Below are 144,179 nucleotides of genomic sequence, written 5' to 3'. Positions count from 1 at the left end.
GGGAGAAAATATACACCCCAACGCTTCAAGGGCCTGACGGACCTGCATACTCAGCGGAAGAGAAAGCAGAAGTAATGGCTCGAACACTCGCAGCGTCATTCACACCGAACCTGGTACCATCAGATCCAGTGTTCACACTTGCTACTGACCAGGAGGTTACACGCATTCTAGCCCAACCATCGCGCGACGACATTCGACATGCTAGCACAGCCGAAGTCTCCTGGGCTGTAATGCATTCCGCTGCTAGGAAAGCCCCTGATCATGATGGCATTCAAAACCGTGTCCTCCAGGAGTTCACGGATAAAGCAACTGAGTACCTAACACACATAACGAATGCCATACTAAAACACCAACACTTCCCCGCCTTTTGGAAGACGGCCAAGGTCCTGATGTTCAGGAAGCCGGGGAAAGACCACAGCCTCCCACAAAATTACCGAACCATCAGCCTTCTGAGCTCGCTCAGTAAGATTGTTGAGAAGGTGATTCTCAAACGCATCACTAGGCACTGCATAACAAATGACATCCTGAGACCGGAGCAATTCGGCTTCAGGAATCACCACTCCACAACACAACAACTCCTACGGGTCGTTGAACATATAACACATGGCTTCAACATAAACAAAGCTACAGGGGCAGTGTTCCTGGACATCGAAAAGGCTTTCGACCGCCTATGGCACAACGGCCTCATCCGCAAACTCAGCGACGCGGGATTCCCTGACGGGCTGCTGAGTCTAATACACTCATACCTCACAGACAGGAGTTTCAACACTGACGTGCAGGGAAAACAATCAACACGACAGGGTATACACGCGGGAGTACCCCAGGGAAGCATCCTAGGGCCCCTACTGTTTAACCTCTACATAAACGATCTCCCAACCACACACAACACAATGATGGCAATCTACGCGGATGACACAGCCATCCTTGCGCAAGATTGGAAACCATCAAACATTACGTCACGCCCACAGACTGCACTCAGAGTGGCCGAGCCTTGGTTGGAGAAATGGCGTGTTAGAGTAAACGTCGACAAGTGCGAAGCCGTTCTGTTCACTAGAAGACCGAAGCAACTGCGCAAACACCGCTACTGCAGACCAGTAACTGTACATGCACGTCCAATACGTTTCCGCGAGAAAGTCAAATACCTCAGTGTCTGGCTGGACCGGAAATTACTCTGGGGGGGGGGGGGGGGGGGGAACACATACAACACATGACCAACCGAGCTAGCGCGAGGCTCAAACAGCTCTATCCTATGCTCAACAGGCGTAGCACACTGAACAGATGGGTGTCGAGGTCCATGTACATGACACTTATCCGACCCCTGATGACGTACGCAGCTCCTGTCTGGGGATACGCTGCGCCTACACGTCTGCGCCGTCTGCAGCTCATACAAAACAAAGTACTCAAAATCATAAGCAATGCTCCACGATACACACGCATCGCGGACCTTCACCGGGAATACAGACTTGAGACTCTCACGGAGGTAATCCACAAACTCACCACAAGACTATACAGAAACTCCAGACATTCGCAGAACCCGTTTATTTTGAATCTGGGGAACTACGACCACAACCATAGATGGAAACATAAAAGACCAAAAGACATACTTGTAAGGACATAACATCTATGGCCAAGCATACGCAAACATAACGGCACAGGCGAGCCCCTGTTAATCAGACGCCATTACTGGATATCCAGCTGGAATACACTGCCGAATAACTGGCACCACACAGGGAAGCCGTACCGTACACTGCATACAAACAAGCTCCACACATCCCCCACGCAGTGAGATGATCTATGGCCGATCTCCCACTACTGTATAACGATCTTGACTGTTCCAGGAATGCAGCAGCAGCAGCAACTGGGACACATCGCCATCGCCTGTCATGGTAATGATGCATGATACCTATACTAACAAATCCAACCTTGCATGAGCTATCGCAGCTAGTAAGCCACTACTGCTCTTACTACCCATCCCACTGTCGCAGAGTTTTTTTCCCACGGCACGAGCCATGGCACTTTTTTCCCTCTGCTCTTCAAATCGCTACCCTCACTCGCGTTTCGTCCACTATCTATCACCTGATGGACCGTGTTAATGCGTAGCCTTACGCAGACGCACGGACAACATCACAGCCCAGCATCCTGTGATCCACTTACTAGACAACTAACATGTTTACGGAGGTGACAGTAAAACTTTTGGTTTGGTCACCACGTTGGTGCGGGCGTGGAGGGGCCCCATCTCTATTTTTTCCAACACGGCGCGAGGAGCGGCCTGAGCTGGCGAGGCGAGCGCATCGCTGCCGTTGCGCGCTTCGCTTACTCGGCCGTTGAGAGCTCGTGAAGAGGTTTTCTGTGCTGTGGGCGCCGCGGAGAGCAAATTGTCGTGCGTTGTTTTCACAACGCGTGCAAATTGTCGTGTTCCGCGCCTCGCAGCATGGGAAAGAAGGGTGCGCAGAGGAAACCTGCCACTACGAAGGGTCCTTCGGTTGTGCAACTCACTGAGTCTGCCGACCGTGCAAGGAACTCCCGAGAAGACGAGTCGCGGCCTGTCCCCCCTTTGTACGTCAAGTGCAAAGGCGGGTGGACAGCGCTGTTCGGCACCATCACGAATTGCGCTCGGAACGAGGTGGTCTACGAGTCTGTCGATACAGAATCGCTGATCTGCGTTCGTGCTGCAAACGTGGCCGACCACAGGGCGATCGAGGTCGCAGTGGCCGACCACATCGTAGACGTGCCGCCGGCGCGTGAGAAGGCACCTTCCGTAGGAAGGATGAAGACGACTAAGGCACTCCTCAGGGGGTTACCTTGGTGCTGTGATGAGGCAGCGGTCCGGGAAGGGCTGCTGCGAGCCGGGTTTGGTAATGCAGCCGCAAGGTTGCACAACCGAACCAACAGGAAGAGGGCGACGCTCTATGCCGTGACCGTGCAAACGGTCGACGGCGGGAGCGACATCTTCGACTTGCGGAAGTTGCTGGGCTTCCCGGTTACGACGGAGGCTCTCCCGACCGCCATGGACCCTCAGCCCCAGTGCTTCAGGTGCCAGGGCGAGGGCCATGTTGCGAAGTATTGCCGCAACGCGGCGCGGTGCGTCAAGTGCTCAGGTGAGCACGACAGCCTCGCCTGCGACCGCGGCAGCAACGCTCTGCCGATTTGTGTCCGGTGTGGCGACCCGCACGTCGCCAGCTGGCGCGGTTGTGCGGCTTTCTCAAGCCGCAACCGTGCCGGGGCGGCGAAGCGGCCGCGGCCGCACCGACGCAGCAGCAGAAGAGAAGACGACGTCGGAAACGGCGGAGGGCGCAGAACAGCCCGGTGGAGCTGAGGGACGGCGCAGTAGCAGCTCCACCTGCCAGGGGCAGGGACGGCCACTCGGAAACGGGCAGTCAGGACGCAGCTCGCTCTCCCGTGAAGAGATGTGACCTCGAACTCGGCACTGCCGTGAAGGAGGCCACAGCAGCCCTCAAAGTCGTCATGGCGGCGGAGAGGGCTGCCTTCGCAGCCGCCGTGGCTGCAGAGAAGGAAGAGGCCTTGAGGCAACTGCGAGCAGTTTTCGCCCAAGGCCTCAGCGCAGTCGAACCCGCGAACACTCCTGCGACCTCGCAGAAGGACGTTCGCGCGCCTATCCCAGCGGCTGCCCCAGCAGCACCGCAGGTGAAAGGGGCAGAGAAGAAAACCGCCGCCCCAGCGAAACCGGTGGCGACGCCGACCGCTGCGGGGGCGGCCCCTGCGAGGGAGACAGAGGTCAGAAAGGCAGCCCTCATCGCGCAAGCGCGAGCGAACGGCCTGCATTTCTCCGATGCTCAAGCGGCGCTGCTCACTGAACAAGCGGAGCTGCTCGAAGCTACGCTGCAGAAGGGCTGCGTCGTGCAGTGGAGGAGGACGCCGAACGGTAGCCGATCGCCGCCGTTCTGCACCAGCGTGATGAAGCTGCACCAAGTCACTGACGACAAGGCGCAGCAGAGGGCCTAACAGCAGCGCATGCGTTGCCGCGCCGAACTCTTATGTTACAGGGAGGAAGCCACTGCTGCCGGCCCAGGAGACTACAAGCGAGCCCAGCCGCAGCACCGGACTGACCCAGCTAACGAACACGCAGCACATAGGTAACGTTGCACGATACCTCACGCTAACCCTCCCCCACCTTGCATGCTCTGTCGCAGCTAGCAAGCCGCTACTGCCCTTACTACCCGTCCTACTGTCGCAGAGGTTTTTTTCCCTTGGCGCTGGCCTTGGCACTTTTTTTCCTCTGCCCTTACAACCGCTACCCTTCAATCGTTTTCGACCACTTCTATCTCCTGGTGGACCATGTTAATGAGTAATCTTACCCAGACGCATGGATAACATCACAGCCCGCATCCTGTGACGCCTGATTCAAAAACTAACATGTTTACGGAGGTGATAGTAGAACTTTTGGTTTGGTCACCACGTTGGTGTGGGCGTGGAGGGGCCCCATCCTTTATTATTAAGAATTATTATTCCAACACGGGAGTCTCAGGTAGCACCTGAAGAAGGCAACGAGTTACGTGGCCGAAATATTGTGCCGTAGCGACACAAACATCCGGCAGTAGACCCGATTATTCCACATGTCTATTTCTTATTTGTTTAACCACGTATTTGTTGTGTTCAGCGTCACAAAATGTAAATTTAGGGTACATGTGACATAAGAAACGGTGTATATTACAGTATGCAATATCAGAATGAAATTAGCAAATAAAAAAATGCACCCCACCAACGCAGGATTGAACCCCCGACCTAGTGCATGCTGACCCAAAACTCTACCTACTGCTCTTTTTTTTATATCATTTTGTTCATTTTTTTCGTTCGTCGCATTTGCTCATTGCGGACGTCGCAAGACACCCGTTTCAGTTCGTCGTTGATCCATGAACTCAGTTTTTTTTTATTGCAGAGGGCGAGCAGCCCTCTGACCAAACACGCTGAGCTACCGTGCCGGCGTCCAACTGTGGAGCACAACTAAAACGTGCAGTCAGAGGTAGTTACCATACGTGTTGTTACAGTGTTGGCAGATTGTCACTCTTTAACGTCATTTTTCTGCCGGATATACTCGGCAGAAGAAATTTTGTGAGAGACATTTCTTTTATCGCTGGCATGTGAGGAGTCGCGCTACGAAACCCCTAGTGCGTGGATTTCGCTTCACCCTGTATAATCGTTCTATGACTAACTGAGAAACTGTAAAAACTTAAATACATTAGTTTCTTTTGGTGTATATTTCCCTCTTATTTGCATGACATCGTGAGAGGATCGCTGGTGTTACAGCTCTAAACGTTGATTTCCTAGTAAAACATCAATCACTGTTAGATACATTGTTTTCCTATTGTTCGGTACCGTGCAACACCGCAAACGATTTTCCACTGTGAAAGGTTACTAGTCAAAATACGTTGCTTGACATGATAGACTCTCCATGCAGCATGAGCACTTCATTTATTCTCAGAACGGACTATAGTTTATTGTACAAACATAATAGAAAATTATTACTGGCGCATACTCCTGTGAAATCCCTTTGCTGCATTTAATATTTCCATTTTGAAGTGATCATTACCGCGTTCGCCGTACGCCATCGGACGAGGGCGAATGAGAGCTGGGCCGATACTTTCCGTAAACAAAGCACTCAAGGGCCGGCTAATGAATTCCCGGAAAACTGTCAGTTAATACGCCCGTGGAACGAAATACCAAACATTCTTTCTAATAAATGGACATTAGCATCCGAGAGTAAACGTCCGCCGAAATTAGACTGCCTGGCTGACGCAATCGAAAGAACAGGGCTATGGAAACACTTTTCAGTAGAGCAGATATTAAACTCGGAACATTTTTCCTCATGTCAGTCAGGCGGTTCAGAAAACAGAGCGTCTTGAAAGCAGACTATTTATTACTATACACCACCTTCCGTTCGGCTACTGAGATAGCTGCTACTTTCATCGCTTTAAAGAAGTACAAAATTTAACGATGTTTTTTGAGTAATGTAGGCAACGGAAATATGAGCAAAAAAATCACTCACATCCTCTCTGCGACAGTGTTTTGGAAAAGAGGTGATATTGTTTTCCACTTCTGTTGATTTCACATTTTGTGCAGACAAATGAAAATGACTCGGTAGCAGAGATATATATTGCTCGAGTGAGTATCAAATCGATTCCAAAAGATACAAAAAATAATGTATGGTGCTTTAACCCACGAACCCAAGTAGATGGCGTCGCGTCGCAGCCGAGAGCTCTGTGCATTCTAAATAATTTTTTCCATTCTGCCTTTTTCTGTTCTGAACAGACTTTGGGGATGCATTACCATGAAATGTCGTTCTGTTTATCTTATTATGCTGACAGTTATAAACAGAACAAATAACGAAAATTAAGCAACCACACTTTTAAAATCGAATGATTACTATCGTCTTATAACTGGCCGAAGTGATTAATGTGCATTTGGCGGAATTTAGATTTGCCGATGCCTCTTCTTTTAGTCTTCTTCTGGTTTCTTCTTGTTTGTCCCGGCTTCTTGAGATCTCTTAATGAAGTGAAACGATATAACAAGTTCCGTAGTGATACATTGAAGTTACGTAACAGTTGGTGGTTTAACTTTTGAAACTGCTGGTTTATTGGCATTTATGGAAAGAAAAGCACTCTCATACACTCATGCGGTCACGTGTAACATTTTTTGTGTGTAATGGGACTTACTGCGTCGCAAATCGTTCTGATAAATTAATAAAGCTACATTAAAGTGTTGCTAGGCAACGTAATCAGCACGATGATACGAATCTCAATTAAAACTGAACCTCAATATTTTAAATAAACTTTCGGTTCATATTTGTCAGAATCAGTACTTGTCTCAAAATTAACTTAGTGCATTAAGTCCAAGCGCATTTGAAACTGTTGTATGCGATTTACACGTCAGCGCGATCACACACTGGCGTATAACGCATATCAAATCGAGCGCACAAGTTTCAGTTCTCCCTAATGGGCTAAACGACTCATCTATAATAACGTGATCTCGCGTTAAGTCTAACTGGAACTGGATTTGTCTCCATCCGAGTCAAAATCATAAAAATAAAATTCACCGCACAGGCCAGCGAATTTTGCACTCTAAGTGATACTCGTCTCATGGCATGCAATCTCTGACCAAACATTTCCGATTCTGCATAAACTTCAAGAACTTGTATTTCATATTCAATAAAATGCATCGCCTGAGAGAAACTATTAGTTTGCTAAAACGGATTCAGATTCCAGTCAACTCGTGTCTGGTCGATGACGTCACAAATCGACACTTGCTTGGAATGAACGAAATACCAGTACTGAAAACTGCTGTCCGTTGAGTGATTTACTGACTTTTACGACAAATTTGGTACCCCTTGCATCGCTACATCGAGATGAAGAAATAACTGCAGACTGAATTGACGCGCTGGATTAACAACCATTAGCTTGGTCCTCTGTCAACCTGGCAGGGTTTTTCAGGCCATATTGCACTTTTGTCTGGACAAATGACGGATTAGTTTCTTGTATCCATACCATACCGCAGCACATGAAGAGTTAAAATGGTAATGTACACAGAAATAAAATTTACACATTTCACTGGTAAATCTATAGACTGCAAATGCCACTTTTCTCTCTTAAGGTAATTGACAGGTGTTGCAGCAAGAAGGGCAGTTGGTCGCAGAATTCATGTAGGTGCCGAAGACAGGGTCGGTGACTGCCACAGCTGCGAGAAATGATGATGAAAGAAAAGTATTGTCTTGCTGTCCATTATTCTGTGTTTTCCCACAGACTTCCTCTTCGATTATTCGATACAATGTTTTTCCACGGCGATCAGTAGTGTAGGCCGTACTTTCTTACCTAATTATTCACATGAAATTGTCATTTTTTATCTTCCGTGTTATTACCATCCCTTATCTTTCGTAGATATTACAGACTACTCGCCTGAATACCTGCCTCATCCGTAGTCGACTCATTTCAGTGACGTAGTGGAGAACAGTGTATTATTTTTTTGCTTGACGCAACAGTAAAAGTGAAACCGTACAGACAGTCGTAAACAATTGTAACAGTTAACTGACTACGATCGACTGATCAGACTGCTAGTGGTTACAGCCTTATATCGTCAGGAGCTCTTGGTGGCTCTTCCTCAAGTATTTACAGGCTAATGGGCTCCACCGCCACAAAACATACAGGAAGAGATGTTCGCAATACTGAGGCAAACACTCCGTATGAATTAAGTTTGATTTTCTTGTATCGTACCTTATATTATTGCAAATTTATTCCAGACCTGTAAATGATAGGATGAAGAGATTGCAAGAGTGTACGACGAGATTAAACAAAAGATTCAGATAGTCAGAGAGAATAAATTTTATTTGCGACTGGCGATTGGAGTTCATTGGTAGGAAAACGAAGAGATGGGAAAACGAAAGGTGAATATTGAGGGAGAGGAATGCAAGAGGAAGCCGGTTGGTAGAATTTTGCACACAGCCTAATTTAATCATTGCTAACATCTGGTTTAAGAAACATTTAAGAAAGCTCTATACGTGGAAGAGTTTTCTGAATAAGTATTTAATTGTAAAAACTAAACTCCTCCCGAACAGACGGACCAGATGGCCCAACGATACCGACCGGCCGCCGTGTCATCCTCAGACCATAGGCGTCACTGGATGCGGATATGGCGGGGCAATTGGCCAGCACACCGCTCTCCCTCCCGGATGTGAGTTTCCGGGACCGGAGCCGGCACTTCTCAATCAAATAACTCCTCAGTTTGCCTCGCAAGGGCTGAGTGCACCCCTCTTGCCAACAGCGCTCGGCAGACCAGATGGTCATCCATTCAAGTGCTAGCCCAGCCCGACAGCGCTTAACTTCTGTAATGTGTTCCGGGAAAGCAGAGATTTTAACTGTAAAATTTTCAGTGACAGATGTCGACTCTGACAATAATTTATTGGTTGTGAACTCTCTGTTAACACGTGAGAAACTGCTAAAATATAGGCTGTTAACAAGATTTGATCAGAACAAACTGAAAAAACAAGAGGTTGTTGAGAATTTCGAAGGGAGCATTAGGCAATAATCGACTGAAACAGCTGAAAGGGATACAGCAGAAGACGAATGAGTAGCTTTGAAAGATGAAGTATTGAAGGCAGTGTACGATCAAATAGGTAAAAAGGAAAAGTCTAACAGAAATATTTGTATAACACAGGAGACTTTGAATGTAACTGAGGAAAAGAGAAAGTATAAACATGCAGCAAATGGAGTATTTGAAAAGGAGTAAAGACGCCTAAATATGAGATTGGTGGAATGTGCAAAATGGATAAGCAAAACTGGCTAAAGGACAAATGCATGGTTGTAGAATCTTGTATAACTAGTAAGATACCACCTATAGCACTATTAAAGAGTCCTTATGAGAAAGAAAGTACCTGTATGAATATCAAGTGCTAAGACGGTAAGCCACTACTAAGCAGATCAGGGAAAACTGAAAGGTGGAAGGAATATATAGAGGACTCTACAAGGGAAATGAACTTGCTGACAACGTTATAGAAAGAGAAGAGGATGAAGGCGAAAAGGGAGATATGATACTGCGAAGGGAAATGACAGAGCACCGAAAGATCTAAGTGGAAGCAAGGCTCCTGCAATAGACGACGTTGCCTCAGAACTATTGAGACCTTTTGGGGAGCCATACATGACAAAACTGTTCCATCTGATGTTCAAGGTACGTGAAACAGTTGAAATATCCTTTGAATTCAAAAAGAATATAATAATGACAATTTTAACGAAAGTAATCGCTGACAATAGTGAATATTAACGAACTGTCAGTCTGATAAGTCATGGTTTCAAAATACTGACACGAAATACTTACATAAGAATGGAAAAACCGGCAGAATCTGAACTCGGGGAAGATCAGCTGGGGTCCTGAAGAAATGGGGAAGATAACTTGAAGAAAGAAAGTTTGAAGGTGAAAAACATAAAATACAGGGAACAAAAGGTTATTCACAGCTTGTACGGAAGCCAAACTCCAGTTATAAGGGACAAATGAAATGAAAAGAAAGCACTGGTTGAGAAAAAAGTGCAAAAATGTTGTACCCTCTCCCTGAAGTTATTCAATCTTTATTCAATCTGTACATCGAGCAAGCAGTAACGGAAACCGAGGAGAAATTGAGGGAATTAAACTTCTGGGAGCAGAAATAAAAACATCTAGGTCTGACTGTAGGGAAGCAGCCTACTCACGCTGTAGTAAATTCACATCAGTTTCCATTGTGTGCCAGCCAGTCTGTTGTAACTAGCTCTGACGTCATAAATGTTGCGCAATACCTTAAAAATCAAGCAAATGACCTAAAACTTTTCTAGCATGTCAGCAATAATACTAAATTAATGTGTGTTAAATATCAGCTCGATAACTTCAGCCATTTCCGAGATTTGGACGTTTTTCTGGAAAAATCATTGGCGCAACAGAAAAGAGCTAGAGACTTCAAAATTTATATTTAGATTCATCTTTCATAATGATTAAATAAAAACAGTACTTTGGATTTCACAAATTAAGACTTTAGTGGAAATTCATGATTTTGTGGTTTTCATCTCAAAACTGAAGGAAGCAAGATAGATTAAGTAGGCTAGTAAATAAGGCTAGGATGTTTAGATTTAAATAGGTTGGAGGTCCGCTATGATTATGAAGATGTGTAAAGTTTCTTTTTAATACCTATAAAATTATAGCGATAGCGGATCTCAAAAGGGACAGTTCAGAGCTCATCTGCTGCGTGCAGGGTAATTAGATTAATTCTCTCGCCCAAAGTATTTAACTTAGCCACGTCAAAATTTTATTATCAATACTTACCTGCGTGCTGAATGCACGTTTAAATTAAGAGCTTCTTCAGCCATCAGCCAAAGAAGCTATAAATCATTATGTAACTTGAAGTGGTGCGTTACTAGCCCAGCGGCTAGTCGGGAGAGCGGATTTAATCAGGCGTTCCCTCAGCCGTCCGCACCGCGGCTTTATATATAAGAACACTGCGCGAGGAAGCAAGGCCCCAGTTCTCTCCAGATGCTGAATGACACGCCATCTGTGTCGGTAGTCGCGTCGCATCAGTGTATCTGCTACAAACAGCCTCGGGTGCCGTATTAAGTTACTAGAGATACGCGGAACTATGAAAACATTTCATGTGAAGTGTTAATTCTGGAATGATTTTCATTAACTAGCTTCAGTTTGCGTATTGTCGTATTTTCACGTGCCGTCGCGGGACAGACATTCTACCAAATATTTAGCGTGGCGTTTGATGAAATATTTTCATCAAATTATGGCGAGCATTCTTTTTAACATTTGATTCGGACATTTATAGTTGCATCAGCGCATTAGACTCTGAACTGTTTTGTTAGTTAGATTGTAGGGATACTTGTGGTTTTTATTAGTGAATTTCAGAATATACTCAACTATTTTGGAAAACCGTTTTTGATTAGAAATCCTGGACAATCTCCTAATTCCTCAGAGCTATAAGCTGCAGCTATAAGAACATTCTCAGGTAAAGTGGGCACTAGGATATCTATTTACTGGCTCCAAGTTTTATTAAATCACTTTCTGGGGGTCACGGAGTAAATAGAGAGCCAGTGTTGAGAACGGCAAAAGACAGCAATAACAACATTCTAAAAGCTAGAAACTGATTCAACGCGCAAGCGTTTATATGCAGAAAATTATATTTTTACAAACTTATACATCCGCCGCCCCACATATGGTGCATCGGCCGGGAAATCAACTAAGTGATAGTGATTTTAACTTTTCGGATTCGCGAGTGAAATGCGACACGCAACTGAGTATAGAACAGTGAAAGTGTTACGTGTGCATGTGGACGACGCAATTGCATTAACAACGCATCTGGATTGACGGAGCTGGCACTGAGTCTAGCGGTGCTGCCGGCATCGCGAGAAGCCAGTCTCGCCGCACCGCAGTCGTCCGCTGGAGCAGCCGACGCAGAGCCTGCAATTGCGGGCCACGCTAACACAAAACAGCCGTCGGAGAGCCGTGTGCAGTTCACCGTGCCACGTCGCATCAGGAATCCTGGTACGCCGCGCCGGCAACGCCATACGTCGTGCAGAAGGAACTAAGTTAAGTGAAAAGCTGTTAAAAATTTTACTAACCTGCACTAAAAGACTGTCGGCGATGGAACCGCCAAAAGAAACTGAGTTTAAACTTAAATTAGAACCTATGTCTGTTGAGGGAACTGTAAATCCAGACAACGGTTCAAGTGTAAATATACATGAAAGTAGTGATGTTAAAGTGAAAAATGAAGTATTGTCTCCTGACAGTAGTGTGCGAAGGGGCAATGATTCAATAATAGAGACCCCTGTAGTAAAGCGGAAAGTAGAAATGATAAATTTATTGGATGATAGTTTCTCTGATGAATTAAAAGTGAAACAGTCATCAGAGATGGTAGAGTTTAAGAAGGAGAAGTTAGAGATGACTAATCAATCAGAAGTTTCATTTAATTTTGATGGTTCTGGTATTGGAGCTAGTTTTTCGTCACCTGAGTGTGATAAAAAGTCAGCTCGTGAGCAACCCAAAGATGCTGGGGCTGTTGATCTAAATGTTATATTACAAGCAATAGCTGCCAGTAATGCACAAATGACAGCTGAATTAAAGTCTGAAATGGTGGCCAGTCAAACAAATTTTAATATGCGGTTTGAGGCAATGAACAATAAATTAGAATCCAATAATGCTGAAATGTCAGCCAGTAATGCTAGAATGAACGCTGAATTAAAGTCTGAAATTTTGGCCAGCCAAACAAATTTTAATAAACGATTGGAAGTAATGGACGATACCTTCAAGGCTGGTTGCAATAAGTTGAAAGAGGATCTAGACAGTTTGAATTGTAAAATTGATTGCAATCATGAGGATATTAAGAAAAAGGTTGCTCAACAATTTTCTGAAATGTATATGACAATAAAATCCGAAGTTGCTGAGGTTCGCAAAGACTTCCAAATGGAAGACGCGAAGCTGGAGCACAAGTTAACAGAAAAGATCGAGGCGGAATCTGAACTGTGCTCAGATAGATTTAAAGATGTTAATATAAAAGTAAACATATGTCAAGCAGAAGTAGAAGCAATCAAAACTGACACTACTCATATTGTGCAAAGAGTAGATAATGTTGAAACGAAAGTAGAAAATATCAGTACTAACATTGCTAACATTGAAAGTAAAGTAGCTTCAGTAACTTCTGGTAATGGTAATGTACAACAAGTTGTAGCTGCAAACGCCGCTTTTATCGGGTGTCGGCAGTTTTTGCGGTTCGATCCAGATAAAAATATCCATCCGCTAGATTTCTGGAACGATTTTGAAGATGTGATTCCATCAACTTGGTCTGAACGAGAGAAAATCTCGTTTATTAGAAGCCATTTAGCAGGTGACGCCATGCGTTGGTCAGCTGATGTTATGTTAAAGTGTAAAACATTAGCGGAGTTTAAAACAGCTTTCATTAATGAGTATTGGTCTAGCAATAAGCAAAATGAAGTGTTGAGAGAATTTTGGAGTGGAAAACGCTTCAATGCAGGCAAGGAATCTATTAAAGAGTTTGCTAGGTCATGGATTTCACGTTTGTCACATTTGGCGGAAAAGCTAAAACCAGAAATGATTATACTAGGTCTGGAAGCTAAACTGCCATGGTACTGGCAAACTAGAATTATATCAGCCCCTAGAGACAATCTGGATCGTTTCATTGAGTACTTGGAACGTGTAGAACGTGTTGCTGCCAATGAGGAGCAAGCACGTAATAATAGAAATGCTAATAATAATGGTAGTAATTTTAGGAACGATCAAAATGGCAATGTAAACATCAGAACAGTAGGTGTTCGCCATCCTAAGAGAGGTAGGAATTGGGGAAATAATTATCAGAACCAACAATGGCATCCAAGGGATAATAATTTTGTTCCAAACAGAAATATGCATGTAAACAACAGTACGGAAAATAAGGCTATGCCAGCTAACTATAATGAAACTAAAGGAAACAGTAGTATGCCGAGGCAGGAAAACTAGTTCCCGTCTATGAGGACACTGGCGCTCACCAGGCGGTTACTTTTCCTATGCCAGTAGTTAAGGGAATTGGTAAGACAGATCAGAATACTCAAACTGAACATGTGGATGAAGAGTCGGTAGCACCTAAGGATACAGCAGAAATATTAGATCACTCACAGTATTTGATAGATACCGTGTTAGAGACGCTTTCTAAGTGGGAAGAGAAAGAGAAGGCGCAGCAGTGTAACAGTAGGGACGAGCTACAAAATATTGAATTGTCAGGTGAAGAAGCAGAAGAAATTCATGCTTATATTTACGATGAGGATGATGTGCTCTTATCTAAAGTGCCTGTGCAGGATGTTGATAATGTACTAATAGATTTAGGACAGGAGATAAGTGGGAATGTAGAGGGTAGGCTGTTTGGGGTCGATGAACCCAGTAGCTGTGACCAGTTGTCACTTGAGAAGGAAACCGACGATAATGGTGAAAGTGGTTTAGCTGTAACTAATGTTATGCCCGGTCTGGAGGCGCAGAATCGCTCAGACTACAGTAATTTGGGTCATGTTCAGCAAACTAAATGTAATGAAGTCGTGCGGTGTTTCGATTTAAAATTAATAGACCGACTGGAAAAGGCAGCTGAAAATGTAATTCAGGAAACCCCTACACACTGTGACCTAAATGTAATGAAGACAGATGTTGATCACTTTAGTTGGAGACAAATCCAAAAGGAACTACTAGATGAATCTGAGGAACCACCTGTACAACCTAGAATAAGCCACCCTATAATAATAGTGAATATGTTGGGTATCAATGTACGTTGTCTCTTAGACAGTGGAAGTGAGGTGAGTGCAATATCTCAGTCCTTCTTTGATGCATTACCTGGTAAAGACAAGCTTACAGTAATGAGGGTATCGGGACTAAGAATAATTGGTGCTACTGGCAAGGTGTCAAAAACGATAAAGCAAGAAGCTTTGCTGCCCTTTAACATTAATGGTAATTTAATTGATCATCCATGCTTAATTGTAAATAATCTCAGTATTGAGGTTTTAATTGGCATAGATTTCTTGTCAAAATATCAGAGTGTTGTTGACTTTGAAAGAAGCCAGTTAAAAATGGTCTTGCCAATAACCGGAGTAATTATAGTACCTTTTAGTGATAAACATGTAGTAACTGATCATGAAACTTGGGAGCTGCCTATACGAGTTCTGAGAAATAGGAGGTATTGGGACGAGGATGTTAATCTTAATAACAATAAGCTGAATACAGAAGAAGAAGAAGAAGCAATTATTTTAGACAAGATAGAAGCTAAGTTGCAGGAAATCGATAAAATTTCCGCCAATCAGAAGGAAGAACTGAGACAGGTTCTAAAAAGGCATCATAAAGTATTTTCAGATCGACCTGCCAGATTCATAGGTAGCCACTGAATGCTGTAGGGAGGAGGTTGTTCTTTAACCTCTACACAGTGTGGCAGCTGTGCAGTCCCAGCTGTGTGAGATCTTCTTTCCCATTTCAGGTCTCACTCAATCTTCATCTTTCCTATCCCCCCCCCCCAAAAAAAAAAAAAAAAAAAAAAAAAAAAAAAAAAAAAAAATTTCGACCTCTACTTTCCAACACAAAATTTTCCGGTATAATTATCACGTCAATAATAAACTAATGAGGGCTGTAGGGAGGAGGTTGTTCTGTAACCTCTACACAGTGTGGCAGCTGTGCAGTCCCAGCTGTGTGAGATCTTCTTTCCCATTTCAGATCTCACTCATTCTTCCTCTTTCCTGTCCTCAAAAATTTCTAACTCTTCTTTACAGCATTAAACCAATGAATGCTGTAGGGAGGAGGTTGTTCTTTAACCTCTACACAGTGTGGCAGCTGTGCAGTCCCAGCTGTGTGAGATCTTCTTTCCCTTTCAGGTCTCACTCACTCTTCATCTTTCCTATCTACAAAAATTTCGACATCTACTTTCCAACATTAAATTTTCTGGTATGATTATCAGTACAGCGTTAAACCAATGAATGCTGTAGGGAGGAGGTTGTACTGTAACCTCTACACAGTGTGGCAGCTGTGCAGTCCCAGCTGTGTGAGATCTTCTTTCCATTTCAGGTCTCACTCATTCTTCATCTTTCCTATCCACAAAAATTTCGACCTCTTCTTTCCAGACATGAAAATTTTCTGTCATGGCTATCAAGCCATGAGTTATGTAACCATTCTATCTACCGATTAGTGAAGAAAAATACCTAATGTGACAAACCTAATAGTGACAAACAATAGAGAAGTATGACGTAATTAAGATATAAAATGTATTTGAGTAACAATTATGTATAGTACCCTGGTAATATAATAAGTACAAAGTGTTGTTTTATTGGAAATGGTCCACCAACAATAATTTAAAAAGATGTATGAATTCATGTACAAGCAGGATCTGAAGTGGTAGTGAAACCTAGTGTATGCTGTAGAGCTAACTAATAAATAGTAAGAAAGAGATTGCTTAGTGTTAGGAAAAATATGCAGATAAGTTGTAAGATTAAACTCACCTGATGTAGCAAGGAAAGGCAGTGTAATAGAATTGAGCAGTGTTTGTGGTTGAGACGTGAAGGACACGTGCCTGAAGTATTTATAAGGTTGGAGCTGGCCATTATTTTAGTGTAGTGTGTGACAGGATACACCTACACGTATTGAGGTTATGAGTTGGAGGCGTGAATGCGACCATAGGTACCCTTATGTTAAATGAGACAGAGCAGCTCATGGTGTCCTATAGGTTTAAGGAATTTAGCATTACGCTCGTCCATATTTACTTGATACACTTTAGTGGTAGGTCCGAGAGAGACTACCTGAGGTTTCAGCGTCCGATCGAGTGGAAATGGATTGCCACGTGAGCAAACTAATCAGCTGCAATACACTATGAATATGAGGTAAATGTGGTTTCCTATGCTTTAAATTTAAATGGAGTGAGTATTACTTAAGTTCATACACTAGCAAAGTAAGTAAGTACATAATGACAGACGTGAAACATTATTTTAGCTCAGCATAAATACACTTCAAAGTAAGTAAGTACGTAATTGCAGATGTGGAACTGGCAACAGCAGAGGACCAATAAGTGGATTTTGTAGTCAACTAAACGTCGTGTGTTTTGAACATTCACAACTGTACTATTACCAAAAGTTACTCACATGTACATGGAAGCTGAGAAAACAACCACTAATCATACTCATACTATCTCTAAGAATAAAGTAATCAAAGATGAGTCAGTAAGTGCTTAAAATATAAATGTATCAGGAATGTACCGAGCATTGGTTCAGTGTTCCGGCCCAGAAATAATAAATTCAGATTAAATAAGATTTATGATTGTATGCCTTGAGCATAAATTTTCTCTAGTAAGTGACTAACGGCGTTTTGAGCCATTTGTTTACCGATTTTATGACAGTTAAGTAACCATGAGAGTAAAATTGAAAAGGTTCTGTTAACTTTGTTCCAGAAAAATGTGGAAGAGAAAATGTATATATCCCCATTTCATTGTGACCCACCCATAGATATTAAGTGAACAGAGTCTGAGGCACTCTTTTTGTTTGTTCTACAGGACAAACCAGATAATGGCAGCCTGGTAGCTGCGTGAAAGCGTGGAGTGACTTGGACACAACTCACAGTGACCCCTCCCCTTTCCCCCAGGTAATTTAGAGAGAACGTGAAGGACGCACACCATAGCAACTTCCCCTCCTCTACCCTTGTGAATGGAAGTGTAGGACGCCAGCCAAAGCGGCTACAACCACGTGTGTAAAATTTATTTGTGAACTTTTCTTTCAGGTTTAGAAAAGACTGCTAAGAGATATATATATATCTGTTTATGTATCATGTTATTTTCTTTGAATTTGTGTATGTAAAAATGTAGTTAAGATTTTCATAATTTTTTTTAATTTATATGTGTTTGTTTGTCTAAGGCAATATGTATGCCAAAATAATTCATTGACTTTGCTTAAAAATTTGAGTAATGACATTGGTTGAAAGGCAGTGAATATGCCTACAATTTAAATAAGTAATGTAGGTAATAAGTTTTCTTTAATGTTTCTACAGGTTTATATTTCAATTTTGATTTTTCATAGGGAGTTAAACTGTACTCTTGCTTCCCTTTTTGTAATTAAATTTTTTTTTTCATTCATTAACATTCATAAACAAAAAATTTAAGTAGAGGGTGATGTAGGGAAGCAGCCTACTCACGCTGTAGTAAATTCACATCAGTTTCCATTGTGTGCCAGCCAGTCTGTTGTAACTAGCTCTGACGTCATAAATGTTGCGCAATACCTTAAAAATCAAGCAAATGACCTAAAACTTTTCTAGCATGTCAGCAATAATACTAAATTAATGTGTGTTAAATATCAGCTCGATAACTTCAGCCATTTCCGAGATTTGGACGTTTTTCTGGAAAAATCATTGGCGCAACAGAAAAGAGCTAGAGACTTCAAAATTTATATTTAGATTCATCTTTCATAATGATTAAATAAAAACAGTACTTTGGATTTCACAAATTAAGACTTTAGTGGAAATTCATGATTTTGTGGTTTTCATCTCAAAACTGAAGGAAGCAAGATAGATTAAGTAGGCTAGTAAATAAGGCTAGGATGTTTAGATTTAAATAGGTTGGAGGTCCGCTATGATTATGAAGATGTGTAAAGTTTCTTTTTAATACCTATAAAATTATAGCGATAGCGGATCTCAAAAGGGACAGTTCAGAGCTCATCTGCTGCGTGCAGGGTAATTAGATTAATTCTCTCGCCCAAAGTATTTAACTTAGCCACGTCAAAATTTTATTATCAATACTTACCTGCGTGCTGAATGCACGTTTAAATTAAGAGCTTCTTCAGCCATCAGCCAAAGAAGCTATAAATCATTATGTAACTTGAAGTGGTGCGTTACTAGCCCAGCGGCTAGTCGGGAGAGCGGATTTAATCAGGCGTTCCCTCAGCCGTCCGCACCGCGGCTTTATATATAAGAACACTGCGCGAGGAAGCAAGGCCCCAGTTCTCTCCAGACGCTGAATGACACGCCATCTGTGTCGGTAGTCGCGTCGCATCAGTGTATCTGCTACAAACAGCCTCGGGTGCCGTATTAAGTTACTAGAGATACGCGGAACTATGAAAACATTTCATGTGAAGTGTTAATTCTGGAATGATTTTCATTAACTAGCTTCAGTTTGCGTATTGTCGTATTTTCACGTGCCGTCGCGGGACAGACATTCTACCAAATATTTAGCGTGGCGTTTGATGAAATATTTTCATCAAATTATGGCGAGCATTCTTTTTAACATTTGATTCGGACATTTATAGTTGCATCAGCGCATTAGACTCTGAACTGTTTTGTTAGTTAGATTGTAGGGATACTTGTGGTTTTTATTAGTGAATTTCAGAATATACTCAACTATTTTGGAAAACCGTTTTTGATTAGAAATCCTGGACAATCTCCTAATTCCTCAGAGCTATAAGCTGCAGCTATAAGAACATTCTCAGGTAAAGTGGGCACTAGGATATCTATTTACTGGCTCCAAGTTTTATTAAATCACTTTCTGGGGGTCACGGAGTAAATAGAGAGCCAGTGTTGAGAACGGCAAAAGACAGCAATAACAACATTCTAAAAGCTAGAAACTGATTCAACGCGCAAGCGTTTATATGCAGAAAATTATATTTTTACAAACTTATACATCCGCCGCCCCACATGACGATGACACTAATTTTGTCAGAGACGGAAAAAGGACATGGAACAGTAGTTGAGCGGAATGGATTGTGTGTTGAAAAGATCACGATCAACAAAATTAAAATAAGGTAATGGAATGCAGTCGAGTAAATCAGGCGATGTTGAGGGAATTATATTAGGAAATGAGACACTAGAAGTAGCAGATTTCCGCGCGGGATTAGCCGAGCGGTCTTGGGCGCTGCAGTCATGGACTGTGCGGCTGATCCCGGCGGAGATTCGAGTCCTCCCTCGGGCATGGGTGCGTGTGATTGTCCTTAGAATAATTTAGGTTAAGTAGTGTGTAAGCTTAGGGACTGATGATCTTAGCAGTTAAGTCCCATAAGATTTCACACATAAGTAGCAGATTAGTTTTGCTACTTTGACATCAAAGTAACTGATGATGGCCGAACTACAAAGGATATGAAAGTCTGAAAAAGAGGAATTTGTTATCATCGATTACGAATTTCAAGCGTTAGGAAGTCTTTTCTGAAGGTGTTTGTCTGCGGTGTGGCCATGTACGGAAGTAGAACGTGGACGATAAGCAGTTCAAACAAGAAGAAAATAGATGGTTTACGAAATACAGAAAACTGATCAGTGTTAGGTGGATAGAATGCGTAAATAATGATGAGGTCCCAACCGAACATCGGGAGTAAAGAAACTTATGGTACAACTTGACTAAAATTAGAAATCTGCTGATAGGACGCATTCTGAGACATCAGGTAACTGTCAGTTTTGTAGTGGAGGGAAGTGTGTCTGTCTGTGGGGGCGAGGGGGAGGTTGGGGAGAGGGCAAAAAATTTATAGGGAGACCAAGGTATGATTACAGTAAGCAGGTTCTAATGACTGTGGGCTGCAGTAGTTATGAAGGAATTAAAAATGGTTGAACAGAATAGAGTAGAGTAGAGAGCTGGTGCAACTGAGTCTTCGGATTAAAGATTAAACAGCAAGAAACAATTTTGTAATGTTATCCTTCCGTTTCTTTATTCCAATTTAAAGTCGAAAAATAATGTCAGGATCTTGTATCTATATTTACCAAGTACTGAATTAAACTTCTTCTCTCCATTACATCCTCAATTTACTTTTCCCTTATGATACACTTTTATGGCCAATCGAATACAACCGTATACTTGATTGATAATTAGTTTTTACTTTTATGCTCTGCTGACTTCTTCAGTATTTTGAAGATGGTGTTTTCTGGGAATGTGATATTTCTGGAAATTTATGTTCGATATATTTTTGTTACACTAGATAATTATCTTGTAAGTCTTACTCCTCGTGGCCGAGCGGTTAAAGGCGCTACAGTCTGGAGCCGCACGACCGCTACGGTCGCATGTTCGAATCCTGCCACGGGTATGGATGTGTGTGATGTCCTTAGGTTAGTTAGGTTTAAGTAATTCTAAGTTCTAGGGGACTTATGACCACAGCAGTTGAGTCCCATAGTGCTCAGAGCCATTTTTTTTCTTACTCCTCTCAGGGATTTTAATAATCCCCTGCGGTTACCGGTTATCTACGTCTGTTGTTTTTTCTAGACTCATATCATTCTGTCAAATGTATAGGCTGTATTTTTAGATAACCTGCGTCTTCCTCATTAACATTCTCTCATCTAGAAAATATCGGCAGAGGTCATAAATAATGCACATATCCTAGGCTTACTCTTTCCCTCTACAGGGTGTTCGAAAATTCTAGCTACAAACTTCTAGGCCTTCTAGAGGGGAGTGAGTACATGATATTTTGAATAGGAATTAATGTCCATCCATCGATGACACAGACTGTTCATGTTATAGGCACCCCGCGTGGTGTACCCGATCGGTCCGGGGCGTCCTGTCACGGTTCGCGCGGCTCCCCCCCCCCCGCCCCCCCCCCCCCCGTCGAAGATTCGAGTCGTCCCTCGGGCATGTGTGTGTGTGTGTGTGTGTGTGTTTTGTCTTAGCGTAAGTTAGTTTAAGTTAGATTAAATAGTGTGTAAGCTTAGGGACCAATGACCTCAGCAATTTGGCCTATAGAAGATTACCACAAATTTACAAATTCTTTTGTTACAGTCGCCGGCGCCTGTAAATGTACACGTGTACAGGGTGGTTTCATGATGATACTACAAACTTTCTAGGATAGCGGAGACGGATACAGGTATCAATTTGAGGTAAGGAGACATGGTTCTGAAACGGACAGTTCGAAAGTTTCATGCGAAAATCGTTCTGATACTTCTTGTCAGTGACGTTGCTGTTGTTGCTAAGAGTGTAGAGCATACAACTCTCAGAGGTGGTAGTATGGACCAAAACAAGGAAAAAATATCCAGTAAACATCAGCTCTAAAATGAGTACCTGAGGAGCTATGAGTATTTGTTTAGCTCCGATATTGCGAAACAGATCTCCCCTATTGAATAAGTGTTCACAGCTCTGAATGCATGCGCTTAAGAGGTCGTGTTTACTAGACATTGTTTCTTGTTTTGATCCATACTGCTACCTCTGAAAGTTGCACATCTCACATCCTTAGTAACGCCAGTAGCGGTACATGTATTCCACTGTCAGAGGTTGTAGTACGATTTTCGCTTGTAACTTTCTACCCTTTCGTTTCCCAACCAGGGATCCTTACCACACACATTTATTCGTCTCTATAATCCCATAAAGTTTGTAACATCACGGAATACCTCCTTATATACATACATTTACAGGCGCCGGCTCCTGTAACTTCCACGCTCTGTAGCACCTTCGGATAACGTTTCTGGACATGGGTCAATATTCAAACTACTATGTACTCACTGCCCTCCACAAGTCCTAGAAGTTCGTGACGGGAATATTCGAAAACCCTGTATATGCAATTTTTTTCGCAAGTAGAAGCAGCTTGTTGTCTTTGGATATTTTACTTTTCCGAAATTGTGTTTATCATCTAGTGCTCATTGTCAGAATTTCTAATACCATTTCATTCTATATTCCATTACATGTCATGCACATGCATTCCCATAAGGTTTCTGTACACTTCCTGCTAATTTCAAGCTAAATTATTTTCGATATCGCATTTCATCCTTTGCATTATTATATTTTCATTTTCCATCTATAAGCTGGAGGACCTCGGCAAATATTGGCATTAAGCTGTCTCCTCCTGTGTGTCTACCGTGACATCGTCTTAGTTATTTCTTTCTTTATTAAATTTTAGTTTCCTTCTACTGAAAGAGGCTGGTTTACAATTTTACTTACGCCATTAGTAACAACCGGAAAGAATTTATATATAGTTTCATTCTGTCCTCATTTTGTTATTTGCTCTTTTATCTATACGATTACTGCTGAACAATATTCTGTTAAAGTCTCAAGGTACACTGCTGGATAATTAAAACAGGCGACGTGTAACAAAATTCAAATTAGCATAAGGTGTACTACATGCTTGGACACCACTGAAATCTACACGTATTATAAAAAAAGTATGTACATACGTATGTTTCAATATATGTGTGTATGTTTGCATGTATGTTCCACATCCCTCCCTAAGCCACTGGGCCGATTTCAACATGACTTGATACATATATCATTTACCGTCTGGAAAGAATCGCTGTGGTGGTATGAGAAACCTACCTATCAAAAGAGTGGGAGAGAGGTGAAAATGCAGATTATTCAAGTATCTGAGAATGAGGGCACTTCGTGACTTGCAACAAATTTTACGCAAGGTTTCAAACTTTTATGAAAAGTTTTGTCTCTGAAAATTAACAGAACGATGAAAATAAAAAAAAAGTTTATCGCTTACTACTGCCGCCTGAAGCATGTCGTTTTGATTTATTACTTCTTTACTACTGACTATATTCACGACACATTTAGCAGACAGTAGACGAATATACCACGGGATCTACCTCCAAAATTACAATACTGTATGACACATAGTTCAGGAGATACGACATCAAAAACATTGAGCTGCTTAAAACTGAAACTGCAGGGTTCTATATGCGTACAAATGCGTTAAATATATATGAAATATATTTCACACATACACAGACGGGCAAAGGCACACGTAAAGAGCTCATTCGAAACTCCTGGAATTATTTAAATGAAATTTGGAAGATAGTTACGATCTGGAAAACATTCTGTAGTGGTAAGAACCACCAGCGTCTTGTTGAAGTGGGGGTGATAATGTGGAGAGTGAAGGGGACGGAAGGAGACAGTCAGAGAGACAAGGGGTAGGAGAACATAGACACAGATATGGGGAGAGAAGGAACAGACGCTGAGAAAAGCAAAGGTAAAGGGATAGGGAGAGGGGTGAAGAAGAAGAGGAAAGAGAGAGGAAAGGGGAGGAGATAGAGAGACGAGGAGAAGGAAGAGAGGGGCAGAGAGAGAGGGAGGGAAATTATGGATAGAGAAAGGTGTGTGGAGCACAGAGAAAGGAAAGAGGTGGACAAACAGAAGAGAGAGGAGGTGATGAACAGCGAAAGAGGAGAGAAGGAGACAGGCAGGGAGAGGGGGAGGTGATGGGCAGAGAGAAAGGGGTAGGAGGTGAAGGAATTAGCGAGGAGGAGGAGGAGATAAGTGGAAAGAGCAGACAGACAGAGGGGGAAGGAGGACATGTACAGAGAAGGAAGGAGGGGATGGACAGAGGAAGCAGGAGCAGATGGACAGAGAGAGGTGAGAGGAGCAAATAGAGAGAGGAGTAGTAGGAGACGGATAGAGAGGGTGGTAGGTGGAGGTGGACAGAGAGTGGGGGACGGAGGAGGTGGACAGAGAGAGGGGAAAGAGGAGAGGTACAGGAGAGGGGGAAGTAGGAGACGAACTAATAGAAAATTGGAATAAATACATACCCGAGCAATGGTGGGTATTCAGGTTGTCATGTACATAAAAAAGGATTTCGCAGCAGTATCCTCATTCAAAAATCACTTTTGAATGTTCGTTGACTGTGAGACGATGATGGCTTATCTCGTATAACACAGAGAAAGCGTTATCGAGTCTACGATTATATTTCTCATGTAGGCTGGGATCACACGATTGACGTGCGGGTATGATATTGATGGATTCAGGATGGTCGAACCAAATGCCGTGTAGTTTCTCATTCACCGTAGCGATTAATGGCCGATAGGACAGATATATTGTTGGTCCGAACGTGCATGATCGTACAGCAACGTCGCGTACCTCGCGGAAGGAAACTGCTAGTTTACCGCAAGACGAATATCCACACAGACTGTGTGACGTCGTTTTGAGCACCGCACACTACCACTACGGGGACCATTTTAGCAACTTCTTTTGACACGGCAGCAAGAGAGGAGCGCCCACGGGCAACAATATACACGTGAGGGGCACCACTCCAGGGAGAATGAACGTTGTCAAACTGCACTCGTCATGTCATACGGCACCGGCAGCTGGCGTAATGGTATGGGGCGTAGTGATCGCCTGCAGTTAGCATAGCCGGTAGCTTGAAGAGCAGTCATTTCTTCTCTGACGTGTTACTATCGTTGACTGTGCCCGATCTTTGAGATCTCTGTCCCGTCATCTTTCAACGACTTAACGCAAGACCTAATGTGGTCTGTGATGTTCTAACCTGCCTAGATATAGTGGGTGTTCGGTTGCTGGCACGGTTTACAGATCTGACACCCATTGAAACCATGTGGTAGTGAGCTGCCGAGGTAGCGTCACCCCATCACTCAGCAGCCAGTACGATTGATGAGCTCTGGCACGGAGTTGAAGAAGCATGGAAGGTCAGACTCGTATCTGTCATTCAAGCGCAGTTCCTATGACGATGACGAGTGCTATCTGGCAACCCAGCGGCATTAAAGATATTGTTGCTCCAGAAATAATAACTATCTGTGCAACATTTCATACATTTATGTATTCTTCTTTCTATACTGTAGAATCTCAATACGTAACTACGACATAGTTTACATAGCGTCTTTTGCGACTGTAATGCAAGTCTCATTTAAACAATACAAATTTTTGAAAACTTACACATTTTAGTCTACAGTCGCAAATTATTGATTTTGCCTACTGGTTACCCGTTTCCGTAGACAGTAACATCCTCAAGCCATCCCCTGGCACGAAGTTGTCACAATTTCTTCCCATTTACATGTGTCAAATATACGAAGGACGTTCAGTAAGTAATGCATCACTTTTTTCTCTGAAAGCCGGTTGGTTTTATTCAGGAATCTAATACATCATATTATTTCGCAATGTTTTGATTCCAAAATCCTACTTGGCAATATAACCTCCGTTCAATACGACAACCTTCAACTTTACGCCACCTTAATGAGAGGGCCTGTATGTGCGCATGGTGCCACTCTGCTGACCGACGTCGGACACAGTGTTTTGCTGCAGGAGACGGATCACCCACTTGCTGCTTCCCGCGGAATGCCTCCTTCGCTGGGCAAAACAGATGGAAGGTTGCGAGATCCGGACTTTAAGGTGGATGATAATGATGATGTTCTGGTTTGTGGGGCGCTCAAATGCGCGGTCTTCAGCGCCCGTACAAATTCCCAACCTTTGCTGAGGCCAATCTCGCCACTTTCAGGAATGATGATGAAATGATGAGGACAGAGTAAACACCCAGTCATCTCGAGGAAGGTGATAGTTCCCGATCCCGCCGTGTATCGAATCCGGCACCCCGTACCCGGGGAGCGAGAACGCGACAGCGAGATCACAAGCTGCGGACGTAGGGTGGATGAGGAGGAACAGTTCAACGAAATTTTCCAAGCTCCTCACGGGTGCGTAGACATGTGTGAAGCCTCGCGTTGTCATGGAGAAGGAGAAGTTCGTTTGCATTTTTTGTGGCTTCTTCAATGTCCTGAGTGTAGCGCAGTACACTTGAGAGTTGATCGTCGCACCATGAGGGAGGACATCAAACAGAATAACATCTTCAAAGTCCCAGAAGTCCCAAAAGACCGTCGCCTCGACTTTACCGTCTGATTCTGTGGCTTTGAAATTTCTCTTCGGAGGACAGATGGTGTCATGCCACCCTCTGGATTGCCATTTTGTTTCCGATTCGATGTGATGATCCCACGTTTCATCGCCTGTGACGGTTCGACGAAAAATTGCCACGATCAGGCTCCTAACGCACAAGAAATTCCGCACAGATGGTCCCTCGTTCCTCTATATTGTCCTGTATTAGGCAATGATAAACCCAGCGGGCACACACTATTGAATACCCAGCTCGTGGACGGATGTGTCAGCTCTACCAACAGAGACGTCCAGTTGTGCAGCGAGGTATTTGATTGTGCTCCGTCGATTACCTGGAATGAGCGTGCGTGCACGTTCCAACATTGCAAGAGTCACAGTTGTGTTGGGCTGGCTGGCACGCAGGAGATCGAACAGTTTTGCGCGACCTTGTTGTTATGATAACAAACCCTTCGCCCCACGACTCACCGTGCTTATGTGCACTGCCAGGTGTCCGTAGACAGTTGCAAGCACCTATGAGTGTCATGTGTGTGTGTGTTTGTGTGGGTGAATTCCCAGGAGACCAAACTGCTGAGGTCATCGGTTCCTAGACTTACACACTACTCAAACTAACTTATGCTAACAAGGGAACCTCCCCATCGCACCCCCCTCAGATTTAGTTATAAGTTGGCACAGTGGATAGGCCTTGAAAAACTGAACACAGATCAATCGAGAAAACAGGAAGAAGTTGTGTGGAACTCTGAAAAATTATGCAAAACATACAAACTGAGTAATCCATGCGAATGATAGGCGATATCTGGGATAGATTCCACTCAGGAGCGCCGTCGTCCCGTGGTTAGCGTGAGCAGCTGCGGAGCATGAGGTCCTTGGTTCAAATCTTCCTTCGAGCGAAAATTTTAATTTTTTATTTTCAGACAATTATCAAGGTTCAGGCACTCACACATAATCAACTTCGCTCTCCAAAATTCCAGGACATGTTCAGATTTGCTTGGACATATGCAGGATTTGACGGTCTACACACGGAAAAATTTGAAAACGTTAAAAACATATGTTTTAACAGAGCACAAGGAAAAGTGAGCGACTGTGAAACTGTTGGATTCATTTGTTGCAATTTGTGACAAACTCTTATGTTTTCATCACTTTTTTGGGAGTAATTATCACATCCACAAGAAAACCTAAATCGGGCAACGTAGAAGAATGTTTTTACCCATTCGCCAAGTGTACAAGTTATGTGGGTCGACAATATGTTCCTGTCATGTGACGCACATGCCGTCACCAGTGTCGTATAGAATATATCAGACGTGTTTTCCTGTGGAGGAATCGGTTGACCTATGACCTTGCGATCAAATGTTTTCGGTTCTCATTGAAGAGTCACGTCCTTTCGTCTACTAATCGCACGGTTTTGCGGTGCGGTCGAAAAACACAGACATTAAACTTATTACAGTGAACAGAGACGTCAATGAACGAATGGACAGATCATAACTTTGCGAAAATAAAGTAAAATTTTTTGCTCGAGGGAGACTCTAACCAAGGTCATCTCGTGCCGCAGTTGCTCACGCTAACCACGGGACCACGGCGCTCCTGCGATCAGCTTATGCTTGATGTTGGCTATTTTCGCATGGACTACTCAGTTTGTATATTTTGTTTATTTTTTCATAGTTCCACACAACTTCTTCCTGTGCCAACTTTAACGAAATCTGAGGGGGGTGCGATGGGGAGGTTCCCTTGTAAGAACAACACACAAACCCATACCCGATGGAGGATTCGAACCTCCGGCGGGAGGGGCCGCGCAATCCGTTACACGGTGCCTCTAACCGCGCGGCCACTCCGCGCGGGTATGAATGTATCGCTCTGGTTTTTTGGCAAAAGGAAACGACAGGTCTCTGCTTGAAAGCACCTCGTTACAGAAGCCATTTTGAAGGCTACGTATAGTGCCGATACCTTTCGCAAAATTTTGGAAATTTTTGTTAAGGTCTTATGGGACCAAACTGCTGAGGTCATCGGTCCCTAGGCTTTCACACTACTTAAACTAACTTATGCTCCGGACAACACACATAAACCCATTCCCGAGGGAGAACTCGAACCTCCGACAGGGGGAGCCGCTCGGATCGTGACAAAACGTCTCAGACCACGCGGCTACCGAGCGCGGCCCACCTTTCGGAACTTGATGAAACTGTAGGAGCTGAAGCAGAAATATTCCAAAAACTTTTCGTTGCGGCAGGATCTTCTCATGAAATTTTAATCAGCGATTTTCTTCTCGGAGTGTGTATATCCATAGGGAGTAACAATCATCATAATAAAATAAGAGAAATCAGAGCTCGCACAGAAAGATTTAAGTGTTCCTTTTTTCCGTGCGCTGTTTCCGAATACGACGGTAGAGAAATAGCTTCAGGATGGTTCGGTTAACCCTCTGCCTGGAACTTAACTGTGAATGACAGAGTCATCATGTAGATGTAGATGATGAAAATGTAGGTCTCCTACAAAGAATTCCACATTTTTTTCAACCGAAATTGGTGGAGAAAAAATGTGTGTTGCAATAGTTATAGAACGCCTCTCGTACGATACTTATTTGACACATCTTGCTTCCCAAGTACACGCGTCAAATGAGCTAGTTCAATATTGGCTCTGAGCACTATGGGACTTAACTTCTGAGGTCATCAGTCCCCTAGAACTTAGAACTACTTCAACCTAACCAACCTAAGGACATCACATACATCCATGCCCAAGGCAGGATTCGAACCTGCGACCGTAGCGGTCGCGTGGTTCCAGACTGTAGTGCGTAGAACCGTTCGGCCACCCCGGCCGGCCAAATGAACTAAGGTATCTGCCACACCTTCTTGGCAAGCGAACGTGATTACTGAGTGACAGGTATTCGCCTGACGATGATACTGTGTATCCATACCGATAGACATTAGGCAGAATAAATAATTTGCGACTATAAACCAAAATGTACAATTCTTTAATATCGTATTAGTCGCTGTTCCACGTTCAGTATTTCGGGAATATAACATAAAAATTTCGCTTTATTTCAAAGAGTCTTTAATGATCACTATAATAATTTGTTTTTGTTATAAATCTGTTTGACAATATCGTAAATAGTTATCATGTTTTCATTTCTCCTATTAAAAAGTATTAAATTACAATTATTCTACTGCATTTACAACGTTATTAAACACATAGGTGCTCCATTTTTAGAACATTGCACTTCGCTGTCACTAGGTAACTCTTTGTTCCATACACCTCGTGCACTTCGTTTTGATGATACGATTGGGAACGAAGTCTACAGCAAAAGGTCCCGAGCACTGATTTTAATGTAATACTGTTTAATAACAGTAATGTAAAACGTGAAAAGTGTTTACCATCTTTACAAACAGATTTTTAAGAAAACATAATTTTTACAGTGAGTACTGAATACACTTTGACATAAAGCGAAATGTTTATGACTTTCGCGGAGGACGGTACAGAACCTACTATACTTGTATAATTGCTATTGCTGTAAAAAGGAGTTCTAAAAACAAAAAGGACAAAAACAGAAACATATCGGTAAGTAAAATTTCTGTATCTGCTCTCTGTACTGGTGTTACAGGTTCATTTGCTGCAGTGTACATTTGCACTTAAGTGGGGTTTGCTGTGTAGTAGCTTATTTCTAAATATTTATATGAAATACAGAATAGGGGAAGACAGGGAAAGGGTTCGCGGCAATTCGTGACTTCCAGTCGCACAAGGCGATGTGCTAATACAATGACGAAAGTTGAAAATTGGGTCCGGACCGTGACTCGAATATGAATTTATAACTTCTCGTGAGTGGTTGTCTAAGCCTTTTTTTATAATGTGTCTATGCCTTAAACCTTATTTCTTTCACAGATAAGTTACAAAAAGAGACTATAATTCAACAAAGTTTTGTATAAAAAGAGTGTAGTGACATTTTAGTGAATTTAACAGATTCAAAGCACCGAACTACTTTTTAAAATGTCAACTGAGTGACAATGTTTCACAGAAGAAAATGTTGCACGTTTTACATTCGACTACGTGAACATAAGTGTTACACTGATATTCTTATTTTCGCCTAGAACCGTGTGGTTCTGCAGTCCACAAGCGAAAAATACAATAGGAGGAATTTTCTAATATGCAGTTAAATGCAGCATATAGTGGACACATTTTTTGACTTCTTATGTACACACTAAATTTTATTTCAATTCTACAACCATTCTTTCAAAGACAGGTTATGTATCATTCGTAACTGGGAAACGAGTAAAACCAATATTGCATCATGCAATCATTATGTAGTATTTCAATCAACGCGCACACTAAACTAAAGTGTCGTCTGCCTCACGTCTGCTGTGCAGCGAGCTACCTTAATTTAAGTATTAACTGTATTTTTCTTACTTGTCACTTCTTCTTCCGTGTGTTTTTGCTTTCAGGAAGCATTAATTGTCGAGTGCTAGTAACAGTTTTCCATAGATTTCGTGTTTGTTTTGAATACAGTCAGAGAGAGTCCCTTCAGTCAGCCATAGTGCCAGTAGTGCTAGCGTTTGTTTTCAATACAGTCCAGAGACAGGTAGTGTTATTTTCACTGTTTTCTACAAGACGTGTCTAGCAACCACAGTTTAGTCAACAATCAGCCGCCTTTAGTGAATTAGCAGTCTAGTTAAAAGTTGGTTAACTCTCTACAGTAAATTGATTTCTTAGGATGGATAGGATGTGTGACTGCTGTGTACGGACGCAGGAGGAGCTGGCCACTGTTCGCGAACAGCTGAACGTGTTGATGGCCGCGGTCAGCCGTCTTCAGGCTGCTGCCTCGGAGTGTAGCGGCGGTGGGGAGACTGGTGCGTCGCATGCTACACCCCAGGTGTTACATGCTTCACCCACTGTCCCTGCTGTCGAGACATCTTCGCGAGTACCGGGCGCGGTTGGGCCACCCTCTCCCCAAGGGGAGTGGCGGGTTCAGCGTCGCACGAGGCGGAGGGTCAATGTGGATGCTGCCCGTGTGGCATCGCCCGCTCTGCCTGTGAGTGGACATGTGGCCGCTCCTTCAGCAAGGTCCGAGCAGGCACACAGGGGGACGGGTTTATTAGTGACTGGGAGCTCCGACGTTAGGCGGGTGATGGAACCCCTTAGGAAAATAGCGGAAAGGTCGGGGAAGAAGGCCAGTGTTCACTCTGTCTGCTTGCCGGGGGGGTCTCATCATAGATGTGGAGGAGGCCCTGCCGGCGGCGATAGAGAGCACTGGGTGCACCCGACTGCAAATTGTTGCTCATGTCGGCACCAATGACTCCTGCCGTCTGGGTTCAGAGGTCATCCTCAGTTCGTGCAGGCGGCTGGCGGAATTGGTGAAGGCGGAAAGCCTCGCTCGCGGGGTGGAATCAGAGCTAACTATTTGTAGTATCGTTCCCAGAACCGATCGCGGTCCTCTGGTTTGGAGCCGAGTGGAAGGCTTAAACCAGAGGCTCAGACGGTTCGGCGGAGATCTGGGGTGCAAATTTCTCGACCTCCGCTATCGGGTGGAGAAATGTAGGGTCCCCCTGAATAGGTCAGGCGTGCACTACACGCCGGAAGCGACCACAAGGTTAGCGGAGTACGTGTGGAGTGCACATGGGGGTTTTTTAGGTTAGAGAATTCCCTCGCTAGGCCCGACAAGACGCCTCCTGAGACGCGGCGAGGTAGGACTAGGCAAAATGCAACAGGGAATAACAATATTAATGTGCTAATAGTAAACTGTAGGAGCGTCTATAGAAAGGTCCCAGAACTGCTCTCATTAATAAACGCCCATATAGTACTAGGGACAGAAAGTTGGCTGAAACCAGACGTAAACAGTAATGAAACTCTAAACTCAGATTGGAATGTATACCGCAGAGACAGGCTGGACAGTGAAGGGGGAGGCGTGTTTATAGCGATAAGAAGTGCAATAGTACCGAAGGAAATTGACAGAGATCCGAAATGTGAAATAATTTGAGTGAAGGTCACGGTTAAAGCAGGCTCAGACATGATAATTGGATATCTCTATAGGCCCCCTGGCTCAGCAGCTGTTGTGGCTGAGCACCTGAAGGATAATTTGCAAAATATTTCGAGTATGTTTCCCCACCATGTTATAGTTCTGGGTGAAGATTTTAATTCGCCGGATATAGACTGGGAGACTCAAACGTTCATAACGGGTGGCAGGGACAAAGAATCCGGTGAAATTTTTTAAAGTGCTTTATCTGAAACATCCCTTGAGCAGTTAAACAGAGAACCGACTCGTGGCGATAGAGACCAGAACTATTTGAAACAGTTAACGCAGAACAGGGAATCAGCGATCCTAAAGCGGTTACTGCATCGATGATTTCAGCCGTAAATAGATATATTAAAAAAGGTAGGAAGATTTTTCTGTTTAGCAAAAGTGACAAAGAGCACATTACAGAGTACCTGGCGCCTCAGCACAAAAGTTTTGTCTCAAGTACAGATAGTGTTGAGGATCAGTGGACAAAGTTCAAAACCATCGTACAATATGCGTTAAATGAGTATGTGCCAAGCAACATCGTAACAGATGGAAAAGATCCACCGTGGTACAACAACCGAGTTAGAAAACTGCTGCGGAAGCAAAGGGAACTTCACAGCAAACATAAACATAGCCAAAGCCTTGCAGACAAACAAAAATTACACGAAGCGAAATGTAGTGTGACGAGGGCTATGCGAGAGGCGTTCAATGAATTCGAAAGTAAAGTTCTATGTACTGACTTGGCAGAAAATCCTAAGAAATTTTGGTCTTATGTCAAAGCGGTAGGTGGATCAAAACAAAATGTCCAGACACTCTGTGACCAAAATGGTACTGAAACAGAGGAAGACAGATTAAAGGCCGAAATACTAAATGTCTTTTTCCAAAGCTGTTTCACAGAGGAAGACTTCACTGTAGTTCCTTCTCTAGATTGTCGCACAGATGGCAAAATGGTAGATATCTAAATAGACGACAGAGGGATAGAGAAATAATTAAAATCGCTGAAAAGAGGAAAGGCTGCTGGACCTGATGGGATACCAGTTCGATTTTACACAGAGTACGCGAATGAACTTGCCCCCCTTCTTGCAGCGGTGTACCGTAGGTCTCTAGAAGAGCGAAGCGTTCCAAAGGATTGGAAAAGGGCACAGGTCATCCCCGTTTTCAAGAAGGGACGTCCAACAGATGTGCAGAACTATAGACCTATATCTCTAACGTCGATCAGTTGTAGAATTTTGGAACACGTATTATGTTCGAGTATAATGACTTTTTTGGAGACTATAAATCTACTCTGTAGGAATCAGCATGGGTTTCGAAAAAGACAGTCGTGTGAAACCCAGCTCGCGCTATTCGTCCACGAGACTCAGAGGGCCGTAGACACGGGTTCACAGGTAGATGTCGTGTTTCTTGACTTCCGCAAGACGTTCGATACAGTTCCCCACAGTCTTTTAATGAACAAAGTAAGAGCATATGGACTGTCAGACCAATTGTGTGGTTGGATTGAAGAGTTCCGAGATAACAGAATGCAGCATGTCATTCGCAATGGAGAGAAGTCTTCCGAAGTAAGAGTGATTTCAGGTGTGCCGCAGGGGAGTGTCATAGGACCGTTGCTATTCACAATATACATAAATGACCTTGTGGATGACATCGGAAGTTCACTGAGGCTTTTTGCAGATGATGCTGTGGTATATCGAGAGGTTGTAACAAAGGAAAATTGTACTGAAATGCAGGAGGATCTGCAGCGAATTGACGCATGGTACAGGGAATGGCAATTGATTCTCAATGTAGACAAGTGTAATGTGCTGCGAATACATAGGAAGATAGATCCCTACAAAATAGCAGGTCAGCAACTGGAGGCAGTTAATTCCATAAATTATCTGGGAGTACGCATTAGGAGTGATTTAAAATGGAATGATCATATAAAGTTGATCGTCGGTAAAGTAGATGCCAGACTGAGATTCATTGGAAGAATCCTAAGGAAATGCAATCCGAAAACAAAGGAAGTAGGTTAAAGTACGCTTGTTCACCGACTGCTTGAATACTGCTCAGCAGTGTGGGATCCGTACCAGATAGTGTTGATAGAAGAGATAGAGAAGATCCAACGGAGAGCAGCGTGCTTCGTTACAGGATCATTTAGTAATCGCGAAAGCGTTACGGAGATGATAGATAACTCCAGTGGAAGACTCTGCAGGAGAGACGCTCAGTAGCTCGGTACGGGCTCTCTTCACCGAAGAGTCAAGCAGTATATTGCTCCCTCCTACGTATATCTCGCGAAGAGATCATGAGGATAAAATCAGAGAGATTAGAGCCCACACAGAAGCATACCGACAGCCCTTCTTTCCACGAACAATACGAGACTGGAATAGAAGGGAGAACCGATAGAGGTACTCAGGGTACCCTCCGCCACACACCGTCAGGTGGCTTGCGGAGTATGGATGTAGATGTAGAATAAGAGATAATGATAAAGACATGCTTATTTTTTGCCGCTTGTGGACCGACGCTTTTATTTTATTAGTCGAATCTACGTCATCCTTTGAGCGGAATTTATGTAACAGTATACGTGTGTATAAATGAAACCAGTAAGTGTAACGTTATGAAGTGAATGATGGTTTTCTGTGCATCTTACAGCTATCGTTAGTACATAGAAAAGAAGAAGTATCACAACTAGAGAATTAGCAATTACCCAGTAGTACGCTACTTCCATTTCACTTAAGAAAAGTCGTCAATGCTTCAATAGAATGATGAATAATTAAAAACAACACTCAATACCTTACAATAAGGTACAACTGGTCGCCCCGGCTAGCTGAGCGGTCAGCGCGTCAGAATGTCATTCCTAAGGGCCGCGGTTCGATTTCTGACTGGGTCGCAGATTTTCTTCGCTGAGGGACTGGGTGTTGTGTTGGCCTCATCACCATCATTTCATCCCCATCGACGAGCAAGTCGCGGAAGTGGCGTCAGTTCGGAAGAGTAGCAGCCGACGAACTGTCTACCCGACGGGATGCGCTAGTCACACGACATTTTTTTTATGTACAATTGCTTTTCTCACTAACCGGGTTGGCTTTCTGCGAGCTGAATCCAACAAGGTCTCGCGGTCACGTTATCGCTTCCCGAGCACGAGGTCCCTGTTCGATTCCTGGAGGGTCAGGGACTTACACCTGCCTCTAGATGACTGGCTGTTTGTGCTGTGCTCGTCATTTTATCATCATTCATGAAAGTGGCGAGATTGGATTGAGCAAAGGTTGGGAATTTGTACGGGCGCTGATAACCGCGAAGCTGCGCGCCACGCAAACCATACGTCACCAACAGGAAGGCAATCCTCTTGCTCATGGTCTATTATGAATCTGATTATATCATCCACTGCCTGAGAAACCGTTATGCTCTGAATAGCTGATTCCCTCCTCAGCTGTTCCGTAACTTTCCTCAGTTGTTCCAAGTTGGAAAACAGCATGTCCGTAAAAGCTGTATCCAAGAGGCTTAATTTCAGGGCGTGGTTGATGTTCGAAAGTAGATAAAACCTGGCCAAATAATGGCCACACTTCTACAATCCTCTGGAACGGGCGACTGAATCACACTTACTGCCTTTCTCGCAGGATTTAAGGCAGCCGTACGCGCAATTTTAACACAAATAGCAGCTATCAGAGCGACGAACACCACTTCACAACGGCTGCTAACAAAGATAATACAATTAAAAACATTCACGTGTCTCAGTGATCTCTGAACAGCCATCAGCAACGATCCCTGTCCGAAACAAATTTTCGAACTTATTATACACAAGAAGGCAGTGTCTCTCGTTCGTTAACCCAGTACTCGAAAATTATTGATCCTACAGTTGTTCGGACGATATTAGTTCGTTCCTACTGAAAGAAACGTCTAGGAGTCGGCGCTCTGGTACATAAATATAAATATTTCAGTTCCAAATATGAGGGTGAGTCAAATGAAAAACTTAAATATTTTTAAAAATATTATTTATTGTGCAAAAGTGGTAAAAAGCTGTATCACTTTTCAACATAATATCCCCCACGCTCAATGCAAGTCCTCCAGCGCTTACAAAGTGCATAAATTCCTTTAGAAAACAATTCTTCTGGTAGTCCGCGCAACCACTCATGCACCACGTGGCGTATCTCTTCATCAGAACGGAACTCCTTACCGCCCATTGCGTCTTTGAGCGATCCAGACGTATGGAAATCACTTGGGGCAAGGTCGGGTGAGTATGGTGGATGAGGAGGACACTCAAAATGCAGGTCTGTGATTGTTGAAACTGTTGTACGGGCAGTGTGGGGCCTTGCATTGTCATGTTGCAAAAGGACACCTGCTGACAGCAATCCACATCGCTTTGATTTGATTGCAGGGAGCAGATGATTTTTTAGGAAATCTGCGTGTGATGCTCTAGTGACACTGGTCCCTCTAGGCATGTAATGCTGCATAAAAACGCCTTTTTCGTCCCAAAAGAGAGTCAGCATAACCTTCCCTGCTGATGGTTCTGTTCGAAACTTCTTCGGTTTTGGTGATGAGGAATGGCGCCATTCCTTGCTCACTCTCTTCGTTTCTGGTTGGTGGAAGTGAACCCAGGTTTCGTCCCCAGTAACGATTCTTGCAAGGAAGCCATCACCTTCACGTTCAAAGCGCCGAAGAAGTTCTTCACAAGCATCAACACGTCGTTCTCTCATTTCACGAATCAGCTGCCGTGGCACCCATCTCGCAGACACTTTGTGAAACTGGAGCACATCATGCACAATGTGGTGTGCTGAACTATGACTAATCTGTAAACATTCTGCAGTGTCATTCAGTGTCACTCGGCCGTTTTCCTTCACTATGGCTTCAACTGCTGCAATGTTCTGTGGAGTCACAACTCGTTGTGCCTGACCTGGACGAGAAGCATCTTCCACTCAAGTCACACCATTTGCGAACTTCCTACTCCATTCGTAGACTTGCTGCTGTGACAAACATGCATCACCGTACTGAACCTTCATTCATCAATGATTTTCAGTAGGTTTCACACCATCACTACGCAAAAACCGAATAACAGAACGCTGTTCTTCCCTGGTGCAAGTCGCAAGTGGAGCGGCCACCTTTATACCGATACTGCGACGGTATGTTTGCATATGCACTATGCTGCCACCTACTGGCCATTCTGCATGCTGGCTGTAGCACGCTTACCAACTTACAGGATAACGATGCGAAATTTCGATTTGTTATTACAAATTGAAGGTTTTCATTTGACTCACCCTCGTATCTGTCATGTGCAGTTCAGCTGATGTCTTCCTGTGCCACGTAATGTTTTGCAAGTTTAGCTATTTTTGTTCTGTTTTTGGAGGAGGGACCTCCCTACATCATCATAAACATGGGTAATGGTTCTGCCTTTCTGCCGTAGCACGACTTCTTGTTGAAGATTCTGTACACGTGCCGCAGCTCTGCACAGAGGCACCTTCGTCCATGTGTTAGCAAAGGACTCTCGTATCGGAAATGTCAGCAGTGCCTGAACCGACGCCTCTGTGATGTCCGGGCAGCTGCGCTTTGTGACGAACCCCGAAGGCTGGCTGGAGCGAGGCCCGTGCAAAACCAGCTGCTCGCCGGCCACGCCGCCCAGCCAGCCGACCACAAACGCGCCGCGCTCGCCCCGGGCAGGTGGCCGTCACGCTCGGTGCTCTCCGCACGCCGGGTCGCGGGTTCGTGCTCCGGCGAGCAGTGCGGACTGCCCCCGGGATGGGCGTGGTGCTCAGCTCGTCACGCGTGTCTGCCCTACCAGCGTCTCACAGAGGTCACATGCAGGCGGGGCAAAGGGACGACTGACGAGTATCACAGTACACGCTAATTATTGAGTCCCTGAAAGATTTAAAAAGTCGGTACAGATAAATGTCCTAGAACTGCGTAACAAATAATACAGCGTGTGGAAGAAGACAAACTCAAAAAGATACACTGAGGTGACAAAAGTCACGGGATAGCGATTTACAAAGGTACAGATGGCAATAATATCGCGTACACAAGATGTAAAATGGCAGTGCATTGGCGGAGTAGTTATTTGTACCCAGGTAAATGTAAATGTCGTGTGACTAGGGCCGCCCGTCGGGAAGACCGTTCGCCACGTGAAAGTCTTTCGATTTGACGCCATTTCGGCGACTTGGGCGTCGATGAGGATGAAATGATGATGAATACGACAACACAACAGCCAGTACCTGAGCGGAGAAAATCTCCGACTCAGCCGGGAATCCAACCCGGGCCATTAGGATTGACATTCTGTTGCGCTGACCACACAGCTACCGGGGGCGGACTGTACTGAGGTGATCCATGTCGAAAGGTTTCTGGGGCGATTATAGCCGCATAACGGGAATTAACAGACTCTTAACGCGGAATGGTTGTTGGAGATGGACGCATGGACCATACCAATTCCGATATCATTAGCGAATTCAATGTTCCGAGACCCACAGTGTCAAGAGTGTGGCGAAAATACCACTTTTCGGGCATTACCTCTCACCACGGACAACGCAGTGGTCCACAGCATTCACTTAACGACCGAGAGCAGCCGCGTTTGCTTGGAGTTGCCAGTGCTAACAGACAAGCAACACTGCGTGAAATGAAAGCAGAAATTAATGTGGGATTTCCGTTTGGACAGTGCCGCGAATTTTGCCATTAATTGGCTATGACAGCAGACGAACGACGCGAATGCTTTTGCAAACAGCACGATATCGCCTGCAACGCCTCTCCTGTGCTCGTGACGATATTAATTGGACGCTACACGACAGGAAAACCGTAACCGGGTCAGATGAACTCCGATTTCAGTTCGTATAAGCTGATGGTAGGCTTCGGATGTGCCGCGGACGCCATGAGTCATAGACCCACCTTGTAAACAAAGCAAATGTGCAAAATTGTAGTGACTCCATAACGGTGTAGGCTGTGTTTAAATGGAATGGATAGGGTCCTCTGGTCCAAGTGAACGTATCATTCACCGTCTGCAGCCTCATCATGATCCCAAACAATGATGGAATTTTCATGCAAGACAATTCGGCATGTTACCGGGGCCGCAAGAGGTCGAGATTGGTTTAAGGAACATTCTGGACAGTTCGAGCGAATGATTTGGGCACCCAGATCGTCCGACACGAATCCCATCCAACATTTATGGGACGTAATCGAGATGTCAGTTCACGCACAAACTCTTCCACCAGTAACTCTTTCGCAGTTGTGGACGGCTGTGGAGGCAGCATGGCTCAATATTTCTGCATGGGCCTTCCAACGACTTGTTGAGTTCTTGCCAAGTCGAGACACTGCACTACGCCGAGCAAATGGTGGGCTGACATGGTTGATTTGGAGGAGTAGACCAAACAGCGAGGTCACCGGTCCCATCAGATTAGGGAACAAAAGAACAAACCCGGCGATTGCCTGAAGCGATTTAGGGAAATCACGGAAAATATAAATTAGAATGACCTTTAACAGTGTATATGAGATCACCGAAGTTAAGCGCTGTCGGGCGTGGCCGGCACTTGGATGGGTGACGATCCGGGCCGCCATGCGTTGTTGCCATTTTCCAAGGTGCACTCAGCCTCGTGATGCCAATTGAGGAGCTACTCGACCGAATAGTAGCGGCTTCGGTCAAAGAAAACCATCAAAAACGAGCGGGAGAGCGGTGTGCTGACCACACGCCCCTCCTATCCGCATCCTCAACTGAGGATGACACGGCGGTCGGATGCTCCCGATGGGCCACTTGTGGCCTGAAGACGGAGTGCTTTAACAGTGTATAAATAGCCAATGTATCCACCCTTCGTCACATGGCACATATCTGATCGGTACCCAATTCCGTCCTACCCGATCCAGCATATCAGGAGTGACTGTAAGAACAGGTGTTGCGATGCAGTGTCACAAATCTTTTTCCCTTAACGTTATTTTTGACGTAATTCTACTAGAATAAAAAAATCGCAATGTGTCGGATACGGAGACTGTGGTGGTAACTCGATTATGCTAGGTCAGCGGCCACAACACAACCAGTATAGTGATGCGAAATGTCATACATGAATACTCGTGCACATTTGAAGAAGTGTGCTGGGGCTCTATCTCGTTGAAAGATGAAATCATTGGTGTCACTCTCATGTTACGGCGTGAGCCAAAACTGTAGCATATCTATACAGGGTGTTACAAAAAGGTACGGCCAAACTTTCAGGAATCATTCCTCACACACAAAGAAAAAAAATATGTTATGTGGATATGTGTCCGGAAACGCTTACTTTCCATGTTAGAGCTTATTTTATTACTTCTCTTCAAATCACATTAATCATGGAATGGAAACACACAGCAACAGAACGTACCAGCGTGACTTCAAACACTTTGTTACAGGAAATGTTCAAAATGTCCTCCGTTAGTGAGGATACATGCATCCACCCTCCGTCGCATGGAATCCCTGATGCGCTGATGCAGCCCTGGAGAATGGCGTATTGTATCACAGCCATCCACAATACGAGCACGAAGAGTGTCTACATTTGGTACCGCGATTGCGTAGACAAGAGCTTTCAAATGCCCCCATAAATGAAAGTCAAGAGGGTTCAGGTTAGGAGAGCGTGGAGGCCATGGAATTGGTCCACCTCTACCAATCCATCGGTCACCGAATCTGTTGTTGAGAAGCGTACGAACACTTCGACTGAAATGTGCAGGAGCTTCATCGTGCATGAACCACGTGTTGTGTCGTACTTGTAAAGGCACATGTTCTAGCAGCAGAGGTAGAGAGTATCTCGTATGAAATCATGATAACGTGCTCCATTGAGCGTAGGTGGAAGAACAGGAGGCCCAATCAAGACATCACCAACAATGCCTGCCCAAACGTTCACACAAAATCTGTGTTGATGACGTGATTGCACAATTGTGTGCGGAATCTCGTCAGCCCACACATGTTGATTGTGAAAATTTACAATTTGATCACGTTGGAATGAAGCCTCATCCGTAAAGAGAACATTTGCACTGAAATGAGGATTGACACATTGTCGGATGAACCATTCGCAGAAGTGTACCCGTGGAGGCCAATCAGCTGCTGATAGTGCCTGCACACGCTGTACATGGTACGGAAACAACTGGTTCTCCAGTAGCACTCTCCATACAGTGACGTGGTCAACGTTACCATGTACAGCAGCAACTTCTCTGACGCTGAGATTAGGGTTATCGTCAATTGCACGAAGAATTGCCTCGTCCATTGCAGGTGTCCTCATCGTTCTAGGTCTTCCCCAATCGCGAGTCATAGGCTGGAATGTTCCGTGCTCCCTAAGACGCCGATCAATTGCTTCGAACGTCTTCCTGTCGGGACACCTTCGTTCTGGAAATCTGTCTCGATACAAACGTACCGCGCCACGGCTATTGCCCCGTGCTAATCCATACATCAAATGGGCATCTGCCAACTCTGCATTTGTAAACATTGCACTGACTGTAAAACCACGTTCGTGATGAACACTAACCTGTTGACGCTACGTACTGATGTGCTTGGTGCTAGTTCTGTAGAGCAATGAGTCGCATGTCAACACAAGCACCGAAGTCAACATTACCTTCCTTCAATTGGGCCAACTGGTGGTGAATCGAGGAAGTACAGTACATACTGACGAAACTAAAATGAGCTCTAACATGGAAATTAGGCGTTTCCGAACACATGTCCACGCAACATCTTTTCTTTATTTGTGTGTGAGGAATGTTTCCTGAAAGTTTGGCCGTACCTTTTTGTAACACCCTGTATAGGTGATGCAACTGAGTTTTCTCATAAAATAAGAAGGATCCATGGAATACCTTGTTGGACACTTCACAGAACATGTCGACTTTCTGGGAATCCGAGATGTGTTCGACAGCTGCTTGTTGATTCTCTGTCCCTCACATTGTGAGTGTGGTCTGTCGGTTGACTTCTCGAAAGATGAAAAGTGGCTTCGTCACTGAAGATTAATTTGCTTGAGGGGTCCTCATTTTCTATCTCTTTATACATATCAGCGCAAAGTACACACGCGGCAATTTGTCGTCATGGATTACGAATTTCGGGAGCTGCAATTTGTAAGGCTTCACTCTTAATCACTTACCACGGGCTTTCCACACTGTTGGCTGAGGGATGTTACATTCTGTGCTAGGTCTATGGTGCTTTGTCGCATTTCCAACATCATGCCATCCGCACGGTCCGCTATCTGTGCTGCGATACCCAGTCGACCCGAAGATATTACGTCCCACAAATAGCCATGCTCCTCGAATTTCTTGTAACACTTGAGTTTGACGCAGTAAACTGGTGGTGTCTTGTGAAACTTGCCACGGTAAGCTCTTTCAGCAACCGCTATCGATTGGAAATGGGCGAATTCCAGTAAGGAAAGTGATTTCTCTGCTTGGTTCGCCGCCATCTGCGTCAACTACGGTCGCTTGCCGGCACCACGTCCAAAAGAAACACTAAAAATGTATCTTTAACGTACTGGGTATCATTTATGCCGATTCTGTAAAATGTTTCATTGTCTCTATAAATAACATACATATCTGTTGTCTCCCATTGTTCTCACATTATGTGTTTTGAACTGACCGATCGAAGAAAGACTGAGAGGAGGTATGTAACTGTTGAATAAATTTTTTTCAGGCTTTCAACAGAGAAAAACAGCCACGAACTTTCGGAGCAGTGCTCCTCGGCTGTAGTCAGATTGTTGACAGGGATAATGTAGAGCAGAATCGAAATGGAACAAAGTTTTGAAGAAGTCTAGTTGTTTGATTATAGGAAAGCTGAAGACGCCAGGCACGCCTTTTATCATGAAACTTGATAATGGAAGCCAGGCTCGAAGTAAATCGAGGAGTTCCATAGCCTTTGGCGACCTAGGAAAGAGTCCGAGAACCTAAAATGGTGCAAGATGTTTCAAATTCACAGAGAAATAGGTCTAAGCTACAGGAAAAGACTGAAATTGTGCAGTAAGTACAATAATGAAGGAGGAACAGCAAGTATGGAAGACCAAGAACGAAGGGCTCTGACTGAAAAAGCTATATGACAGAGATGCAGTCTTTCTCCCTTACTGGTCAATCTGTACATCAAAGACGAAATGGCAGAAATCGAAGAAACATTCAAGAGTGGGACTTAAATTGAAAGGATATCTATGTTAAAATTACGCGATGACGTTGTTATCCTCATCGATATTAAAAATAGAAAAAATATATGTCTAATGGAAAAATACATCTACTGAGAATAAACCGAATAAAGATGGAAGTAATGAACAGTAGCAGAAATAAGATTCGTAATTTAAAATCAGATGGACAAAGAGAAACGTTTTTGCCAGCTTGGAAGGAAAATTACGCAAGATGGACAAAGAAAGGAGGATATAAGAAGCAAACTAGTGCATGCAAAGAGAGAACTTCTCGGTCAAGAAGTCCATTAGCATTACATATAGGTCTTGACTTGAGGAACACAGTTTTGAGAGTGTGTGTTTAGAGCACAGCATTGTGTGGATGTGAATCATGGACTGTTGGCAAGGGGAAACGAAAGGAATAGAAGCGGTTGAGATTTGTGCTGGAGGAGGATGTTGAAAGTTAGGTGGATAGAAGGGATGAGGAGGTTCTCCGCTGAATTAGCGATGAAATTTGAGAGTGGCAAACACTACCAATTACAAAGGACAAAAAGATAGGAAACGTATGAAGACATCAGCGCAACACTCCCTGTGTTGTTGGACTTAGTGATATTTCAGACCGTTTTACTAAGTGTACTTACTCTCTGGCCGCCGTTGGGGAATTTTCGTGATTAAAGAATTATTCTAAGACGTTCTTCCTCCTGTGCGTGTTACTGGCTGTGGGCTGTGACATCATTGGTGCGCATCCCCCCCCCCCGCCCCCCTCCTCCCTCGACCGCCTGAGGATATGTCTTCGTCACGCTATTCAAAACGGAGCGGGTGGCGCTGCGGTACGACTTCTTGAGTGCACTACCCTTCGCAGTGCCGCAACACAGAGGTTACCGCGAGGCGCTGGACGAGATATGCTAGAGGAGAGTGCGGAGAGGACGATGAAGTCTCCAGAACGAGAAACCTGGCGACAATGTCCGACAAACGGGCCGTAATGATTTAACTGTACGCCTGGGCTGCCGTGATCAAGTCGGCCGGCTATCAGGGGGAAGAGTTGTACTGAACGACGGGTACAGTTTGCTTTAGGGCTATCTGTCTGGCCTGTTCCTCTAAGGCACGAGAGGAGACACCGACTTACCCTGTGCTAGTGTTTGACAAGACAGGGCTGCTCTAACTTTCCGTGACAACTAGTAGTTATGTCTCCCCTAACGTAATCAGTAGGACGCAGTGGTTTCTAGGTGCAACATTTATTGCCATTACTAGGCTGACATCTGATTACTGAGTGTTCCGTAGACTGGTTTGAAATTACGTTGCCTGTGCGCCTTGAGGTGAAAAAATTCGTACAATTCCTCCTAATATTGTGTCACATCTCCTTTTCCCAGCGTAGTGCAGTAACTCGACGCGGTACGGACTCAACAAATCGTTGGAAGTCCCCTGCAGAGGAACTGAGTCATGCTGCCTCTACAGCTATCCATCTACATCTACATCTACATCCATACTCCGCAAGCCACCTGACGGTGTGTGGCGGAGGGCACGCTGAACACCTCTATCGGTTCCGCCTTCTGTTCCAGTCTCGTATTGTTCGTGGAAAGAAGGATTGTCGGTATGCCTCTGTGTGGGCTCTAATCTCTCTGACTTTATCCTCATGGTCTCTTTGTGAGATATACGTAGGAGGGAGCAATATAATGCTTGACTCCTCGGTGAAGGTATGTTCTTGAATATTCAACAAAAGCCCGTACCGAGTTACTGAGCGTTTCTCCTGCCGAGTCGTCCACTGGAGTTTGTCTATCATCTCCGTAACCCTTTCGCGATTACTAAATGATCCTGAAACGAAGCGCGCTGCTCTCCGTAGGATCTTCTCTATACCTTCTATCAACCCTATCTGGTACGGATCCCACGCTGCTGAGCAGTATTCAAGCAGTGGGCGAACAAGCGTATTGTAACCTACTTCCTTTGTTTTCGGATTGCATTTCCTTAGGATTCTTCCAATGAATCTCAGTCTGGCATCTGCTTTACCGACGATCAACTTTATTCCATTTTAAATCACTCCTAATGCGTACTCCCAGATAAGTTATGGAATTAACTGCTTCCAGTTGCTGACCTGCTATTTTGTAGCTAAATGATAAGGGATCTATCTTTCTATGTATTCGCAGCACATTACACTTGTCTACATTGAGATTCAATTGCCTTTCCCTGCACCATGCGTCAATTCGCTGCAGATCCTCCTGCATTTCAGTACAATTTTCCATTGTTTCAACCTCTCGATATACCACAGCATCATCCGCAAAAAGCCTCAGTGAACTTCCGATGTCATCCACAAGGTCATTTATGTATATTGTGAATAGTAACGGTCATACGACACTCCCCTGCGGCACACCTGAAATCACTCTTACTTCGGAAGATTTCTCTCGATTGAGAATGACATGCTGCGTTCTGTTGTCTAGGAACTCTTCAATCCAACCACACAATTGGTCGGATAGTCCATATGCTCTTACTTTGTTCATTAAACGACTGTGGGGAACTGTATCGAACGCCTTGCGGAAGTCAAGAAACACGGCATCTACCTAGGAACCCGTGTCTATGGCCCTCTGAGTCTCGTGGACGAATAGCGCGAGCTGGGTTTCACACGATTGTCTTTTTCGAAACCCATGCTGATTCCTACAGAGTAGATTTCTAGTCTCCAGAAAAGTCATTATACTCGAACGTAATACGTGTGCCAAAATTCTACAACTGATCGACGTTAGAGATATAGATCTATAGTTCTGCACATGTGTTCGACGTCCCTTCTTGAAAACGGGGATGACCTGTGCCCTTTTCCAATCCTTTGGAACGCTACGCTCTTCTAGAGACCTACGGTACACCGCTGCAAGAAGGGGGGCAAGTTCCTTCGCGTACTCTGTGTAAAATCGAACTGGTATCACATCAGGACCAGCGGCATTTCCTCTTTTGAGCGATTTTAATTGTTTCTCTATCACTCACCACGCTATATCTCTATCTCTATCACCATTCTAGAACTCTACCATAGCTTTTACCAACTGAAATCGATGCTGATCTGACCAGACTACGGTTTCCCACTCATCCACGGTCCAGCTGATAGGGTAGCGGGCCCACGAGAGACGCTGCAGGCGATGTTGTGCAGTTGATAAAGGCACTCGCGTTGGTCATCTGCTGCCATGGCACACTAACGTCAAATTTCGCCACAGAGTCTTAACAGATATGTTCGTCGTACGCCTCACATTGGTATCTACGCCTGTTTCACGCAGTGTTGCTCGTCTGTCAGCACTGATAACTCTACGCAGAAGAACGCTGCTCTTGGGCATTACGTGAAGGTAGTCCGCACTGTATTGCGCATGGTGGGAGGTAATGCTTTAAATGTGGTATTCTCGGTACACATCTGTCACTGTTGATCTCGGAATACTGAATTCAGTAACGACTTCCGAACTGGAATGTCCCCTGTGTCCGGATCCAACTACGATTTCGCGTTGGCGCTAATTTCCATCATGCGGCTATAATCATGTCGCAAACCTTTTCACATTAATCATCTGAGTATAAAAGACAGTTCCGCAATTGCACTGGGCTTTTACATCTTGTTTACGCGACACTACCGCCATTTGCATGTGCATATATCTCTATCCCGTGGCTTTTGTCACCTCACTGTGTCATTCTGTAAGTACAGCAGTATTCGGCACACTACTCAAGTTCTGTACTTCTTATCTCGGCAAGGGGGCAAATATAGAGGCAACATTTTCATAGTATATTGGTTTCAAAGTCCCCTTGACTGAATTGGGTTCCTTCCGACCTAACTCTGTCGCAAGACTGTTTCCTTTTTTAAAGTGTTCTAGTTAATCAGCTCCGAATATAAATTTTAAGATTGGTAAGGAGTTTTAGTATTTCTTGGTGAATTAAGGTACCTGGAGGTGTTTTGCTATCCGTAGCATCTGGACGGATAGTGTGCTGACTGAAATTCCTTTAGTGACTAAACGCTGTACATAACTTTTACGTAAGTTCTCTGCAAGAGTAATCACCGTTATTGTTCAGTATTTTTGTGTTCAGAACAACAGTCCTTGTATAGTTGGACTTAGATATATTTCAGACCTTTTTACTAAGTGTATTTTCTCGCTGACTGCCGTTGGAGAATTTTCGTAATTACAAACTTGTAGAATTATTCAAAGACGTTGTTCCTCTTGTGTTTTAAGATATTTTGGACTGCCACGCGTGCATTATTCTTTTTTTTTTTAAATTATGAATTAGGTCTTCTTTAAGCTGTGGAATTTGATTGTGACTGTCATCAGCATTTAATTGTTAAATATATTACGATTTAAACGGTGCTACATAAATTTACTGAATATTTGTCGTAAAATCAATTTTGAAAATTTGTCAGATAAAACTGTAAAGGGCAACAGACCACTCTCAGCTCGACCCAGTCCAGGTATTCCCTCGTATCAAACGTGCGTTTTCTGCCAGAACCTGTTTTTTTTTTTACTTTCCTTGTCGTTAGGAACTTGTCATCTCCAAGTTTCAGCTGTGTTAATGTCTGGTGGCTTGCTTTGAAATTCGCGTCGGAAATTTCTTTGAAAATGAATGAATGATTTCGTTTTCGGATACTGTGCCATGCAGTGGAACCTGTCTTGAACTGTAGTCTTTTCTAGTAATTATTTAGCACCTGAAACAAAACAAAGGGAAGCCGAGAACTTTTAACATTGCAGCGCGTCAGCAATCCTGAATAATTTCATAATTTTAAAGAATCCGCCTTGATTGCAAATAGAAAACGGATGTTGACCTAGGTTTCGGCACGGATAACCACACCTTCTTCGGAACACACTAAAACTGCAAACTGCCTAAAGAGACATGGTCCAACATTAATACAGAACGCCCAAAAGGGCAAAAGACTCGCATAAAATGTAAAATAAACGGTGTCTGTGTACCATGTCAATAGCCGTACTTAGCTCAAACGTCATAAGCGTGCTTCCTTACCCCAGCCAATGTTCGGTGGGCCACGAACTCTCAGAGTGTGTGAAGCCTTACTTTTTGAAATCAATCGCAAAAAATCAAAACGCAATAAACGCAGCTCGTTCAAGAGGAAATGATGATAAACGACAGTACATACTAACAAGGAGAGGCCGCGAAGTTCGTATCACGGATATACTTCTTACTCTGTACACCTTTGTTATTCCATTATTACAGCATAATGTGCAAGTAGTAAAGCGATTTCTAGAAAATCGCAGAAGTTTTACGCTTCAGTGAGGTACCGATGCGCTGCAGCTGGCGGCGGTCATGTAGTTAACGTTCAAGCTTCCTGGCACGGTAGCTCAGCGTGTTCGGTCAGAAATCTGTCTGGTCTCTGTAATAAAAAAAAACTGAGTGGAAGGATAAACAACGAACTTCAACGGATGTAATGTTACGTCAGCTCCGACAAAATAAATCGAATAATAGCGGACAAAATGCAAAATAAGCTCCTTACCCGGTGGATCAGGGATCAGTGGATGGAATCCAGTTTACATTTTTTTTTTCTTTTTTTTTTAGCATTTGTATTTATTTTCAACAGCAGTCGTATTACATTTGAAAGGTAATATAACGAAATCGTCTATTTGCACGAACTTTCTTTCAGTTTCCGATGCTATTTGGCTGTTTACTAATTTCTGTCATTACAACAACTGTTCTGTGACTTATTTCCATCGGCAATATAAAAAGTTTTTTAAGAGCCTTTAAATTTGTTTATATTTGATTGACAACGAAGAAGAAATTGCTTCTCGTGACGATGTTATTAAAACACACTGAATCGTACATCGCCAGTTTCATGCACTGACATTTATGAAAACCTTGCGTTATATATGGTTTGCATTCAAATTTTGGCAAGAAAGAGAATTTTTTCAAAATGTCAACAAGTTTTGATTTTCCTACGAAATTCGAAGGATACCTTGTGCATGTGGGAGAATTTTATTTCATTCGATTTGGATTCGGTTAAGAATGATTTTGAAGTAATAGGTTTAACGTCAGAAGAGGCACCAATGTTAGCACTGAATAGGAGATCATGGAGGAACTGTATAAGGGGAGCTATGCTCCAGACTGAACGCTGAAAGGCATAATCAGTCTTAAATGATGATGATGATGATGATGATGATTTGGTACATGCCGTTTTGATTCGTCATTTCCGTGTATGTCTCAAAAATATATTCCTACAGCTTGTAATGACGAAACCACATTCGACGATTACTCGTACATTACCCTCATATTCTGACATATTATAACTCATTGTATATCGCTGATTGATATTGGCTTTCGAAGCTTGTCCTTCGTTCTGGAAACCTGTGTCTCCAGATTGAACCGTCCAGGTGCAAAGTATTTCGCGGTATCTTACCCTATTGCAGGTATAATGGATTTCGAAAATCATGATAGGCATATATTCTCACGAAAATTTTATGCATTTGGTCGATAGTTATAATTATAATATTTCCGTGATAATAGAAATTAGCGAACAACCAAATAACATTAGAAATTCAACAAATGTTAATGCAAATACACGTGTCTTTTCATCATATTACCCTTCAAATGTAAAATATATGAAATAATATGACTAGTGTTGAAAATAATACAGGTAAAAAAAGCACGTGCCGCACTAGATCCTGCGATCCACCGATTACGTGTCTTGAACGCTAATCCCATGATCGCCTCCATCTCCTTCTCAGGGCCGCAACGCATCGGTACATCACATAAGGGTAGAAGCTCTCTTGCTATTTTCTCGAAATCGCCTAAGTATTAATGCCTTACTACGTGCACATTATGTTGTCCTAATGAATTTATAAAGGGGTACAAAGTTTGAAGTAAATCAGTGATCCGAACGTAGTGGCCTCGCCTTGTAAGGGAGCTACCGTTAGTTTAAACGATGAATCATTAGCTTGCTTCTGAAGTGGAGTATTTAACATCTCTGATATTACGTGGAAGGCTATTTCCTAGTCGAATGTACGACGTAAACATCTATAGTGTAGGGAGATATCAAGAATGAACTATAATTTGAGGAAAATACTATATCTCGAAATGGCGTCAGTACATTGTACAGTATTGTTCGAGAACTTACTGGGCCACATAGTTTCTCAAACGGCTCCATAAGGGATAATGTGCCAAACTTCTGTTCACTGAACTGTCCTATGGGTTCAATGCTTGAAAGAAACCTCAAACGAAACCAACACACCCAATGCTTGCAACTTCGCAAAGAGCCAAAATTGCAAGAGCTAATGATTAAAGGAGATGATATCACAGAAGGGGAGGCGCACGCAGCAATCACAGCACTTAAAAAGAATCAAGTAGCTGCTTTGGATGAAATCTCAGCCGAAATTCAGTAATATTTAGATCTTCACTTAAATCATCACAGCACTAAACTAATACCTGTTGACAAACATGGATGGTTCCGCAGGAATGGTGGTATGGCATCGTTGTTCAGCTACCGAAATAGGGATCTAACAGAATGCACAGAAAAGAGAGGTATCATGCCAGGCAGTTTCCTTTGCCTCTGTCTTCTAAAAATGATGCAACAAGTAGCATATTGTCCGCTGCTAGAACAGGCTGAACTTCTAAGTAGGACAGGGTGCTCTGAACATCATTTGTTGTGCAAAACGTAATAGAGTAATGCACAGAATTCATCTGTCCACTGTACCTAGACTTAGATGATTTTAAAAAGGCTTTTAACACTTTGCACTGAGAAAAACTGTGTGATAGCCTAACTCTATTTGGAATTCCTGACCATCTCATTGCTGTTTTCAGAAACAAATATCTACGTTCTGTTGTTGTACAAGACAAGTTGATGGGACCATCTCTTTCTTCAGCATTCCGACAGGTGACAGAAAAGGATGCACTTTGTCGTCATTCCTTTTTCTTTTAGTCACAGATTTCATAATGAAAAAATCTGTGGATAACTGCGGAGTCGGAATACATTGGGATGAGAAACCTGGCTTACAGGTCTGGATTTTACCGATGATATCGTTCTTCTGTCAGAAACAATGCAGTTTACAACCACTGACTACCAAGTTTGATGGAATGGATTTGTAAGGTTACAAATAAATGCAAATAAATGGTGGCAATACAAAAACACTGCGCATAGCTAGTGCAACAGTAGGTACTAAGAGATGTTCACCTATTTCTATATCCCGACAGTCTTACCTGTAACAACGGGGCGTAGATGCAGACTTCACCAGCAGGATTGGGAGGGCGGCTGCAGACTTCCGACGAACGTGATCCATATGGTAGTTGGGCTCTATAAGTATATCCACGAAGCTTCCGCTGCACTCCTATATCATGTTACGAAGACCATATATGCATGTGAGACTTTGGAAACATCAGTCAAATCACCACTCAAACTCAATGTATTTCATCAACGATGCATGAAACGAATTTTGAAGATTAGTGGACACGTTTCAGATGATAAAACGCTGAGCAGAACTAGTCCAGAAAGCCCACAGATAATCGTTGCTCAAAAAAGATTGAAGGTTGAGCGACATGTTCTACGCATGAAAAGTGGAAAAGTCCCCAAATTAGCACTTTTGTGGAAAATAGCTGATAAACAGACAAGCAGAGGAAGACCACGGCGTAACGCTTAGAAAGGAATTTTTGTTAAGGATTTTCAATGCATGGTCATGAACTGGGAGGAAGCTGAAAGCCTGGCAGCTGATGGAGTTCCATGGAGGAAACATTTTGCCCGACTTCTCGTTGGTGGAACTAGGTCTAAGTGAGTAAATGTGAATGTTTATGATAGAATATCATATTAAAGCGTATTACTGATACAGGGATCAGTGAGGAAATACGTTGCTTTTTTGATCACAGGTGCAAGGGGTGCGTGGAGAGAATATGAGGAAAGAATAGTGTGGGTAAACAGTAACATGTAGTTATTAACGATTAGGCCGGGATTTTTTATAGTTATTGGTATGGTAGCGATATACCGTGTAGATAAATAAGCGTAATACTCTCACTGAAGGAATGTTGATCTACTTTGGAAATAACGTGGAGTCTTTGGAAAAAACGTGCAGTTTTAGACCAAGATTATGTGTTAATTTCCATACTGGTGACAGGTCGTGTTTCATTCGAGCGATAACAGGAAATTTATAACTGCGGGCTTAGACCGAACACGTAGACACACGCTGCCGGCCAGAAATATGGACGGGTAGGTGGCAATGCATTACCGGGGAGTCATTCGCAGGGCACTGGCGGCGCGCTTTTACAACAGGGGGACAGCGGCTAGCGGCCAGCACAAAAGGTGTGCCACCGGCACCACGCTTGCCGTTTATCAGCCTTGTGGTCAATGGTAGGCGAAGCCTCGTGGTGCAGTGGCTCCCGAGCCAAAAACCTAGTCTCTCACTCCACCTCCTCCTCCAGTACAAGGCTTCGACGCACTTTTTCTATCTCTCTATCTTACTAAGACAAGCACTGAAGCTACGACTAACTACGACCTATGAACACAGATAGACTACTTCAGTTGCTTTCATCCTCTAAACCCTGCATAAAAGTACTCACGTTTTACCTGTGACTTAGCTCGGATACACGTGTGGCACCTATATTTTTCACACTCCCTCTTCCTCCCTTTCCCTTTCTCTCTCCCTCTCTCCCACCTCTCTCTCCTCCCCCACCCTCTCTCTACCTATCTCCTCCTTCACCTCTCTCTGTCCATCTTCTCCTCTGCATCTTTCTGTCTATCTCCTCCTTCCACTTGTATCTATCTCCTCCTACTCTCTCTGTGCCTGTCCATCTCCTTCTCCACCTTATTTCTCTTCACCTCATCCTTCTCTCACTATTCTCCTTCTGCCATCTCTTTCCGCAAAGATGTGCCTGTCTGCACATAGAGCCTCTGAAATGCATTGCAATACTATCTGCACAACATACCCTCATGATAGGCAGGCCAGATGTCACTGTTTACCAAACTTGTCATTTCAGATTCCATCCCCATAGGAGCTACGTTGTTCTCATATCCACAGTTTGAGTACCAAATTTGGTTGAAATCGATCCAGTAGTACAGTAGCAGATGTTGAATACACACACACACACACACACACACACACACACACACACACAAGACATACATACATTCATTTTTATTAATGTACACTCATTTTCAGGAAAACAGAACGACTAGAGATAGAACTTTCGTATTCATACGGCATGTAAATTAGCATGATCTACAGAAATGATTAACATTTCCGTCACTTTATTTCAGCATGTGACCTGTTGCCCAGTAGGTGCAGGGTCCGCCACGGGTTCTGATAACTTGTTCCATACATGATGGCATCGACACGTATAAGGCGCGAATGGCGTCCTGTGGTATAGCCATCGGTGCTCCATTCACCTGGTTCCTAAGATCATCTGTGGTGGTTGGCATTGGGTAACAGTGCTGCATCTGTCATTCCATCATATCCCACACGTTTTAGATTAGCGACAAGTCTAATGATCTGACCGGTCAGGGAAAAAGGCTGACATCCTGTGACACCAAGAAGGCACGTGTTCATGGGGCAACATGTAGTGGTGCATTGTCTTACTGAAAAATGGCGAAGGGGCTGTTGTGCAAAAAAGTGTATGGCTAGGGGTCGTAAAATGTCGTTCACGTAACTCATACTGCTGACAGTGCCCTGAAAACGCACCTACTTTGATTTGTTGTTGTATCAAATAGCACCCGACACAATATGGCCTTGAGTGGGCTCTGTATGCCTTGTGTGAATGCAGTCACTTTAATTCCGCTCCTCCTATATGCGGCGAACTGTGGGCTCTGTATGCCTTGTGTGAATGCAGTCACTTTAATTCCGCTCTTCCTATATGCGGCGAACTAAAATGCGGCCATTATTTTCAACCGAACAGAATCTGGATTCGTCCGAAAACACTATCTGATGCCATTCCTATCCCCAGTGACGTCATTCCACATACACTTGCCGTCTAGCATGTTTCTGCACATTCATGAGAGATAGACGGAGAAATGGGCGACACGCACGTAATCCATGCTGTAATAAACGGCGGCGGACTGTTACCTATGGTAGTGTACTGTTCCACAGTTGCGTCAGAGCCGAGCAGGAAGCAAATCTTTCCTGTAATGCCATTGGCATGAGGTGTCGATCTTCTCGGGGGGTGGTCTTTGTGGCGCGACTTGGCCCTCCTTGTCGTGTTCTACGATCTTCCGCGAATCATTCTGTGCGCACCAGCTGTTCTGCCGAAACACCTGGTCCCACAAGAGCAGCAATTTCACAGATGGATGCATCGCATTATTTCATGCCAATAATGAGCCCTCTTTCAAACTCACTGATTTGACGGTACGGTTCGTGCATACGTCTGAGAGGCATCCTGCACATCTCCTCTAGTCACACTGATCCATTACCTCCAATTTATAGCGACAACGAGTGCCACAGGCACATTTTACCGTTATGTGGTGTTGCGCCGCGATATCAGTGTTGACCTTGAACCCGATGACCAACATGGTTTAGATACAAATCATTTCTGCAGAACATGCTACGGTACATGTCCTGTGGCTATGAACGTCCTTTCTCTAGTCGTTCACCCGTGTTTGAGTTCGACATGTATATTGCAGGTGTGTCCTCTTCCTTCTCTGTCCATCCTATCCTCACTCCTTTCTCTTTCCCTCTCTCCCTCACCCCGTCTCTCTGTAAATCTCCAACTCCCGCTGTCTCTGTCCAGATTTAAACAACATTTATCCAGAAAGCGATTTTCACTCTGCAGCGGAGCGTGCGCTGATATGAAACTTCCTGGCAGATTAAAACTTCTTCGAATAAGTTGGTTCAAATGGCTCAGAGCACAATGGGACTTAACTTCTGAGGTCGTCAGTCCCCTAGAACTCAGAACTACTTAAACCTAACTAACCTAAGGACATCACACACATCCATGCCCGAGGCAGGATTCGAACCTGCGACCGTAGCAGTCGCGCGGTTCCAGACTATAGCGCCTAGAACCGCTCGGCCACTCACGCCGGCTTCTTAGAATAAGAATGTTATTTATACATTCACTCATCAAACAAAACAAATAATTAACAATAATACATGGCCAGTTGGTATTTTATGTGATCTTTCCAGGACATTTCATTATGTGGATCATGTTACTATATTAGAAAAACTCTAGTTTTATGGAACTGACAGCTATATGCACTGCTGGTTTGAATTACGCTTAACAAACAGAATGCTGTGCAGAATAATTCAGACAATGTTGCAAATGTAGAAAATTTTAGTGACTGGGGAAAAATCACAAAGGGAGTGCCACAGGGTGCTACTTTCGGTGTACTCCTGTTCCTTATATATGTGGATGACCTTCCACGTAATATTCAACGAGCAACATGGGTACTTTCTGCAGATGATGCTAGTGCTATAACAAATCCTATTAGAGTCACAACAACACAAGAGATGGTAAATGATATTTTCCCTGAAAATAGACTCTGCCTAAATTTTGAAGAAACACACTACATTCAGTTCTGTACAGCAAATAATTATACCAACAAATAAGGCAACACATGAGCAGGAGTCAGAGTAGAATACCCAAACCGATAGAAGTACTCAAGGTACCCTCCACCACACACCGTCAGGTGGGTTGCGGAGTATGGATGTAGATGTAGATGTAGAATGGGGAGACCTGAAAATGCGTACCCCGACCGGGACTAGCACCAGGGATCTTCTTCTTACATGGCAGACGCTCGATCCACCTGAGCCACCGAGGGCACAAGAGGACAGTGCGACTGCACAACCTACACTCGTAGCACTCCAAATAGATATTTCTATTAGGAGTAATACGAATGTAGGTTGTGGACATTTGGGAATGTGGGTGTCGCGGGAGGCGTGCAAGGAATATGTCTCTGTAGTCGTACTATCTTCTGTGCCCTTGGTGGCTCAGGTGGACAGAGCGTCTGCCATGTAAGAAGAAGATCCCTGGTGCTAGTCCCGGTCGGGGCACGCATTTTCAGGTCTCCCCATTCTACATCTTCATCTACATCCATACTCCGCAACCCACCTGACGGTGTGGTGGAGGGTACCTTGAGTACCTCTATCGGTTCTCCCTTCTGTTCCAGTCTCGTATTGTTCGTGGAAAGAAGGATTGTCGGTATGACTCTGTGTGGGCTGATTTTATCCTCATGGTCTCTTCGCGAGATATACGTAGGAGGGAGCAATATACTGCTTGACTCCTCGGTCAAGGTATGTTCTCGAAACTTCAACAAAAGCCCGTGCCGAGCTACTGAGCATCTCTCCTGCAGAGTCTTCCACTGGAGTTTATCTATCATCTCCGTAACGCTTTCGCGATTACTAAATGATCCTGTAACGAAGCGCACTGCTCTCCGTTGGATCCTCTCTATCTCTTCTATCAACCCTATCTGATACGGATCCCACACTGCTGAGCAGTATTCAAGCAGTGGGCAATCAATCGTACTGTAACCTACTTGCCGGCCGGGGTGGTCTAGCGGTTCTAGGCGCGCAGTCCGGAACCGCGCGACTGCTACGGTCGGAGGTTCGAATCCTGCCTCGGGCATGGATGTGTGTGATGTCCTTAGGTTAGTTAGATTTAAGTAGTTCTAAGTTCTAGGGGACTGATGACCACAGATGTTAAGTCCCATAGTGCTCAGAACCATTTGAACCATTTTTGTAACCTACTTCCTTTGTTTTCGGATTGCATTTCCTTAGGATTCTTCCAATGAATCTCAGTCTGGCATCTGCTTTACCGACGATCAACTTTATATGATCATTCCCTTTTAAATCACTCCTAATGAGTACTCCCAGATAATTTATGGAATTAACTGCTTCCAGTTGCTGACCTGCTATATTGTAGCTAAATGATAAAGGATCTTTCTTTCTATGTATTCGGAGCACATTACCCTTGTCTACATTGAGATTCAATTGCCATTCCCTGCACTATGCGTCAATTCGCTGCAGATCCTCCTGCATTTCAGTACAATTTTCCATTGTTACAACCTCTCGATATACCTCAGCATCATCCGCAAAAAGCCTCAGTGAACTTCCGATGTTATCCACAAGGTCATTTATGTATATTGTGAATAGTAACGGTCATACGTCACTCCCCTGCGGCACACCTGTAATCGCTCTTACTTCGGAAGATTTCTCTCGATTGAGAATGACATGCTGCGTTCTGTTGTCTAGGAACTCTTCAATCCAATCACACAATTGGTCGGATAGTCCATATGCTCTTACTTTGTTCATTAAACGACTGTGGCGAACTGTATCGAACGCCTTGCGGAAGTCAAGAAACACGGCATCTACCTAGGAACCCGTGTCTATGGCCCTCTGAGTCTCGTGGACGAATAGCGCGAGTTGGGTTTCACACGACTGTCTTTTTCGAAACCCATGCTGATTCCTACAGAGTAGATTTCTAGTCTCCAGAAAAGTCATTATACTCGAACATAATACGTGTTCCAAAATTCTACAACTGATTGACGTCCCTTCTTGAAAACGGGGATGACCTGTGCCCTTTTCCAATCCTTTCGAACGCTACGCTCTTCTAGAGACCTACGGTACACCGCTGCAAGAAGGGGGGCAAGTTCCATCGCGTACTCTGTGTAAAATCGAACTGGTATCCCATCAGGTCCAGCGGCCTTTCCTCTTTTCAGCGATTTTAATTATTTCTCTATCCCTCTGTCGTCTATTTAGATAGCTACCATTTTGTCATCTGTGCGACTATCTAGAGAAGGAACTGCAGTGCAGTCTTCTTCTGTGAAACAGTTTTGGAAAAAGACATTTAGTATTTCGGCCTTTAGTTTGTCATCCTCTGTTTCAGTACCATTTTGGTCACAGAGTGTCTGGACATTTTGTTTTGACCCACCTACCGCTTTGACATAAGACCAAAATTTCTTAGGATTTTCTGCCAAGTCAGTACATAGAACATTACTTTAGAATTCATTGAACGCCTCTCGCATAGCCCTCTTCACACTATACTTCGCTTCGCGCAATTTTTGTTTGTCTGCAAGGCTTTGGCTATGTTTATGTTTGCCGTGAAGTTCCCTTTGCTTCCGTAGCAGTTTTCTAACTCGGTTGCTGTTCCACGGTGGCTGTTTTCCATCTCTTACGATCTTGCTTGGCACATACTCATCTAACGCATATTGTACGATGGTTTTGAATTTTGTCCACTGATCCTCAACACTATCTGTACTTGAGAAAAAAACTTTTGTGTTGAGCCGACAGGTGCTCTGAATTCTGATTTTTGTCACTTTTGTGAAACAGAAAAATCTTCCTACCATTCTTAATATTTCTATTTACGGCTGAAATCATCGATGCAGTAACCGGTTCATGATCGCTGATTCCATGTTCTGCATTAACTGTTTCAAATAGTTCGGGTCTATTTGTCACCAGAAGGTGTAATATGTTATCGCCACGAGTCGGTTCTCTGTTTAACTGCTCAAGGTAGTTTTCAGATAGAGCACTTAAAAAAAATTTACTGGAGTTTTTGTCCCTGCCACCCGTAATGAAAGTTTGAGTCTCCCAGTCTATATCCGGCAAATTAAAATCTCCACCCAGAATTATAACATGGTGGGGAAATCTACGCGAAATATTTTCCAAATTATCCTTCATATGCTCAGCCACAACAGCTGCTGAGCCAGGGGGCCTATAGAGACATCCAGTTACCACGTCTGAGCCTGCTTTAACCGTGACCTTCACCCAAATTATTCCACAATTCGGATCTGATGCATATCTGATGCATATCAACAACACCGGTGGGCAGCTAAGGGTTTCGATTTAAGTATCATTTCATTCTAGAGAAGCTGCACGCTCATCAATGGTATCTGTTCTTTCGGGAATAGATACCACCTTCATATAGTGCAGGGCGTTAATTTAAGATTCTTTGCACTATCACCCGTTAGGTACACCGTAGAATAAGACAATCGTCTGAAAACAGTGTGTTGCGATTCTCATTCAGTAATGAATAAGATTTTTGTGTAGCTGTCAATTTCCTGACTAGTGTGATGTGGCCCACGACAAAGTCCTCTCCTTTGCCAACCTCATGGCTCAGAGTAGAACTTGCAACCTACATCCTCAATTATTTGATGGATGTGTTTCATTTTCTCTTTTCCTCTACAGTTTTTACACTCTGCAACTCCCTCTAGTACCATAGAAGTTATTCCCTGATGTCCTTTCATCCTGCCCCTCCTTTCCCTTCTTCTTGTCAGTGATTTCCATGTATTCCTTTCCTCAACAGGTATGTGGAGAACCTCGTCATTCCATATATATCTAGTCAACCTAATTTTCAACTTTATTCTGTAGCACCACATCTCAAATGCTTCGATTGTCTTCTGCTTCGGTTTTCCCACAGTCCATGTCTCACATGTGCTCCAAACATACATTCTCAGAAAGTCCTTCCTTAATTTAAGACCAATCTTTGATTGTAGTACACATCTTTGCCAGGTGTGCTCTTTTTGTCAGTGGCAGTCAGCTTTTTATGTACTCCTAACTCCGTCTGTCATGGGTTATTTTGCTGCTTTGATAGCAGAATTTCTTAACTTCATCTACTTTGTTATCTCGAAATATGATGTTAAGTTCCCTGGTCTTCTCATTTGTGATACTTCTCATTACTTTCGTCTTTCTTCGATTTACTCTCAGTCTATATCCTGTCTTCATGAGACAGCTCATTCCATTCATCACCTACTGTATTTCTTCCTCACATTCACTGAGGTCGGCAGTGTCATCAGGGGGTCTTATCATTAATATCATTTCACCCTAAATTTAAATCCTACTCTTTTCTCTCTGTCACTGTTTCTTCGATGTATATTTTGAACGGTAGGGACGAAAGACTACATCCTTGCCTTACATCCTTTTTAATCGGTGCACTTCGTTTTTGGTCTTCCACTCTTGTTGTTCCCTCTTGTTTCTTGTACATATTGTACATTACCCGTCTTCCCCTACAACTTACCACTGTTTTTCAGAGAATTTCGAACATCTTGCACCATTTTACATTGTCGAACGTTTTTCCAGCTCTGCAATTCGTGTTAACGTGTCTTGATTTTTCTTCAGTTTTGCTTTCAATATTAACTGCAACGTGAGAACAGCCTCTCTATGTCTTTACCTTTCCTAATGCCAAACTGATTGCCGTCTGTCACGTCTTCACTTTTCTTTTCCACTCTTCTATTGCCACTTTCCACAACGATGGAATGTTATTTATCCCTTCTGCCTTATCCGAACTAGAAATACTGGATCCCATATCCCTTCCCTGCCGACTCGTGTTTCGTCTTCTGTCACGTCATCAGACAAGACTTCCCCTTCATAAAGGCCTTCAGTGCACTCTTTCCACATATTCGCTTTCTCTTTTTTATATACTGAGTCATTCCGTCTGACAATCACTTATTTTCGATCTCTTCACATTTTTCATGCAGCCCTTCCGCCTCAGCTTCCCAGCACTTCTTATCTGTTTCGTTCGTAAGTGAACTTTATTTCTGAATTCCTGAACTCCCTGCACATTTTTGTACTTGTTCCTTTTGTCTATCAGCTGAAGTATTTCTTCTGTTAGCCATAGTTCTTTGGCAGTTACCTTCCTTGTACCTACATTTTTGTTTCCGATATTCGTGAGTGCTGTTTTTAGAGATGTCCATTCCTCTTCAGCTGAACTGCCTACTGGGCTATTCATTATCGCTATATATCAGATAAAATATTGTCCTCTTAGAAAAGCAAGCTTTCTACTTTGGAGCGCTTTATATGGTGTAGTACTGTTACCAGGCGGTCATGTGATACTTCACAGCTGAAGTCATTACACTGTAGTGGTGTGTATGTGACTGTGGTATCACGCATGAGTACCAAACCACAACCGTTCTACAGAAGGTAACAGAAAAGCAAGTTACCATCTGCTGTTAGTAATGGTCGCACGGAGTCTGGATGACCCAATGGGGCGCGCCTGCCTAGCCATGACTACGAGCGGTCTCTACCACTGTAATACAGGACGACCGGTGGCAGCTGCTCAGTCCACTCAAGCTTGAACCTCTTCGCGAAGGGACGCTACGCTGATGCCACTTGGCGTGGTTCAAATGGCTCTAAGCACTATGGGACTTAACGTCTATCAGTCTCCTAACTAACCTAAGGACATCACACACATCCATGCCCGAGGCAGGATTCGAACCTGCGACCTTAGCAGCCGCGTGGTTCCGGACTGAAGCGCCTAGAACCGCTCGACCACAGTGGCCGGTCCGCCACCTAGGATGCTCATCCTTGTTGACGCTGACAACTGGAACTTATTTTTTTGCTGAAATATTTGTAATGGGTCTTCTTTCACTAAGAGAAAAACCTATTAATTACACGTAAATATTGTGTTTATTGTGTTTCTTGTTCGCTAACCATTTATGCTCCTGTCTATCTTCCCTGCGACGATATTTGCCTCACCATTCTTTAGCCCATCTCTCCTTACAATCGCTTACGAAGTCGTACACTACAGTGGCAGTTGGATGTATGGAGTCAGCGAAGTAACATGAAGCAACGTGCTGATGTGACAGTATGACAGAAAGGAGCTATCATTTTACGAAACTGGAACTATTATGTTTGGGCATGTCCGTGTACACATCTTGAATGAAATCTCCTATTTCCTTGGTGTAACAACACAGGCTGCTCAGCGGTTCTACAAGGGGTGGTATCCACCGACAGTAACATAACCGACAGTGAATGGGGACATGTGTCACTCCTTGTACGTGATAATCGGTTTTAAAATCGGCAATAATTTCTTGTATCAGTGAATACGGCTGCATCTCAACAAGCTTCCAGGTAAAAATTGCGAAGGAAACTATATGTATTTGACATTTGGTGTCGGTTGCCTCACAAAAGGCCATTGCTCACAGCAGCACATCTACATGCCTTCAACGAGGTAAGAAACGTGTAGTGCGTTCAGCAAGTCCCGATATTATCTGTTTTCTGTTATTGTAAGCCTTCGAGTGCACTGCTACACTGGTGAAGTGTTTAGCATGCAATGTGTGGACAGTTTAGTTGCGACAGGAGGTATTTTGGGGCAGTGTCATGACTTAAGCCCACTCGCTGGCGTTACCGCGAACTTGAACCAGGATTTTTTCTGCCCATGTGATGCCCTTCCTTGTCCATCTCCATGATCAGCTTGCTGTAAACACTCCCGTGTTCCAAGCTGATAATAGTGGTGGTCACAGGTCACCAACCTGACAGGCAATCAGGCACACATTTGCACTTCGACTGATCCGATATAAACTCGATCTTTATCCTACAGAAATTGTCAGCGAACCCTTAGAACAGTGGGTTAAACATAGCAATCAATATTCTCACAGTCTTGTAGCTCTACGGGAGATAAAGATCAATGAGTTGCTTCATCTTGTAAACTGACTGATATGCTGGTGACTGTCAGTGGGGCAGAGTCAATGAAATCGTTAGTGCAGCGTCACTGGGGCCGAGCCGAACCAGGGTGGCTTCTCGGCCAGCGGCTACGCGATCGTCAGTGACACAAGCAAGTGTACAACCAGAGGTAGGGCTGTCGGTTTCACCAGTCATAACGGAGAGTCGGTAAGCACTGGCAGCAAGGTGACGATGTTTGATTGGCACTTTGTATGACCCTTTCTGCAATATGGCAGGTTTAATAGTGAACACAGAATATTTTAAAATTATATCTTAATTCACAAAATACACTACTGGCCATTAAAATTGCTACACCAAGAAGAAATGTAGATGATAAACGGGTATTCATTGGACAAATATATTATACTAGAACTGACATGTGATTACATTTTCATGCAATTTGGGTGTATAGATCCTGAGAAATCACCCAGAACAACCACATATGGCCGTAATAACGGCCTCGATACGCCTGGCCATTGAGTCAACCAGAGGCGCTTACAGTTACAGCTGCCCATGCAGCTTCAACACGATCCCACAGTTCATCAAGAGTATTGACTGGCGTATTGTGACGAGCCAGTTGCTCGGTCACCATTGACCAGACATTTTAAATTGGTGAGAGAGCTGGAGAATGTGCTGGCCAGGGCAGCAGTCGAACATTTTCTATATCCAGAAAGGCCTGTACAGGACCTGCAACATGCAGTCGTGCATTATCCTGCTGAAATGTAGGGTTTCGCAGGGATCGAATGAAGGGTAGAGCCACGGGTCGTAACACATCTGAAATGTAGCGTCCACTGTCAATGCGAACAAGAGGTGACCGAGACGTGTAACCAATGGCACCCCATACCATCACGCCGGGTGATACGCCAGTATGGCGATGACGAATACACGATTCCAATGTGCGTTCACGGCGATGTCGCCAAACACGGATGAGACCATCATGATGCTGTAAACAGAACCTGGATTCATCCGAAAAAATGACGTTTTACCATTCGTGCACCCAGGTTCGTCGTTGAGTACACCATCGCAGGCGCTCCTGTCTGTAATGCAGCGTCAAGGGTAACCGCAGCCATGGTCTCCGAGCTGACAGCCCATGCTGCTGCAAACGTCGTCGAACTGTTCGTGCAGATGGTTGTTGTCTTGCAAACGTCCCCATCTGTTGACTCAGGGATCGAGACGTGGCTGCACGATCCCTTACAGCCTTGCAGATAAGATGCATATCGTCTCTACAGCAAGTGATACGAGGCCGTTGGGATCCAGCACGGCGTTCCGTATTACCCTCCTGAACCCACCGATTCCATATTCTGCTAACAGTCATTGGATCTCGACCAACGCGAGCAGCAATGTCGCGATACGATAAACCGCAATCGCGATAGGCTACAGTCCGACCTCTATCAAAGTCGGAAACGTGATGGTACGCATTTCTCCTCCTTACACGAGGCATCATAACAACGTTTCACCAGGCAACGCCGGTCAACTGCTGTTTGTGTATGAGAAATCGGTTGGAAACTTTCCTCATGTCAGCACGTTGTAGGTGTCGCTACCGGCGCCAACCCTGTGTGAATGCTCTGAAAACTAATCACTTGCATATCACAGCATTTTCGTCCTGTCGGTTAAATTTCGCATCTGTAGCACGTCATCTTTGTGGTGTAGCAATTTTAATGGCCAGTAGTGTATTCATAAGCGTATCTAAGCATATTAGTATAATCAAACTACTGGAGTATATGTATCACCGCTACAGAAATAACTTTATTGTGAAAACTGCAGAACTTACGCGAGCATTGTAAATGAATAATGTTACACAAATCTTCAAAAGTTAATAACTCCTTAATGCCCCAAACGATCTTTGAAATCATGGCGTTTGACGATAGCTGAGGTTACCAGCTACCGACAGTTAAGATCACTTTTCGATATGTATTTCACCTACTATTTGTGCGTGACTTCATACACAACGGTAAGGAGGAGTGGTCTACAGAGTGGCGTGGCAACTTTCATTGTAGAACAGCTGGACAGGAGCAGAAATGATAAATGAACAATTTAAAGCAACTAACAGAAGATTTACGTAACTTGTTTTTCTCAAAATGTACAAAGACTCCATACAAATAATACAGCAATAAACAGAGTCCAGCTATCTCAATTTCAACAAAGACAAAGGCACTAAAGCATGCATGAAGGTGTTGTAGCACAGTGACTCTGATCACAAGAGGGCTGAGCAACTGCCGTCGTCTGTTCTACACAAATGAAAAAAAGTTTTGCTTCACCCCACTTCCCACAACTCCTGAAGGTTGACGTTGACTGGGGACATTGTATCACAGACATAGTCCCTTTGTCTGTTCAGAGATGTCACTAAACCCGCCCAAAGACGTAAACAACTAAGCATGAGCAGCGCCTATTAAACGGAGGTGGTCCGACAGCCGATCAGTTCCAGTCATTCCACCAGGAAGGAGGTACATGGCTCGTGTTGTCTGTAGTTCAACCATGCCTAGACGGTCAATACAGCGGTTCGATAGCGTCCGAATTGCTACTTTGTGCCAGGAAGGGCTCTCAACAAGGGAAGTGTCCAGGCATTTCGGAGTGAACCAGAGCGGTGTTGTTCGGACATGGAGGAGATACAGAAACACAGGAAATGTCTGTGTCATGCCTCGCTCAGGCCGCCCAAGGGCTACTACTGCAATGGATGACCCCTACCTACATATTATGGCTCGAAGGAACCCTGACAGCAGCGCCACCATGTTGAATTATGCTTATCGTGCAGCCACAGGACGTCGTATTACGACGCAGGTGCGCAATAGGCTGCATGATGCGCAACTTCCCTCCCAACGTCCATGGCGAGGTCCATCTCTGCAACCACGACACCTTGCAACGCCGCACACATGGGACCAACAACATACCAAAAGGATCGCTCAGGATTTGCATCACGTTCTCTTCACCGATGACTGTCACATGTGCCTTCAATCAGACAATCGTTATAGAAATGTTTTGAGGCACTCCGGTCAGGCTGAACGCCTTAGACACACTGTCCAGCGAGTGGAGCAAGGTGGAGGATCCCTGCTGTTTTGGAGTGGCATTATATGGTTATGGATGGCGCCGTAACGGCTGTAGGATACGTGAATGCCATCCTCCGACCGATAGTGCAACCGTATCGGCAGCATATTGGCGAGGCATTCGCGCCCCCAGAGTGCACATCTTGTGAATGGCTTCCTTCAGGATAACGACATCGCTCGACTAGAGTGTCCAGCATGTTCTCTAGGCATGAAACCTACCCTAAATGCCTGGGATAGGTTGAAAAGGGCTGTTTGTGGACGACGTGACCCAACAACCACTTTGAGGGATCTACGCCAAATCGCCCTTCAGGAGTGAGACAATTTGGAACAACAGTGCCTTGATGAACTTGTGGATAGTATGCCACGACGAATACAGGTATGCATTAATGCTAGAGGACGTGCTACTGGGTATTAGAGGTACCAGTGTGTACAGCAATCTGGACCACCACCTCTCAAGGTCTCGCTGTATGGTAGTACAACATGGAACGTCTGGTTTTCACGAGCAATACAAAGGGCGGAAATGATGTTTGTGTTGATCTCTATTCCAATTTTACACACCGGTTACGGAACTCTCGGAACTGAGATGACGCAAAACTTTTTTGATGTGTGTGTATTGTGGCGGCAGAGGGCGCTCATAGAACAGAGCTGCTGAAGGTGTGCCTCGGTGGAAGTGCGTGACCGAGTACGCCAGATCCTGTGTGACCACTATCGACGTTAGACAGAAACTTGAAATTCCATTGATGTGACGCTTGAGAGTGGAATCGATATGTGGTGCCCCCCCCCCCCCCCCCCAAAAAAAAAACCACCTCACCGTCGTTGTGTAGTGTAGATGAGTGAACTGCCATGGTCACGGCGTGGGACGGCTGGATGCTGGTGGCAATGAGGAGACGGGAATAAGAAATGCGGCTGATACCGTACTCTCACCTGCGCCCTGACATATACCTGGAAACACCAGGCAGAACGTGCACACCCACATTCAGAGGCAGAGCAGGAAATGAGGAAGGAGTTCTCTTGACAACTGCAGAGGTTCTCGAGGTGCCAAGCGGAACAGCCGCCTGGAGGGGGGTGCCCATCCCCACATGGCGATGAGTGTCGAGACAGCGACGATTGGCAAAGGGTGTCGACTTCCATCAACCCTTGTACTGGAGCCGCTGCCCAGGGCTCGTGGAAGACAGATGGAGAGGGGACTGCTGCCTCCAGGCAAGCACGGAATCTGAAAGCTCGAAGGCGGTGGCAGAACCACACAATTCAAAATGATGAATTTGGTTGTGGTCATGACTCAACAATCCTGTCGGTCCCTGCAGGAGAAACATAGAACGTCCAACATGTCATATAGTGGTGCCTTGCTCCCAGCAGCTCCATCCACTATATGATCTGTCAGGATTGAATCGTTAGAGAGGGGGCTGCCCATCAGGGCGGGTGCAGCATCTGAAGCAATGTGTGGTGTCGCCGTCCACTTAAAAAACCAGCCAGCGATAGTCTGTCGCATGGCTGGGAGTTGTAGGAAGACGAGTACAGCAACTGAGCTTAATCCTGTGTGTGAGAGGCACAAAATGTATTCATCTGTTGCTTAAATGTTTGTACGAAGTACTGATCTTCACCGTTGCAAAGTGTCAATTTCATTTTAAAAGCTCGTATTCGATCTATGAAATGAGTAATTAGCAGATCTTTACCTTGTAGTAAGATGTTCAAAGCATTCAGATGGCTAGTTAAATCTGCTAAGAACGCGAGATCACATTCAAACGGGCGCGCGCATTTCCCCTCACTCCTCTCCCTCCCTACTCCGCGACCTTGCACCTGCTCGCGAGCACGTGCCTGAGCAGACGCGAGTACTCGCGCTCAAAACCGGCCAGTTGTTAAGCCCTGCGCTATAGTGTTTTGTGCCACCAGACTTCCGTCAGTCAGTACCGGCCGTAACTTGAACTCACATCCCATACCTCTCCACATCGTGGCGCCAGAAATAACATCGCTGTGTGTCTCCGAAACATCGGAACAAGTGAACCTCTTCCCAGGTTGCCACTATACTTGCGGCCAACAGTCATCTGTTGTAGTTCAAAAGCTCGATTAATCGCTGAACACAATGTTATGCCGTTCGTCAGCAGTCCATGCTTATGGTCACGGCACACTTCCAAATGTTGCCCTGTGTCCCAACGGCAGTCTGTGCATGAGGAGTAAACTCTGATCTTGCTGCTGACACTCTCCAACTAGTAGTGCAGAATGTCTCAGAATGTTGGTGAAAGTCCATGTGAAAGACCTATGATGTCTTTGGTGCAAAATATGGCGCTCCTCCCCTCTGGTGGCCAGACGTGCTCGACAGAAGCTTTGGCAACATATATACTCGCCCTCACGTTCCGATGTAGTCCAACATCAGATTACTCCCACATGCGAATGCCTCATAAAACGATACTGCACGATTCGACCAACCGGCCTAGTGCAAATTCATAATGGCGCCTCTTTCAAACTCTGTCAGGTACTGATAACGCTGTCTCACACGACTACACAGCGTCCACATGTCCATCACAGTGATCGTTCTTATAGAACCCATCTGGCCTCGAAACAACACTAAACACTAACAATATAGCACTCTAATGGCGGTTCTACCTGTCACATTAAATTTCTGCTCTTACCATTTATGTGGCTGCCAACAACTTTTACATGTTGGTTAGTTGGTTCATTTTGGGGAGGAGACCAAACGGCGACGTCATCAGTCCCATCGGATTAGGGGAGGATGGGGAAGGAAGTCGGCCGTGCGCTTTCAAAGGAACCATCCCGGCATTTGCCCGAAGCGATTTAGGGAAATCACAAAAAACCTGAATCAGGACTTCCTGACGGGGATTTGAACCGTCATCCTACAGAATATGAGTCCAGTGTGCTAACCACTGCTCTACCTCAGTCGGTTTTTTACATGTAAGAAGTTAAACTGATATCCGAGTACAGTAGTGCAGTACAGTAGGCTCTGCCAGAAATATCAACTCTTAGACAGCGTGCCTAATAGAGTATATCAATACGACAGTATGCCATCTTAGGCAATTTATAACACACAAAACACTTGACAATGGCACTGTGAAACCGAAATCATGAGTGTGTAAGTGTAAATATAAGCCTGTAATTAAACAACAGTCTAGTGGCGGTAATGACTTTAAGGAAATATAGACTTTTATGACTGTGGCCCCACATTGTGAAAAAATAATTAAATGCAACATTTATGGTTGTAGTTGGTTTTCAACTCCCGTTTAGGTAATTACTGAGGCTCAGAAAAATACTAATTATTAAAATAGCGTGGCATACAGAACAAAGTTCGCAGGATTCATAGACAGACAACGCAGACATCTTCCATGCCTTATTTAACTGACAAGGCGACTCTAAAGGCATCCGCCCACAAAAAAACAGAAATAGTTATTCCATATGATGAAAGTAGTGGACCCCTTAAAGCCGGAATAGGAAGTCAAACGGGCCCGTTTGGAGCAGGTGAGGCACCATAGAATATTTTAATTTCAACTGTCTGTACTTTTACAAATAAATACATAAAACTTATTCAGCATGACCAGGAAAGATTCCGGATTCACTCTGATAGCAGTGGAAGTTCTAAAACATAACAAAATAAATTTTTTTACGTGTGACATTTCATCATTTTTTCACTTATTATTGGCTGCATTTCTTATTATAGGTACACTCTTCTTCATAAGTAAGAGTTATTCTTCGATGAATTTTGCACAGCATGCAAACCAAACTTGCAGGTGCATGAAACTCCAGAAGTTATTTAATATATGACAAAACATCTTAAACTGCATGTTTAGAAAAACTCAAATTTTATAGTTAATTATCTCCATGTTTTCCACAGTTTTTAACAGATTTCGAAAATTCTAGAGTTTCATACACCTGTAAGTGTGCTTTTCTATGTTGAGCGAAATTCATCTAAGACTCTGTCTTACTTGTGAAGAAAGGTGTACCTACAGCAACAAATTCAGACAATTGTAAATGAAAAAATGATTAAATTTCACATGCAAGAAAATTCTTTTTATCTATATTTTTGAACTTCCACTGCTATCAGTGTGAATCCTGAATCCTTCCTGGTCATGATGACAAGGTTTTATGAATTTGTTTATAAAAGTATAGAAAGTGGAAATTAAAATGTCCTGTGGTGCCTGTCTTGCTCCAAGTCGGCCCGTCTGACGCCTTACTCCCCTTAAAACGGCTTTAACGCTGTGATACAGAGAGCGCGTGCCCTCTGCTGCCCATACTTTGCTGGCCTTCTGTCACCGAATCGGGCGCTTATTGACTGTATCTACATCTGTACCTACATCTACATCTATATCTACATACGAGGGGCGGTCAATAAGTAACACGACGTTTCTTCATATTCCATATCGTCATACAACCACGTGGGGGCATATTAAAGTCCTGCTTTTGGACGTGGAGGTCCATCGGCCGAAGATCGAACACACCCCGTTGATTTACGGTGAGGGCCGGAGTCCCGGTCCGTCTGGATGTGGTTTTTAGACAGTTTGCCACATCTCATTTGGTGAATACCAGCTGGCAGCCACGTCCCGCCTCACACGGTTCGCAAACGTTTAGAAAGCTTCGCTCGATTTCACATGACTAGCACTACACGCAGACAGTTGGGCTATATGTATTCCAACCTGGAGGAGGGGGGGGGGGGGGGGGTAATGGGGTGATGAGGGAAGGGCATCTGACCACCCCTAAAACTGATCATTGGACAAATATGCCGACCCTGCGCTGATGCAGGATAAATGCAGAAGAAAAAGATATCCCAGATGGTAGTGTCTTGGTTGTAGTCGACGATGTTTGCACTGCACTGAATCTGCGTGCAAGCTGTAGATCTACTTTGTGTGTTTATAAGTAAATTGATGGTGTTCCGAGTGCTGCAGTGTGGATTGTATACATCGCAGGATGCTGAAACACCCAGGCAGAAAATAAGGCAACTCCATCATGCAACTTTACCTGCGCAGCACTCGTAACGCAGCCAAGGAATTACAGAGTTACTGGCACAAATAGCCTCGAATACAAGACTGGATCAACTCTTGACAATATCCTAGTTATGTTATTTACTTTATAGTGAACACATGGTGTGTCGTGGGGGGATCACTCTGTTTTTAAAATAATTGAAAAGCCACGATCGCTTCAATCGTTTATTAGATGACCGGTTTCAGCACTCTGAAGGTGCCATCATCAGATCTGTGAAGGTATAACATAACAAGTTTGAGGGAGGGCTTACATGAGTTAACTACATACCTTACAATTATTACAGAGCCACATACCTAAAACGTGGATTAACATTTGTGAAACCATATGGACATCATGGCATATGAGGCAGACCATCTGATAAAATCATTGTCACAACCAATAAAAATATAAAAAAAACTCCTATCATGTTCGTTCTTTCCATAAAATATAAACCTGAAGTCACCAGATGAAACTACCACTGTTCGCATGAGACCGGTCGGCATCATCACTGCCCTATTCCGCGCAGGCTTACCTGCTGTGATTCTAGCGGTTCACAAACGGCCACCTGATAGCGCTGTGCAAGCAGCTCATAAATAGGCCCACGGTATAACCACTCATTATTACGAAAACACAACTTTACTATAACTGCTTGTCACATACCCATGCAAAGCCCACATTTGCGCATACATTTCCTGTACATACTATAATCACTATAAAGTACGACAATTACAAAGTAAAAGCACCTGAGGCACAGACATTATCCATTAGCGCCTTACACAACTGCATATTATAATTTACCTTTATTCATATAAGGACGTCAGGGATATGCGCAGAGAAAGCTGTTCATAACACGACTTAGGTGCAATGTGACGAGCGATTAAAACCTGTATAGTGGGCTTTACCTGTCTAGGCACTATCGTCTTAAGTATTGTAAGCGCTAAAAAAGAACATATTCACTTGCTATAAAGTCTCTCACCATCTATACATTCGTTATGAGCAGGGGGCGAATCAACTGCGAAAACCTGCATAGGCACATGGAATTAAGGAATGCCAGGTCAGAAGCAAACCGAAAGGCACAAGAACAGGGGGAAAATGACAGGCGGACAAAGATGCACAGTGACTCCACGTACGCTCCCATCGGCACGGCACTCGTTTCGTCCACGGGCCTCACCAACTGGGGAATAATGACAAACTATATTACTATGATACCAAAACCACAAGCGTCCTAGCTTCATACACAAATATATCTGTGAAATATAAAAATAAATAAAATAAGAACGTAACGAAGACACGCTTGGCGGCAATGGTAATTATCGAGTAAAGTTTTACTGGCGAAGCTGGCCAACTACACTTAGAGCCTTATAACAGGTATTAACTTTACCAAGGTAGGCCCTCCTAAAAAAAAAAAAAATAAAAAAAAAAAAAAAAAAAAAAAAATAACATTAGCAGTATTCTAAAGGTGGCTTTCTGAGCATAACAGATACACAGCACCCATCACAATGTGTGAATAGGTCTCACAGGGTCTCTAGAGCACCGCATCAAATATGTCAAAGAAATTATGGTCCGCCGATTCTAACTGGTCGTTCAACAATTTGCTCCAAACCTCTTTCTGTTTTTGTAAATTTCGATGTTTTCCAAAACGTTGAGTTTCCTTCCTTTCGGTGCTTTATGCAAGATTTTCATACCTTACTGCATATCAGTAATTCTATGGTTCGAATCCCGCAGATGGTCACCCGAAGCGGATGTATTGTGGGCACTCGATTGCTCACGAAAACGCGTAAAAAACGATCTCCCTGTCTGCCAAGTAAACCTTCACACCCGCCACATTGTAATCTGTATACCCCTGTGTTTCTAAAATTATCAATGCTTTCTTCAATCGTATGCCTAAGTTTCGAGCGCAAACTATTTTTCGTGCTAAATGCCAGGACCACGCCGGACTTACGCAACTGTCGGTATATTTTGTCAGACAGGGGGCCTTGATATGTCATTGGAAACATACTTTTTATCCCTACTATTGTTAGATGGCCTTTCCTTCTTATCCTTGCTGTTTTTAATTTTTGTGTACAACTTGTCCACCATGGCCGCGTCATACCCATTGCTGCAGGCTATATGTTTGGGGACATCTATCTCTTGCTTCATTTGTGTGCTTGCGGAGCATCCGGAAAAGTAGTAGTTCCACTTCTACATCTACAGCTAAATCTACATCTACATGACTACTCTGCAATTCACATTTAAGTGCTTGGCAGAGAGTTCATCGAACCACAATCATCCTATCTCTCTACCATTCCACTCCGGAAGAGCGCGCGGGAAAAACCAACACTTAAACCTTTCTGTTCGAGCTCTGATTTCTCTTATTTTATTTTGATGACCATTCCTACCTATGTAGGTTGGACTCAACAAAATATTTTCGCATTCGGTAGAGAAAGTTGGTGACTGAAATTTCGTAAATAGATCTCACCGCGATGAAAAACGTCTTTGCTTTAATGACGTCCATCCGAACTCGCGTGTTATATCTGCCACACTCTCTGCCCTATTACGTGATAGTACAAAACGAGCTGCCCTTTTTTGCACCCTTTCGATGTCCTCCGTCAATCAAACCTGATAAGGATCCCACACCGCGCAGCAATATTCTAACAGAGGACGAACGAGTGTAGTGTAAGCTGTCTCTTTAGTGAACTTGTTGCATCTTCTAAGTGTCCTGCCAATGAAACGCAACCTTTGGCTCACCTTCCCCACAATATTATCTATGTGGTCTTTCCAACTGCAATTGTTCGTAATTTTAACACCCAGGTACTTAGCTGAACTGATAGCATTGAGAATTGTACTATTTATCGAGTAACCGAATTCCAACGGATTTCTTTTGGAACTCTTGTGGATCACCTCACACTTTTCGTTATTTAGCGTCAACTGCCACCTTCCACACTATACAGCAATCTTTTCTAAATCGCTTTGCAACTGATACTGGTCTTCGGATGACCTTACTAGATGGTATATTACTGCATCATCTGCGAACAACCTATGACAACTGCTCAGATTGTCACCCAGGTCATTTATATAGATCAGGAACAGCAGAGGTCCCAGGACGCTTCCCTGGGGAACATCTGATATCACTTTAGTTTTACTCGGTGATTTTCCGTCTATTACTACGAACTGCGACCTTCCTGACAGGAAATCACGAATCTAGTCGCACAACTGAGACGATACCCCATAGTCCCGCAGCTTGATTAGAAGTCGCTTGTGAGGAACGGTGTCAAAAGCTTTCCTGAAATCTAGAAATACGGAATCAACTTGAGATCCCCTGAAGATACCGCCCATTACTTCGTGCGAATAAAGAGCTAGCTGCGTTGCACAAGAACGATGTTTTCTGAAACCATGCTGATTACGTATCAATAGATCGTTCCCTTCGAGGTGATTCGTAATGTTTGAATACAGTATATGCTCCAAAACACTACTGCAAACCGACGTCAATGATATAGGTCTGTAGTTCGATGGATTACTCCTACTACCCTTCTTAAACTCTGGTGCGACCTGCGCAATTTTCCAATCTGTAGCTACAGATCTATCGGTGAGCGAGCGGTTGTATATGATTGCTAAGTAGGGAGCTATTGTTTCAGCGTAATCTGAAAGGAACTTAATCGGTATACAGTCTGGACCTGAAGACTTGCCCGTATCAAACGATTTGAGTTGCTTCGCAACCCCTAAGGTATCTACTTCTAAGAAACTCATGCTAGCAGCTGTTCGTGTTTCAAATTCTGAAATATTCGATTCGTCTTGCCTGGTGAAGGAATAACTCCGCTTTAGCGGCACAGTCGTCGGTAACAGTACCATCGGCACTGCGCAGCGAAGGTATTGACTGCGTCTTGCCGCTTGTGTACTTTACATACGACCAGAATTTCTTCGGATTTTCTACCAAATTTCGAGACAATGTTTCGTTGTAGGACCTATTAAAGGCATCTCACATTGAAGTCCGTGCCAAATTTCGAGCGTCTGAATGCAGCCCGTACTGCAGCACTTGAACACCGTCAGTTTAGTAACAGCAATCTGATACATTCGTGTATCATTTTTACTCGTAGGAACAAGATGGACTAGCAGCAGTGAACCAGGAGACGTGTGCTTACGTACTGCAGCTGGTATCAGGGAGAAAAATTGCAGCGGCTGCCCTTGCGGCACATGCGGCTGCAGATGTGAGCGTCCGCCGCTGCGCTACCCACCCACGCCTGCGCTGGCCCGGTCGCCTAGCCTCGCCTCGCCGGCCAGAGCCGCGTATGGATATCACGGCCTGCGGAGCGGCGCGCGCGGCTGCGGGCTACGAGTAGCAGCTGGCGCAGATTAGTTCAATAAGAAGTAGTCCACGCGTCCTCATCATTATCTTGAGCCGGCGGCGCGGCGCGGCGCCATGACACTCACTGCTGCAGGTGCCGCAGGGCCCGACCATCAGCCGGCGCCGATAACGAGAGGGCCAGGCGGTAGGCAGCGGCGGCGGCGGCGGCGGCGGCGGTGGTGGCGCGCGGCAGGTGGCCTGCCACATAGGCGTGGCGGCTCCGCATTAGCACCAGCTCTACCCGGAATCTGTGCCAAAGTCCAGCTCGCGTCAAGTAGTGCACCGTTTCTTTCCTAGGCGCGAGTTAACCGTACTTCAGAGTTTAATAGGTCTTGTCCTAGAGCGAAAATTACACTACTGGCCATTAAAATTGCTACACCAAGAAGAAATGCAGATGATGAACGGGTATTCATTGGACAAATATATTATACTAGAACTGACATATGATTACATTTTCACGCAATTTGGGGGCATAGATCCTGAGACATCAGTACCCAGAACAACCGCCTCTGGCCGTAATAACGGCCTTGATACGCCTGGGCATTGAGTCAAACAGAGCTTGGATGGACTGCACAGGTACAGCTACCCATGCAGCTTCAACACGATACCACAGTTCATCAGGAGAAGTGACTGGCATATTGTGACGGGCCAGTTGCTCGGCCACCATTGACCAGACGTCTTCAATTGGTGAGAGATCTGGAGAAAGTGCTGGCCAGGGCAGCGGACGAACATTTTCTGTATTCAGAAAGGCCCGTACAGGACCTCCAACATGCAGTCGTGCATTATCCTGCTGAACTGTAGAGTTTCGCAGGGATCGAATGAAGGGTAGAGCCACGGGTTGTAACACATCTGAAATGTAACGTCGACTTTTCAAAGTGCCGTCAATGCGAACAAGAGGTGAACGAGACGTGTAACCAATGGCACACCATACCATCAAGCCGGGTGATACGCCAGTATGGTGATGACGAATACACGCTTCCAATGTGCGTTCAGCGCGATGTCGCCAAACACGGATGCGACCATCATGATGCTGTAAAGAGAAACTGAATTCATCCAAAAAAATGACGTTTTACCATTCGTGCACCCAGGTTCGCCGTTGAATACACCATCGCAGGCGTTCCTGTCTGTGATGCAGCGTCAAGGGTAGCCGCAGCCATGGTCTCCGAGCTGATAGTCCATGCTGCTGCAAACGTCGTCGAACTGTTCGTGCAGATGGTTGTTGTCTTGCAAACGCCCCAATCTGTTGACTCAGGGATCGAGATGTGGCTGCACGATACGTTACAGCCATGCGGATAAGATGCCTGTCATCTCGACTGCTAGTAATACGAGGCCGTTGGGATCCAGCACGGTGTTCCGCATTACCCTCCTGAACCCACCGATTCCATATTCTGCTAACATTCATTGGATCTCGACCACTCGAGCAGCGATGTCGTGATACCATAAACCGCAATCGCGATAGGATACAATCCGACCTTTATCAAAGTCGAAAACGTGATGATACGCATTTGTCCTCCTTACATGATTCATCACAAGAACGTTTCACCGGGCAACACCGTTCAACTGCTGTTTGTGTATGAGAAATCGGTTGGAAACTTCCTCATGTCAGCACGTTGTAGGTGTCGCCACCGGCGCCAACCTTGTGTGAATGCTCTGAAAAGCTAATCATTTGCATATCACAGCATTATCTTCCTGTCGGTTAAATTTCGCGTCTATAGCACGTCATCTTCGTTGTGTAGCAATTTTAATGACCAGTAGTGTACATTACGATAAAGTGTGAAGTCGCTACGACGAAGATACAGCGTGTAATGGGACTGGGCATTGCGCTGTATTTATTTTGTCATGTCGAGATTTTTCACACAGGAAGAATGGATCAAGAGAAACGCATTGTCAGAATTTAACTACTAAGGCACACAGTGATTCCTTTGTTTTTTTTTTAAAAGTTAGTTTTGCTGAACAAAGAACCACGTGTAACAGCGGTTTTTACAGTCCTGCCTGCGTAGCGCGCAATCTGGCGAATAAGCCGGCACAGCCGTGACAACATAATATAGCACTGCATAGCACGAACCTCAAATCACACACAACGGATCTTCAAGCGCTTAAATCATACCAAAAATGTCTCAAATCGCAAATTTTTCAGTAACTCGCAGTTAATATTGACACTTGACTTGCTGCAGACGTACGTTTTACACAAGTGACTGGCAGAGGTAGCTGAAAGAAGGCAGAGTACTATGTGACGTTACAGACGACTTTATCAATTTTGTCCTTAATTTTTTAACATGAAATAATTTGTAAAAATTCCTGTAGCATAGTTCTTAAGACAATTTTATTAGTATATATTTTACTGACAACGAAACATTTTCTTGTTTACTCCCTGTAGCTGTCATATAAATGCAAAGTGTGTACTGGATGTGGAAAAAAAACATTTTCCTTACGCGGTAAACACCTGATAAAAGAAAAATTAATGCACTCAGGCACTTCACTCGTTTTATTTACATAGAACTAGAATTCAGTAAGAAGGGGACATGGGCATTGTTCTCCATTTTGTACTGAATATCAGACATACTTGATGAAATTCGTAAAACGTAACGATACAAACTGACAATGCACAAATGACTGAAGTTTAACAAACTGAAATGACAAGGAGCTATTGGAAGTCATAATGTCTGACAGTTTTCTGAAAGAAAGCTTGACACTGTTGAAAAATTCTTTTATTGAGGGACAGAATCACATTAGTTCCGTGTGGAATCAGAATTATATTAACAGTCTTTTTGTTCTCATCGCACAGACAGAATTGTCATTATGTACAGGTCAAGATTTCGGCAAAAGCATTGAATTATTTTCTTAAAGTAGCACAACAATCATCGTTCGAAACACTGTTCACGAAATCGTCAGAATTATTTCCTTTATCCAATAAATCACACATATGTAGGTCTTCAGGAGAAGTAGGTGATTTCAATTACATTTCACGTTCTTATTATTTTTTCTTTAAGAGGTTTTCTATTGGATACCACACTACTGTGAAAGTGAGGAACTTCCACAAAGACAGATGCTATTAGTAAGCACATACGAAGAAAACACAATAAGATTAATACTGTTTTACCTCCACTGTTAACACTTATCGATACTGCAAACTGCCAATGCCAATGCTAATTACTGTGGATATAAAATGAGCTGCAGATTGGAGCGAATGGTAACTGTGAACAACAGTATCAGTGACACTATCAATGGAAACTGAAATTCGTTTCACAAATTACAATCATGTTATGCCGTGTTATTTGCTTACCGATGTGTCATCAATCAAGGATATGTCAGAGATGTGTCGCGCCCGAACTGTCTGCTACAACTACCATAAAGGTGTACATTACTCCAGCCGCTTGGCGAGCTGCGAATGTGACAATTTTCAACAATTTCTTTCAAAAACACTTGCAGTATGCCTTAGCAGCTAAAATTTTGAAAAGGGTTATTCCGTGTAGTCTTCCTGTATAAATAAATTCGACATGTCAGATTGGACTGTTCCCTTGTGAGATAGCACGTGTTGTGACACACTTTCTTGCTTATAATTTTGTTAATTCCCTTTATAAATACATACATTATTCATTTATAGCCAAGTTATGGAAAAACAACTATTAGCTTTGAATTATTTGATGACATTTCCTGTGTTAACAATGCTTTTATATTAGATCAATCACAACCAGTGAAGAAGACAGTAGAAGGGTTCGAGATTTACCATGGGAGGAAGTTGAAAAGAAATGGAATGATAAGACATGAGGAGGTTCTCTACAGAACCTGTGAGAAGAGAAACACGTAGAAAATGTCGGCAAGGAGAAGAGGCAGGACGACAGGACATGTGTTAAGACGTCAAGGAATGACTTCTATGACGCTTGACGGAGTAGTAGAGTATAAAAGACCCACGAGAAGGCAGAGATTAGAATAGACCTTAAAACAAAACTGATGACGTAGCGTGTAAATGCTACAGTGAGATGTCAAATCGATGGGTTTTGCTTGTCTTTACAGTTACACTAAAGTTATTCGAAAGAAATTTTATAAATACTTACGTAAATGGCCTGCGTTGAGAGGATACTAATCACTGAAAAAATTTATACCAAGAGATTATGTTGTTGTTAGATTCTCAAAAGTTGGACACTACCACTTGTAAGCTCACGCATTTTGTTTCAGCCATGAGCGAGTCAGTTTATAGAAAGAAGATGCATAAGGTGCACATGAACAACTTACTGTATTACGTATGACTATGAACTAGCCAAGTTTGAAAGTATCTATGTTTCTTACATGATGGACAAATCAACAACCTAAAATAATATGTCTGCAATGGGAACCAAGTTTTATTTATAAATAGGTGTTGAACAACAAAGAATCTTGGGAATATTTACAGGAAACAGTCACACCTCGGTCAATAACGGAAGAATGTACTCGTATTAAGACGACAGTAAGATTAAGACGATAATAATAGCAACAGCATCAGACCACTTGCCCGCGAAAGGCAAAGGTCCCGAGTTCGAGTCTTAGTCCGGCACACAGTTTTAATCTGCCAGGAAGTTTCATATCAGCGCACACTCCGCTGCAGAGTGAAAATCTCATTCGGGAAACAGCATCATATTTTTTTTTTTTATAGAACATTTCAGTTCTGCAGACAAAGGGTGAACGTGGGCAGGTAAATGCCGATATATCTGTTACACAACGTGAGAGTGTATTTGGAACATTCCAAAAATCCAAATCAATCTTCAGATTTATTGTTAGTCATATTTGACACTAAAACTTATATTGTCGCAGTAAGCAAAGAGTCGGCTAGAAGCGATCCATATGTTTGGAATTGTTGTATTTATACCAGTCATCATCGTCTGATATGAAAGCAGGTGTTTAAAATAAAAGAACCTGGTTTCCCATAATTTCATCTACGGACAACTACTCACTGTAATTCCCAAAGATGTTTCACCACACTTTTGCCCACACCAACGTGTGTTTTTAACACACCTGTAGAAATCGAAACACGATTCACGTAATAATTATTGGAAATAAAATTTTGTCTATTGTGATTAAGCGATAACGCCCTTAATACTGTTTTAGATCGATCAACAAAAAACGTACTCGTTATAAAAACTTTATTTATGCATACCACGAATGGCCCCTTACCGGAGAGTCAGAAATAAATGTGATGTAAATTGACTATCAGTTGGTAAATAACATCGGTGTGCAATGTAATACAGTTATAGTTTAACACCAAACTTTAAGTCAAGATGTTCGCATCTCTGATGATGGGCCATGCCCGATACGATTCAACAAACTTTTGATAAAAAGTGGGTTCTTTACATTCACCGTTTTGAAGCAGTATTAAGGGCGTTCTCAGTTAGTCATATAGCAAAAGCAAGCTTTCTGAATGACTTTGTCGCGATTTAAACCTTGTTGATTATTAATTTATTCCGTAAAGTATTAGATTTTGTAGGGAATTCTCTATTTTATTATGTGATTTGTTATCTGCAAGAAAATGAGTCATAGTGAGTTTCCTTGGCGAGTTAAATAACTTTATCTACAAGCGTAATTTTCCCGAGTTAAAGTTTTCATGGTTCTTGTTTTCATTTTCGTATTCATCCGCTGTCTAAATACGCACAGAAACCTGTACATGTTTTTTACTGAACCAGACAAGTCAAAATTTAAAGTTTTACCAAATACAAAGAGGATTTTACTACTGTGTGTTTTGCCTTTGTTATTGCTCATTCTGAAACCAGCTCAGTATCAACAGGGATCAAGGACGCAGTGGCAATATCAACACTGTACTTTGTGAAGTTCTAAGTTTTAAATATTGTGAGTGTGGTTCTTTAATAGGCAGAAAAAAAGCTTTTATTCCTATTTCGACAACAGAGGAGCGGGTAGATAACGTAAAATATTTGCAGAATAATTACTGCGATAATGAAATGAAAATAATACTACGGTGTTCAATCTTTATTGATCACATTAGTACTCTTAAGCAGTCCAAAAGTGGTCAGTAGCACTGCCACGCTACCTCAGGGTGCCACACATATTCATGAAATGGTGTACATGATTGTAAGTGTTGAATAGTGCTGAATCAGTTGGTAAAGCATTTGTTTACTGTTATTGATAGAAAAGTCTCATTTATTATGTACATTGAAGTTGGAGGGAGGAGGAAAGAAAGGAAAGGAAAGTGAAGGAACTGATGATATAAGCCGCATCGGAACTTTATGTGGAATCAGCGGCGACGAGTGAAAATGTGTGCCGGATCGGGACTCAAACCCGGCTTCTTCCGCTCACTAGGATGCTGCGTTAGCCACTGCTGCATATAGAACAGTGTGGATCGCGAAAGCACCGATTACCTCGGCACGTTCACCGGGCAACCCTCATTCTCACCTAGAGCCACCTAACTACAGTCCCCATCCGTGTCTTCCATGCTCGCTAATTTAAGATTCCCGCTAGAGTTTGAATGACGTTGTGTATCCGTACTGAAGGTTGTGGGTTGAAGCCCCACCAAGACGAATCAGTTACATGAATGAGTCTTGTCTGTTCTTTCTGACATGGAAAGGTCAAGGACTGGAGTGGACCAAATCAACCCTGACAATTATAGCGCACCTACCACTTCTTTATGTACTGTCCGAAATGTCTCGTTACTCTAAATGACGTTTCCTAGCAGGTCTTCATTAAATACCATTACTAAGCCATCGACTTTGTCATCTACTTTGTACTGGGCTTGGAAAATTAGTTACAGTATGTACAAACGCGTGAACTTCCGGCACTATACTGCGCAACCTACTCACGCCAGTGGTGGAAGTGTTACGTTACAGGGAACATTGATTCTGGCACACTTAGGATCAACGGTTATTAGGTTTGACATCTGGTACTGCTAATAAGCCACTACTTTCCATTGGAAGCTAATGCAGGGAACGTTGCTTAAAATACTGTGAAAGTAATCTGTCTCTAACATGCAGCGTTGTGTTTCATTTACGTTCGCTTACGAGGGTGCGTATTGTATATCCACATTACGCTCCTGTTGGTTTGTTTGTCACAGTCATGGTACTTACTTGTAGTGTTAACTTCTACATGATCCTGGGAACAGAAATTTATTTTTACATTTTTAAGTTAAGTATTAGTATATAACTCTTGCACATTTAGAACCTTCAATGAACACAATTTTTTAATTTAAAAAAAATGGAGCAACTTCTTTATTTCTTTCAATTTTTTAAAATTCAGTTTGAATTCATGCATTATTGTTAACTGATTTAATGACTTAACGAAGCATTATAGATAGTGTTATTCAAATTGTAATAAGGCAATTTTGAAGAATTATGTGGTACATCAGGTGCTGTATGTCAAGTGTTTCTTGTATAAGTAGACCGTCTGTCTTTTAAAAGAAATACGCCTGATTTAAACCACAAAGGAGCATAAAGGTATACTGCAAAATTTATACGGATGTGATTGTGGTTTCGTTTCGAAATTTACTCAAATGACGTAGTTTTCTGAATGCTTTCACATCTTTTCCAAATCCATTTTCACTGTTCATCGTTCCACCCTTTCCTATAACATTCACATGAATCTCTTTTGTTGTGCTACTTGTTTGAAAGGCAGGAACTGAGTGAGAGATTTCATTCCTTTGAAATTTATCTATTCTGACGGTGTAAGAGTTCCGTGGTGTCGATTAACAGTCAACAGTTCACCATCAATTTAGCATTTCATTGGTTATTCAGAGACATTTTATAACTTGTACCAGAGGTTTTTTGCACATTTTAATATTTATTTCTAGATTTATGTTCTCTACAGCTGTAAATAATGGTCAGGGGAATAAAGACTACAAAAAAAAAATAACATTTTTGGTCTGAGCCACAAGGTAACTCTGAGTACATTCGTTCCCGGAAAAAATATGAAATTTTTCATTGTGGTTTGAATATTGTGATTTCTCAATAAATTAACAAAAACAATATTTATCATCGAACTTTCCGCATGTTTTTGCTTAGGAAGAGACGATCTATTCATTTTTTCGCTCCATACTAGTAAAGTCTATCCACTCTTTAAATCGATGTTGAGGTCTCGAAGTTCGTATTTGAAGCAACTGTTAAATCTGGTGAAATTTTTTAAATAAAATTGTCACCAGAACAGAAAATTTGCTCATGTTCCATTGCGTCAGTATTAAAATCACATCTCACTATCTGTGACTCTGCAAACATGTGCTGAGTTTGTGGCATGAAATAAATGATTCTACGTTCGAAGAACCAACAAAGATTGTAAGACATTAATTTTCACTTTTCTCCTATGGGTCATTTAAAAACTAACTTTTGAATGCTGTAATATCAAGTTGCTTATCGGCACAATGAGAAACGCTGTTGATATATGAGTCTATCGACTTTTGCATTAACCCGTCCATCGGCAGGAAAATATGCACTTAATACTTATTTAGCGCAGGCTTTAAATCGATGCGAGATGATAGGTTGGGACACGAAACAGCTGCTTGGCGAAATAAATGACATAATCATTTATGGCTGGTAGCATATCATTTGATAATACGCCAAATGATATGAGGCAATTATGGGCCGGAAAGTAGTCGACGTGGTTATAAAATACACGCTACTGCCGTACAGGCATTCCCCGACCGCATTTAGCGTCGTAATTCTTGGCATGCTGCGATGTCATTGCACCACTGAAAGGTCGACTTGCGTTCCCCTTCAGTCAGCCATATATATCTTGACTATGGGAATCATTGATGTAACACATGTCAGTAGAATGTAAATTGTCTAAGTTCAGTGTTCCACAACAAGACATGGTTTCTCACATTCCGTTCTGCAATTTTCAGTTTAGAATTGATATTAATTCTACGATGTTTCCTCTCAAATCTAAATATTTATTCTGCATTTATTGCCGTGCAAGATTGTGGTTCAGATTCTACAGTTCGTTAAAAGTTACACACCATTTGTTAAGAAAAATTTAAAAAAAATTAAAGATATAAAATACGTGGAACTTCATGAGTTTGAATTTCGTCACACGTACAGAAGTAAAGAATGGTAAAAACTTTACGGTAATCACCCTATATCGTTTTCTTCTACATCTGGGACGCAACACATTTACAACACATCGCTTCATGCGTTCGAAAAGAGTGAGTTTCCTTCCACAGTTATTTCCACGGCATAATTAAAAGGAACAAGACAATTTACATACAATAATTCGGTTTTCAACGGGGATACATTCAGTGTGATTAAACATTAATACAATATAACGAAACATTAGGTTGACAAATTGCATATAATGTATGTTAGTTTTCACCTCACTGAATACGCCACGAAGTCCATAGTAGATGCATCCTAAAGAGGAGGTAACTGTCAAGAGGTGACATATTTAGTTACTTTACAAGTATCGTTACGTCGTATGACATTCGGGAGGTAACTGAAAATTTTTTGTTCATAATAATGAATACCTTTCTGAACCCGAATAACCTTCAAATAAGGCCTGTGAAAGTTAAATATTTCGTCTAATGCTATTGCCATGAATATAACTGCTCTATTTGTCATAAATAATTTTCTGCAAATTCATAACAGGCGTATTGTTCGAAAGTTTTAAAAACGTAATAGAATGCGGCGTTTGTAAATGAGCCAGACAGGTTACTCTTACGATACGCCTTCATTTCCACAGAATATAATTCCATGTTAGTGAATAGAAACAGCAAACTATATTACTTGTTTGATTTTTTTGGGGACTTGAAACATAACCAGAACAGCAAAAGCTGCTGATGCTTAGATCACACAATTTTTTCACCCCAAGAAGAAGTCGTTTGAAAGGTGTGATCTACCGATGATAGGGGTCCGCGAGAGTATTTTGTATCTGATAATTTTTCGAGTGAATTATCTCACTTAATTCCATTCTAGTCTTACCACTGTATTATGATACTGACCTATTAGAAAGGACAAAAGTTCTCCTGGAAAATGTGTTATCCAGTGTTTAAGACCACAACCATCAAGGGAACGCGATTAATCTCTAGTAATGTTAGAATATTCCGTAGTTTCCATGGTTCTTCGTAAAGCGCCACAGTCATCTGCTGATATACCAGGATCTGTGATTTGTCTCAATATCGTTCTATATCCGAAAGGAACTGCACCTGAACAATTTATAATCGTAATCGTTGAGGTCGATGGGTATCCGCATTTATTTCCTACATTTTTGGTATCATGTCATTAATAGTTTACTCTTAAACAGCTGTACTTTACAGAGAATAGTATTCTAGTGCCAGTTCCACCTCAGATTGTTATATTTTCTGAGCGTGTACCTTTCCTTGGATACAGTGGTTGCCCACTAATTATATCGGGCTAATATTCTCGTGTCTATCGATCAACCGAAGTTAGCATCCCCCATATTTAGAAATTGTAAGCCCCCTGGAATGCTTCAGTACTCTTTAGACACTACATATATCTTTTCTGTATAAGTTTGAACAGAGTAGTTCAATTGATATCTCTTAATTCAGTTGAGAAACCCATGAATATCAGCTCCTTCTATGGCTCTCAAGCAGGTTGTCGCCATTAACTAACGACTTTTCTTTACAAAAATTGATCAACGTTTCACCTCAGTTATTCCTTGTGAACAGTCCAACTAAATATCCTCTATTTCCTTCGCCCACCATAGTGTTCCAATTCCTCATAACAATAATACAGGTCCTCTCTTCACTCTTTCCATGGAGCATTGCTGCGCGGTATGGTACCCTTGCCAGACGTGATTCACAGTGACATTGAAGAAGTTCAAGGATGGGTGGCTCGTTTTCTATTAGATCGAAACAGGGGAAGTGTGTCACGTTTATCCTGGCGGAGAGATCTTTTCATGAGGTTACATTCACCAACTCTTTTACTCAAAACGCCAAAATATTATGTTGACTCCCGTCTACTCGTGCATCGGAAGAAATGAACATAATGCTAAAATAAGGAAAACCAGAGGTTGCAGGGAAAGATTTACGAGCATATTTTTCCCAGTCTCTGTTGAAGAGTAGAAAGTTAGAGATACAGTTTGAAAGTGATTCTGTGAGGCGTCTACCAAACACGTAAGTGTGAACTGCAAGATAATCATGTAAATGAAAATCTGTTTTTGGATACTATTCTCCAGTCTCCTCACTTTTATGTTGGCTGTTTGGTATGCACATCTAAATTAAAACCATAGAATTTCGTTTCCCCTCTAGTCTTATCACCATCGGTCTTCTGTCTATTTTCGAGTTTCCGTTCTAACAACATTCCACTCCATTAACTCCTCTTTCTCCCTCTCCCGAATGGTCCAGCCTATATTCACCTCTTTCTGTCTCACTGTTTACCCCCCCGTCACATATCGCACATTTGAGGTATATCGAGACCGTTCAGTTTCACTTCCTATTTGTCAGCCGGCCGAAGTGGCCGCGCGGTTCTGGCGCTGCAGTCTGGAACCGCGAGACCGCTACGGTCGCAGGTTCGAATCCTGCCTCGGGCATGGATGTGTGTGATGTCCTTAGGTTAGTTAGGTTTAACTAGTTCTAAGTTCTAGGGGACTAATGACCTCAGCAGTTGAGTCCCATAGTGCTCAGAGCCATTTGAACCATTTTGAACCTATTTGTCATTCTCTAACTTTACTCCCCGTAGTAAAGCGGAATGGGATGCGTCTTTCGCCACTTCAATTATTTATGATTTCTTGCTTGGCTAATGCCTCAGGTGTGATGCTTGTGCTGTGTAGTTGAGCATGTTTCGATATTTGGGAATACTCGTAATTCAGTGGAGAGATCAGTAAGCATTTACTTTTCCGTTGCCATGTCCTGACTATATATTTGTATGATACGGTGCGTGGGTGCGTGTTTTCAAATGAGCTGAGGTGGATCAGAGAAGTTTGTCTCTCAGAGAGTAAAAATACAAACCTTCCAATTTCCAGTAACACAGCATGTTGCAAATCTGTAGCCTTACCTCTAAAATCATCCTCACTCCATTGGCTAGCCGAAGGGAGATCCCTGCGTCCAAGTAAAAAAAGAGGCTCCAATCGCAACGGTTACCTTGAGGCTGGTTTTGTAATACCTCATTTTGCAGTCGCGAAGATATGAGTATGTCTGTTCCACTGCAACATGGTTTATTGTAAACTGCTTTATGTTGGCTAGGGTATTGTTGGGGATCAATGCATCTGCAGTTTTAATCCAGTTAGTAATTAATAATGTTTTTCTAGTAAAACTCGCTTTTGAATCTAATTCGCTCGATAGGCGTTACAGACGCCCTTTGTCCTTATGCAGTATCCATTCACGTGGGTTTATCATGTTATTTTGTTTCTATGTTAAGTGATTTATGTATTGCTACGACTATTTATTTCCTTTGGTTTCGTCGAGTGCTAATTTGGAGTATATTCTACGTGAATGAACTTTCCCGTTGCAACGGACTTATGTGTATCATGATTGATGGTTCCCCGTGCTGTTACCTGCAGTTTAAATTCCACTTGCTATTCCCTCATTTAACTACCTTCAGTGAGTTTTCCTATTATCATTCAAGCGCGGTCCTTCCTGTTCTCTGTGTGACACTGACTACCATGTTGTTTCACATCTATATTTTACAGTTAGAAACGCTTTCTGGTTGAGATTCGCATGTTGGCCCTGATTCCCTTATCTATTCCTAGCTACCCTCTGTAACCGCTTGGCGCTAATTATCCAGAGTATAATGAATTTCTGTATGCATTATAATCTTCCACTGGATCATATTTCATTGGAATAATTGAGTTCTTCTAGGGGTACTGGACGTCGTCTTTCTCCTCTCCTTGAGTTTTGATCATTTGAGGGATCCAGTACATCGTTTTTTCATTAATTCCAAAGAATCATACCGCATTTCTTACCGAGACATAATCGTTGCTGGTTGAAGGACTCAGTTAGTTTCAGAGTGTAAGGGACCATAGTGATCTAATCTCTTGGTAATGTAATGATTGTTTTTTTATGTCGGAAAGGTGTTCTGTGTAATAGATGCTGATTTTAGTGGATCTGATCTGCAGCTGATTCATCCTCTTCCATGCTCCACATTAGTTAGTATATTATACGTCTTGAATAATCACGAGGTTCCACGCCCAAAGATACAATATTGTAGTAACAACATCCGAGAGGTGTATTGAGTTTCGATATCAGTTATGAGTCCACAAAGTATCTGTCAGCACCATACAATTGTACAGAATCCGAAATATTCATTCTAATTGCGTGTCTTAATGATCACTTAAACTAGGACTGAATCTATCGTCTTAGTGTTGTTTCAGTACGACCTTGCACCTCTTGTGAGTGAGAGTAGCAGAAGTAAAGTATTTCGCTACAGTTGTCTGACTAAACTCAGTAATTGAATAAAATCCATTTGATATGGTGAAAGGGGCAGCCTCTCTAGTAACAGTAGTGGAATGCCGCTTTAGTGTTTGCGACGAGGAGGAACAACACGATACAAAGAACCGCAAGTATCAAGTAAACAACAGCATATTTTTAAGTCCTTGGGACGTGAGTCATTCTACTTGGTTCGTGCTGAAAACTCAGTCACTGATCACTGAAGTGAAATGATCACTGATCATTGAACTGAAATGTTTTTACACTGACGAGGTCTGTGAGGTCATGGTAGGCAGTGAGTGCTAGGGAGCTCAAGGGTGGACTAAGTGCCTGAGGCCATGGTCGGTTCATCGTCATATGAGCCCAAAACCCGACGTGATGCCATGGAGTGGCGCTGGGTTCAGGATACGATAACTTTTCATGGGACAGTCGGTAATTTGGACAGAACGCATTTCATTAACCCGGAGGCTGTGTCTTCGAGGTGGTCACAGGTTGCCAAGAGAGCTGTTCGCTATGACTCCGCCTATTTGTACGACTGGTGAACTCTGGAGTAGGACTGAAGTGCCTTATAATGACAAACCCGCATCTGTCATCTGACACCAGTTCGACTCGATGCACAGCTTCATTAGTACAGTTGCTGTTAACAGAGGTGACACCTTGAAAGGGGCCTATTATAGCTACCTTTCATATTGTTTTTCAATTATCGTGTCATGTTATTAAAATATTTCACATATGCTGTTCTGTTCCCTGATCAATAACTTGGAAAAGGGGAAAGTTGAAGCGACTTCCTTATTTTATCTTGATATCAGCAAGCACTGCCGTTTCCCCACCTCTCGTTGAATAGTTACTGCTCTGTGTAGATACGTGGTTGAGTGAATCTGAATGCAGTACTGGCCAGAGACGTTTCGGTTGTTAAGAGGAATGTTTTACCAAGCTCACAAGGGCTTTCCATAGATATCAATCAGTGTAGCTTGATGTCGATTCAGACCTTTGCCGTCTTTTTTGTTGGTGCGACTGTCTAGCTTCAGCGGACACCACCCCCATCATGCTGAAAACACAGGCCCCACTCCAAAAAAAAGGGGGGGGGGACACCATTGATCGTTTACTGAGATATACCCGTACCCGGCACTGACCCGTGAGTGCCACTGTTCTTTGGAACATTATTAAGATTGAATATTGAATACTGTTAGGTAACACCTCAATTATATTATCATGAATTTTTGGTTGTCTTTGTTTACATCGCGATATTATTTGTTTTGGTCTCAGTGTCATGCGTGGCCGGCCGATGTGGCCGAGCGGTTCTAGGCGCTTCAGTCTGGAACCGCGCGACCGGCTACGGTCGCAGGTTCGAATCCTGCCTCTGGCATGGATGTGTGTGATGTCCTTAGGTTAGTTAGGTTTAAGTAGTTCTAAGTTCTAGGGGACTGATGACCTCAGATGTTAAGTCCCATAGTGCTCAGAGCCATTTGAACCATTTTTGACATGCGTGAGCTTTAAACCGGGTTTGTTTGTCGTCCAGACCTGCTTATGTGCCTTCAGCACTTCTGTTTCTCAGCTACAGTGTTTTGCACCAAGCCTAATAATTAGTGTGCCCCCGTCGGTGAAATATTAAACTCATCAGAATAAGCGATTTCAGTGAAATTTTCGTAATATTATCAGATTCACATTACGTGAATCGCTCTGAGTGATTCACCACTGATATTCGGATATGCTATTTACTAAACCTGTCATGAATATAAGGCTATTTTCCCCTTTATTATAAGTGGTCCTTGGTATTGATCAACCACTGGGTGTGACAAAAGCAATGGATTTCTGTTGGGTAGTAATTACAATCTTTCGATCTGATTGTCCTGTACAAATCGAAATCCGGTCTACATGAAGGTATGTCTAAGAATCAGAATTTCTCAAATTTAAGACGCATTAGACGGAAGACTGTATACTTCTGTCCACAGAGGAGTGCCCTTTCAGATCATGGGGCTTTACTAGCGGGGCATAATGCGTAGAACTTTCCTGTTATTTCTTTCGTGCGATTGATTATGTTAATTCTGAAACAGAATTATTCTTCCCTTGGAGACTACTGGAGGCCGTATCTTAATCCTCTCGTGAGGTATCCGTACTGATATTTATGCCTAAAAAAGTGATTAAGGACGCTGATGTACGTTACGGGACAGCGCAAAATAAATGTTGCACACTTACCGTGTCAGAAGTGCTTGTAATATAATCAAAATGTGATTATAATAAACCTCCGTATATGGACTGCTGTTGTTCTCACATGAATCACTTCCCTTTATAATTCTCCAAAGGATCCTAGAGAAAAGCGTTATAAACCTTAAAAATGTTATTTTTATCAGGCCCTTCTCAGTAACGGAAAGATTGGTCTGAAATGTACACTCTAAGAAAAAAGGAAAAAGAGGGGACGACGCTCAACGATGTACTTATCCAAATGAAATGAAAATCGGATGATGTGATGTACACGCACAGTCAGACAAATGGTTATAGTTTCACAAAACTTGGATGATTTATTCAAAAGAAAGAGCTTCCAAATTGAGCATGTCAGTAATGTTTTAATCGACGTCTGGCCCTTATGCCGTCACACAGCGAGAGTTTCTATCCGTTTCTTCAAGCTTGCCAAACACCACCTTGGTGAGCAAGGTCGCCGGATCTCTTCTCGAATGAGAACGTTTGGAGAATTATGGCAGATCCCTCCAACCAGCTCGTGATTTTGACTATCTAACTCACTAATTGGACAGAATTTGGCACGATATCCCTCAGGAGGGTTCCAACAACTTTATCAATCAATGTTTCCATAAAGGGCGGACGTGGACCAACACGTTATTGATTTGATCAATTTGTGAAGCCCTTTCTTAAATGGCAATCGTTTGTTTGTCTGTACATGTACATCACATCTACAGATTTCTGCGCTATTTGGGTAATTCCTTCGTGGTGTGTCCTTTGTTTTGTAGTTTAATATAATAATCCTAATGAGCGAATAGTCACCGTGTATTTGTAGCGACACCATGATTATACCCACTGCACATTTCGGTGAGATACGTAATCTAAGGTACAGGCCTTGATAAGAAACTTTGCTGTTGGCCTGCACAGCATTGCACTACCAGTGAGCGAGGATTATAAGATAAGTCACGAGTCACATTTACCTTTCTTTTTGTCACGTCATGCATATAAATAAGTCCATTCTGTATGGCAAAAAGAGGTAATTTAAGAGTTCGAGTATGCGCCAATTAAATAACGAAGAAGTCGAAAGACTCTATACCTCTTTTACATGGCGTTGCTTACTCAGGATTACATTATTGCAGTAGTCTTGTGAGAAGTAGTTTGGATTGTAGTGTGTATATTGTGTAATGTAATATAATTTATTTATCTATTTACTTTACAGTAGTCTCAAAATTCTTTCTCGGTGCCGATTATAATATAGTAAACTGGCGTTGTTCCCTTGGTGTGAAATGGATGTATAAAAGTTGGTTTTCCTCTTGGGGGAAAACTATGTTTCTCATGGGTAGGCTTTGCTTTTCTCTGTGTAAGCGAAAACAAATTGTTTTGTCAGGATTCTGGAAATTTTCTTGCTGTGTAGATAACTTGTGTGGAGCATTTAGACAGAATTTGGCAGATGGAAGATGTTATATGCTTGACGACTTGCTTGTGAGGGAGAAGTCTGCCTAGGATGAGTAGCAAACAAAACGATATGTTCGAGAGGGGTACGCTATATAGGATGGCTGCAATTCTGAACTAGGGTGGTATTCCAGACATGTATGGTACAATGGAAATGGAGTGCGATTCGGCAGTAAGGATTGGAGGCGAAAAGAGCCACCTCATGCTCAGCTAAGACAGAAGGTGGCGCTGGTCTGCTATGAACCACTATACCGGCCATGGAAGAGGTGAATGTTCACAAGAAATCGACTGCAGGAATAATAGCGTGCCGAGCAGCGACAGCCGCGGCGCCTAATGTAGATTTTATGCATTTCAGACTCTGGTTTGGAACAGTTTTGAGCACTGAAAGCCTATATTGGCACACAGAACAAGACATTAAACAAAAAGTTTAATGAACATAATGGAAAACTAAGGTCAAATTATTGTAGGAATTAGACGCACCACCAAAGAAGTTAACACAGAAGTGGTGGAAATCCAAACGAGATTGGAAATCATTAATCGCTGGCCGGAAGAGGTCAATGAAAGAATGAAAAAGATATGAAGGAAATCCTTCGGAAATATTTGAAGACTTTGTGTCTGGTGGAGGAGGTTTACGAAACTGATTGAAGAATAGCTGAATAATTAATTTGTCCGTTTTTCTTGTTCCTTAAAACTGGCTATATTAAATCTCACCTGTGGCTCTTCCGCTGTCCCGACCGCTCCATCACGTTTAGCTGGGTGTCGGCAATTAATTGATAAAGAAGGAGACAACAGGAGGGAACCCACATACCATGAAAATAAACAGACAGATCTGGTGTGAAGCTGTATGTGTTGTTTCACGGCAACACCTTAAGGGGGAGGTAGTCTGTTACTGGTGAGTAATGGTTACCGCTGGCCAACAATCTTAAGAAACTGCCAACAGCTCATCTTGCTGAAGATCAACACAATAATAATCAAATAGTAACAATTACGGGAACCCCTGAATTAAGAGAGGGTGCGCGGTGAGATTATTGAAATATTAGTAGTCATGAGAATTGACGAGATCAATCCCGGCAGGAATGGCTGAGATTGCTTTTACGCAAACATAATACAATTCCCGCACCAATCGTTTGGTGTACACGCCATCGCATCGCATCAAAATTATTACCGATTATCACCTATTATCACGCTGAAGCTGATTACCGACCATGCTGTATGGTGCTGCACGATCAATGGCCAATGTAGATAGCATGCATATTTGCGCATAATGCCGGCAATTCAGTCACCGCCGTTGGTCACGAACTTGCACCTACTGATAACTGGCTTCGACTAGGGTTTCGAGAGCGTCTCCCATCACTTTTGCATCCCAGCACCCAATGATACTGTGTACCTCCGCCGACAGAAACAGGAGCTCCGCGACCAGCTTAGCAGCAGCGCCTCTCTCACATTCGTTTCAGCCCGTGAAAACAGTTTCGACGCCCTCGCAATTGGGACAAATGGAATAGCGGATCTTCCGCAAAAACGGCGGATGGGGGGTATCGCGCTCCACCGCTGGCGGAGAAGAACTGAGATTCGAACTAATGGCTACTTTGGCCTTCTAGTAATACATCACATTATACCAGTTCTGTATTAATTAAACCAGGCGTCGGAAAATTATAATCTCTACACGAACCCAGAATCAAGTAGTTAGGCAAGCCCACCGAGGTTCCTAACTGCCGGCAAAAATTCGTTTGATATGATTTAATCAGCAATTAATAAACTAGACTTGTAAACGAATGGGCCAATCAGCCCGTGACTTATATCGATTGAGTCGTAATCTAAAGACGAAACTAAATCCATTATCAAAATTAATCGTTAAGTTTTATAAGGGCACTCTCCCTTGTCAGAGGGCTGGACTGGTTGCTACTTTGGCTCCACTTGTTCTATGGCTGAGTTGCGCAATATATCAGTGCTACAACTTAATGACCGGATAACTGCTCTAGAAGGTGACTTGGGGCTACGATCAGATTGAGTCTAAAATGGCCGCGCGAAAATTCGATAACTGTTGAGTGAAGTGAATAAAAAGGAAACTGGTATCTTACAAGGATTACGCCAAAAAGTGTCTCATGAAGGAATTTTGAAACGACAATGGAGAGAAGTTAATAAAATTGTAGGTAGATTGTAAGTATTATTAAGTGTATTTGAGCAATTGCTACTCCGAAATGATACCGAATTAGATGACACACATCCAGTAGGAATACTGAAAGTAAGGAACTATTGTCACTACTACAGGTTAAGCCAAATAACACGGAAATAACTCATAGAAACCATAAGCCATTAAACCACCTTCAACAAATATCTGCACACAATGAAGAAACACGAGAGAGTGCGAGTGGTGAAAACGACAGGTTTGGGAATGAACAAAAGAGGAACTGTGAAATTTGGCAGAAAGATTAGTACCACCATGAGCCCGAAAGCAAACTTGAAGGAGTCAGTGAATTTGACAACAATGGGAGTAGGATCTTTGTGTTAGCACATAAGTACGCTATATTCCTCAACACCAGATGTGATCATTACTCAAACATTTGGACTGACTAGTTTGAGGGCGCTTTGCCAGTATCATGGAGCCCATTTCTGAAAAAGGAATTTTGTTGTTTCCGTGTCTGAGAAGAAGTGACAACCCATATGCGTTTATTGGTGCATGAGTGTAGGACATACGCGGAATTCATGAGTGCATTCTAGGACATGTTATATTAAGCATCTTGATTGCGGAGGTACATAACACTTCCGCTTATAGGAACCAGATTTCATATCTTCGGGAAATGGTGCAGGAGAATAAATTTCTCGTTGCATAGTAGAGCCCGCCTGAGATATTAGGAATTTACTTGATGAAGCTACCAAATCATCTGCAAAGGAAAATCGCGATCACAGCATGCAATATCAATGAAATCACAGCATTCCAATGGTTATTACAAGAACTAGGATACGGTCAAAATGTCAAAATTCAAGAGGAAACACAACAGGTGAGGAGTAATTTTCCAGCAGACTGTGATGTCTTGGACCAAAGGGATTGACGGCCATGATATCCCTGTATCATTATAATTATTGGCAGAACCACAACTTGCGGAGAGGCCATTGTTCGCGTCGTTACAGATTCAATGATAGCCGTAACTTTGACAGAAAAGAGGGACTGCCAAGTCATGAAACGGTGTAGAGGATCATAGAGATATGGAGAGTTGTTCAAAGAAAAACGAGCAACATGGAGAACAGAGTGAATCTAGGCGAAACTGACTGTCAAGGAGTAGACTGGGCAAAGCTACAATTAATGAAATGGAACCTACGTCACTATACATTTAAAAAACTGGTACACCTGCCTAATATCATGTAGAGCCCCCACGAGCACGCATAAGTGCCGCAACACGACGTGGCATGGACTCGACTAATGTCTGAAGTAGTGGTGAAGGGACTTGACACTAGCCTTAAGACGACGAGGGGGTAAAGCTCTCTTTTTAACAGCACATTACAAGGGATCCCAGATATGCTCAGTAATGCTCATGTCTGGGGAGTTTGCTGGCCTGCGGAAGTGTTTAAACTCAGAAGAGTGTTCCTGGAGCCATTCTATAGCAGTTCTGGGCGTGTCAGATTGCCCTGTTCGAATTGCCTAAGTTCGTCGGAATCCACAATGGACATGAATGGTTGCAGGTGATCAGACAGGATGCTTAAGTTATGTCACGTGTCACAGTCGTATCTAGACGCATCAGGGGTCCCACATCACTCCACCTGCAGACGCCCCACGCCATTGCTCAGCCTCCACCAGCTTGAACAGCCCGCTGCTGACATGCAGGGTCCATGAATTCACGAGGTTGTCTCCATACTCGTACACGCTCATCTGCTCGATGCAATTTGAAATGAGATTCGTCCGACCAGGCAACATGTTTCCAGCCATCAATTGTCCAATGTCAGTGTTATCGGGCACAAGTGAGGAGTAAAGCTTTGTGTCGTCCAGTCATCAAGGGTACACGAATGGGCCTTCGGCTCCGATGATGTTTCGTTGAATAGTTCGCGCGCTGACGCTTGTTGATGGCCCAGCACTAAAGTCTGCAGCAATTTGCCGAAGGGTTGCACCTCTGTCACGTCGAACGACTCTCTTGAGTCGTCGTTGGTCCCGTTGTTGCAGGATCTTTTTCCGGCTGCAGCGATGTCGGAGATTTGATGTTTTACCAGAGTCCTGATAATCGCGGTACACTCGTGAAATGGTTGTACGGGAAAATCTCCAGTCCACGGCTACCTCGCAGATGCTGTGTCCCACCCTCGTGCGCCGACTATAACACCACTTTCAAACGCACGTAAATCTTGATAACTTGCCATGTAACAACGGCAATAACCGATGTAACAACTGCGCCAGAAACTTGTTGTCTTATATAGGCGTTGCCGATCGCAGACCCGTACTCTGCCTGTTTACACGTCCCTGTATTTGATACGCATGCCTTTACAAGTTTCTTTGGCGCTGCGATGTATATAATTTTGTGGAAGTGCTAGCGGAAGATGATGACGTGAGTACTGCTGGCTTCCCTATTCTTAATATAAATATTACTAACAAGTGCGTACACTTTATTCAGGTCTCAGGTCTTGGCGATTAGCAGAAGTGTGTTTGATGCTTGTAGGCAGCAAAGAGCTTTACTTCTAATGCCTTTGCAAAGAACAAGTATGAGAGGTCCTATGGCAGGGAAAAGTGTTGTAGTTCAGAAGCAAGCAAGGATTGAGTCCCTGTGCCAGTCAGAAATAATGAATGCGAAGGCTCTGAGCATTCCATTCTTAATCATCAAGGCCAAATTGGGTTTGAACTTCTTGAAACAATATTAGTTGGTCATAAGCTGAAAAATGTCTATCAGAAAATGTGGGCGGGAACGTCATGTGGTTCGAATTTAATGACCGTCTGAGCAGGGACTAGGCGATGATGGGTGTGTCAGTGAGTTTCGTGATCACATCTAGAGCAGAATGGTTTTAATAATAGAGAAACTTCGATAATGAGCATTAATTCATATGTACCACGGTCCATTTCATGTATGAAAGGTGGCTCTGGCTCTGAGCACTGTGTGACTTAACACCTGAGGCCATCAGTCCCCTAGACGTAGAACTACTTAAACCTAACTAACCTAAGAACATCACACACATCCATGCCCGAGGCAGGATTCGAACCTGCGACCGTAGCAGTCGCGCGGTTCCGGACTGAAGTGCCTAGAACCGCTCGACCATAACGGCCGGCCATGTATGAAAGGTCATGCGTCTTAACGTTGTGGACCTGAGGATGTTAAGAACTCGAAACTAACATGTGACAAACCTCAAAGGTTCCAAGGAGTTTTCCTTACGTAGACAGCCATACAGGTGTTGACAGGTCTTTTCCAAGTACACTACTGGCCATTAAAATTGCTACACCAAGAAGAAATGCAGATAATAAACGAGTATTCATAGGACAAATATATTATACTAGAACTGAAATGTGATTACATTTTCACGCAATTTGGATGCATAGATCCTGAGAAATCAGTACCCAGAACTACCACCTCTGGCCGTCATAACGGCCTTGATACGCCTGGGCATTGAGTCAAACAGAGCTTAGATGGCGTGTACAGGTACAGCTGCCCATGCAGCTTCAACACGATATCACAGTTCATCAAGAGTAGTGACTGGCGTATTACGACGAGCCAGTTGCTCGGCCACCATTGACCAGACATTTTCAGTTGGTGAGAGATTTGGAGAATGTGCTGGCCAGGGACGCAATCGAACATTTTCTGTATCCAGAAAGGCCAGTACAGGACCTGCAACATGGGGTCGTGCATTATCCTGCTGAAATGTGGGGTTTCGCAGGGATCGACCGAAGGGTAGAGCCACGGGTCGTAACACATCTGAAATGTAACGTCCAGTGTTCGAAGTGACGTCAGTGCAAACAAGAGGTGACCGAGACGTGTAACCAATGGCACCCCATACCATCACGCCGGGTGATACGCCAGTAAGGCGATGACGAATACACGCTTCCAATGTGCGTTCACCGCGATATCGCCAAACACGGATGTGACCATCATGATGCTGTAAACAGAACCTGGATTCATCCGAAAAATGACGTTTTGCCATTCGTGCACCCAGGTTCGTCGTTGAGTACACCATTGCAGGCGGTCCTGTCTGTGATGCAGCGTCAAGGGTAACCGCAGCCATTGTCACCGAGCTGACAGCCCATGCTGCTGCAAACGTCGTCGAACTGTTCGTGCAGATGGTTGTTGTCTTGCAAACGTCCCCATCTGTTGCCTCAGGGATCGAGATGTGACTGCATGATCCGTTACAGCCATGCGCATAAGATGCCTGTCATCTCGACTGCTTGTGATACAAGGCCATTGGGATCCAGCACGGCATTCCGTATTACCCTCCTGAACCCACTGATTCCATATTCTGCTAACAGTCATTGGATCTCGACCAAGGCGAGCAGCACTGTCGCGATACGATAAACCGCAATCGCGATAGACTACAATTCGACCTGTATCAAAGTCGGAAACGTGATGGTACGCATTTCTCCTCCTTACAAGAGGCATCACAACAACGTTTCACCAGGCAACGCCGGTCAACTGCTGTTTGTGTATGAGAAATCGGATGGAAACTTTCCTCATGTCAGCGCGTGTAGGTGTCGCCACCGGCGCCAACCTTGTGTGAATGCTGTGAAAAGCTAATCATTTGCATATCACAGCATCTCCTTCCTGTCGGTTAAATTTCGCGTCTGTAGCACGTCATCTTCGTGGTGTGGCAATTTTAATGGCCAGTAGTGTATTCGTAGCCTTAAGGTAACTTTATTAATTTCCAGTGTGTACAAACAAACTTGTTTTAGAATTAATAAATCTTGAATTGGTTGGTGTGGAACTAATTTGTGTATGCAGTCCTTAGACAGTACTTTGATATTTCTCTTGACACTTGAGACACACTGCTCAAAGAGGAGGGGAATGATCTTAATGTAAGTGGATCAAGATAGTTCGTACAACGCGTCTATACATCCTGTGCACCGACTCGGAAGCGTTAGTTTCCTCGTATTTATGGAGCGTTGTTTACTTCGATTTCCGCCTATAGTATCACTCCATCGCTCGTGTATGTGCTGCTTGTGTGCGGAAGACCTAAATTCTTCTTCTTGTGACATGCTAATACAGGTGCCGTAGTTAGCACAGGAGCCACATGTAGTTATTCTGAACATGGCGAGTGGGCCGTACGGGAAATATGACTGACTACCCGGCCCCTTTGCCGGCAGCCAAGCATCATTCGGCGGCAGACCTGCAGCTACTACACTCAGTGGTCGCGGTGGCCATGGAAGTTCTCAGTGACGACGCCGTCACCTCATCCGGTATCGGTGCTTCTGGTGCCGTACAGAAGTGGACCTTGACGCGTGAGGAAGAACAGAAGAGCCACAAACGAGAAGTGCTCGGCGTGTATCACTACGACAACCAAACAAGCTTCACATGGCTCTGAGCCCTATGCGACTTAACTTCTGATGTCATCAGTCCCGTAGCACTTAACACTACTTAAACCTAACTAACCTAAGTACATCACACACATCCATGCCCGAGGCAGGATTCGAACCTGCGACCTTAGCGGTCGCGCGGTGCCAGACCGTAGTGCCTAGAACCTCTCGGCCACCCCGGCCGGCACCAAACAAGGGATGTAGCCATCTTATCGCAGCAGTGCGTAGATAAGGCTCTTCCATTAGAGAGCCCCACAGCTGTAGATCCATCCCTGAGTCTGCACTTGCAAAGCACTTCTAGTGTTGCACCAACAATGCTGTTCCCTTCGATAAGTCAGCTTATGCAAGGAAAAAAAATACCCATTATCACGACAGTGACATTCGGCCTATCTGTATATAAGCGTTTTTGAAAGGACGTGAAGGAAAAATTGGTAAATTGCATCCAATGGGAATTGGAAAGTTTGTGTACTCAACGAATTCACAGTGCAGGCATGATTTTACAAATACCTTACCAGTAGGATGGGCAACGGCCTTTCTGCAGTGGACACAGCGGTTCCCGCTAGTTCACCGAAGTGCTGCCGGGTGTGGCCGGTACTTGGATGGGTGACCATCAGGACCAACATGAGCTGTTATCATTTTTCGGGGTGCATTCAGCCTCGTGATGCCAATTGAGGAGCTACTCGACCGAATAGTAGCGGATCCGTTCAAAGAAAACCATCATACCGACTGGGAGAGCGGTGAGCTGACCACACACACACCCCTCCTATCCGCATCCTAATCTGAGGATGACGCGGCGGTCGGATGGTACTGATGGGCCACTTGTGGCCTGTAGACGGACTACTTTACCAGTAGGACGGAAAAGAATCAAAATTGAACTTCTCCCAGAGCAGCTAACTTACTGGTAGAGTCTCCAATATTTTCTGATCACCAGCTGGAGGCCTACGCAACAAGTCACGTCATTACGCACGAGGGTGTAATCAGAAAAGTTGACACCAGGTTAAATGAGGAAGAACTCTTGCATGCGATAGCTTCACCCGGTACCGTCTTGCATATTAGGCGCTTGTTCAAATGGTTCAAATGGCTCTGAGCACTGTGCGACTTAACTTCTGAGGTCATCAGTCGCCTAGAACTTAGAACTAATTAAACCTAACTAACCTAAGGACATCACACACATCCATGCCCGAGGCAGGATTCGAACCTGCGACCGTAGCGGACGCTCGGCTCCAGACTGTAGCGCCTAGAACCGTACGGCCACTCCGGCCTGCTTAGGTGCTTGTTAAAAAAGGTGATGAAGGACGGAAATACCACTATCACACCATTTAGTACGTGTGTGGTTCAGTTTGCCTCGCAAGTACTCCCAGACTTCGTTTCAATTTGTTATATGTACTATCTTCTGGTAAACCTTCCGGGATGTAAGGTCGTGGTCCATGAAACTCTTCAGCTCCTAACGTTTCGTCCAGAGCTGCGCTGGACATCTTCAGAGGGGTGTTTCTCCTCCGGTGAGTCTTGCCGACTGACGGGTCGGACGTCTGAGAGCGACTTATGTATGAGAAGCAATTGAAATATATAAACATAGGGATAATTTTAATCGGAAAGAAGAGACCATGAAACTTAGTGATATTTGGACAGTAGCACTACAGAATTGCTAGACAGTTTTATCCGTGACGAGATTACGATCGATAGTTAAGTTTTATCTCTGACAAAGGTTATCTCTGCATATCACGTGTAACTCTGGTCACGCCCACTTTCTACGATACATAAGTCGCTCTCAGACGTTAGGAGCTGAAGAGTTTCATGGACCACGACCTTACATCCCGGAAGGTTTACCAGAAGATATGTCATCCGGTCGTGAAAGTCTTCATACTATGTTATATGTACTCCTTCTGTGCGGCCGTGTTTTAACTGTCTTGGACTTAATCATGTAAACAGACAGTGCTGCTCTGCCATAAGATGCTCCGCATTTGGTGGAGACACGCCAGCCGACCACCCCTCCTCTCAACCACGGTGTGTACATTGCAACCAGACACACGAGGCAGTAAACCGGGTGTGTCCAGAGTACGCACGCCAGAAGTATTTTGAGGTAGGCGCTACTAGGCAAGGCGTCACGTTCCTGGAAGCCTAGACGGCTATCTCACATAGGCCGCATGCCGAAGTAGTGCGGTCTCCTCCACCCTTGCGTAATGAACGAGCCTTCCAATCTCTGCCCGCTCACCCGCATGGATGTACAGGGAGAGGCAAAATAACATGAACACCTTTTAGCAGGAGGTATTTGGGACGACGGCCGTTTACTATCGTGACAAATAAATAAAAACATCTACAGCCGTGCTTATGATTTTATTTTATTTTGTCGCTACCAGTTTCAAGCGTTGAAACTGGTAGCGACAAAATAAAATAAAATCATAAGCACGGCTGTAGGTGTTTTTATTTATTTGTCAATTTACTTGGGAATGGTTTATTAGTAACCAGTTGAACCCCAATTTGCGCGTAATACAGCTACAATTCTTCTTGGAGTACTGGCATATAATGACTGTATAGCCTCCAGTGGAATGTTATGTCACTCTTTGTTCAGAACCTCTTCTAACTCCCGTAGTGACGAGGTTCAAAAATGGCCCTGAGCACTATCGGACTTAACATCTAGCAGCAGCGCGGTTCCGGACTGAAGCACCTAGAGCCGCTCGGCCACAGCGGCCGGCATACGGCCCCGAGATGTACTTGAAATATGTACACCCGACATGTGTTAAGGTCTACTTTCTCACAGGGCATGGACTATACCCACAACATCTCCATCGTGTTAGACTAAGTGACACAGAAATCTCCAGAAGTGGGTAAATCGGCACTGCGGAACACATGACATGACATCGTGACATGTTTAGATACATACGACCACAACAGCACGACCATTACATTCGACAAAGGATAAGGTATACAGGTGACTGGTTAGAAACAAGTATCAGCACGGACAAAATTTCATAAGCACCTCACACATCATAAAGACAGGAACGGCCATACATGAGACGGAGCGTAGGGAATCACCCTACAAGACAACACAATAATGGTACGATTCAACAACAACACATCCACTGACTTGGGTACCTCAACAAACTCAGAAGAAGACAACATAGATACATAGAACAATGTAAAGGTAAATAATAGGACGATGAATCTATAAAAGTATGTATAAGGCATTAGTCAACAATAGAAAATGTATAAAGATCGTAACTAAAGATAAGTAACACGTCAATAATTGCTGAGATTAGTTTCATAACAGCTTACATTAAAGAAGTACACTGAGCTAAGACTTCCTGGAGAGGCGAGTCTCAAAGAACTTCCGAGGCTTCATTTCCACAGGAAACGCCATGTCGTTGTCAGTCATTATTCAAGAATGTCATACTATTGTCAGATGCCATCTAAGATGTAAATTTCCGATAACAGATCATTTTCCATAATGCATTACTAGAAATTGTAATATAATAGTAAAATTAATACCAAAAATATGTACTAATTTATTATATATAATGAATAATTGTAAATAACATATTTCAATACAATTTGTACTTTGATCTAAGCAAATTGCAGCTGCGTCTGGGACTGGCTGGAAGTTGTTCCAGTGCTTTCCCACTAGAACAGTTCGGCAGTGGAACACTTTCTATTAAAAACCTCTCCTACCATCAATTAGCCTCTTCTTAAATAAACAAACAGTTAATATTTTCTTTTCCTCAAATTATGTTCAGTTTATACCAAAATTAACTCATTGTTGTTACTCTTGTCTTATTGCTCGAAACAAATTTTGTTAGAAATATGGAACAATGTACTGTAACATGTAAAACCTGCTTTTCAAAATAGGTAACAGGTTTTGAAATGAAATTAAATGAGGAAAAATTAAATGTTCCAGACATATAATGTTTCAGAATAACCGGCAAACCGACCGATTGCTCGTTGTACAGTGGAAAAAAATTTCACAAATCGTCTGCAGACAACTTCACTGAAGAAGCCGAGAAAAGTTTCATATTTAAGGAGATACAGGAGGGATATTTTGTGAAATTTTAAAAGGCCGTCGCAACTATACAGTAGTTTCCACAGATTAATCTAAGCAGGGGTACTTCCTTGAGGGCTGTGCGGTGTTCTCATACTGTGCCCACAATTTTCATTCATCAGTAGACTATACTGTGTTTGTTGCTAAATTACATGTGCTCTAGAAGGAACAGGAGCATACGGCAAGTATTCTGCCAGCGGAAATTTCTCGTCTACTCTGACACCTTGAACAGCCCTCAGCTACCCAAGAAACCCGCAGTTAAAGTAATGTGGAATACGCCGGACGTCCTATACGTCTGCAAAAGCTAGAGATGGAAGTTTCATTTTGCTGGATTCCACAAATGGGAAATTCGAGATATGAATGAACAATGTGTCAGTCAGTGAGGTATGCACTAGTAATTCAGTGGCTCAGCACAAGGTGTCCGCGCAAGCTATCATCTCACTGTTAAGATACAGTCATACACAGATGTGAAGAAGACTGGATGGAACTCATGGCTAGTCAACTGCTGCTAGTAAAGCCAACGGCATAGCGTAACTTACCTCTATTTGAACACACGGACGAGAAGAAGTCTTTCTCATTCTCCGACCCGTAGAAAACATACTAATGGCGCATTGTTTCTTTCCCCATCAAAATCATCCTACAATTTGTAGCGCTTTTTCCGTGCTGATCGCAGTGCACCACCATCGAATTGATCGTGTTTTATATTCACAAAAAGGAAGGATGACGATAAATCCACTAGTTCGTCTTCTATTTTAGCTGACAAGTGGACAAATGTAGTAAAATTTTAATATTCTGTGATATGTCTGACTTGCTTTCAAAAATGGTAAGTGGTAGCAATTAATACTCGTATTTAATCAGGATGGCTGGCTCATCAGAGACCGTTGCTAGTGGCCAGGTAATCACACAGACCTTTGGTGGTATTTTTGCCTCTTTCCCATAATATAGTTTTAGAATTTAGAATTTTTGAGTAAAGAGGCGTTTACGCTTTGTGTTACAGTGTGAATATGTGAGCGGATGTGAATGAGACTGGGATAGCTTGAGCGCAGTTTCAACTATCATTGTCAAACAAACACGTATGCGTGCCCCCCCCCCTACCCCCCTCCCACCTCCCCCCCCCCCCCACACACACAATCACGCACGCACACGTGAACACGTATGTCTTGATCGTTCTTTTCTCCTCCTCACAGTCGTAAATTTCATTGCGAATCAATCTTGTTGCACACAAAGACATTACCCAGAACCACTTTTCCAGTTTCATGCGAGGTAATAAAACGGTTCTTTAATGCCTGACACAAACAGTCAAGTGTCTGACAAGACAGATGGTATTATATCTGTGTAACTTCGCATACGTACATGCAGTTGGCAGGTATGTAAATTTTAGATTTACAGTTACCTGTAAGAGATAGAAGGGCCCCAGAGTGTATCAGTGTTGTGACTAGAACTGGTATGCGTTGCATGTTGAATGATCACTGTAAAGGACATGGGTATGTGGTGTACTAGTCTGAGTTAGCATTATCAGCACTTTAGAAAATTTGAAACAGGCCTCATTGTGGTCTCTATTTAGTTCACTCTTAGAATAGTGCAATATCGACTTTTGTGCGGCATTTGAGTGTGACAGTGGCACGATTTTGCACTGCATAGGAACGTCAACGCAGAAATACCAGCCTTGAAGGTTCAGATCGATCACGTCTGACCATCGCAAGGGGTGATAGCTGTACTGTACTCCAAGCACATCGTAACTTCTTCACATCTGCGTCTGCCTTGAAGCAAGAAGTAATGGACTCTCTGGAACATTCATTGTCACCATACACCACTGATCGGAGGCTAGCAGCAGCCGGTTTAGAGAATTACCGTTGAAAGGCGTCAGTCAGTACTTTTCATATAATTTTGTGGTGTTAACACGTTTTGCAAAGTGGCTTTTGTCTGCGTGTGTCTTCTCATATTATTCCGTGCTAGGGAGAAACCGAAGTGGAGTGTCTCTTATTTTCATTTTCACTACATTTGATACTGCAGCACGCCATGTACCAGTAACAACTTGTCCTAAGAATGGATGATCACTGGGTTGAATAAATGTGGGTAACTGCATACTTATGCAACTTGGGGAATTCTGGTGGCTTTTCTTGCTTCAAGTTTACAGCAAAGGCCTGACAAATCCCAAAAACTGAATAGAGGCGCCGCTCAGGCAGACCGTTATATGCGCCGATTTTCACAACGGGCGCCCTCGAGATACTTCGAACTCACCCGCGAGGGACGTGTCCGATCAACTTTTGGATGTTAAACCAGTGGAAAATTTTGTGGACAAATGAACAGGTGTCGTCTCCTCATCTTCTGCCAGGAGGAGGCATCTGGTACCATTGAAAATTTTGTCTTGTTAATTGGGCAGTTTACCCCTCCACGTTATTTTTTTTTTTCAGTCTAAGTGCACGGAGGCGAAGCGGGTTCGATTTCGTACAGGATTAGTCTGTCGTAGAAACGTCACTGAGGTGGTTTGTTGTGACTAAAATGTGCCACTCCTGTGAGCACTCAGACGGTGGTTTTAGATGGGAGATAGCTCAGATTTTTCAAGTTAGGAACTTCCTGTAAACTTAAAGGAATTTGTGAGAAGTGTTATAGGATTCTCGTAAGCGATAATTTTGTTATCATGTAACTAAATTCAGACGGGGAAGTACTTGTTGTTTACTCGGTCATGATTCGCTTCTTGCATGTTGTTTCCAATTTTCTTTCGTATTTCTTTCCACTGCGAGGCCGACTCGAGTTCTTCTAGAAAATGGTGTACTCTACCTTTGGTCACTCTGTGAATGTTTGAGTCTTTGCGTGTGAGCATACGTTCGTACTTGCAGCAGCCCTCACCCTGTCTAATCCCCACTGAATGATGATGGTTAATACAGTTTGCTGATACGGAACATACTGTTAAGATTCTATATGTATTGCATGTTTAAAGCAGTTCAAGAGTAAGCTCCATTTTGTAACTAAACGACCTTTAAGCAGCAATTTGGTTCGTTAAACTTTTCCCCATGAGCATACCAGAAAGCTTCCCCTCCTGCTGTGTTCACTAGCACTGTGTAACCTGTAAGACAAAGCTACTAGAAAACATTTAGTAGAGTTCAGCACCTGATCATATGATCTGAAGTTCGGCAGTTAGATGTCAGTTGAGCGTTTTCTTTGTGACAGAACCTAGAGCTAAATTCGATGAATATTTCAGCGACTTCAGGCAGGTTAGCACTGAGTGGTGGACAGAAAATGTTAAGGATCGTATTTGGTCAATAGGAACCTCACTGTTACGAAAATTCCCTGTTATAGGGCGAAAGATCGTCCCAACAAGTGTAAGAGGTCCATGATTAAGGAATTTGTTGCTAGCGCACTCGAGCAGATGTAATTTCGATGGATTGCTCACGAACTGCCTTCTATATGTAGGCTGTAAGAGAATCCCAGACCAGAGAGCAGTGTTGTATGCAGTAGGAACTGTGTAGTAGTAGGAGTAAGTTGCAGCTAGTAGTCGTGTACGTGGAGTTGGCTGGGCCGGTCGTGTGGAGCGATGGCGGTGACTGAGCGTTGTAGTATAAGGTAAAAGCAGCCTCGCGCATATGTAGTATTGTTATATCAAGTCCCACGTAAATGCTTTTAAAAAGAAATCTCCTAATAATAATCTTTCTTATAAAAATTAACTTTTGACTATCATTCAGCTCAATTTAAAGATTTTACTAATTTTTCCAATCCATGGTCATCCTGATTATTGTAAAGAAAAATCAGTTATTTCTTTTTATGCATGACAAATCTATCCGGCAGCATTGCACTGGGCTGTGCCAGAAAAATTTCTTATAGGAGCAGATATATATATAGTTATCCGGCGACCTTATTGAGGTAAGAATTTTTAATTTATTCAGTATGATCTTGCAGGGCCATGATGCAGCACTGCTGACGTCCAAAATTTACCAGTTTAAATTCACAGTCAATTATTGAATGGTTATAAGTGAGCTACAATTTTATTGAGAGATTAGTCACATTGTATTGTTGGTAGGTTACGGAATTCATCTATTGCGAGGTTACGCTGAATGTGAATTATAAATACACTCCTGGAAATTGAAATAAGAACACCGTGAATTCATTGTCCCAGGAAGGGGAAACTTTATTGACACATTCCTGGGGTCAGATACATCACATGATCACACTGACAGAACCACAGGCACATAGACACAGGCAACAGAGCATGCACAATGTCGGCACTAGTACAGTGTATATCCACCTTTCGCAGCAATGCAGGCTGCTATTCTCCCATGGAGACGATCGTAGAGATGCTGGATGTAGTCCTTTGGAACGGCTTGCCATGCCATTTCCACCTGGCGCCTCAGTTGGCCCAGCGTTCGTGCTGGACGTGCAGACCGCGTGAGACGACGCTTCATCCAGTCCCAAACATGCTCAATCGGGGACAGATACGGAGATCTTGCTGGCCAGGGTAGTTGACTTACACCTTCTAGAGCACGTTGGGTGGCACGGGATACATGCGGACGTGCATTGTTCTGTTGGAACAGCAAGTTCCCTTGCCGGTCTAGGAATGGTAGAACGATGGGTTCGATGACGGTTTGGATGTACCGTGCACTATTCAGTGTCCCCTCGACGATCACCAGTGGTGTACGGCCAGTGTAGGAGATCGCTCCCCACACCATGATGCCGGGTGTTGGCCCTGTGTGCCTCGGTCGTATGCAGTCCTGATTGTGGCGCTCACCTGCACGGTGCCAAACACGCATACGACCATCATTGGCACCAAGGCAGAAGCGACTCTCATCGCTGAAGACGACACGTCTCCATTCGTCCCTCCATTCACGCCTGTCGCGACACCACTGGAGGCGGGCTGCACGATGTTGGGGCGTGAGCGGAAGACGGCCTAACGGTGTGCGGGACCGTAGCCCAGCTTCATGGAGACGGTTGCGAATGGTCCTCGCCGATACCCCAGGAGCAACAGTGTCACTAATTTTCTGGGAAGTGGCGGTGCGGTCCCCTACGGCACTGCGTAGGATCCTACGGTCTTGGCGTGCATCCGTGCGTCGCTGCGGTCCGGTCCCAGGTCGACGGGCACGTGCACCTTCCGCCGACCACTGGCGACAACATCGATGTACTGTGGAGACCTCACGCCCCACGTGTTGAGCAATTCGGCGGTACGTCCACCCGGCCTCCCGCATGCCCACTATACGCCCTCGCTCAAAGTCCGTCAACTGCACATACGGTTCATGTCCACGCTATCGCGGCATGCTACCAGTGTTAAAGACTGCGATGGAGCTCCGTATGCCACGGCAAACTGGCTGACACTGACGGCGGCGGTGCACAAATGCTGCGCTGCTAGCGCCATTCGACGGCCAACACCGCGGTTCCTGGTGTGTCCGCTGTGCCGTGCGTGTGATCATTGCTTGTACAGCCCTCTCGCAGTGTCCGGAGCAAGTATGGTGGGTCTGACACACCGGTGTCAGTGTGTTCTTTTTTCCATTTCCAGGAGTGTAATTATATTTTTTGCTGTTGGGAGGTTTCGGAACTTTTCTGTTGGGAGGTTACACAAGGAATTACCTAATGAAGTGGTAGGCGCTTTGGTCAGTAAAGAAACAGTGGACGTCTTTTACCGTCCCACACAAGGGGCTACCATTAACGCCACAACACGAACAGCTGGATCTAGAGTCGTGCCGCGACTAGAATGAATGGGCTGTTGTTGAATGGCCTCGCATTGTGCTCAGCGAAAAATTTCCGTCTTGCACTACCACGAATAACCATCGTTTACTAGTACGGCGGCGTCCTGGGAGGAGGTTCTATTCTTCCAATAGTTTGAAGTGGACCAGTGCTGTTACTCTTGGGGTCAGGAGTGACTTGAGATCATGGATAGTAGTTATTGAAACAACGCTGACAGCACAACGGTGCGTCATGGACATTCAGCGTCCTGATCGTTTACCTCTCATGCGACATTATCGTGGCGCCAGATTCCAACATGACGATGTGCGTTTACCCGTGGCTAATGTCTCTATAAACTGTCCGCGTGATGCTGAAGTCCTTCCGTATCCAACAAGATCACTACATCTGGACAGAACGTGTGTGAGACTATCCCTGACGGCAGCTTTATCCCAGGGTGAGTATCCAGAATATCGAGAACCTGTTATAACAGTTGCAGGCGAGATTGCCTCAGGAATCGATGCAAAGGCTTTATAACATCCTTCCGAATCGAATCAGTGCTCGAATCCAGGACAGAGGGGGGTACTAAGTCAATACTGATAAGCAGGGTCGTGCTTTGAAAAGTCTGTAAATATGACACCATTTTGTAATCACTGAAGCAACATCACATTGCCTCTGTAATAGGAATCCATCGACACCACTAAAAGTTTAGCAGATTGTGTACAACCCGATCCACAATATGTAATGGACAAAAGTTGGAAAGTATGGTTTTTCCTAATTTCAATGAGGAAATTAAACTGTATGTTTACTTATACACCGAATCAACATCATTGACATTATTTCATATAATTTAACCATAATTAAAGAGAGTTGTAATTAGTTATAAAATCTAATACTGTGAATTAACATACTGTCGTAAATTCCAGCAAAATTTATAATTTCATTCTCGTAATTGCATTATTACATTCCCATAGAAATGGTAGGAGAAATATCTATGTTGTAATTAAGCCAATAATTAATTAGCCGAATTCGTAAATTTCAACTTATCTAAAAACAGTATTTTGGAACATTTATTAGTCATCTGATGTATTTAACGTAACTTGTGTACTTTCTTATCATGTCACTAATGAAAGACGAATTATATCAGTTGTAATTAACTTTTTCACTAACGATTCTCGAGCATTCTAATGTAAATATTGTTGATTTTTCAGACATTTTGATACTACGAAATTAATATACTGAACTTTAACCAGAATTTCCGTTTTGGTATTCTGTGCTGTACCTCTATTAACGTTAGGAATAAAATGCAACGTGAAATCAAGACGTAATTAATAATTTTCCGATAGGTATTTTTTTTAACTTCATAACCATATTTCCACAAAAAAGTGAAAAGAACAATATTTAGAAATGTATTACGAATGAATCATCATTTACTGTCTGAAACTGTATTAAAATTGTTGTAAGTCATTAACTTTTCATAATAAATCAGTAAATGTGATTGTTTGTGACAACAGGCCAAAGAACACACATTGTTCAGATGGGGTATATATGGAGCAGTGCAAAGCACTGAAAGCCAGTCACTCTTTGCCCTGTGTAGTGACGCAAAGTTTCTAACAGTTGCTGTTTGGTCAGCCACATTGGTAGAAGACAGGTTATGTGTGAACATCTTTGCAAGTGGTTGCGGAAAATATACTTGTTGTTAAGAGGATTCGTCAATATGTAGGAAAGTATTATTTTAACATTCAACTTTTCATCACGTCTGAAATCCAGGCAAATCTGCAATATACATCCCCTTACGGACTTTATTGGTGGAGGAGAGTGGACGGTTCAAAGCTAAGTATTCCACTGCAAAAACTACGTAACTCTCATACTACGATGAATCTGTCGAAATGAGAACTATTTTAGCCAGAATTGCAGGTGGAGTAACATTCACCTACATCTACATCTAAATCTACATGGGTACTCTGCAAATCACACTCAAGTGCTAGGCAGAGGGTTCATCTAATCACCTTCACAATAATTCTCTATTATTTCAATCTTGAAGAGCGTGCAAAAAAAAAAAAAAAAAAAAAAAAAAAGTATGCCTATATCCTTCCGTGCGAGCTCTGATTTCTATTTTATTGTTATGGTCGTTTCTCCCTATGTAGTTTGGCTTCAACAAAATATTTTTGCATTCAGAGGAGAAAGTTGGTGATTGAAATTTCGTGAGAAGATTCCGTCGCAATGAAAAACGCCTTTGTTTTAACTATGTCCACCCCAAATCTTGTATCACGTCTGTGACACTCTCTCCCGTAATACAAACCGTAGTGCTCTTCTTCGAACAGTTTCGATGTACTTCTTCATCCTATCTCGTATGGATCCCAGTCTTCTGCTAGTAAAACGTAATCTTTGGCTTGGCTTCCTCACGACATTTTCTGTGTGTTCTTTTCAATTTCAGTTGTTCTTAATTGTAATTCCTAGGTACGGACTACAGCATTGCCTTGTGGAACGCCATAAATCACTTCTGATTTACTCGATTACTTTCCGTCAGTTAGTATGAACTGTAACCTTACTGACAGGAAATCTCGAATCCTGGCACATAAATGTGACAATGTGACGATATTCCATAAGCACGCAATTTCACTAACAGCCGCTTGTGGGGTACAGTGTCAAAAGCCTTCTGGAAATCTAGAAATACGGAATGAATTTGAAATCCCTGGTCAACACCACTCAACACTTCGTGTGTGTAAAGAGCTATTGTGTTGCAGAAGAACGACGTTTTCTAAATCCGTACTGACTGTGTGTCAATAGACCGTACTCTTCGAGGTAATTCATAACGTTTGAACACAATATATGTTCCGAAATCCTACTGCGTACTGACTTTAATGATATGGGCCTGTAATTCAGATCTCTCGACCTGTGAAGTTCCATTTCGTTTCATTCCTTCCTTCTGGACGCTTCACATTTTTGGTAAGGAAGTGTATTTTGAAGTGGTCTCGTGTTTAAATTATTTTCCGCTACTTTTGGAGCTAGAGTTTGCTTGGTCGAGTAATACTGCCCCGCTCCAGCCCCCTCCCCCATACACCCACCCCCAGCTATCCAGTTATCCAGTTTCTCTAAGGCGACATCACCCGTATGTCCCCATATCGCGATGACTGGGTGTTGTGTGATGTCCTTAGGTTAGTTAGGTTTAAGTAGTTCTAAGTTCTAGGGGACTCATGACCGTAGATGTTAAGTCCCATAGTGCTCAGAGCCATTTGAACCATTTGTCCCCATATAGAGTGAAGTGAATCAGTGTTAACACATTAGAGTAGATTTGGGAAAGCAGACTACAAACAACCGTCAGCCCATCAAGGTGTAGCATTCCACAAATAACTTAAGGGGAATCCCAGAATTCAACCTTAGAAACGACACAAACTCCTGTCACAATTTTGTCCGTTCCGAGCTTATGCTCAGTTTCTTCTCGCTGCCAACGGAATGTCAAATCCTATTCCTGGTTTTTCTTTTAATAGTCACTGAGTCCCCCAAAGTATGCGTTTGTATGGTGGCCGTCACATTTAGCTCTGCTGTCACATCTGTGAAAGAATTAATTACTGATGAGGATCCAAAGGTTGAGGGAGCGTGATATTCGTACGTCTTTGAGCGTACACTCATTAATATAGGGTATGTGAAATAGTAGACAAAAAGCTTTTTGAGGGGTAGCGAATTAGAGGAGAGGGAATAAATTACAACGGTAAGCTGTGCAAGAACAAAAAACGTGCGACATTGTGGTCGGGTGTTAAGGCTGTTGGCTGGTTAAGCTTGACAACACGGACAGTTCGGCTTCTTCTATGTCGTAGCCGAATGCTAGGGGCTCACCGACACTATATACTCGGCGTTATTAGGTTTGAGTTTACCGCAGATGATGTAAAGGTCGTGCTTCCATTGCTCTCGGTTAAAGAAACTACACATATTTTGACTGTAATAGCAGTTTAAGAAAATGAATTTGTTGCAATGCATCTCGTATATGATTATTCAGAAGCAGGAGGCGAAACATGTTTTTTACTCACGTTTTTGGATCGATGCTCGGGGACATTGTAGGTTTTAGTCACTATATTAAGTTTTTAGGTATACAGACTGAAGCGGCGAGTAAAAATTTGTACCAAAGCCCGCAATCGAACCCAGGTCTCCTGTTTATTAGGCAGCTGCGTTAGCCAGTAATCCACTTGGTACAGCGGTTCAGACAATTTTCCGGATTACCCTGGCACGCCTCTCTCCTCGATCCAATTTCTCACTGCCGCCCCAGTCGACTTTAAATTCCCCCTTACACACGAAGAGAACTGCTGAAGCTCTCCATGTTCCGGAATGAAACCTCGCCATCAAACGTGGATGGGGGATACAGCCTGAAACCCTAGTGCATGCACTTACAGAAATGGTACTTATACAAATGGTTAACGCACCTGCTCAGTAAGCGGGAGATCGAACTTAGGTCTCCCGCTTACTAAGCAGGTACAAATTTTCACTCGCCGCTTCAGTCTACATACATATTTCATTCTGTTAAGTGCCTGGGTTTTTTGAAATTTAGTGTCTAAATAGTTACTTTTACACTACTGGCCATTAAAAGTGCTACACCAAGAAGAAATGCTGGTGATAAACGGGTATTCAATGGACAAATATATTATACTAGAACTGACATGTTATTACATTTTCACGCAATTTGGGTGCATAGATCCTGAGAAATCAGTACCTAGAACAACCACCTCTGGCCGTAATAACGGCCTTGATACGCCTGGGCATTGAGTCCTACAGAGCTTGGATGACGTGCACAGGTACAGCTGCCCATGCAGCTTGAACACGATAAAACAGTTCATCAAGAGTAGTAACTGGCGTATTACGACGAGCCAGTTGCTCTGCCACCATGACCAGACGCTATCAATTGGTGAGAGATCAGGAGAATGTGCTGGCCAGGGCAGCAGTCGAACATTTTCTGTATCCAGAAAGGCCCGTACAGGACCTGCTACATGAGGTCGTGCATTATCCTGCTGAAATGTAGGGTTTCGCAGGGATCGAATGAAAGGTAGAGCCGCGGGTCGTAACACATCTGAAACGTAACGTCCACTGTTCAAAGTGCCGTCAATGTGAACAAGAGGTGACCGAGACGTGTAACCAATGGCACCCCATACCATCACGCCGGGTGATATGCCAGTATGGCGATGACGAATACACGCCTCCAATGTGCGTTCACCGCGATGTCACTACAGACGGATGCGACCATCATGATGCTGTAAACAGAACCTGGATTCATCGGAAAAAATGACGTTTTGCCGTTCGTGCACCCAGGTTCGTCGTTGAGTACACCATCACAGGCGCTCCTGTCTGTGATGCAGCGTCAAGGGTAACCGCAGCCATGGTCTCCGACCTGATAGTCTATGCTGCTGCAAACGTCGTCGAACTGTTCGTGCAGATGGTTGTTGTCTTGTAAACGTCCCCATCTGTTGACTCAGGGATCGAGACGTGGCTGCACGATCCGTTACAGCCATGCGGATAAGATGCCTGTCATCTCGAATACTAGTGATACGAGGCCGTTGAGATCCAGCACGGCATTCCGTATTACCCTCCTGAACCCACCGATTCCTTATTCTGCTAACAGTCATTGGATCTCGACCAAGGCGAGCAGCACTGTGGCGATACGATAAACCGCAATCGCGATAGACTACAATTCGACCTGTATCAAAGTCGGAAACGTGATGGTACGCATTTCTCCTCCTTACACGAGGCATCACAACAACGTTTCACCAGCAACGCCGGTCAACTACTGTTTGTGTATGAGAAATCGGTTGGAAACTTACCTCATGTCAGCATGTTGTAGGTGTCGCCACCGGCGCCAACCTTGTGTGAATGCTCTGAAAAGCTAATAATTTTCAGCATTTTGTTCCTGTCGGTTAAATTTCGCGTCTGTAGCAATTCATCTTTGTGGTGTAGCAATTTTAATGGCCATTAGTGTAATTAATATCAAAATCTGATTTGAATAATACTTCGAGTAATCCTATTTTCTTGATCAACTAGCATCAGAAATTGCATAACTGTATTCGAGTACACCCTTGCTCCTTGCTTGCTCAGCCAAAACTTGGCGGCTACATCTGAATGACTACTTGGTAACACACAGTTAAGTTTGATGATGACTGTGTACACACCTTCGTGAAATTTTGAAAAGGAACCATTCTGCTTTAGGCTGTTAAGACATTATTTATCGTGACTGCAAATATGATTCGATATATTAATCACTGGAGTAACATCACATACCCTCTCAACCAGTCAAGTTTCATGTCGTTCCCTCCGCTCCTTATGGGTGCTTCGCGCTTCGGTCAGGCGCTATGTTTTGAAATGGAGCAATGCCTGGTCAGGCGTTCAAATTAGTTTCCGATTCTTGTGGCACTAGTGTTCATCGAACGACCTTCATCGTATTAAGTTCCGCATGTGATGACCGAGCTGTATTGCAATAAACCCCGTCAAAACTGTTTATACGAAGCCAATATGTTTGCAGCTTTGCCGCTTTTGTGATCTATTCATTACGTTTACTTCACAAGATATCAACTTAAGTGTTTATGTCATTATTTCACCCGCTTTCTAGCGTGTATGGTATGTGGAACAGCAGATAAATTCCCACCACCACATGCTACAGCTCTTGCACAGCTTTTGACAGCTTTATATATTGGGTGGCTTACAACATCTCACAATGCTTGAAAATGACCGCTCGATGAAACTGCAAACGGAATTATTTTTATTTTTTTATTTATTTTTTATTTTTTTGACAGCCTTATGCGGAATGACCTCATTTAAAAATTTCAGAGTTAAGTGCCTGGCAGAAGGTTCATCGAACCATCTTCTGGTTGAATCATCTTCTAGTTGCGTGCCATGATGCAACTGTATTATTGCAGCCAATTCCTTCAAAACTCTCCATACAAGTCCGTCGAAGATCTAACTTACATACAAAGATGCTGTAATAATAATAATTTTCGTTTAAAGTTCCGTTTTTGTACACTTGTTGCAATAGCTTGATTTTATAGAAGTTAATTTTATACAATTAAATAATTAATTAAAAATATTCTATCTGAAAATTAGAAAGATTACATAAAACATTTATGATGGCTGATCCTAAATGTGACCCGATCGCCTGCATCATCATTTATGCAACATACAAATTTACAGTAATTTGCGTATATTATGCTGTTAGAAAGTGAAAAACTGAACGCCTCAACATGAAATTAAGAAAAGGATACCCGTTCAAAGAACTCCTGTAGTTGAATTATATTACGGTGATCAGGTACGTTTGACCTGAGAAACCGTTCTGAAACCGCAGGAAGTAGCTACCGTCGAGAGCCGATGTGGTTAGTAGGCTCCATCTCACCTGCCGCCTAGCTACGTCTCCGTGGTGGGGCGGTTTCAGCGTGTTGTAGCCGTTGAAGGATCTCAAGCAGTATTCTGTAGACTCCGCCTCCGTTTACGGCACCATCATTGGTCGTATTTTCGATGGCTTCTTGTATATTCTTTGCGCCTGTACAGCGCTAGTTCGTACAAAATTGAATATAAGGGACCCATCCAATCTACATTATCACTAAGCCGTCTGCGAGTATTTTGTTTTGCGTCGGTAGGGCTGACTTCGATCATGTCGCTGCTGGTTGTCACGAGACTCGGGAGTTTACACCGCATCGTCAGTTCCCTCTATCCTGTCCCTCTATTTTCCCGAAATTTGAAGAATACACAGTTAAATCCGTTTTTGAGCGGTCGTTTTGTATGTGCTATTTATTTTATGCGGTTATGTATGTGGCCTCTCTTCACCACATAAGAAATCCATTTGCTATGTTGTAAAAAAATTTATAACAATTTTTATAACTATTTATACCCGATTCTTGTTTATGCGATAACACTCTGTCGCAGAAAAACAGGTTTGACTGTATGTAACGAAATGCAAGATTTTTGTTTTATATATTCATTTATTGATTTGTTCTTGAAGACCTAGTATTTTCCCTTGAAATGTTAGGCAGCAAAACAATGTACGAGGTGTAAGGCAACTCCGCAATTATTTGCTTTTGTAACATACATGACACATTCGTCATTTTCGGTTACGGAAATGTGTGTTAGCTGCCGTGGTTTTAGCTGCCTGGAAAGTCTGTTGACTGAACCACGATAGGAAGCACGCGATATAGTAATGACATCCAAGTTGTCTTTAATAGCAGGTAAATGATCCTTGATCCAAGATTTGCATATTTTCAATAAAATGTCATGAAAGCGGAGGCTCTGGTAGCCTCCATTGTAATGAAGACGTTGTGTGAACGAATAATATAAACATATATAACACCAGTTTCTTCGACCAGTTTATAATCTCCCTGTGTATATGGTAGTAAATGGTGCTAACTAAGGAATTTGTCTGCCCGATCCACGTCCTTCATGTATTTATTGTAATCCACTCTCATGTTTTTGAATCGAGTGATTGGTTTTTCTACATACTTTTTGCGTGTCAACTAAACTGCAATTAGATATGGTAGAAATTATTGGTGTTATTTTATTCTTCGATGCTCTCCAGAACTATGCGAGTACTTCACCTCTTCGTTGATATTTACTTTCAAATACATTTAGTTTTGCGTTCTTTAATTTTGCCGGATATCCTCTGTTCTGTAGCAGCTTTCGACAAACCCGAATTCTTTGTAAGCAAATGCTCCCCAAGTTCTACATCGTTGTAGTAATTATCCGTGTGCAGATGATTTTCCATAAACATGTGTCAATAGTTCCATAATTGCATCCATTAAAGGCTACCCAATGCCAGAGTATATTTTTAAACAGGAAATATATCCCGTTATCTAACGAACATCATCCGGAAGAGTATACCATTTTTTTTTAAATTTTCGATGGGCTACAAACATCAAAAGGTAACACCATGGTATCATTCCTTCAAGGACTGGAATATTATGACGAAGATTAACATTTTCTTGAAACTTTTTAGAGAAATTCTAAACTATAGTTTGCAGCTTGAAGAGTTGGTCGGAATTATCCGGTTTATTATTGTTGTTAGGAAAATGTAAAAATAACAATTGTCTAACTCTAAAACGAGACATCATTTTCCGAAATATTAGTGCTTCCAGTAACAGATTTGTCGACCAGTAATCATCCATCCTTGATTTTTTATGATTCCCATAAGAACAACAAGCCAAACCATTTTCTAGTTTCGGCTGCCTTCGACAAAGATGGCACGTTTTTTATATGTCTGCATCCTGTTTGAATTGTGATTGTAGTATGTACTCGTTTCGGTACCAGGAGGTTCAGACAAATCGTTCCCTATAAATAATTCAACGACGTCCCCGACGTTCTTGATATCTCTGTGAAATACGTTAGATCCCGGAGATCCTTCAGGTTCATTATTGGTCCTCGGTAAATCAACATCTGATCGCTCTACAGTGCTGTCTTCGTCTAATTCTTCCATGTCACTTGGCAACGATAGCGTTCGCCGAATACTCCGTGTAAGTATTTCTGTCATCAGAAGATTCTGCTTCCCTTTTTTTTCTGGCGATTAATATCTTTCGTTTCTTCGCAATAATTCTTCAGATCTGTAGTTCAGTATCTGCAGAATATTTCACCAAAGATAAAAAGTCTGTAGTGAGCAATACAAGAAAACCGTTATTTGGTTCACTTAACCGGTTTCTACAGTTTAAACTATCATCTTCAGAAGTGAAATAGTCCCAAATTATTAGTCAAAATTAAGAATCGGAAGGTTCTGTCCTATACCATAGAGTCAATAAAAAAAAAAGAGTGAAATCTCTTAAACTATGTGGTACGTGCGCTGAGTGAGAAACGATTAACTGTCAAATTTCACATCATACATGCACTGAAGCGCCAAAGCCACTGGTATAGGCATGCGTATGCAAATACAAGATATGTAAACAGGCAGAATATGGCGCTGCGGTCGGCAACGCCTATATACGACAAGTGTCTGGTGCAGTTGTTACATCGTTGCTGCTTCTACAGTTGCAGATTATCGAGATTTACGTGAGCTTGAACGTTGTGTTATATTCGGCGCACGAGCGATGGGACACAGCATCTCCGAGTTATCTATGAAATGGGAATTTTCCGTACGACCATTTCACGAGTGTATGGTGAATATCAGGAATCCGGTAAAGCGTCAAATCTCCGACATCGCTGCGGCCGGAAAAAGATACAGCAAGAAGGGACCAACGGGGGCTGAAGGGCATCGTTCAGCGTGACAGAAGTGCAATCCTTCCGCAGACTGCTGCAGATTTCAGTGCTTGGTAACCAACAAATGTCAGCGTGCGAACCGTTCAACGGAACATTCTCGATATGAGCTATCGGAGCTGAAGACCCACTCGTGTTCCCTTGATGACTGCACGATACAATGTTTTATACCCCGCTTGGGCCCTTCAACACCGAAATTGGACTCTTGGTGACTGGAAACATGTTGCCTGGTCGGACGAGTCTCGTTTCAAATTGTATAAAGGGGATGGACACGTACTGGTATGAAGACAACTTCAGGAATCCATGGACCCTGCATGTCAGCAGGGGATTGTTTAAGCTGATGGAGGCTCTGTAATGGTGTGGGGCGTGTGCAGTTGGAGTGATAAGGTGCCCCTGATACGTCTAGATACGAGTCTGAAAGGTGATACGTACGTAAGCATCGTGTCTGATCACCTGCATCCATTCGTGTCTATTGTGCGTTCCGACAGACTTGGGTAATTCCAGCAAGACAATGCGACACCCCACACGTCCGTAATTGCTACAGAGTGGCTCCAGGAACACTCTTCCTAGTTTAAACACTTCCGCTGCCCACCAATCTCCCCAGACATGAACATTATTGAGTATATCTGGGATGCCTTGCAACGTGCTGTTCAGAAGAGATCTTCACCTCGTCGTACTCTTACGGATTTACGGATGCCTCGCAGGATTCAGGGTGTCAGTTCCCTCCAGCACTACTACAGACATTAGTCGAGTCCATGTCACGTCGTCTTCTGGCCCTTCTGCATGCTCACGAGGGGGCTACATGATATTAGGCCGGTGTACTGGTTTCTTTGGCTCTTCAGTGTAGCACATCCGAGACAAGTAAGAAGTGAAATTTGTTAGTTAATCGTTTGCCATTCATCTCGCGTACCACATACTTTAGACATGTCACTCTGTTTCATTAACTCTACAGCACAGGACACGACGTTCCGATTCTTGTTCTCGACATTGGTTTACTAAAAATTTCGGCCTATTTCACTCCTGACGATGTTGTCTTTGGATTACACGCAGTTCTCTAATCAGTCCGCGCATTCGTCGCTTATAACAGTGTCTTCTCCTCCGTTTGCCATTGTCAAAGGGCACAAGTTTTTATAAAAGCAAACGATTTTCTAATATATCTGTACCTTATTGCTCCGTAACACAGAACACACTCTAACAACCCTACCACAACAAAGGACAAAAATTAAGTATGATTGTAGTGTTGCTCATGCTGCTAAATATTGCATTTTCGGGTAACAACAAAGTTATATTATGTGGCAGGTATAATTAGAGCACAGTAAATAAAGTCATTTCTTGAAATAATGGATAAACTAGGCACTCATCTTTTCGTGTTTCCCACGTTAGTCTCGTTGTGAACTCATGGCTCAATCGTCGAAAATCTAGGTAGTGATGATTCCACGCTCGGATGCAAAGAAGCCTAGGTGTTATTCTGCGATATTCAAAAGTTTTATAGATGTGTTTCATAAACCATTCTTGAAGATAAAACTTTTGCAAGTTAGGACAATAGTAATGTAAAAAAGTAATCAGCACTCCGAACTTAAGTTACACTTCTTTTTTATTGCTTTTGTTGCAACATCACTTCATAATATAAAACACACTTGAAAATATCTTCCTCACTGTTAAAGTTCACATTTCATAAACTGACTACAATTTGCGTCTTTTCAACATGAGGATCAAGACATGACTGTCTAATAACCGCTTACGCGCCTAAAAATCAGAGTTACAAGTACATCAATGATCATAGAGAGAAAAGAAACAATACACATAAGAATAATATCATTGAAATATAAATATATCGATGTATCAAAGTACCTCTACATTAATGAAATCAGATCTGAATGTTGTCACAAAAATATGTTAACTATTTTACAGAAACACAGTAGAATATTGCTGGTATCGAGAGGTTGAGGTGAGGTGCCGTAATGGTTAGGTAATTCAAGTACCATTACAACACGCAGTATCGGCGTTCGTTCGATAGCTTTCACCGCGGCACCGCAGTGGTCACTAGTGCTTGTCCTCTTGTACTGTGCATGACACTGAAACGTCCCCTTTGAAAAATTATTGAATTACTGTGCTGATAAATCTCTTACATTATTTGATTTTCAAGCAGCTGAGCAAAACTGAACGTACCCAGACATTTCGCTCTTTACCTATTCTGATCAACACTAAATTGACACACAATATTTTTTAGCGCAATGCAATCTGACTTTCAATAATCCCTACAAAAGAATGGCCCTGACTAACATTAACCTATACCTTTCACAAATCACTTACCTCACAAAAATCTTCGTTACTCGAACCACTGCAATACAGCGAGCGCCAGCTAAATAAAAGATTCAAACTACTGAAGGCACTAACTACTGATAGGCATAGTTAGCAAATGAAAGATTTTGATAGAGAATAAACAACGTATTTACCTTAATAATGTTCAAAAGTCATCATATATATATATATATATATATATATATATATATATATATATATATATATATATATATATATATATATATATATATATATCAGTTCATGACATCCATTCTTACAAATGTACTGTTTCTGATTGACACATGTCCAGATCATCCGCTCTCAAAAATCCGCCATCTCACTTCCCCACATCCACTACTGCTGGCGGCTCACCTTCAACTGCGAAACTCTACGCGCTGTTAACAGCCAACAGCCCAACACTACAATAGCGAATATTACAACAATGCCACCCAGCCACAGACTGCATACAGCACAGCCAGTATTTTCATACAGAGCGCTACGTGGCGTTACCAATATAAAAACGTAAACAGCTTACTTACAACACAAACGTGTTGACGGGAGCATTGCACAATAGTTGTGCGAGTGACACGAACATGGTGTCACCAGCATCTGTCTAATAGTTTTCGCATGATTCTAACGTAGTGCCACCGGATGGCCCAGAATTAAGAGAGGGCCAATCTATCTTTTTGTCCGAGGCGTAAGTGCCTAGCACACCCCGCGGACCGATCGCATGCACAATGACAGTATCCACGGCGGAGCCAGATATAATCGCCTCTCGCACCTGTCTTCAGTCCGCGCCATTTCTGTGTCAACAAACACCAGGGTGCCCGCTGATCACCTGTAATGACTCGTCAGACAAGTTACGCTCCAACTGTCACCGAGTCGCGAGCTACACGGGGTGCTATTTCGGACTCCCGGCCCCGCAAGGACGATCTGTGGGTGCAGGTGTGGCGATGCGACCCGCGGGTCAGTCCTCGACGGCGCCGGGCCACGCCTGCCGGCTTTAATGATGCGGTTCATTAAAATGTCGCCGTCTCCCGGCGGCGGCTCTGCTCCCCGCCGGTGGAGGCGCGGCGGCGCGGCCGCTCGGCGGATCGCCGGCTGCCTCGGCCGTAATAACGGCCCGGGGCGCGGCACGCACCAGCCCGCTACCAGAACGCCCGCCCGCTCGTTCCCTTAATTGTTGCCGCCCGTGACGGGGGCAGAAAGAATCCGCAGCGCCGCGGACATTCCGGCGGGTGTCACTCGTTTGTGGAGCGGAGCGCGGCCCCACCGCCTGACGAGCGACTCCTTATTTGGACCGCGGATCTGCCGTCGTTACCGGCCATCCCAGGGGAAGGGGGGGGGGGGGGGGAACTGGGGGAAGGGGTCAGGGGAGAGGGGCGCGCCGTGGGCGCACACAGTAGCTGCGGAAGGGGCTCTTGCGCTTTGGGATCAGTCGAGGGCTCCAAGGCCTCGTTATCTGGAGGACACTGCCGCTATTACTGCCGCGAAGACAGCGTCGGGCTATCACCGAAAATAGGATCGCACAGGGACAGCTCGTGGGTCCTCCCTTTGGATGGCGATGACGAGCAAGAAATTACTGAAACCGTTAAATTTTTACACTGTTACTTATAATCCGTCTAGATTGCAAAAATGTTTATTCCCATGACCGGTTACGGTTCCTCTAGACCAAGATCTGAAATGACAATGACACTAATTTATTATTTCACAAATGCAAACCTATTTCGTCCTACCCGATCAACACCAAATGTACCAGAACGTACCTGCAATTTCGGTTACAGGAGTAACGCGTCCACACTCAGCAACCTTCACTTGCTGCGTCAGATTAAATTGGTTGGCAGAATGCACGTCATTTATATTAATTATAGAACTCTTACCGTCAGGTGGTGTCTGGTACATTTTCTTACATTACATACTGTATATGTAGTATAATTAATGTACCAGACGAAACCTGCCGGTAAGAGTTTTATAACTAATATTAATGACGTGCATTCTGCCAACCAATTTAATCTGACGCAGCAAGTGAAGGTTGCTGAGTGTGGACGCGTTACTCCTGTAACCGAAATTGCAGGTACGTTCTGGTACATTTATTTGGTGTTGATCGGGTAGGACGAAATAGGCTTGCATTTGTGAAATAGCATATTAGTGTCATTGTCATTTCAGACCTGAAGATGGTTCTAGAGGAACCGAAACCGGTCATGCGACTAAACATTTTTCCAATCCAGTCGGATTATAAGTAACAGCGTATAAAAAGTGATTGCGGTACCCCTGCAGACCTTATGTTTGTTTTGCAGCGTTAAATTTTCGTCGTTGAAATCGTTTGTAAAGCACACTGGGAAAGATCAAGATATACGTCATTCGGTATACCATAAGTGATATGTTGAAACCTACTTAAATGCGTACACGCACATAAGCGTTTCGCTGCTGTGGTCGTGTATACACGTCCTACTACACAGTTCTTCAGATGTTGTGGACGGGCATACGCGTGCCACTCAGAGCTTTCCTACACTGCGATGGGCATTTGAATGCGTCCTGATCCGCCAACCTCTCACTACTGCGGACGAGTTACTACATATATCGACGAAATCAAATGTTTCGAGTATTTATCATACAACATATGTGCCTCATAGCGTATTACCATTTGCGATATCTCGAATAGTTTATGACATACAACATATGTGACTCATAGCGTATTACCATTTGCGATAACCCGAATAGTTTATGACATACAACATATGTGACTCATAGCGTATTACCATTTGCGATATCTCGAATAGTTAAGACGTACGGTGATTTTTATGAGCTCATAATTCGCAGTGCGCAAGGATGTGAATGGGTGCGTCGCACGCGACTGTACCTCAGATATACAACCCAGTAACTTGAGAACGAAATGAGATAGTTGTCTGCTCTCTATTTTAAGCCAAATTTCGATACCTGATCTATATTTAAGGCACTGCAATTAATGACCTAAACTCAACCACATTCAAAGTTTGTACAATGCGTTTTAACTTCTGCAAAATCTTTACAATTTCAGACAACGTTTTACTTAATTCGATACAGCACAGTAACTATTGTGTAAAACTAAAAGAAATTCGGTCCTTTATGAAGCGAAGATATCAGACTGTAAGGTGTGCAAAAATCAAGTTTTTTCGCCTGACACTTTTCTTGAAAACGGATGATTAATATTTCATAGTAGCCGGCAAGTCCGCACGGACGAAACTGGGGATGTGATACCCATTAACTCAGGAATTCGACGTCTTATCTACATTTCATGCCATGCTATCTATGAGGTACAATTAACCATACGAAATGTTTACGCAATGCATTTTTACCTCAACGAACGTTTTAGAATCTCTTGTAATGTTTTACTCGTATTTAATTTGATGCAGCCTATCGAGTAAATATATCAGACGGTAAGATGTGAAAAAATCAAATTTTTTTCACCTAATAGTTTTCGATAAATCGGATGATAAGTGTTTCATATCGGGCGGAACGCCGTCTCTCAGGGCAGGCACCAGCATTTGGCGAGCAGTACAGCCATAAGAAATGGCGCCTCAGCACGGAATGCAAAGAGCAGGTCTGTAACAGCCAAAGGATTAACGGCGTGTTGGTCCACCTTTGCATCACAACATAGCAGCTATTCTGCGTGTCGTGGATTAGACAAGTCCTTGGCTGGTTTCCGGAAGAAAGTTACACGAGATGTGTCAGGCAGGGTCACGCAGCTCTCGTAAAAGACCGGCCGCTGGTTCCTTAGCACGCAGCTGGTTCCAGATGTATTCCACTAGGTACAGATCAGGTGAATTTGGCCCGGAACACATCAACTTGAATTCACTGTCACGCACCTAAAACCACTGCAGCACGATTCTGGCCTTGTTACACGGCCAGTGGTACTGCTGTGTATGATGCCATGACCATTCGGGAAGATATCAAGCATGAAGCGATGCAGGTGGTTCCCAGCGCTGGCGTCACTAGCTTTAAATTATTCAGGGTGGGGAGGGGGGATGGAGGTCAACAACTCAATACCTAGGGCATAGATCACAAGGGATCCCCCTGATAAAAGCTGAAAAACTTACGATCGAAAACCATTTCTTGGAGCATTCTGAATGCCTCAGACCATATACTTCAGTGACATTTGACTCTCCTAAAGTGTGACAATTAAAGTCTGGGTTAAAACGTATTTTGCGAATACCGAACATAAAAAAGTTGAATAATAAATTACATTTAAATTTCTGGACAGCATGTCTATGATTAATTTATGTTATGTATGTATTAGAACATTTGATAAATTCCTGTAATATAGGTGTTCTACTATATTGTAATGGTAAAACTGAGCAAATTGGAGTACATTTTTGGGTGTCGTCTAGAACCGATGCCACAATGCAATACACCGAGGTCGGACTGGTTGCCCATTCAGCCCCTGCGTCTAAATGACGTTCCGACGCCGCCATTTGCAGCGACCTGCTGAGGGCCATCTCGTACACTGGACGAAAGCAGAGAGGGCCTGTAAATCAACAAGAGAGGTTACTCCTGCCACGAAACTTCTGCTGCATCCTACAATGTCACGTGCAGGCAGTCTGGAGGAAGTGTGCCTCCGCCGATCACGGCAGTTACGACGCAGCCACCCAATGGGGTCTAAAAACAGCGAAGGTACAATAACCGCTCTTAAGAAAAAACATGAACAAACGACTGAAAGGCTGTCGAAGTACGCGCTGTGGCAGACAGCATCAACACGGCGAGGAAAATCTCACTGCCGGAAAACTACGCTAACGACCATGGCAGGTGCCCGCATCTCGTTCAAATGGTTCAAATGGCTCTGAGCACTATGGGACTTAACATCTGAGGTCACCAGTCCCCTAGAACTTAGAACTACTTAAACCTAACTAACCTAAGGACATCACGCACATCCATGCCCGAGGCAGGATTCGAACCTGCGACCGTAGCAGTCGCGCGGTTCCGGACTGCGCGCCTAGAACCGCTAGACCACCGCGGCTGGCCGCATCTCGTGGTCGTGCGGTAGCGTTCTCGCTTCCCACGCCCGGGTTCCCGGGTTCGATTCCCGGCGGGGTCAGGGATTTTCTCTGCCTCGTGATGGCTGGGTGTTGTGTGCTGTCCTTAGGTTAGTTAGGTTTAAGTAGTTCTAAGTTCTAGGGGACTGATGACCATAGATGTTAAGTCTCATAGTGCTCAGAGCCATTTGAACCATTTTGAACCATGGCAGGTAACTGGGGCGTCAACGGCCACAAGGCAGAAAATACCGCTGGTGCACTTCACTGAAAAGTAACAACCACTTTAATAGTTAAAGACCATACAGGAAGACGGCTGCAAAATTTCGACCACGCCAACACACCAATATGTTGCTGCTAGCTAGAACGGCAATGAACGAAGAGATGTCACAGCAGCTGAGGTTTCATAACAGGTTAATTGATCACTCAACTTCAGCGTCCAGCCACAGCTCACAGATGGCGAATACTGTCCAGGGTTACGTTATGCCACTCGTACTTGACGTGTTCACGTATTTCTCAGAGAATTGTTGGTTGATGAGAGGGATGTGTCATTTCTCACCCCAGCATATCTCACACATGCTCGACGGGAGACAAGTCCTAACATGGTGCTGGACAGGAAAGTTACTGCACCTCTTGACAAACGCGTAGGGTTTCATGGGAAGTGTATGGGCGAGCTTTATCCTATTGGAATAACACATCACTTCCTGTTGCAAGTACGGGAAAAGAATGCGTCTAAGAACATTCTGCATGCAACGTACACTGATTAAAGTTCCCTCCAGAAACACCAAAACGTGAAAGAAAGTTGCAGCTTATCACAACCCATGGGGCCTGGGGTGGGGCCAGTTTGCTTTGGCTGAAAGCGCTCTACGGAACAGCGCTCCCTAGGTCTACTATCACTTGCTTGCTGGAAAAATCTGCTTTTATCACTGAGGAGGACGGTGTGGCATTCTATATTCCAAGTGATCTTCTGACGGCACCAGTTGAGTCGTGCACGTGTCAGTGCTTTGACGTGAGTGGAATGCGAACTAGATGTGTACCTGCCCGTAGTCCCGCTGCTAAGTTCTGACTAGCAACAGTTCGTATTGACACGTCTGGGATCATAAGTGTGGTATCGACAGTGTCGATGCCACAGCGTAGGTGCACGCTCGTAGGTTGGCACTACGAGAGCGGACGAACTGCGCCGACCACAGCGCCTCAAGCCGACGCTGTGGAACTCAACGAGCGCCGCTCGTCTTTCGGCTCAGTTGTTCAAGAGCAGACGGCCTAGAAACATTGCTTCAACTTAGCTTGCTATTGTGACATTGTATTTGCGTAGACCTGGATTTTGGCTGCACACCTACGTGCTCATCAGGCGAAAGTAACGTAATCTGATTGTAAAACTTTATACACCCGTAAAGGTGCTTTAACTTTACTTGCAGTACCGAAGTACATTAATCACCTGCTCCTACTCGCTTCCTTCATTCGGCCTATTTTGCAGATCTCCGGAGCAGACCCACGAGCCGCCTTCCAGGCGGGATACAAAGACAAGCCCTCCTATCCGTGCTGTGGCAGTTATGCGGTCTACCACCGCTGCCCTTAAAATATGACGATCCTGGTGGGCGTCTGCGATGCGTGGACGTCCAGAACATGGTCTACGGGGTGTGAGAATGTTCACGTGACCACATATACCAGCATGGTTGCACAAGTGGTGGAGTACGTCCAACGTGTGCGGCAATTCTCCGGAAGGACCATCCCGCATACCGGAAAGCCACCGTTTGACCCCTTTCAAACCCGCTCAGTTGACTGTAGGAAGCACGATTGTGTCTCCGTGGCATCGTTGCAAATGCTTCACACGTCTGTAGCACACTGAGCCTTCTGGCTACGAGCAGAGCGTAGACGCATATGGCGCTCTCGTAGCATTGCTAGTAAGCTATCTATTGGCGGACGACGTCATTGTGACTATCAGGCACCTTGGTGCCAGTTCCTGCACTTTTGTAGTAGCAGCTCGTAATGCCCATGCTCTTATATATAAATATTCATTGTGCTTTCTCATTCAGAAGGAGTGTGAGCCGTGGCTGGCTCATGCTATGCGTTGCATTAGACCTCGGTTGCTATTCTGAGTTTAGCCTCCCGCGGTTATCGCGATTATGCTGTTATCCTCCCTTCGGGTGGCAGCAGCGGTGTGTATCGGTTTTTGCACCTTGGACTATCTTTGACCTGGCGCTTATAGTTTCTGGCTGGCCTGTGTGCGGGCAGTTGGTCGGTTGGTTTGGAGCAGCGAGGAAATCTCCACGGCGCGTTGTTTGGCCGGGCCCGCTGGCGGCCTGTATCCGGTGTCGGAGTGTGTGGTGCTGTTCCCATTGCTATGAGGTTCGTGCCTCGCCGATCCTGGACATGAAAGTTGAGTTTTGACTTAATCTACCAGCATGGCATGACTGTTCACAGTGTGTCGTTTGGAGTTCGTTGTCGGCTGTTAGGATAGTCCAAGGTGTGTTTTCAAGTTGGAAAATTTTAGCCACACTCCGGTGGAGTTTAACTGTACTGCGTTATTTAAATTGAATTGCACCAGCGGAATCTTTTGCCTTGTGGCCGTTATGTTCCGGTTACCAGCCCTGGCCGTTGACCAAATTCAGGCAGTATATTTTCCTCATTGTGTGAAAGCCCCCTTACAAAAATTATAAATGACTGCTTAAACTGACACACAATATTTTTAGCGCAACGCAATCTGACTTTCAAAAATCCCTACAAAAGAATGGCCCTGACTAACATTAACCTATACGTTTCAAAAATCACTTACCTCACAAAAATCTTCGTTACTCGAACTACTGCAATACAGCGAGCGCCACTACTGCCAGCAAAATAAAAGATTCTAACTACTGAAGGCACTAACTACTGATAGGCATAGTTAGCAAATGAAAGATTTTGATAGAGAACAAACAATGTATTTACCTTATTAGTGTTCAAAAGTCATAATATATATAGCAGTTCATGGCATCCAGTCTTACAAATTTACTGTCTCTGATGGACAAACGTCCAGATCGTCCGCTCTCAAAATTCCGTCATCTCTCTCCCCACATCCACCACTGCTGGCGGCTCACCTCCAACTGTGCAACGCTACGCGCTGTTAACATCTAACTGCCCAACACTACAATAGTAATACTGCAACAATGCAGACCAGCCACAGACTTCACACAGCACAGTCAGCGATTTTCATATAGAGCGCTACGTGGCGTTACCAACATAAAAACCTAAACAGCCTACTTACATGTGTTGTCGCAGTCCAGCACGGTGTGTAGTTTGACAGCTCAATGTATAATTGGTTGTGGGCGCCAATACCTTCTGCGTTGTTCCATTGAACTCTCTGTTGTGTGCTGGTCGGGTGAAGCGGCGGTTATCTTGTTGATGGGTCCGTTCATTGTCTGTCGGTTCGGCTGTAGTCGGATCGACAATGGTTGGGCCGACTGCCTGTCTCACCAGAGCGAGCGTTAGTGTTTGAATTCCGGGCCTACCCTCGGAACTTCTGAGCGCCGTTGGGGGTACTGTTTTTTCTTGTTTGTTCTTGTTGTTTGTACTCGTATGGTTTCTAGCCGATTTTTAGATTAAGGCTGTTTTTCCCTTAAGGCGTCAAATGGTTTGGGCCTTCAGATTAATTTAAGAACTGTTTTACGTAAAACCTTGACATTTCTTAAAAATTGATGTTAGATTCTTAAGTGTTGGGCCTTCACCCGATTTTGAATTTAAGTTGTTTTGCTCTTTAAGTGTCAGATTCTTGGGGCCTTCAACCGATTTTGAATTAAAGTTGTCCTGCTCTTAAGCTGTCAGATTGTTTGGACCTTCAACCTAATTTGTGAACTGTTTTACGTAAAGCCTTTGGCATTTTTAAAATTGATTTTATTGGCTCTTAAGCGTTGGGCCTTCAGCAGGTTTTGAATTTAAGTTGTTTGCTCTTAAAGTGTCAGATTCTTTGGGCCTTCAGCCTAATTAAGGAACTATTTTAAGATAAAGCTTTACCTTCTAAATTTCTGATTTTGGTTGAGCTTTAAGTTATTGGCTTTCAACTGTTTTTAGATTAAAGTGGTCTTGCTCTTAAGGCATGAGATTGTACGGCGCATTCAGAAGCTAATTAAGTTCCAAAACTAAAGCTGTGTTTAAAAGAAAAATTCTTGGCTCTTGTAATGTTTGATCAAATAAAAGGTTGTATGTTCGAGTGTAACTGACAGCCGCTTATTTTGGCCCCTTTCCACAACTTAAACTACCTGTCCTGTTCTGCGGGTTTAGCAGGGTGTCTCAGAGTGCTATTACGTCCATTTTCCACCCGTAAAAGTTTTTGAATCTCATTGTTCCTCACTTGTTGTATATAGTATCGTTAGCACCAAGTAACATACATAGCCGGAAAAAGGTAGTATATCTTTTTAGAAGTTTTCAATTCATTCAAGATTTATTTTTGCTACACAGCACATGGAGTACATGAAATGATAACATTTACCTATCAGTACCACAAGTGCTTCTTAGGTACGTGGTATCAACCGATCCTGAAACACGTGTGTCGCCTCCACGGGCGACAGAGCTGGCTCTGACTCAGGTCGATCGTACAGATGGCGAGTACTGTCCCGGGATACGTTATTCCACCCCTGCTCAAACTGTTCACGTAGTTCTGTATGAGTTGTTGATTGAAGTCTGGAATTGTGCTAGCTAGGGAAGTTTCTGCACGTCTTAAAGACTCACGTGTTGAGTTTCACTGGCAATGTGTGGGCGAATATTACCCTGTTGGAACAACGCATCGTCATACTGTGGCAACAAAGGCAAAAGAATGGGTCTAACAATACTCTGCACGTACCGAGCACTGGTTAACGTCCGTTCCAAAACACCAAAGGTGAACAACAGTTGCAGCCCTGGGGCCAGGGTGTCTCGGACGCGCTCACCAGGTCCACGTCGTTGCGCGCAGGCAGAATTTGGTTTCATCGGTAAAGACGAAGGCGCACCATTCCAAGTAATCCTCTTACGACACCAGTCTAACCGTGCAAGTTCATACTGCCCATGTGTGGAAGACAGGCTACGTGTGTGGACGCTTGTAGTCCCACCGCTAATAAACGTTTCGCAACACTTCATGTTGACACATCTGCGCTCACGAGCCTTCCTATCTGTGCTGTGGTAGCTGCACGGTCTGCCACTGTTGCTCTTACAATACGACGATCTTCACGGTCGTCTGTGCTGCGTGTATGTCCAGAACGGCGTCTACAGATGGGAGTACATTCGCGTTTCTACATCTACCTCTACATGGATTCTCTGCAAATCACATTTAAGTGCCTGGCAGAGGGTTCATCGAACCACCTTCACAATTCTCTATTATTACAATCTCGTATAGCTCGCGGGAAGAATGAACACCTGTGTCTTTCCGTACGAGGTCTTATTTCCCTTATTTTATCGTTATGATCGTTCCTCCCTATGTAAGTCGGTGTGAACTAAATACTTTCGCATTCGGAGGAGAATGTTGGTGATTGGAATTTCGTGAGAAGATTCCGTCGCACCGAAAAACGCCTTTCTTTTAATGATGTCCATCCCAAATCCTGTATCATTTCTGTGACACTCCCTCCCATATTTCGCGATAATACAAAACGTGCTGCCTGTCATTGAACTTTTTCGATGTACTCAGTCAGTCCTGTCTGGTAAGGATCCCACACCGCGCAACAGTATTCTAAAAGAGGACGTACAAGCGTAGTGTAGGCAGTCTCCTTAGTAGGTCTGTTACATTTTCTAAGTGTCCTGCCAATGAAACGCAGTCTTTGGTTAGCCTTCCCCACAACATTTTCTGTGTGTTCTTTACAATTTAAAGTGTTCGTAATTGTAATACCTAGGTATTTAGTTGAATTTATGGCTTTTAGATTAGACTGATTTGTCGTGTAACCGAAGTTTAACGCGTTCTTTTTAGCACTCATGTGGATGACCTCACACTTTTCTTTATCTAAGGTCAACTGCCACTTTTCTCACCATTACGATATTTCTTCTATATCGTTTTGCAGTTTGTTTTTATCTTCTGATGACTTTATTAGTCGATAAACGACTGCTCAGATTGTCTCCCAAATCATTTATCTAGATAAGGAACAGCTAAGGGCCTATAACACTGCCTTGGGGAATGAATCACTTCTGTTTTACTCGATGACTTTCTGTCAGTTACAACGAACTGTGACCTCTCTGACAGGAAATCACAGATCCAGTCACATAACTGAGACGATATTCCATAAGCACACATTTTCTCTACAAGGCGCTTGTGTGGCACAGTGTCAAAAGCCTTCCGGAAATCCAGAAATACGGAATCGATCTGAAATCCCTTGTCAATAGCACTCAGCACTTCATGTGAGTGCCCGCATCTCGTGGTCGTGCGGTAGCGTTCTCGCTTCCCACGCCCGGGTTCCCGGGTTCGATTCCCGGCGGGGTCAGGGATTTTCTCTGCCTCGTGATGGCTGGGTGTTGTGTGCTGTCCTTAGGTAAGTTAGGTTTAAGTAGTTCTAAATTCTAGGGGACTTATGACCACAGCAGTTGAGTCCCATAGTGCTCAGAGCCATTTGAACCATTTTGAACTTCATGTGAGTAAAGAGCTTGTTGTGTTTCACAGGAACGATGTTTTCTAAACCCATGTTGACTGTGTGTCAATAGACCGTTTTCTTCGAGGTAATTCATTACGTTCGAACACAATATATGTTCTAAAATCCTGCTGCAAATCGACGTTAACGATATAGGCCTGTAATTTAGTGGGTCACTCCTACTACCTTTCTTGAATATTGGTGTGACCTGTGCAACTTTCCAGTCTTTGGGTACGGATCTTTCGACGATCGAACGGTTGTATATAATTGTTAAGTATGGAGCTAATGCATCAACATACTCCGAAAGGAACCTAATAGGTATACAGTCTGGACCAGAAGACATCCTTTTATTAAGTGATTTAAGTCGCTTCACTACTCCAAGGGCCACTGATACCATCAATGATGCGCATCTGACACAGCACGTCCGACTTGTGTGGCAATTTTTCCGAAAGGACCACCTCGCCTCTCGGAAGGACACACTTTGACTCCATTCAAACACTCTCAGTTTGCTGTAGGAAGCACTAGTGCATCTTCTTGGCGTGGTTGCCTGGTTGGTTCACACGTTTGCACCACACTGAGCCTTCTGGCTGTGAACATTCCCTATTAAAAGGGTAGACACAGACGCTGGCCTTGTAGCTATTCCACAACTCTATCTGTTGGCGGACAAAGTTGATTATCTGTGCATCCACTATCCCCCAGGTGGCATACGCCGTCATCAGATCCAAATCACCGTCGTCTTTCTAGATGTGCTATTTTTTCCGGCAGTGTAGCATTTTCAGAAATACTTTTGCTTCTGTTGCCAGTTATATCCTCTCTGCTTAAGACATCGCCAGGTATGTTTTTCAGTTGTGACAGTTCTGCCTCTCCAGTTATTCACGTTATTGTGCATCCATGCAAATTGAAGTGCAGGGTTTGTAGCACTGTGACTGCATGTGACATTGTGTTCGAATGTTCAAATGTGTGAAATCTTATGGGACTTAACTGCTAAGGTCATCAGTCCCTACATAGCCTAAATTATCCAATGGACAAACACATACACTCATGCCCGAGGGAGGACTCGAACCTCCGCCGGGACCAGTCGCACAGGACATTGTGTTTCACTCCTGTGAAGTAACAGGTTGTTCTATCTCTTTCTCACAACCAAATGAAGGATGATCATGTTAAAAAATTGTTTAGGTAGTTACCATGTAAAGAATATCCACTGTGCACACTTCAATTTTTGTTTGTGCAGAGACGATGTGAGAAGCATGAGCACAGGACTTTGGCAAGGCACAATGCTGTCAGGCGTCTCCAACTGCTCTGGAGGTGGCATTTATACTTGTGTCTCAGCTTGGCACTGTTTTGGAAGGTAGGGAGGAAGCATTTAAGCTGACAGCGTAAACACTCAGAAACAACTGATAGGAAGCTGTGGACAAATGTCATTTTCTTAGGTGCTGTTCTGAGATTCACTTCCGATATGTTACTCCGAGTAATAAGAGATTTGTTACCTAACATTGTAAATGTTAAATATGGTAACAAGCAAATAGAGAAGCGTTCTTTGAAAGGGCAGTTACGTCATTTCGTAGAGAGTTGGCATAGATGTGAGCACTCTTACAGCCCTCAAGCATCTACAGTTGGAAACAAAGTCCCTCGGCACAATTAGTGGCACTACACAGCAGTGCAACTGTATCAAGAAAACACGAGAAGGCAGCCATAAATCGTCAGTAAGGTAAAAGTGTTCATGAACAACATCAAAGTGACAGACTGTTTGTTAAGTTGTTGGTTTAGCTACAACCTATAAGAGACTGCTCGTAAACACTTCACCCTAGAGAGATGAGAAGGACCCAATTCCTGGAGAGGGCTTACTTTTTATCTTCAAATTTCGCTTTTTCTCCTCTCTTATTGCATAAAACTTGGTATTTTCTTTGTTCAGTTGACACAAGGAAGGAAAGACGCTTCCTTGGGGGAACTGGGATTTGGTAACACCCATGTAAACTGCTGCCCTCGGTTCGGTCCTATTCTGCAGTTTAGTAAAGGCAGAACAATGAAGTGACAGACAAAAGATTTGAGGATACAATTTTGACATTCCTCTGTAAGGTTTCACAGCAGCCAGACCTAAAACTGAACACAATTTTCCATGACAATGTAGAGCAGGGGGGAGGGGGGGGGGGAGCTATATTCATACTGATTGCTAAAGTCACAGTATTTTCCACTGCACTTGGCAATATCTCGTTTGATGTTTGGTTGATTAGCAGGCAGCTTGAACTGGGAATTTGTGGGGACAGAATAACAGTAACTTTTTGTTGACTCTGGGGGTTCATAACATTTTTACTATAATTTCTTCAATGAAAACAAGAATGAGCGTGGGTTCACTTCAAATCATGTTGCATGATTGACACACAGAGCAAGACACAATTCAAAAGTAACAATATACACTACTGGCCATTAAAATTGCTACACCAAGAAGAAATACAGATGATAAACGGGTATTCATTGGACAGCCACCTCTGGCCGTAATAACGGCATTGATACGCCTGGGCATTGAGTCAAACAGAGCTTGGATGGCGTGTACAGGTAGAGCTGCCTTTGCAGCTTTAACACGATAACACAGTTCATCAACAGTAGTGACTGGCGTATTGTGTCGAGCCAGTTGCTTGGCCACCATTGACCAGACGTTTTCAACTGGTAAGAGATCTGGAGAATGTGCTGTCCAGGGCAACAGTCGAACATATTCTGTATCCAGAAAGGCCCGTACAGGACCTGCAACATGCGGTCGTGCATTATCCTGCTGAATTTTAGGGTTTCGCAGGGATCGAATGAAGGGTAGAGCCACCGGTCGTAAAACATCTGAAATGTAACGTCCATTTTTCAAAGTGCCGTCAATGCGAACAAAAGGTGACCGAGACGTGTAACCAACGGCGCCCCATACCATCACACCGGGTTGTACGCCAGTATGGCGATGACGAATACACGCTTCCAATGTGCGTTCACTGCGATGTCGCCATACACGGATGCGACCATCACGATGCTGTAAACAGAACCTGGATTCATCCGGAAAAATGACGTTTTGCCGTTTGTGTTCCCAGGTTCGTCGTGGAGTACACCATCGCAGGCGCTCCTGTCTGTGATGCAGCGTCAAGGGTAACCGCAGCCATTGTCTCCGAGCTGATAGTCCATGCTGCTACAAACGTCGTCGACTGTTCGTGCAGATGGTTGTTGTCTTGCAAACGTCCCCATCTGTTGATTCAGGGATCGAGGCGTGGCTGCACGATCCGTTACAGCCATGCGGATAAGATGCCTGTCATCTCGACTGCTAGTGATACGAGGCCGTTGGGATCCAGCACGGCGTTCCGTATTACCCTCCTGAATCCACCGATTCCATATTCTGCTAACAGTCATTGGATCTCGACCAACGCGAGCAGCAATGTCGCAATAAGATAAACCGCTATGGCGATAGGCTACAATCCGACCTTTATCAAAGTCGGAAACGTGATGGTACGCATTTCTCCTCCTTACACGAGGCATCACAACAACGTCTCACCAGGCAACGCCGGTCAGTTGCTGTTTGTGTATGAGAAATCGGTTGGACACTTTCCTAATGTCAGCACGTTGTAGGTGTCGCAACTGCTGCCAACCTTGTTGAAAAAATGGTTCAAATGGCTCTGAACACTATGGGACTTAACAGTTGAGGTCATCAGTTCCTTTAGAACTTAGAACTACTTAAACATAACTATCCTAAGGACTTCACACACATCCATGCCCGAGGCAGGATTCGAACCTGCAACTGTAGTGGTCCCACGGTTCCAGACTGAAGCGCCTAGAACCGCTTGGACATTTCGGCCGGCGCCAACCTTGTGTCAATGCCGTGAAAAGCTAATCATTTGCATGTCACAGCATCTTCTTCCTGTCGGTTAAATTTCGCGTCCTTAGCACACGATCTTCGTGGTGTAGCAATTTTAATGGCCAGTAGTGTACTAACCTCTAAGCTTTAAATTCAACAGCACATCTATTAATGTGTTGTTGGAAATAAAAAAGAGTAGCCCTCAAAGCTGAATATGAATGAAACAATAAGTTGCAGACAGGCAGAATGAAAAGACACATACAAATTAGCTTTCAGGCCCTCATATATTTGTTACAGGTAGTCCTCTGTACTAAATAAAGCTTTTCCCTCCTGGCACAAGATACACAGTTCGACCACAACGTCTCGAATGTTGAAGTCAAGACAATAACTAACGAAACATTATTTGTTGCATCTGTCTGACGAACACCATTACAAAATCACGCTCACCGGCATACACGCTGATTGTCGATACTGTTCGGCAGAAATTTCTGCAGACTTTTTAATCCAGCCCCTGCGTACCTGACCTGCTCCGGGGGCGGCCGCTCTTGCGCGCGCGTGCACGGTCCGGACGACGCACGCACGCATGCACGCGTGCGGCAGAGACGCACGTGCGCGCCGCACCTCGGCGGCCCCGCATGTCTTTGTGTCCGGCCGCGCACAAAGTCCCGGCCGGGCCGTCGCGCTTCTTTATTAAATTTCGTTCCGCGAGGAAAATTAATGCTCTCTTACTTGTTATTTCGCGAAAACCGAATTACACCTAGAGCTACGGGTCGACAGAGGGACTTTGTTTCATTAAAAACAAATCTGATATTTCTTTTTGTCTGTACATTACTAACAAGGAACAGCAAGGCCACTACATACAAAGTAGTCGCGCTGTTATAATCGAATCTCTTTTAATGAGTCCGCTAAGTTTTCTGCGTCTGCGAGTGTCACCCCCTACAGCCCTGCGGCCCCCGCTGTCCACTGCGCTTTTGCCTTTATATTTTTTTCCCGACTTGTTTCTCTTTAACGTGTTCACATATAAAAATTCCACGGCTCTGACGTCCCGGATGTTTTATATTCGTCCTTCTAAATTCATCCCGCGTGCTCCAATATTCGGGTCGCGTATCACCCGTGGGGCGCGCAGCAATACGGTGTCCTGCTGCAACTCTTGCTTATTCAGTTAAGCCGTTCCTCTCTCTGAATATTTTATAACAAAATTTTTTTTCTTAGTGGATGATAAGAACCATCCAGACTAGTGTACTTTCTGAAGTGTTGTGAAACCTTATCCCTTTGAGGCTAGCACTGTGATTAAATTCATAACTTCACTTCATGCTAAATATCTAACGATTATTTTATTTCTCAAACACAAAGTTGCTGACCACGTGAAATTTGTAACAAAGACCTATATTTGATAGCTAAAGGGCAAAATTTTACTAACATTGTGTCAAGCAAGTCTAAAACCATGGGATTTAGAGCACTAGAAACTGTTTTTGCGAAACGTAAATACTGAACATAAAAACAGAAAGTACAGTATCGCTAAGAGAACTAGACTGCAAGTTATTTTGTCAAGAAAACAAACATAACAATTTATTTACATCAGTGACATGCTCTAAAACAGTTTTAAACACGAAGATTATATAGGGTACAGGCAGGGAGGTTCGCCACCCATTTACAAAACAATATTTTAAATTGTTTCCATTCGTGAAATCATAATGAAATATTTTTAATATGATAAGTTTACTTACGTATATGAAATAAAAACTCCATTAACTATAGAAAGTGACGTACTAAATGATAGGAAATTTTTTCTGTACAATGTAGCCAACTGGCGAACTTCCCTCTGAGGGAGGGAATTACGCCTGAAATCAAATTTTGTTTACTTTAAATTCTGCTGTTTATAAATGACACTTGAAAATTCTACAGGACATACAAATACAATTTTAGATCATTTTTGTGACATTTCCGTGCACGTTAATCTGTATCAGAGTCCAAGTCATTACAAACGGTACACAAGCCACGATTCTCCACAGACTGATTGCCACAGTCTTCGTGAAACCAGTTGTGGCAACTTACACACTGGTACCACTCCACTTGCCTTGCTCTTGGATCGTAGTAATCTTCTCCACAGTCTTTGCAGGTAGAAGATGTGGCACATTTACGTTTCTTAGGATTCAGTGTTACTCCATTGCACTCAGGCTGCAGCTCTTTGATTTTGCTGTGTCTACTTTTCCTTCGAACACGTTTCGATGTACTTGCTTGTTCATCCTCCTACTATCTGTGTTCATCGTGGAACTATTTCCGTCTTCGTTGGAAGAGAAGAGCTTCCGAGTGATCAAAACTGCCGACGAATTCATCGAATTTGTTATCCTTTTCCTCTGGATATTAAGAGTTGACATCAGGTCATGAAATGAAACATTGTGAATGTCGTTGTTCTCCACGTCATTTTGAGATGTGCTTGCAGAACCCTGTTCGAGAGGAACTGGATTATCTGACACAATGCTTAGTGCAAAAGCTTCCTTTGGTGTGGCTTCCGGGTTAAAAGGGTGAATCCCAGTTGCCTTAAAACCGGAAATAGCGTTGCTTGGGACTGCCGTCTTCAACCAAGCCTCTGTAAATATTGTAGGAAAATAGATCTTCGACACAGGGCGTCCAGGTAATCGCCATGTAAAGTTGTCTACAGCTTTATTCCAATAAACTCTGAGCGCACGGAATAAACTTTTATCCAGCGGTTGCAGCTCATGAGAGCAATGAGCAGGCAGACAGAGAATTTCGACATTGGATCTTTCCACTATTTGTCCAGTTGACTATGAGTGGCGTGTCAGCTATTGGGCTAGGTGCCGTGTAAAGAACCGACAGCGACCAGGTACAGCTCAGGGTGTTGTACACATACCCCTAATCTAAGTTCGATGTGCTGAAAACGAAGCTGACCCAACGAGATTCGTTTCACTTGTTGACAACCCTGTTGTGTCATGTGGTAAGAGGAGGTAAATCTAAAAGGGGAGTCCGCTGATGATCGGTAGATCAAAAGCAGGGCGAAGAATGGTACCCCTCGAAGCAGTGGTCGTCATACGACGGCCTGAATCAAGTATTCGTATGACCCGCGGTTCTCAAACATATTTTATGATATGCATCTAGCAACTAGCAGCCGAATCAAAAACCATCGATTAACGTTAAGAGCTTTTTAAGACTGTGTTTTCCTACTCGGTAAGAAAGAAAAAATCTACGGAGTCAGTAATATTTTAACATGTTTTTAATTTTTATTGACCATGGTGAATTCGGCCGTGAACTAAGCAAAGCTGGCCTGCAAAGGTGCAGTGGAATAAGTAGCGCGGTCACTGCAGAGTTTGAGGTTGTGAGAAGGGGAATGCTTCCCTTCTAGTACTAATAACTCAAGTAACGTGGATTCGTGAATGCATGTTACAGAGACAGCTTTCAGATCTTCAAACACGGTATATTTTTGTAGCAGTGAATATGAAATTAAGTTAAGGATGTCGAAATACAAGCTAATGTGTAGAAAAAAAATCACAGTCAAAACATTTAGTGAATATCTGTGATCGTGTCTCATATTACAAAATCAATTAAACATAAGCACAATTAACTAATTTGTCATCCACTCACACCGGCAAGACAACACTTCGGCAGCCAGTTACGTGTCATAGTTTTGCAATCGCTGAGGGTGGCAGCAATGTGAAACAAGAGAATACTGGACCCGAAGTGTTCCGAATGGTGTCAACTTTTAACAATCAGCACTTGGAGGGCTGCTTGCTAACTTATTGCACCGCTACCATAGATGGTCTGTTGCAGACTCGTAACATACTAACTTACATAGATTATGAGTTAATAATAAAATCGGTACAGATGCGACACGGGCTGCCGCCCCACAATGTCAGTACTGGCTCTTAATCAAAAACGTTTGACGACCACAGCCTTAGATAAATAGCGATAAGAGATGAGAAGGAACACCAGGTGGTCTCAGTGTGTACGCCTAACAGCCTTATTCAGCATGTTGAAGTGGCTATTCCGGCTGCCATTGAAGGAACAGGGTGCAATCAACTGCGCATTGTGGAGTACGTTGGGACAAACGTAGGCCGTGATCAACCTTACTCACGGAGTTTACACAAAGCTCACAATTTGCAGCATTGTCCACACAACTCCTAGAGGACCCCCGGTTCCAGGCCAGTGGAAGGAGTGAACCACACGCATCGAAGGTTCTGTCAAAGGTTAAGATGACGCTCCAAGTCCTCTTTTGGCAGTCGATCTTTTGTTTTTCCGTGGTTTCCATAAACTGCCTAAGGAAATTGCCAGGATGTTCTGTTTCGAAAGGTACGACCGAACTGATTTCTCATCATCCCCCCAACCCAACTGGCGACCCTTTTCTAAATACTTAGTTGTCGACCTTAAACAGAAAGTTACTTTTTTTCTGAACATCATGCGTTACACATTGTTATTACGAGGGTGAGTCAAATGAAAATCTTAAATATTTTTTAAATATTATTTATTGTGCAGAAGTGGTACAAAGCTGTGTCACTTTTCGACATAATCTCCCCCACGCTCAATGTAAGCCCTCCGGGGCTTACAAAGTGCACAAATTCCTTTAGAAAAAAATTCTTTTAGTAGTCCGCGCAACCACTCATGCACCACGTGGCGTATCTCTTCATCAGAACGGAACGTCTTACCTCCCATTGCGTCTTTTAGCGGTCCAAACGTATGGAAATCACTTGGGGCAAGGTCTGGTGAGTATGGTGGATGAGGAAGACACTCAAAATGCAGGTCTGTGATTGTTGCAACTGTTGTAAGGGGAATGTGCGGCCTTGCATTGTCACGTAGCAAAAGGACCCCTGCTGACAACAATCCACGTCGCTTTTATTTGATTGCAGGCCGCAGATGATTTTTAGGAGATCTGTGTATGATTCACTGGTGACAGTGTTCCCTTTAGGCATACAATGCTCCAAAATGACGCCTTTTTCGTCCCAAGAGAGAGTCAGCATAACCTTCCCTGCTGATGGTTCTGTTCGAAACTTCTTTGGTTTTGGTGATGAGGAATGGTGCCATTCCTTGCACGCTCTCTCCGTTTCCTGTTGGTGGAAGTGAACCCAGGTTTCGTCCCCAGTAACGATTCTTGCAAGGAAGCCATTACCTTCTCGTTCAAAGCGCCGAAGAAGTTCTTCACAAGCATCAACACGTCGTTCTCAGGAGTCAGCTGCCGTGGCAACCATCTTGCAGACACTTTGTGGAACTGGAGCACATCATGCACAGTTTGGTGTGCTGACCCATGACTAATATGTAAACATGCTGCAATGTCATTCAGTGTCACTCGGCGGTTTTCCTTCACTATGGCTTCAACTGCTGAAATGTTCTGTGGAGTCACAACTCGTTGTGCCTGACTTGGACGAGGAGCATCTTCCACTGAAGTCACACCATTTGTGAACTTCCTATTTCATTCTTAGACTCGCTGCGGTGACAAACATGTATCATCGTACTGGACCTTCATTCGTCGATGAATTTCAGTAGGTTTCACACCTTCACTACGCAAAAACCGAATAACATAACGCTGTTCTTCCCTGGTGCAAGTCGCAAGTGGGGCGGCCATCTTTATACTGATACTGCGACGGTATGTGTGCATCTGCACTATGCTGCCACCTACAGGCCATTCTGCACGCTGTTTGTAGCACACTTACCAACTTACAGGATAACGGAGCGAAATTTCGATTTTATATTACAAATTTAAGGTTTTCATTTGACTCACTCTCGTAGTATCACATAATACCAAAAATACAGAGTGACATTCAAGCAGTAGGGTGTTTATTTAGTGTAGTGTTTATCGCAGTTAATAATCGGAGACGCAGTCGAGCGCAGGCAGTCGGTGAGTGCACCAGGGGCCAGCAACCCCTATCGCCGCTTGTGCTGCCGTGGAGTGGGATGGGGGGGGGGGGGGGTGGCAGAGAGGAGGGGGTTAGGGGTGGGGGCCAGGCAGGAAGGGGCGGCGAGGGCTTTGCGGGGCGCTTCGCTCTTCCACATGAGGGTCTCATTAAACTAAGGACCTTTTGCACCCTTCTGTACCGGGCCGAGCAGAGCCGCCATCAGGAAATTCTAATTGGACAGACATTCTGGGCCGCGTCTGTCTCTCCGCCTGCTGTTTAAATTGTGTTAGTGCCGCTTCGTTTCGCGACGTAATCTGCGTGCAAATATGGGCAAGACTTTATTGTTCTTCGCCGTGTTACATCCGCTCTGGAAGCGAGGCTGGCCTACGTACGAGCCCTCTGGGTTCAGAAACGGGTCCGTGGGGAGTGTTTTTAACATTCAGCGGAAACACATTCTGTTCCTGTCCTTTCCTCTTCCACCCCACACGACGATGCTGCGTTTCTAGCTTGAATATAGTTTACCTCAGACCTCTAATTAGGAACTTCTACTGAAATGTTTAAGAGCGCATCATTTACTGAGCCATCTGTAACATAGGAAATTGATTTTCAGTTCTTACCTTCATATTTTCTAAAACACAAAAAAGTGTCTTATTACATAGTTCATTTATTTTACACGATTAATCGTCTTCGAAGTCAAAATAGTAAATATGTTTCATAATGTTGGATGTTTGAATGATTTACTGCTGTCACCGAAGACGGACATAGCAGGAACAGAACACTTTGCTGATGATGCTAGAGTCATAATAAAGCCCAACAGACGTATAACAACAGAAGGAGAAAAAGTATTGATTGGTTCGTAGGAAATGGGTTAAATTCAGAAGAAAAAAGTATATAGCATCACCAATCTAGACAGACCACGGTACTACGACATACGTAAATCTGAAGTTCAGAATTCGTGAGAGTGCCTGCTTAATACAACTTCAATTAATCATCTCAAATACATAGATCTCTGCAAACATTTCACGCCAATAACATACACGTGACTTAATTTACATACTTTCATTCCTGAATGTATTACGCAGTAATGCTCTGTGGCAATAACTGTATTAGACGTAGTCACTGCACAAAAACTTGTCAACATGATATTCGAGTAATGTAAACAAGATGTTATCCTTAAAGAAAATGTTTAGAAAACTGACGACACCTTGCCAATACATTCAGTCTGCATTAAGCT

The sequence above is a fragment of the Schistocerca serialis genome, chromosome 6 (assembly GCF_023864345.2).
Source record: "Schistocerca serialis cubense isolate TAMUIC-IGC-003099 chromosome 6, iqSchSeri2.2, whole genome shotgun sequence".
In the NCBI taxonomy this organism is placed as follows: domain Eukaryota; kingdom Metazoa; phylum Arthropoda; class Insecta; order Orthoptera; family Acrididae; genus Schistocerca; species Schistocerca serialis.
Note: the sequence above shows the minus strand (reverse complement) of the source record.